This window comes from Mytilus trossulus, chromosome 2, assembly GCF_036588685.1.
Source record: "Mytilus trossulus isolate FHL-02 chromosome 2, PNRI_Mtr1.1.1.hap1, whole genome shotgun sequence".
NCBI lineage: Eukaryota > Metazoa > Mollusca > Bivalvia > Mytilida > Mytilidae > Mytilus > Mytilus trossulus.
In genome coordinates, this window is record NC_086374.1 from 41,236,613 (window position 1) to 41,380,791 (window position 144,179).

Sequence of the window (144,179 nt, forward strand, 5' to 3'; positions counted from 1 at the left end):
CCATTTTTGTCGATTTTTAAATTTCGAAGTATCATGGTGATCCCAAAGTACATCACAACAGCAAAAAATGCATTGCAGTCATTGTTTGTGTTGATTCAGTATCACTTAACAGTGTATAGTTACCTCTTGTTTTCTTTCAACTGGCAATTTATCTTCAACATCAGAAGTATGTTTTCCCTTTTACTGATGAAATATTTTGAGGACTGAAAATTTGTTTGACAGGATTTGTGCCGGCTGGAGTGCTTCTTCAGTTCCATAACCCTCATTCAACTGTTTCCAATTGAGCAAAAGGAAAACCAATTCAAGACCCAACATCGTTGTATGCCTGCATCAAGAAGAGTGATTGCCAGCTCAAATCTGTTTGGATCTGCTTGGCATTGCATGCAAACCCTCACATATTCTCTCGTGCCGTTTCACACATTCCTTCTAGTCTAAACGCCCATTTTGTTCTTCTGATATCTAGCTCCAGTGTTTTAGAAATCTACAATTTTGATCTTTTCCAACAACAACGTTCAGTCATTAATTATATCATATATACGTAATTTCTGTTTTAAAAAGTTACTTAGGCAAACGTTTAAGTAACAGTTAGAAATTCTTATACTGATATATTTATTTTGTAAACATGTGCATTCCTTATCTGACCATTTTATAAATATCCAATGCATATTTGTAAAAAAAATGTGAATGCAAACAGTGAATACATAAGATTAGCGAATAATGTTATATTGGAAATTCATGTTTTCAAAATGGCCACCATTCAAAATGGCTACCAAAAAATCAATACATATCAAGTCCTTGTCATCTGGGATGAATATACTTTATGACTTTATAATAACTTCCTGCAGCAAGCGCTTAACTGATAAGTAAAAGTGAACACGGTTAATAAGGAAATGCAAATGTGTGTGTAAAGGCAGTATTAAGTTGTACTACTTTATGTAAATGTGGAGGACAATGTGATAGAACATGATAGACAGAGTGAGGTTTGAAAAATCATGTACATTTCATTTTTGTTAGATATTGTTAACGTAAATTGAGAACATTTGAGCAGTTGATGTTCCTATAACATTAATTTCTTGTATAATATGAAATTCATTATGTCTGCAATCAAGGTTTTTGAAAACTATTATAAATGACAGGTAAACAAATATTTTCTTGCTTTATTCATACTTGGAACAAGCGGTGACACGAATATTGCTTTTAGAGTAATAGTTCATTTTATGATCTTCGATTACTTTTGAACATTAGAGACATGTACATTGTCGGAAAATATAAAGTAATTTGTACCCTCAATGAAAAAGAAGAAAACCTTGGGGGGGGGGGGTCCATAGGCTCGCTTTTCGTCCTGTTTACATAGCTCAAACAAATACATTTGTATATTTTTGACATTGATTTTTTTTTTTGGGGGGGGGGGGTCCATAGGCTCGCTTTTCGTCCTGTTTACATAGCTCAAACAAATACATTTGTATATTTTTGACATTGATTTTTTTCTAAATTTTCATCGAGTAATGACTACCTTTTTTGGCTTGAAAAAACAAAGATTTTTCAAGATGGCCGCCATTCAATATTCAATATGGGTAATATTTCCAAAAACTCTTTCAAGAAGACAATTGGAATCAGCACTGTTAGTCTAATACCAAGGTTTCATGTCAATATCTTCTCTAATATTTTTTTCATAATTTTTTTTTATTAATCTATAGAGATCAAACGGCCGCCATTTTAAAATGGCTGCCACTTCCGCAAATGTCGACTTTCAGAGTGGGTCCATAGCTTAAAATGTTGTCCATGACATATACTACCACTATTCCAAATTTCATGCTTTTACCACAATCTGAGCAATTTTGTCAAAAATCTGCACAAATCGACTGGACTATTAAAGATTGATTTCCTGAATCCCAGATAACATCAGCATATTCAATAATAGGTCTTATAAACGATATATATATATTTTTTCCAGGGTCATTCTATCTAAAGTGTGTTTTATTTTCCTTAATATATTAAGTCTTTTGTATGATTTCTGTACAATATAATCAATATGGACATTCCATGAACCATTATTAGAAAAATAGACTCCTAATTAAGTGCTTGTGCTTTTCAACTACATGTAGTTCTTCGTTGTTCATGTTTAAAGGTGGGTGGTAAGGTTTTGAAATTTTACGGGAAATAGTCATGGTTTCAGTTTTCTTGGGGCTAAATTTTACAAGCCATTTCTGGGACCATTCGTGAATTTTATTCAAATCGCTATTTAAAATTTCAGCGCCCTCTATTGGGTTTTCAACAGTTAAATAAAGACTTGTATCGTCAGCAAAAAGCTTAATTTGGGCTTCAATATCAGTGACTATATCATTAATAAATCCCAAGAACAAAAGGGTACCTAATATAGAACCTTGTGATGACTTAAAGAACAATGCGAGAATAAAAAAAATAGTATATAAATTAAACGGGTGCTCAGTTTGGAAAGGACCCCATTTTTTTTGTGTTTTGGATTTTTTTTAGTAAATATATTTTGATATTTAACATTATTATTTTCATATCCGTGGTATTATCTTATTGGTCTCGGATTATACATAATGCCTCTATAATATTTTTTTCTACGTTGAAAATCATTTATAAGAATACAGGGGTATGATGCCATCATCATAGTATAACACGAACCGGCTGTTAATTAATGTTATATCGTATGGATAAGTATTGTAAGCTATAACCCACGGTGGAGTTAACAGAACAGAGATTAATGGGCCAAAACTGCAGCAGAAAAATGTGAACAAAAATACAGAAGAGTGAAAAATAACCTAGAAAATAAGGTATGGAGAATACGGCTGAATGGGGTGCTATACAAAAAAAACAACCAGAGAATAATGGACAAACAACACAAAGAATAATAAAATTGACATACAAATAAGAAATGACGGATCTGCAATCATGAGGTATTATATGTATCTACTGGGACTAATGAATAATTAAATGCATTCATCACAGGCTTCTTTTTTTGTACATTGGATATACTTTCGGAATTATGTTGGCCGAAGTTGGTTCTAAATTTAGGTATAATTTACAAACGTTTGAATGATTGTAAAATATTTTCGGTATTTTCTTGGCTTATCCATCCGAATGAGAAACCTCAAGAGACTAAACATTCTCGAAGCAAAACAAATCACCAGGAAAGAATTTTGACACATTTTGATGAATTGATTCACTTTGAAGGAAAATACTGGTGTAGGTAATATTTGTAATTTAAGAATTTTATGTTTTTGACATATTTTTATTTTGAACTTTTTATGCCAGTTAAATACGAAAAATGACCTGAAGGGCGTTCCTCATGCCTCCCCCAAAACACTTCTTCACCACTGGCACTGACATGTGTATCGTAATCACATATGGCACTCAGTGACAGGCTCCAATTAGAGGAGGAATGAAGGTCTATAAGAGGAAAACAACTTAGACCATTGTTAGAACTTAAAGTATATAAGTTGTGTATTGAGTCCTCAGACTGAGGGAGAGACTGCACATAGTCCATGTCAAATAATATAATTAATGACATCTTGAAAGGCTGTTTTAATTTTTTGCTCTGACGCTTAGTAGAAGACTAAATGTAGACATTAGTTTTCTCGTTTGAATTGTTTTACATTTGTCATTTGACCTGACTATGTGGTATGGGCTTTGCTCATTGTTGAAGGCTGTACAGTAACCTATCATTGTTAATTTCTGTGTCATTCGGTCTCTTGCAGAGAGTTGTCTCATTGGCAATCATACCACATCATCTTTTTTATATTCACTGCCTTAAAAATATATAGCCTTTCAAGATGTCATACTTTTTTGGTCAAAGATACATATATATCTATCTTTTACAATTCGTGATTAATACCAATGTCAGCTTGTACTACTTAATACTTTAAGCAAACTTGTACCACTGCTCAGTAACTAAATCAATTCCATAATTAATTCAGGTTAATTTCAATATGTTAATCTCAAAGATTATATAAAAACTGTCATGACTGTAAGTACCGTATGTTTTGTTAGGACATTCTATTAAGCTCTTGGTACATATACATTATGTATATTGGATGCCTTAAAAGTTGATGATGGTGCAAGCTTACACAGAATTTCTTTGCAGTGATAGAGTTGATTTTAGTGTACAAGACGAGTTCACTTGCTTTAATGTCAGACTGTTGTCAGATTTAGTTTTGTCCATGTAAACAATTACTTTTGTCAATTTGATCTTTGACAATTAATGGTCAATATGCATAATGATGATTCAACTATAAAAATTGCAAACACAATAGCTTTTTCATTCATAGACAAATTTCTAGTTCACCTCCATAATTGTGTTATGGCAGTTGATCGTGAGCTGAAGTCATCATCAGTTGAAGTCTTTGAACATGTTGAACAATCCCCTTTATAGTCTCATTGTCAGGAAATAAGAAAGGCATTATATGATATTCAAAATTTATGGGAAAATTCACAAATTTGAAATTATTTGGTATATTTATGATTTTACTTTCATTTGCCCGATGATAATGTGGACTTATCAATCTTCTTCCCTGATTTTCTTTTGAAAAAATTATATTTATAGTTTTGGAACATTTCTGTGATTAGGAAATATATATTTATAGCATGCATATGTGCAAGACAGATATTGTCAATACAGACAAACACTTTAAGAAAATTACTTAGTTGATATTTCATGCACACTAAATTCATGAAATTTATGGTAACAATTGGGTAAGCAATACAAAAATTATAATTTTACTTATTTTAAAAAAATACTTAAATTGAAACAGGCTTTTTTAGAACCTTAGAACTACATTTATTTTGACAGCACGGTATTAAAGTCTTGCAATCAATTTACCAAAAAATTTCAGAGAAAGTTATCTCACTATTACTATTAGCCATGAACATTTAAGTATATATACTCAATATGATCAATTTTTGTTGTATAAAGAGCACCTGTTTTGTTCTTAATTAAAAAATTTAAATGCGTAATGATTATTATTAAATTGCTTAAGAAACATATACGCATTAAAAAATTCAATAATTCCTCAGCATAGTCTATAAGCTTTCCCTGAAATTATATAATTATGGTACGGAACTACATAAGAAACATGATCACATACACAATCCAGTCACATAAACGTGTCAAGTATATTGACAGAAATTACTTCCATTCTAATAATATGTGTAAAAATATATAAAGAAATGTCAAAAACAAAATAAACACATATTATAGTAGTAGTATAAAGTCATTGATAAATAGGTACAAAGTAATAATTAATGGTAATTAGGTATATGTGGTAGTATCTGTGGTAAGTAGGACATGACGGGGAATACATGGGTTGTATTTCCTGCAAACATTTTTGTTTAGATTTGCATTTCTCTCTCATTCAGTCACTCTTTTATTTAAGGAACTACTTTCTTAAGGTAAAAAATATATGTCCACATTTGCATTCTTATGCAGTTGAGAACCACATCAGTATTTTGATTACCAATCCCAGACTTAAGATGTTAGGGACTTCCTATCAGTGGAATTTTCAGGGGATTTTTTTTTCTTGCATTTAACTGAGAATTGGAATTTTTTGTCTGTCAGCATACCACTTTTAACACTGAAAACAAACAATCAAAGGCATTTCATTCCTAACCAACTATTTAACCCATAGCTTGGGATCCATAATATAAATGAAGATATCCATAGTGAAGTGGGAATCATGTGAATCCATAATACACAATATATATATATATACATGTATGTAGGAGTAATCAACATTTCATGTGAATTCAAATTTTCTACACACATACATTGACATACATCATGTACATGTATAGTAATCATGTGAATCCATGTACAACATACATCATGTACATGTATAGTAATCATGTGAATCCATGTACATCTTGTAATAAGTATGTTCATCCATAGTCAGATTATCTATAAATGTGTACTACAAGTTATCTCAGATTGATACTGTTTGTCAAGTCTTTTTTATTTTGTGTACTTTGTGGCAATTTGAAGAATCAAGTCTTTTTCATTTGGATTTATAATTTGTTCTTATGTTTTGCTGTTGCAACACTTTCCTTGGTAAGGGGAGGATTAGGCACTAGGGAACATGTTTAACCCTGCCAAATTTGGTATGAGATTGTCCCATGTCTGGAGCTTGTAATGCAGTGTTTGCCCATCTTCTTTTTTATATTTGTAGTTTGTTGCTGTACATGTATATTATATTTTTTTCTGCTGATTTAAGTTTTATACCTAAATCAGGCCTTTAGATTTCTTGTTTTGATTGTTTTACATTAGTTATGACCAAGCGTTTTATAATCTTGCTAAGCAATGCTAAGCAAAATAGGTTTTGCTTATTGTTTAATGATGTTCAGCACCAAGATGAAATACAGTGACCTGTAGTTGCATGCATACATTTAGATGTTAAGTCTGAGCTGTATCACCCATTTCTACCCAATTCATACGTGTGTAGAAGATGAAAAGACAGTTTAGAAACAAGTACGGATATCTTGAATAATTATCTTAATGCTATACATGTAATGAGGATTGATGTCAAGGCCAATGACAAATCACCTGTGTATTATACATGTACTTGTAGTCTCTAGGGCAAAAGTCATCCCTCTGATATCCCAATATTTACATACTTATGTCATAGCCAATAAAATAAGTTCTATTATTTCCTTCTTTAATTACAATTTCCTGGATGTGTATTGTTTTATGTGATATTGACATGAGAATTAGGCCTATGCAGGTAAGTTTGGATTGATATTTGTTTTTGTTTTATCAACTAATTCGAAATATTTAAATTACCATTTTGACAAGGAGAAACTAATTTGATTTCATTCTTATTACTCCAAAAGTAAAAAGTAGAGTTTTATAAAATAAGTACTGTAGCAACCACATTCATGCCTTAATTACCAGCTACGCAGTGAAAACTACAGTTGGAGCAGGATCTGCCATTTTTTATCTGCTATTTAAAGCATGAATAGGAGCATCTGAATTCACTTTGGTGTTTTGCTACAACTTTTTGTGTTCCCCCTTTTGGACATTGAATTGTATTTTTCTAGGACTTGAGGTTTTTGGTTGACTTGGTATTGTCATATTTTTTGCAAGTAAGGTTATAAAAATTTCCTAAACAATGTTATTTTATGATAGATCTGTGGTATTTTGATGAAAAATGTATAATTATAATACATGGTGTATTTTTTTTAGTTTAATTCTTTGATGAAAGGAAGTATTTGGACATGTAAAGTACTGGTACTTGAAAACCGCATGAAGTACAGTAACATATATACATCATATATAATTACTAAAAAAAAAGAAACCTGACTTTGACAAGTAATCACATGTAGGAGTACATAAGTTGTTTACCTTCAGTACAAGATGTATTTGTCTTAATACATATTAATAATACCATGTTTTTGTGATATTTTTTGTACTTTATAAAAAGTACATGCAATAAAAGTATAAAATCTTGTATGATATGGCAACAAATATTTGAATCAGTATTCATAACATATTTACAACAGCATTAATTGTATTTGATGGATGTATAATTTTGTTGTTCACCCTTGAAAATACATACATATTAGGATTTATTTTATATTTTACCTTCCAAATTTCCTATGGAGAGATTGCTTTGACAGGTAGGGAAAACTGGAATTGCAACCTATATTACGAATCGAGCCAAATGAAAAAGAAAGGAATTAAATCAAAATTGTCAGAAGTTTTTTTTACATGAACTTTTAGAGGTACAAAAAGGCTATTGAGCAAATCAAGCATCTAGGGCATTTTGTTATGAAGAGATACGTGTACTTTAAATTATTATTTTTTTAGAGATTTTTAAAATATTGCAGTTTAAATGGACCGAACCTGTTTGAAAGGTTTTATTTTCACTTTCATGTTCTTCTTAAAGATCAAAGTTAAATGATGAGATATTTTCATATTTTTATCATGGCTCTACCTATAAGTCATACAATATATATGGTAAAAATTAATTTTTACAAAAGAATATTCTCTTTTCTACTGTGCTTGTTGTGAACTAGTCTAAATTTTGAAATAGATTTTAATAATAGTTTTTACTGAATGATCACCTTTATAATTCAGTGTTATGCCTTTATGCAGATTTTTTTAACTTGACATTTTTTACACTTGGCTCTTATATAATGTTTTAATGAGGCATCCTGGTATCTATTTATTATGACACCTACAGATAAACTATAAATAAACAAATCCCCTCGATAAGTTATATGATAACATTACTACATATATACATGAGTATGAATAGGAAGTGGAAAGTTTTGTTTTGATATTAAGGTTCTAATGGTAAGAGATTTTTGTATTGTCCTTTTTATTTGATCTACCTTTAGTTCAAAAAACAGAAGTACAGGAGTACAGTTGGTACAATACTAACCATGATTACTTTGTATATAATCAGTACATCTGACCTAAGTCAATGTTAGTTGACAATATTTCAATTACATCATCTTTAAATTTAAAATGCATTTTCCCAGAAACTCTTGACTCCACAATGTATGACGTCCCAATTCGCAATGTCCTATGACATGTTTTTTCCCAGAATGACCCCTGGTCCAGTTGGACCAGTGGGCAATTCATTCATAAAAACTGAAATTGGAGAGTCTACATATTTCACCCTAACATATCAAACAACAGCCTAGCCTGAGCACACATTTATTGGAAGACAGAGTTGAGCACTTTTCCACTGACTTTTATAGTTTGTTCTTATGTTGAACTGTACATGTTACAACACTGTCCCAGGTTAGATGGACGGTTTTGTTTCAGTAAACTAGTTTAACATCGCCACATTCTTTATGTGCCTGTCCCAAGATTGAAAGGTCAACAGATCAAAAATCCAATCATGATTACAGTACTGAAATTAGACTGAAATTTGTACAGAAAAGTGATTTCTGCCTATGCCTACTTAATAATAATCAAATTCTACATTCATAGGAAACTTTAAATAAGTGTAACATATTTATAATAAGAGGGAGATCCTCATTGATTTAGAAGACATTTGATGCAATATATTGGCACTTGTTTTTGTCTAAAATCACAGTAAAATGGAATCATACTTTTTTAAAGTAAACAAAGAATCTATATATTATGTATGATTAGGTCACTAAAAGTTTTTCTTGCGGGGGTAGGTGAGCTTGCTTACTGAGGTTTTATAATTTGTTTTGCAGATGTTATTTCCTTCATCTACAGTTGCAATATATGTATCAACGATATGATCAATTAAATACATTTATGTGCAATCAGCCTAATAAAGCATAAGTAAATGCACAAAATAGTATTTGAATATAAATGAATTGATGACCACACACAGTATCACATCTGTTAAGCCAATTATAAGGTTTTTCTAACAAAGATTGGTGTTACATCCCTGTGTTTAATTGTATTAGTGGGATACTCTGCAAGCGAACAAGGTACTAATATCTTTAAGTATTTTTGATTGCAAAAGTGTGACATTATTATATATATATGTTTATGGCATATTATTTAACATCAAGATGGCTAGATATGTTGTTTGCACTCAAATAGGAAATTTGCATCAAGTCATACTATGGTGCAGACATCTTAGCCTTAAGCTACTAATTGAAATACTATCATGTATAAATTGAAGTTTATTGATATAATCACAACAATCTGCATGTCATAATTGAAACAAACAAGTGCAAATTGATTAAGAATGTACATAGAAGATAGTATTCAAGGATATTCTTTCATTTTATCCTTCCTGTCTGTTTTACTCTCTTTAATTCTCTCTCAGTCATTATTCTGGTAACACAATTTTATTTAGGGGCCAGCAGTGGACCACCTCCGAGTGCAGTATTTTCTCGCTGCGTTGAAGACCCATTGGCTTTTGGCTGTTGTCTGCTCTTTGGTCAGGTTGTTGTCTGCTCTTTGGTCAGGTTGTTGTCTGCTCTTTGGTCAGGTTGTCTCTGACATATTCCCCATTTTCATTCTCAATATATAATAAGTCCCGTACCAGCGAATTTGAATAGGACTATAGGTTTTCACTCCATCTGTCGGTCTGTTTGTCAGTCCCGCAAATCAGTTTTTCACACTTTTTTTTCGAGCTGGAATATATTGATTTGATGTTTGGTTTACAGTTTTATCATAACCAGTTGCAGAACAAGTTTGATTTTATTTTTGTAGTCTATGCTAAGACTACTACATACAAAAACAAAATGAAAGAGTCATATAATATACTGATATCATCAACATGTAGTCACTGGGTAACAATAAGTTTTGGTTATAAATTGAGGAATAATTATTATTGCTTGCCAGTCTTATCATAAAACTAATAGACCACAATCATGCTTTGGGTATCTAGCTTAAAAATTGTGCCCAGTGATTCTGCCTGCCCACTTAAATGGCCACTACCATGACTACAAATAGAGCATAGATCTAGAGGTTAAAATGATCAGAATGACGAAATCTACAAATTTATATGTCAAATCTCCTAAATAGTTGGTAAACTTTTTATTGGAGTTATTGCCCCTTAATATAGATTTTTACCAAATGATAAAAAAAATTAAATTCAAAAACATGTATAAAATTGTCTGTCAACCATATAGAAGTGCTTGTTCCTAAAGGCTGATTGAAACCATTTTTATGCATTTTCAGTCTAAGCAATACATGTTGTAGATAAGAAAAACTGAAACAGCAAAATTGATCAGCACAGCAAGATCTACAGTTTTGTAAACATGGAGGAAATGTTTTGTAGAATATTTATGGGAATTTAATCATTTTTAGTGAACAAAAAATAATCCACAAAACTGATCTGTATGAGTTTTACTGCAAAAACTGTGAAAAACCATAGATACATAAAATGGATTGCTGTTAAAATAAACTGATATCAAAATTCCACTTCAATTATTGCACATATTGACATAATTAGTGTCTTGATATCAAAATATGATATAATCACTTAGTATAATATTTGTCAATATTTATATATTTAAGATACAAAGTGTTTTTCCCCTGTACTTGTCATGCAATAAAAACTTTAGGTCATGCAGTGAACTTGGATTATTTTTAGGCTAAATTAAAGTAATTTATATTGCATTATTGGCTATTACATGTAGAGAAATTTGTAATCTATTTGAGAAGATGAGTCAGCTTATAAAATTACATGTATTTTGTGCATGAATAAAGTTGTGTAGTAGGTGTTGCTGATTTCTCACGATGTATATTGTTACTTTAGAAAGTCATCACAGCTTACCCTTCTGGTTATAACAAGAATTTATTATGATATGGAGAAAAAGATATTATATGAATGACTTAATCATTTATTAAATAACATACCGGTAATAACAATTGTATATACATAACTATAAGTAATTCTAGTATTAGTTAAAACTATTCTTACCATTTACACCCAAGCTAGTAGAAGCAAGTTCAAGAATACTAGTATATAACATGAATAAAATGTGAAGGATATATGTTTTGATTTAAGTAACTTCAATTTGTTGTATTGTTTAATTGCTTATAATTATCTACCCTCTATTCTAAATGTGTATAAGTCTGGACGCAGATGCTATATTCTTTCAAAACAGGTATAATCATGATATATGTGACTTTTATTTATGGGTCAAGGCTGTCAAATGCAACAAAATTCTGTCTCCCTTTTTTGTTGATGACTCTTTTCGTCTTAATAATCGTCCTGGTGTTTTTGAAGAGGTCTAACCTTTGACGTCAAAGTCTTAGACTTCACAGTTGGCAGCAAAGATTATAAAAAAGAAGATGTGGTATGATTGCCAATGAGAAAACTATCCACAAAAGACCAAAATGACACAAACATTAACAACTATAGGTCACCAAACGGACTTCAACAATGAGCAAAGCCCATACCTTATAGTCAGCTATAAAAGGCCCTTGATAAGACAATGTAAAACAATTCAAAAGAGTAAACTAACGAGAAAACTAAGGATTTGTATAAAAGCAGAATTAAAGTATACATTTGAATATGATTTCTCTTATTTCATATAAGCAGCATAAATATGCTGGATGCTTTACATCAAATCCTCATCAAGATAATCCATAGTATATTATACTGTATAATCTGATGTATACTTTGAACATGTGAACTATACATACAGGTTGTAATTGTCATGGAGACAATTGTATTCATGTCAATGAAAAAAAAGATAAGTATCAAGTTCCAAACTAATCCTCAATTAATTATTTATTTTGACTTTATATAGACACTTTATTTCTTCATTGATATTTTGTTTTGCAGAAAGTAGCCGATTATCTTTGCGAGATTAATTGGATCCTTCAAAGTGAAATGTTCACAGATTAAAGACATATATAAGAATACATCATTTGGATATCAGAATTGACATTAGAATTTCCAGAGCAAACTAAATTAGTGTAGAGTGGTAAGGTTTGTTTTATTAATAGTTTTCATCATAGCTTTCTACATGTCAGAAAAAGAGGACTGCTAGGACTACCAAATTACGTGTTGCAATTCAAACTTGTAAATTCATAGCCTCATATACATATACAGGATATGTATACTTAAACAAACAAAAAACAACACCAAAAGATATTTAATGAGATTTATATGCATGCTAATGCATTTTTCTTTTCTGTCCTAACAAAAGATTAAAAAAGGCATTCCTGTAATATTTTCTTTATTCCCAATTTCTGTTTTCAATGTTTAAAATCACAGGTAAATGAATATCCAGGATATTTATAATCTTAGAACATCTGTCTGCTTTTGTCATTCACTTGTTTTAATGTATGTGATATATAATATGTATAAGCATAAATTACACCTTTATAGGGAGGATGGTAAACCTCCATCATTAGATCAATCTCATTTTCAAAGGTCGCACCAGAAGCTATTTTAACATGGTAAAGATTACCTGGTTAATAAAAAAAAATATCACAACATTCACCTGCTTTAGGCTAAGAAAATAAATAAAATCTGATTAATATTTTGTCATTTATTGGTATTTTGTGAACTGAATCATGTCTAAACATATATATCTTATATATAAAGACGTAACATAGGATAAACAAAGTCTACAGCAAGATGGTTGATTAGTATTTAAATTTTTAGGTCAATAAGGGCATGTATGATTAATTTCTATGTTCTTAGAAAGTTTGAGTTTTGAAAACTGACATTGATTATAAAAAAATATTGTTATTTGTAATTTAAACAAAGTTGGCTTAAATTTACATGATTTGGCAGTGTATTTTTAATGTAACATTATTAGTATGAAAGTGTGCTTTGTGTATATACATATTTATGACAGCAATTTTGTGCAGTTGTAAAGAAGTAGGTTCTAAATAAAAATAAGGAGATGAAATCACTATTGTAAAGAGAACAAATGACATGGATATAAGCAATTATAGTTCATGTGTGTCCTTCAATAATGAGAAAACCTCTTAAAGTATAGACAGGAACAATGTGAAACAAAACTAAATGCATAATTTATAACAATACCGTCCAAGAAAAACAAATATGACAGACTTAACCAACAACAACCAATGAATTACAGGTAACTGACTTGGGACAGGCATTTTAGATTGCAAACACCAATCGATTTTCCCATATAGGTAATAAAAGGAGCCTTAATCAAGATACATTGCAGATTCAGAAAGTTGATTTCGAGAATAAAAGCTTGTTAGAATTAAAGAAAGATTATTCAGACTTTTTTTAGTCCAGCGGCGGGGGCGGTGTTAGCTCACTTCTTGAAAGCTTTATATTTTAGAAGGTGGGAGACCTGGATGCTTCATACTTTGTTTATGGATGCCTCATGTTACGAAGTTTCTGTCAGTCACATGTCCAATGTCCTTGACCTCATTTTCATGGTTCAGTGACTACTTGAAAAAAAAGTTAAGACTTTTTGTAATGTTAAATTCTCTCTTATTAAAAGTAATAGGATGACTATATTTGGTATGTGCGTAGCTTGCAAGGTCCTTTTGCCCATCAGACAGTTTTCACTTGACCTCGACCTCATTTCATTGATCAGTGACCAAGGTTAAGTTTTGGTGGTCAAGTCCATATCTGAGATACTATAAGCAATAGGTCTAGTATATTCGGTGTATGGAAGCACTGCAAGGTGTACATGTCCAACTGGCAGGTGTCATCTGACCTTGACCTCATTTTCATGGTTTAGTGGTTATAGTTTAGTTTTTGTGTTTTGGTCTGTTTTTCTTATGCTGCATGCAATAGGTCTTCTATATTTTGTGTATGGAATGGTTGTAAGGTGTACAGGTCTACCTGGCAGGTGTCGTATGACCTTGACCTCATTTTCATGGTTCAGTGGTCAAAGTTAAGTTTTTGAGATTTGACCTTTTTTTCTAATACTATATGCAATAGGTCAACTATATTTGGTGTATAGAAATATTTCATGATCTACATGTCAGTCACACAGGTTTTATTTGACCTTGACCTCATTTTTTACAGTTCGTTGCTCAGTGTTAAGCTTTTGTGTTTTGGTCTGTTTTCCTTAAACTATAAGCAATAAGTCAATTTTATTTGTTGTATGGAAGAATTGTTAGCTGTACATGCCTACCTGGCATGGTTGCTCTGACCTTGACCTCATTTTCATCGTTCAAAGGTCAATGTTTAGTTTTCTTGGTTTATGTTAAGTTTATGAGACAGTTGTAATAAAGCTTTATTATTAGGACTATCAACATAATATCAATGATTAGTAAAGAAGGCGAGACATTTCAGTGTGTGCACTCTTGTTATACAGATAGTCAGTTCAATGTTTTATGTATCTTATCATATGATATGACCTGTAAGAAACCTATTATACATGTAAAAGTAATTTATTTAATTAACATGGTTAAGGTTGATTTATTAATAATTAAGTTTAGGTTAATTTATTTAGCTAGTTAAGGTTGTATTAATAATTAAATAAATGATGGAATTCTTTTTCATCTGTCTTAAAATATGATCCATAAGATAATTTTATTTGGTGAATTTACACATAAATGTAAATCTGTGAGTCGAAACAAATCAAATAATATACTTGTATAATATAGATACATCAAAGGAAATTTTAAAGGTTATCTATGTATAATATTTGTATTTGATAATTTTAATATTATTTAGTACATTAAATTTAACATTTAACGAAGCATTGGCAATAAAAGCTATTTCACCTTATGCATTTTATATAATACATGTAATCATATATATATATATATAGAATGGGTTACTTATTTCTATCACACATTTTAAAATGTAAAATTTACATAACTTATATATATGTGATTATCACAGATATGATGTAATGGAGTATTTTCTTCTTTCTCATTGGGTATAGATCTGCACTTTTGCTGATTGACTATCAGTCACAGGGGCAAAAAGGGGGTGGACATCTAAACAGTGCTTAGTGTTTCAATATTGGCAAATTTTAAGAAAAGGGGACTATATTGCATTTTCTACTTCTACTATTTGTCAAACAAATATTTCTGTCACACTTTTCTCAAGTACAAGTCTACACAACAACTTCATCTTTCATTATTTGGTGAGCTGCTTGAGAGTGGAGACTTGAAATGTGTGAGAACTCTTCTCATCTGTAAGACATCTTTTTCCTGTTTTTCTATATTTAGAATTTTTCAATATGTTGAATGAACTTACTGGAAAAACAATGTCTTCATATTTGTTATAAGTTTGTCAGTGAGGAGTTGTTTATTGGGTGTGCATTAATGAGCATGTCACTTTGAATAACAATCGGGGTAAGTGTGCATTTTCCTGTCAGTTATAGAAGATATGATGACAATTTAAAAAAACCCAAACCCTAATGATTTCTTTCTTAATTGTTCATATAAAAACAGGAAAGAAAGTGAAAGTATGTCTGATGTGTATCTGTAATAAACATTTGTGACTGGAAACAAGAATAAAAGGATTATTTATTTCTTTATGTAAATTGAAAGTGTTGGTTTTCTCGTCTCTTCTGTCATTGACATGACCTACACTATAGGGAAGATAAACTACCTATAAATCCACAGATTTATATATTTATGTAGTATTTTACTGAAATACCAAGGTACAACCAGTTTATTGTTAGGTTACTGGATTTGTCAGTTATAAATATCAGAACAGTAGAAATGCCATTACCTGTTTTTGACCATCCATTAAGCTGTTTGTGGTGACAATATATGAATATGTTAAAAAGTAAATTTATTCAGCACAAAAAACAACATCTCTTGAGGCCATTATCTTACTTATATGAATACTATATGTTTGTTTTCATTTCAGAGGGTGATGAAGTAAGAAGTTTTTAGGAGGCCAATGTCCTCAGATGACAAACAGCAAACAGAGGAGGTATCCTCTCTGCAAGCAGAGGAGTTAGAACTTTTAGCCAAGCTTGAGGAAGCAAATAGGTAAAATACCTGTCAGCTGTAGATTTTATGTATTGTTTCTCTCATTTTGAAATGATGATTAAATAATGCAGAAAAAAGAATAGCAAAGAGAAATAACTGAAAATATAGAACACCTCAAAAGACTACATGAACTCCTGACTCATAGATAAAAAAATATGTACAAAGAAAGGCAAACAATAACATACAACACAGGTCTTCATTATAAATATTTTACTACTATGTAAACAAATATCTATATCATGTATATTGAACATTCTAATGGTTTATTTTACCTGACATTAAAGGAAGAGAGAACTTTTGTCTTTTCTATTTACAAAATATAACCTTAGATTGAAATTGATTTTTGAAATCATCAGGAGAATTTATTTTGAAAGCCCTACACTTATTTACTATGGTACTGCTAGTTATGGATTTTTCCTCTTGTGGATTAAATTTAATTTAAGAATTAGTTAATTAGTACATACATCAGCTGATAAACATCTATTGATTTTTATATGCTATAAATTTTAGATGAAATGGATTATAAGTTGTCACATGCAGTTAAAGTATTGAAACGTAAAGCTTCATCTAAACAAGAAACCTTCAGGTTAAATAAAGACTGTCAGATCAGCTTCAGTTTTTAGCTCACCTGTCCTGAAGGGACAAGTGAGCTTATGCCATCACTTGGCGTCCGTCGTCGTCCGTCGTCTGTCATCTGTCGTCTGTCGTCCGTCGTCTGTCGTCGTCTGTCGTCGTAAACTATTTCAAAAATCTTCTCCTCTGAAACTATTGGGCTAAATACTTTCAAACTTTAACTGAATGTTCCTTAGGGTATCTAATTTATAAATTGTATCCGAAGTTTTGATCTATCAACAAACATGGTCGCCATTGCTAAAAATAGAACATAGGGGTCAAATGCAGTTTTTGGCTTATAACTCAAAAACCAAAGCATTTAGAGCAAATCTGACATGGGGTAATATTGTTTATCAGGTGAAGATCTATCTGCCCTGAAATTTTCAGATGAATCAGACAACCCGTTGTTGGGTTGCTGCCCCTGAATTGGTAATTTTAACGAAATTTTGCTGTTTTTGTTTATTATCTTGAATATTATTATAGATAGAGATAAACTGTAAACAGGGTAATGTTCAGCAAAGTAAGATTTACAAATAAGTCAACATGACGGAAATGGTCAGTTGACCCCTTTAGGAGTTATTGCCCTTTATAGTCAATTTTTAACAATTTTTCGTAAATCTTAGTAATCTTTTACAAAAATATTCTCCTCTGAAGCTACTGGGCCAAATAATTCCAAACTTTAAATGAATGTTCCTTATGGTATCTAGTTAGTAAATTGTATCTAAAGTTTTGATCTATCAACAAACATGGTCGCCATTGCTAAAAATAGAACATAGGGGTCAAATGCAGTTTTTGGCTTATAACTCAAAAACCAAAGCATTTAGAGCAAATCTGACGTGGCAAATATTGTTTATCAGGTCAAGATCTATCTGCCCTGAAATTTTCAGATGAATCAGACAACCTGTTGTTGGGTTGCTGCCCCTGAATTGATAATTTTAAGGAAATTTTGCTGTTTTTGTTTATTATCTTGAATATAATTATAGATAGAAATAAACTGTAAACAGCAAAAATGTTAAGCAAAGTAAGATCTACAAATAAGTCAATTTGACCAAAATTGTCAATTGACCCCTTAAGGAGTTATTGCCCTTTAAAGACTTTTTTCACAATTTGTTCATCATGTTGACTTACTTTAAAAAATCTTCTCCTTTGAAACTGCTGTATCAATTTCAGCCAAACTTAGGCTAAATGAGTTTCAGAGTATCTAGTATAAATTTTATATTTTATTTCCTTGTATGTCAAGAAACATAGCTCCTATGGCTAAAATAGAACATAGGAGAACATGATTATTTTTTTTGGCTTTTGAAGAAAATAGGACGATCCAAAAAACATTTAAATAAATTGAAAAGTCAAAATAATCATTGATGAGAGATTTAACCAAAAGAATTAAGGTGAGCGATTCAGGCTCTTGAGAGCCTCTTGTTTTTGTAATAAATTTGTTCTGTCTTAAGAGCAAGGTCATCAAATCAAAATCAGGACATAGCATTAAAATATCTTAAAAGGATGAAAGTTGCTCTAAAAATAACTGATGAATGAAAACTGTAGCTGAAAATCTTTTCCCTATACAATTTCAGATGAAGTTTTAAAGATTTACTAATAATATGCATGGTAAACTTTTACTACCAAAGTTCTCTCCTGTCTTTGTCATTTTGTAATAATAATGTCCATTCTGTCTATAAATTGAATGGATGCATAGTAAAATGTTGTAAAAATGATAAAATATTTGGTTATTGTTGTTTACTGAACAATCAGTAGTGATTGTCTGTCAGGAGGATTTAATTCAAACTATCCTGAAATGTAAATTATAGTGGTCAGGCAATTTTTATAGAGACATCAAAAAATTTGTTAAAGTTGATGATGGAAAGTGTGTGACAGACAATGAGTATAATTTTGAGTTTTAATACTATACAGATTATGTCGAGTTGAGAAATTTTGAGTTAAAAATATAAATGTAATTGGTCCTGTTATGAAAATCTTCATCTGTCCTTCTGTACATATTACCCTATATTTATCTCTATAAAATGAGAATGATTTAAAAAAAATAATAGCAAAGTTCAATCTGATATACTTCTGCATTTGTTTCCTCATTACAGTTATATATAACAGTTCTCTCTAATATCTGATTTAATCTCAGTAAAGATAACAAAATGTCAAATCTATGGAATGCCTGTCTCTTTATTACAATATTGAAAAAAGAAATTCTGGAATGTTACTAACATTTCTGATTAATAACTTTCATTTATAACATTTCCTTGTTTTTTAATAAAACATTATATTTTTTAGTATTATCAAATTTCATTCCTTTATTGATAACCAGTATAAATATAATGAAAGCAGGAAGTCAGCCCTTACATACATAAAGAAAACAAAGAGTAACACAAAACCTGGACAAAAATTCACCTCTACATACATTAAACATTTATCATTTTATTGTTTATTTCATTAAATATAGACATGGTTCACTGTTGGATACAAAGTATTAAAAAAGTTAAGAGCCCCAGGAAACATTTGCATTTGTAAAATCAGTTTGAAGCTTCCCATACAATGAATAGTAGTTATTTGTATCAAACAAAGTAAAATGACAATTTTCATGAATAATTTAGTTTAAGTATTGCAAAGCTTAGTATTTTCTCATAATAATGATCTTTTCTCATTTATTATAGGAGGTTACTGTCAGATGAAAAATCTGCATTCAATTCCACACCGTCACCAACTTTAGGACATTCACGACAAGGCTCAGCCTCTAGTGTTGTGTCTTCAGTATCATCCAACAGTCAGCAACACTCAGAGGAAGATGGCACTGGTAGAGTATTATAAATTTGCCTAATTATCAGCCATATGTAGTGGTTTAGAATCTTTAACAAAGTAGATCATACAGTGATCTATAGAGCAATGTAGATATATAGATTCCTACACTGCAACAAGTGTATTACCATATTTCTCCACTTGAGACAGTTAAATTTTATTATTTAAAGCGCAAGATTTGCTGAGCTTTTTAGATAATTAAAATTTAACTTTCGAGAGTTGAGAAATATTGTAATATACCATTTTTGTGTCGGAAGATTTTCAGAAACTTTTGTTCTTTATATGCGACATCATCAGGTATGGTCACCTTTTTTCATCCCATCACAATAGGAAACTTAATTAATTTTAAGCACACCTGAGGGATAGGACTCAGCTTGTGTAATCATCTCCTTTAAAATTACACTTTTACACCCACCACCTTTAGATTGCTTAGCAAGTTTTTTTGTACCTTGAATCTTCCAAACCCTGCTTGTAAATAAGTTTCTAAGGCCTCAACCCTGTCCCTAGACCATGACAGTGGTGTACCAGCATAACATCAGAACAAATTTTAAAAAAGAGTTTGAAAGGGCTCATTAACCATGTTAACTCATCAGATGGTTTCAAAGCATAACAAAAACTAACAAAAAGTACCAATCTGAAAGCTAGTTTGCAGCTCAATTTCAAGTATTAGAACTAAGTTTTCTGAGACTAAAAATCTGGTTTAGACAGGTATATTTATTCATGACTCAAAATTACACACATTGCATAGGTGAATTTAAAGGCACATGGCTTGTATTCCTGTTGTGCATCTTGCCACAATGATGCATACACATAACTATCAACAAATTAATCACTTGAACAAAGATAAGGCAAGAGAGGTTTTCACAGCAGAAACAAGAATGTTATTATGTAGTTATAACTGAAAATCATATTGTAAAATTGTTAATTTGATGACTTTTTTTCAGGTCAGCCATTTGGTAATCTCTGGGATATTTGGGGAAAACTTGTAAATGACTGGGACAATGCTAAAAAGAAACCTGCATATCTAAAGGTAATACATCCTATGAAAGGGTTTTATATAACATACAACAAAGTCTGTTATAAAAAGTGATATACACCATTTGACCATTGAAAAACATAGATATAGAATATGGTTAAGTGTATATACTTTTCTGTGAACTTAAACTTGAAGTCAGGGCAGGTATTGCCTTATTTTAGACTGTATTGCTGAATACGCACAGTGAGGGTTAATTGTGGTCTTACAAAAAACACTTGAATTTATACATAATAGTGTCACTGTCTTAAAAATTATATTTTTGGAGCAACTGTTCATCAATCTTCCCGTCTGTCAGTGCATCTGAAACACATGCTTTTTGAGTAAAATCTTAAGTTAATAAATAAATAATAAACATGTATTAACAATTCAATACATAAGGAAGGGGAAGAAGCTTATTTTAAAATATTTAGGTCAATAGATCAAAGTTCATTGCCACTGCTACTTACATTTATAATATGTTTTTTTCAAGGGGAAAGTTGGGCTCATGTTCTGAGTGATAACTTTAATTTCCTTAGTTAGTTTAAAATGAAACTTATCTATAGAAGGAAGATATAAGGTAGAGATTAACCCTGTCAATTGTATTTGTCAAATGGCAAGGTAACAGCTGTTACTTATAGACCGTACTGAAAATGTAGAAATATAATGTGCAGTTAGTGTTCCTATGTGATTCCCTGAGATCATTTGCAGTATTTTGATAAAACTTTTAAAGTAGTACATGCCGGTAGTAGGAAATTACAAAGCCTATCGATTTGGAGACACATAGGTCAAAGGTTCAGGTCCTCTTTACTTTGTATATATTTTTGTCCAGCAAAAAAAAGTTGCAGAAAGCTCGACATAGGGATAGTGATCTGGTAGTGGTGACAGTGGTGACAGTGGCAGCAGCGGCTTCGGCGGCGTTAGCAAATTCTTTAAATATTTATATTTTAGAAGGTGGTCGACCTGGTTGGTTCATACTTTGTATATAGATGCCTCATGTTACAAAGTTTCTGTCATTCACATGTCCAATGTCCTTGACCTCATTTTCATGGTCCAGTGACCACTTGAAAAGTTCAGATTTTCTGTAATGTTGAATTCTCACTTATTATAAGTAATAGGATAACTATATTTGGTATGTGGGTACCTTGCAAGGTCCATATGGTAGTTTTCACTTGACCTCAACCTCATTTCATGGATCAGTGAACCAGGTTAAGTTTTGGTGGTCAAGTCCATATCTCAAATACTATAAGCAGTAGGGCTAGTATATTAGGTGTATGGAAGGACTGTAAGGTGTACATGTCCAACTGGCAGGTGTCATCTGATCTTGACCTCCTTTTCATTTTTAAGTGGTTATAGTTAAATTATTGTGTTTTGGTCTTTTTTCTCATACTTTATGCAATAGGTCTACTATATTTGTTGTATTGAATGAGTTTAAGGTGTACATGTCTAGCGAGCAGATGTCATCTGACCTTGACCTCATTTTCATGTTTCTGTGGTAAAAGTTAAGTTTTTGAGTTTTGGTCTTTTTATCTAAAACTATATGCCATTGGTCAACTATATTTGGTGTATGGAAATATTTTATGATCTATATGTCAGTCGTGCAGGTTTTATTTGACTGTGACCTCATTTTCACAGTTCATTGCACTGTGTTAAGTTTTTGTATTTTGGTCTATTTTTCTTAAACTATAAGTAATAGGTCAACTATATTTGTGGTATGGAAGCATTGTTAGCTGTACATTACTGCCTGGTATGGTTCCTCCGACCATGACCTCATTTTCATGGTTCATTGGTCTTTATTTAGTTATCTTGTTTAAGTTTATGTGACAGTTGTAATAAAGCTGTATACTTAAGACTATCAACATAGCATAAATGATTAGTAAAGAAGGTGAGACATTTTTAAAAGCGTTTGCACTCTTGTTTTTTTATTTTCGAGGAACAATGATTTCTTTCATTTCAAAATTATTTGGTATGTTGTGAACCAATTGCTTAATCTTATTTCTCTGTAATGCCATTACACTTTGCACTAGTATGCTTAAATTATTTTTTTGGAAAATATCACTTATACAATATTTTTCTTGAAGGAACTTGTGCGAAAGGGCATTCCCCATCCATTCAGAGGGTTAGCATGGCAGCTATTACTGAATGTACACAGCTCTCCACACAAGCAGATGTATGTAGAATATATGAGAGAATCGTCCCCTAGTGAGAGATACATTAGACGGGACATTGCCAGAACGTTTCCAGACCATGAGTTTTTCAAGGAGAAGGATGGTGTGGGACAAGAAAGTTTATTTAATGTCATGAAGGTAAAAAATTCACAAGTAGTTACCAAAGGTGCAATTTTTTCGAAATTTTTAAATTGTTAGGTTTTTAATCATATATTTCTTTTTAAAAGCATTATAATAATAATAATAATCTTTATTTCAAGAGGGTATGCTCAATTAGTACAAACACTATTCTCCCTTGAGGCCCTCACACTCCACTCACAATGCAATTCACACAATTTCTTCGGTTCATTCTGACTATTCCTACATTTTGAAATTTATAGGTAAAATAGTAAAATTTTATGTAGGAGTTCCCAGAATTTTTGTGTAAACAATGGGATTATGTAGGATTATGTTGTAACAACATTAAACTAATGAGATCTTATGAGTCAAGGTAAATGCAGGTAATTCTTATAGAAAATAAAGAAAAAGAAAAAGAAAAATTTATATCCCAATCTTATATTTCATTTAATAATATCAACGGCACAGTTTATGTAAATAATATTCAAATGCACAATATGAATTCATAGCTACAATTTCATGCACAAGTAATTCCAATTATTTACAATACTATATACAAGTAAACAATATCATTTGAAATATCAATGTTAAATCATTCTTTAATCAAAGCAATAAATGGAAGCACCAAAAGTATACTTAATTTATATTTAAATTTAAATTTATTTATAGCACTCACATAGTAATACAACATATAAGAGAATACAAAGTCTTAATCAATGTGCAGGAGATGAGAAGCAGCTTCTCCATACTCGACTTGAGTAAATTCATCTTTCTGTAACCTTATTTTCTATTATTATCTATAATAATTAAGTTTTTGATATTGTATTAATTTTTATACGACCGCAAATTTTGAAAAAATTTTCGTCGTATATTGCTATCACGTTGGCGTCGTCGTCGTCGTCGTCGTCGTCGTCCGAATACTTTTAGTTTTCGCACTCTAACTTTAGTAAAAGTGAATAGAAATCTATGAAATTTTAACACAAGGTTTATGACCATAAAAGGAAGGCTGGTATTGATTTTGGGAGTTTTGGTCCCAACATTTTAGGAATTAGGGGCCAAAAAGGGCCCAAATAAGCGTTTTCTTGGTTTTCGCACTATAACTTTAGTTTAAGTTAATAGAAATCTATGAAATTTTGACACAAAGTTTATGACCACAAAAGAAAGGTTGGGATTGATTTTGGGAGTTTTAGTTTCAACAGTTTAGGAATTAGGGGCCAAAAAAGGGCCCAAATAAGCATTATTCTTGGTTTTCGCACAATAACTTTAGTTAAAGTTAATATAAATCAATGAAATTTTAACACAATGTTTATGACCACAAAAGGAAGGTTGGTATTGATTTTGGGAGTTTAGGTCCCAACAGTTTAGGAATTAAGGGCCAAAAAGGGACCCAAATAAGCATTTTTCTTGGTTTTCGCACCATAGCGTTAGTATAAGTAAATAGAAATCTATGAAATTTAAACACAAGGTTTATGACTATGAAAGGAAGGTTGGTATTGATTTTGGGAGTTTTGGTCCCAACAGTTAAGGAAAAAGGGGCCCAAAGGGTCCAAAATTAAACTTTGTTTGATTTCATCAAAATTGAATAATTGGGGTTCTTTAATATGCTGAATCTAACTGTGTAAGTAGATTCTTAATTTTTGGTCCCGTTTTCAAATTGGTCTACATTAAGGTCCAAAGGGTCCAAAATTAAACTTAGTTTGATTTTAACAAAAATTGAAACCTTGGGGTTCTTTGATATGCTGAATCTAAAAATGTACTTAGATTTTTGATTATTGGCCCAGTTTTCAAGTTGGCCCAAATCAAGGTCCAAAATTAAACATTGTTTGATTTCATCAAAAATTGAATAATTGGGGTTCTTTGATATGCCAAATCTAACTGTGTATGTAGATTCTTAATTTTTGGTCCAGTTTTAAAATTGGTCTAAATTAAAGTGCAAAGGGTCCAAAATTAAACTAAGTTTGATTTTAACAAAAATTAAATTCTTGGGCCTCTTTGATATGCTGAATCTAAACATGTACTTAGATTTTTGATTATGGGCCCAGTTTTCAAGTTGGTCCAAATCAGGATCTAAAATTATTATATTAAGTATTGTGCAATAGCAAGTCTTTTCAATTGCACAGTATTGTGCAATGGCAAGACATATCTAATTTCACAATATTGTGAAATAGCAAATTTTTTTTAATTAAGAGTTATCTTTCTTTGTCCAGTATAGTAAGCAAGAAATATCTGCAAGAATTTTTTTTAATTGGAGTTATCTTTCTTTGTCCAGAATCAACTTAAATCTTTGTTATATACAATATACAATGTATATTCACTTTTTACTACCAACTGATAAATTTAAATAATCTTTACCATTCAGTGATAACAAGCAGTTTTTTTACATCTTAATATTTTATGATGTATTTAAATGAGTAGTAATTGTTGCAAACTCCATTAGAATATTTTAATTGAAATTAGTTTTGGAATAAGGGAAAGGGGGATTTGATTAAAAAATTGGGTTCAATTTTTCTCATTTGAAATTTCATAAATAAAAAGAAAATTTCTTCAAACATTTTTTTGAGAGGATTAATATTCAACAGCATAGTGAATTGCTCTAAGAGAAAACACAAACAAATTTTAAGTTCATTTGAATACATTCATTCTGTGTCAGAAACCTATGCTGTGTCAACTATTTAATCACAATCCAAATTTAGAGCGGAATCCAGCTTGAATGTTGTGTCCATACTTGCCCCAACCGTTCAGGGTTCAACCTCTGCGGTCGTATAAAGCTACGCCCTGCGGAGCATCTGGTTAAAAATCATAATTTGTTAAAATAATGAAATTAATAAATTCTTTGTGCCTGTCCCAAGTGTAACCAAGGAGCCTGAAATTTAGTGGTTGTTGTTTGTTTATGTGTTACATATTTGTTTTTCGTTCATTTTTTATATATAAATAAGGCCATTGATTTCTCGTTTGAATTGTTTTACATTGTCATATCGGGGCCTTTTGTAGCTGACCATGCGGTATGGGCTTTGCTCATTGTTGAAGGCCGTACGGTGACCTTAAAATTGTAAATGTCTGTATTATTTTGGTCTCTTGTGGACAGTTGTCTCATTTGCAATCATTCCACATCTCCTTATTTACATTTGAGGCTGAAGTTGAAAGTGTGGGTAACTATCAATTTTCTGTTTAAAAACTTTTTTTTCAGACTTTCCAGACTTTTAAATGCTTTATATCTACTACTTTTCTTTCATTTTATTTTTATTTTTCCAATGCTTTTTTGGAAATTACATGGTATTAAAATACTTAAAATTATTACTTTATGCATGTTTTCAAACAAGAAAGTCTCATTTTTTACATATAATTAATGATTTTTCTTTAATTTCCACATGTAAATTTACCTTTGACCAAATTAGACACTAATGACTAAACCAACATATTTTGCAATAACAACATGTATTGTTCTTCCACTAATCCCCCATGTAGGAATAGCCAGAATAGTAAAATACAAAATGTAGGAATAGCCAGAAGACACCAATTTCTTCATAACAAAGAAAAACATTAGAAAACATAAATCAAAGTTGATACATAGTCATTTAAATATTTCCTGGATTTTCAAGTAAAAACTTAAAGCAGTTTGTTTTAAAAGTATTTATGTTTGACATGTGTCTTAGTGCTTCTGGTAGTTTATTCCATAAAGTTGGGCCAGAATATGAAAAAGATCTTCTAAATGTGTTTGTTCTTGCCTTTGGTATATTAAGTAATTGGGTAGTATTTGATCTAAGTTGCATTCCATTTTTATTTGAAACATAGGAGATTTTGTTAGACAAAAATTCTGGAACAGATCCATATAAACATCTATGAACATAGATAAAATAAACTCAAGATTTTTAGTTATGTTCTACATGATGTGGAACAGTGTATCAGTTTTAAGCTTTTTGGTTTAAAGTTGAGCGAATTGAAAATTTTACTTTTAAAGATTGATTGTCTAATTAGAACCCCTATTTATTTTTCTAGGCATATTCCCTCCATGACAGAGAAGTAGGTTATTGTCAAGGAAGTGGATTTATTGTCGGCTTACTACTTATGCAGGTAAAAATAATATAAATGTGACCAGTTTAATTTTTAATAGATATATTTCAAAATTCTTATGACAAGGATATTAGGTTTTGAATATATTTCATCAGACCTTATGGCAGTCATTAGTTATAACATCTGCAAACAAATTTGAGAGGTTAAAAATATAGGAATCACCATGTCTGTGCGTCTGTCCATCTATTTGTCTACAAATAAAACAATATTATGCGTAATTATTAATGCTTGAACAAGGTGGTCATACACAATTCCTGTCTGATAGTGAAATATTTTATGAAGATCTCTCTTTAAACACCACAAGGGCTTTGAAAGAAAGATATTATAGAGGTTAATATATATTTGTCATCATTAAAAAGGAATTTATTATGGAAGCCTGTAACAAGCACAATAATGTATGCTGCATATTGACAGCTTTTCACATTCATAAATCAGTAAGCTTAAACAAATGTATGATAAAAGAAACATAATCAAAGATTTTATTGATTACATGATCATTAAAAGACATTCTTATTTTTAGACAAAATGTTTATCATTATTACAAACATGGATCAAAATGTATAATGATGTTATTAAAAAGAAAATAAATGAATTTTTGTACTGTGGATTCATTATTATTTATTGGATACCAATTTCGAGGGTTTCGTGGGTACATGTGAGCCATGAATTTAAATGTTCAACGAAATAAAAATTTCTTTAAAGTTGTATCCAGACTTTGGCAGAACAATGAAATCACATATACAAGGAAATGCAAGGTTTCCGCAATCCACAAAAATTGAAACCCACGATAATAAATAAATCCACAGAAGATGTTATTGAAAACTGATAATGTAGACAAATTCAGTCAGAACATTTATTGGAAATTTTCTATGTTACTGTTGATTCATATATTTTCATGAGTATCAATTTTCATGGATCGCTGAAAAAATGCATTTTAGTGGATATTTGATTTCTTGGTTTTGCCAATCTCTGTATACAAAGCCTATTGAAAATATGTTATTCGTTAAACATTTATATTGTGGATCACAAGTACCCACAAAACCCATGACAATTGGTATCGTACAAATAAAAATGAATCCACAGTAGTTTTGAAATGGAATTTTTGGCTGCTTTACAGATGCCTGAAGAAGAGGCTTTTGCAGTACTTGTTAAATTAATGCAGGACTATCGTCTCAGAGAACTGTTTAAACCTAGTATGGCAGAGTTAAGTTTGTGTATGTACAAACTAGAATGTTTAATACAGGTAAGATTTTCAGTCATGGAGAAGTTGGAAAATAATGTCCACCACTGTTGCCATTTCTTATGTTACATGATAATTATAGAATAACTAATTGAAGTATTCAAATAAAGAAAAATAATCAACAAGTGACGGAAAAACACATGAATTCACGCATGTGCATATTTGAATTCTCTGATTAGTTATTCTTTTTATTACATTGGCAAATTGCTATTAAACAGTTAAATGCAATTAAAGTAGAAAATATCCATGATATCTTTTTTTACGCATTCACAATTTGTTTTAATCAGACCTTTTTGACGTCTTGACACAGATATTGTTGTATGACATCAGAGGAGTGAAATAACTATGTTTATTTCACATTTGAAATTATCAGATTTTATTTGACTGGAAAATCAATGTAATTCATTGCAACCAATGTAATAAAGAAATTTACCCAACAATTTAAAGTTTCTGAAAGATTGAAATGTGGGAGTTTATGACAGTTATATGGTACAAAGTATTGAAAAAGCTAATAACTAACAACAAAACATCATTTTAATGTTTCAATTATAACATTGTTTTTTAGGACCTGCTTCCTGCCTTGTACTTACACTTTCAGTCTCAGGGGTTTTACACATCAATGTATGCATCGTCATGGTTTCTAACATTATTTGCTACAACATTGTCACTGTCTCTTGCTTGTCGTGTGATGGATCTATTTATATCAGAGGTAAGAATTTGTTATTGTCTTTAAAAAAAGGAAAAGTATTACAATTCAAAAGACCATTCTTTAATGTATAGTGCATTAGAGATGTGAAGTGTACCATTTATAAGACAGCTGCCAGAAAGATATCTAGCATTGTCAACATAATACGTTCAAAACAAGTGTCTGTTTAATGTCAAGCTCATTTGCCTGTATCTAAAATAGTTTGAATCAATTTACAGGCACTTGGTGCAAGGCCCCTCTTTTTATTATTTTCTGTGTTCTGAATATTTTCAATTATTATCCACTGTGTGAGGCATTGAGTGGACATTATTTAGGACATCTGTCCGTCCCTAGTCTTGTAATCACTATCATGTGTACAAGTCTTGCTAAAAATTATCGAAGGTTCATTCAAGCATTGTCTCAGACAATAACAGAAGTTAGTGTTTGACACTAAAGACCATTGAACTTGAGCTTTTTTTATATATAAAATTTTGATGTCTTTAATCCAGGCAGGTAATTTTCGTGTTCTACCATTTCATATCTAGAATATAAAGGATCACATCCATAAAATAATCTATAGCAAAAACATTTCAGACAGCATCACATGCAAGCTGAAATACCCTGGAGATGACACACAATTAATAGATGTGAATAAGAGGAAATGCAAGAACATGCAACTTTGAATTCAGTCCATATTCCACACTTCTAAACTTTTTATAAACAATATGTGAATCAGACATTCACATTGTTTAAGGCTATTTTGTAATGTTCCTTACTATGTGTTATTTATTGATTTACAGGGCATGGATATTATATTTAAACTGGGAATTGCAATACTTCAATCTAGTCAAGATTATCTGATGTCATTAGATATGGAAGGGATGTTAAAGGTAAGAGTTGTCTCTCTTACACTATGTGAATAATAACATTACTTTACTGAAATTCACCTTTGCCATTGGTAATGACAAACAAAACAATATAGTCACAAGCTTATCATTGGTGTCAATTTGGTGGAAAGAATAACAATTGAAGGATAATGAAAGTCCTACAAGGATTTTCTCTGACTTTGGGACAATGAAAATAAAAAGAAAACTTTTAGTTATTTATTGGATAGTAGAATGGTTCTGCTACATAAATATGGGCTGTTTTTGACAATACAATACACATGTATTTGGTACTAGCACCATTAAGTCATGCTAAATTACTGAAATCTTCACAATTCCAGCATTTTTGTTAAATTTTAGACGGTTTCCGTGTGAAACGAAAGTGGCTGCATTCGTGTTCATCCAAAAGATTGAAATGGAAGTTGTATTTGATGATAATACCTAACATATATAAAGATTGAGGATGAACACGGATGCGGCCACTTTCATTTTTGACAAAAACCATCAGAAAAGTGACATTTTCTCGCATATTTGGTAGATTTTTCATATTTGAGCTTAAATCAGATCGTTTTTAATGACGAAATAAGTTAAAATCTTTCACAAAAATTAATTGAATCAAATGAAATAGACACTTAAGTGTTTAAAAAGTGGTCAAAATCTGTCGACAGATGAAATTGAAATTTGAGGCCAAAATCAGTCCTTACCGGACCTACTCCTTTGACATTTTACCATTAAGAGTTTCTCACATTATACATTAATATGGAAAATTTATATTTATATCTGTTGAAACTTTATGGCACGATCTAATGATTTGAGTTTTATTTTTAGTTCTTCACAAAAGAGTTGCCTCTTAAATATGAACAAGAACCAGAGAGGTTATTTCAGCCAGCATACTATGTCAAATACAATGCTAAAAAGATGAAAAAGTAAGTGAAATTGTGTTTATCATATAATACCATAATTATTATATAAATGCCTGCAACAAAAGTTGTAGAATTGGAGACATAAAGATTATCATATGGTGGGGGCGGCATTAACTATTTGTATTAGGCTTCATATTTCAAGGATAGAATCCCTAGAAGGTGTCTTACTTTGTATACAGATGCTTTATGTAACAAGGTTATATGTCCATAGTTCTTTACTTTATTGTCATGGTTCAGCCATTGTTTAAAAAAACTACAGTTGTCCTTTTTTTGGTTTTAATTTTCTCGTTTATTATGAGTAAATAGGATAACTGAAGTTGGTATATGGGTTCCATGCAAGGTCTTAATGTCCCTCAATCAATTTTCAATTGGCAATGTCCGCATTTCATGGATCAGTGATCAAGGTTGAGTTGTAATGTTCCGCATAATACAAGCAGTAGGTTAACTATATTTTGTTTAGAAAATGATTAGAGGATGCATATATCTGTCTAGAAGGATTCATCTGATCTTGACCTAATTTTCATCCTAATTTCAATGTTTTATAACTCAATGTTAAGATTTTATGGTAAGGTCTGGTTTTCAGGTTATATAAGCAATAGGTCATATATACTTATGGTGTGGAATACTTTTATTGCGTAGATGTCTGTCTGACATTTTTGATTTTACCTTGACCTCATTTTTAATTGTACAAAGTATAACATGTATAAAGTTAGTTTTTGTTGGATTGATCTGTTTCTCAGATACTTAAAGCAATAGCTATATGGTGACTGTATTTGATGTATGGAAAGATATTGTAAGGTGTACCTTTTGTTTATATAGATTAGACCGTTGGTTTTCCCGTTTGAATGGTTTTACACTAGTAATTTTGGGGCCCTTTATAGCTTGTTGTTCGGTGTGAGCCAAGGCTCCGTGTTGAAGGCCGTACTTTAACCTATAATGGTTTAATTTTTAAATTGTTATTTGGATGGAGAGTTGTCTCATTGGCACTCACACCACATCTTCCTATATCTATTGGTCTGACAAGGTTCATTTGACCTTGAGCTCTTTTATCTGGATAAACTTGTAGTATAACCTTTTTCTTTACTATATAGGTAAAGGGGTACATTTAAGGTTGATTTAACCCCTACACAAGTGTGCAAGTTCCAAGTCAGTCAGTTTGACATATTGTTTTCTGTATTTTTACTTTTAATGCCTGAATTAATTGACAAGATATTTTTATAGCCATTACATAGATATTACATGATGAGTTTGAGTTTTGTTCTGAATGAGAGATTTTTTGTTGTGAACCTATAACACAGAAAATTGACTGAACATGTTAGTTTTCTGCTCTTTATGCTGTAATGCCATTTAAAACATTTGATATTTGGTTTATATATTACAAAAAGTTACAAACTAAGTTTCAGTTTTGTTCCAGTAAAGTGACTATTGTAGGAGTCAAGTTCCTTGGATATATCATTGATTGAAAAGATAAGTTTCCTGCACTTTATTTTCTGTAATGCAGAACCAAATGATTTTTAAAAAGTATTTTTTGTATGTGAAGATTTTACAGTTTGAGTGTTGTCCATAATGCTTGCTATGTACAAAAATGTACTGTCCAAAGAAGTATGATAATAACTGGTATTATGAAACTGAAATTGGAAAAACAATATTATCAATTCTTTTTAAATTCAAATAACTTGGTGCTCTCTCTTTTTTTTTTATGAAACTTTGCATGCAACTTGAGCAAGTGCAACTGCAATTGGATATTGATAAATAGCCTTTGCAACTTTTAGAAATTCAGAGATTATTATATGACAAATTCAATGTTTGCCCTGTTCAACATTGTTGTTACTTTTGAGTACTGTATTCAGATTGTGGCTGACAAACTACTTCCTGTAGTACAATCTATGTAGGTAGATGGAGATTAACTACATTGACAACTTGGCCATCAATACCACCAAGAATAAATTGAAATTAAATACAAAATATAATTTGGTTTCTAAAGTATAGATCTGTTAGATGCTTCTAACATTATATGGATATAATTTTTTTTACACTAAATGTAAATCCAAGGTTAAAAGTGGACTACTTTTTTATTGCCTTCTATTTCCCCTGGATAGATGGTTTCACTTTGTAAACAGGGACCCTTAGTCTGATCCTGGACGACTAAGGTAATTGTTCACAGGAAATATTTAGGAATAAAACGTTTAAATGTCTTAAAAAAAAAAAATACAAAATATATATAGAATTAAAATTTTCAATGATTCAAATGATTAGTAAATTATTTAGGCATTTCAAATAAGACTAATGGGAGGTAACTCAAACTTACCTAAGTTGTGTGTGCAAATAAAAATTCAGTTCAGATAGATATTTAATTTGACTTGTTTTTTAGCTCACCTGGCATAGCCATGTGAGCTTATGCCATCACTTGGCGTCCATCGTCGTCCGTCGTCGTCGTAAACTATTTCAAGAATCTTCTCCTCTGAAACTACTTGGCCAAATACTTTCAAACTTTAACTGAATGTTCCTTAGGGTATCTAGTTTATAAATTGTATCCACAGTTTTGATCCATCAACAAACATGGTCGCCATGGCTAAAAATAGAACATAGGGGTCAAATGCAGTTTTTGGCTTATATCTCAAAAACTAAAGCATTAAAAGCAAATTTGTCATAGTTAAAAATGTTCAATAGGTCATGATCTATCAGCCCTGAAATTTTCAGACGAATCTAACAATCTAACCCATTGTTGGGTTGCTGCCACTAAATTGGTAATTTTAAGGAAATTTTGCAGTTTTTGGTTATTATCTTGAATATTATTGAATATAAAGATAAACTGTAAACAGCAGAAATGTTTGGCAAAGTTAGATCTACAAATAATCAATATGAGCAACATTTAAATGGCATTTTAAAGCAAAAATAATAATTGTGAAAGGTTTAAGCAAAACGTTTCAGGTGAGCGAATCAGGCTCTTGAGAGCCTCTTGTATCATTGTAATTTCAATTTTTAGCAATACATGATAACTTTAAGCTTAAATTTTTGAAATTTAAGTCTAAACATTTGACCTACATGTATATGGTAATTTATTGAAAACTTTAGTTAATAAAGAAGATGAAGCCTATCAATACTAATCTCTTGTACTAAATGGACAGTTTTAAGTTAATCACACATAATTAAACTAATAATAATTTGTAACAAACAGATTCGGATGTTGATACTCCTTCTGAGAAAATAAATGCTCATGATATTTCATTCAACAAAACAGATTTAATAATTTCAACAAAGAGTTAATATTCATCGAGATTTATAGAATCAACCATCAGTACTGTATTATAATTGAAACTCTGAAATTAATAGTGGACATGTACAGAAAAACATAGATTCAAAAATTTGCCATAGAAATCAGGGATCATTTCAGTGTTATGATCTATAATAAAAAAATTGTAAAAAAGTACAATTTTTTTGTTGAAGACTGTAAGTTATCCTCTAAGATGTCTTATAGGACCCTTTGTGGTCAAGTGGTTTACATAGTTCTACTACTGTAATCACCAGCCAGTCAACACTGAAGTTGTGAGTTCAAACCACGCTCGTGCAGATGCACTTGACTCCAGTCTTTATTGTCTAAGATTGTCAGTATTCCTATCGAAGGTCAGTGGTTTCTCCGAGCACCCCATCTTCCTCAACCAATAAAAACTTGCTACCACAAAAAAATCCCAAAAGTGGCACATAAAAGTGGTGTTAAAACACCATCAATCAATCAATCAATAGATGTCTTATATGTGTTAATTTGTTGCTGTATATTACCATTTAGTAATACATGTTCTTGTCATACAAGTGAGAGGTTTAGCTAGCTTTAAAACCAGGTTCAATCCACCATTTTCTACATTAGAAAATGCCTGTTCCAAGTCAGGAATATGACAGTTGTTATCCATTTGTTTGATGTGTTTGGACTTTTGATTTTAGACTTTCCCTTTTGAATTTTCCTCAGAGTTCAGTATTTTAGCTGTAAGCACATGCACTGTATTCTGTGGTCAAGTCGTGTGTGTTTTACAAAGGTCAAGTTGGAAATAGAGAAGATAAAAAAATTAATTTATTGTTTTGTTTTAAAGTTTTAAACCCAAGGAAAATGTTGATTTGAATTATAGACCCTGTTATTTAAGCTGGTTCCTCATGTCATAAATGTAATTTGATAGATATGTATAACTTTGTTATATCAAAAAATATAATTTGATATCTGATCTGTCAGTTAAAGCAGCTAAAGGTTTTTATAGAAATCTTATAACCACCCAAGTTATAGTTTCAAGTCATGTGTTGTCAATTATATCTTTATCAATTGTTAATATGATTAATGGATCCGGAAAATTATCACTTAATTTAAGGGTATTTAATTTATGGCATATATATAAATATATATATATATCAGTCTAAAGATTTGCACAATGGTACTGATATAAGGTGTTATAAAACGAAAATGTTGTTATAAAATCGTGTTGACAAATATTTCGGCTCAACAAATGGCCTTCTTCTTGTGTCACAAGTTTTAACAATGTTAAAACTTGTGACACAAGAAGAAGGCCATTTGTTGAGCCGAAATATTTGTCATGTTAAAACTTGTGACACAAGAAGAAGGCCATTTGTTGAGCCGAAATATTTGTCAACACGATTTTATAACAACATTTTCGTTTTATAACACCTTATATCAGTACCGTTGTGCAAATCTTTAGACTGATATAATTTTTTCCTTATCTGCATAGTATCGCCTATTCTAGACGATCCGGTACATAGTAAATTTGCTGGTTGGTCCTTTTTATAGACTTTTATATATATATATATCACCTTATTTACAGGTGTGACAAATGAGGATTTATCTTAGTTTAATTAGCTTAAATGTTGTCTTTGAAATATTCTCCATTTTATACATTCATTCCTTGCCTTATGTCATCAGATATTGCAGTTTATGGGTTGCAATAAAGTCAACTTTGACAAAATTATTGTTATATCATCTTTTATAGCCTAAATTATAATTCTATTCAAGGTAATTGTTTCATATTTCAATTTTTACCTGTGGAATGAGTGAAATTGATTTCAGGTGTGATTATATCTGAGGTGAAATTGACCTTATCCAGTGACCTATTGTAAATATATTTACATAGATAAATAGTGTAGATACCAAGTATAAAGAGGATAAGATATTATCAATTAATAATGACCAAATAATAATATACCCCTGGACATACTATACACAGATGTTGGTGGGGAGCTTTTGTCCACTCAGATTTCGGTCGTTCAGGGCTGAGCTATTGTAGATGTTCTTCTGTGGTAAAAACTGTACTTATATGTCCATTTAATGGAATAGTACACATTTTGTTGAAGGGCCAACTGAAATCTACCTCCAAGTATGTGATTTTTCTTGCTGTATTGAAGACCCATTGGTGGGGTTGTTGTCTCTTTGACATTCCCCATTTTCATGCTCAATTTCATTATATTGAGTGCATTCTGGTATAAAACTTGTGTGGATATATTGTGAGGATTATAAGTCTTCATTTATATTTACAAAATCCATTTAGGTGCACAGAGAAGATAATAAACAAAAGATCATGCACAATAACTATCACTACGATCTTTCTAAAGATGTATCTTAATTTAGATACAATGTATCAGAATACATGGGTTGTAATGAAATGAGTTGATGCCACAAAAGCAACCATGCAACTCTTGTAATCTGTTGTATGTGTGAGATTCAAATAAGGATAAAACTTTCAGAATTTTCATTGAAATGAAACTTGGAAATGATGAATCTATATTCCAGTATGGACCATTTCCCACTAGAATAGAGTAGACATGATACATCTCTATTCTGTTATCCCTGTTCAGTTCACTTGATTTCCGAAATATTGGATTGTTTCATTTTCAAGATTAACAAATGTTGGAATATTTTACTCGTGGTCATTTTGGCTGTAAAATGGTCAATTAAAGATACTAAAAGTCAATATTGAATGTGATTTGACAAATTGAATGATGATTTCCATATTGGGTTAAAACTCTAAGGCCACATTTGACAAATACGGAATAAATTTATACTTTTAACAAAAGATAAAGAAAACATTCAACATTCCATTGTAAATGGTTTGAAGCTGTTTTTGATATAAACCCGTCATTTGTTGATATTTGTCATGTTCCAGTCCTTTGAAAGTTAATTGGGTGAACATAATGGGCTTACAAATTGTCATAATAACTACATGTGCTTTTCATACTGACAGAAGCCAGGGTGACACTGTATTTGTCTTTTGGTGACAAGATGTTAATGTCTAACGAAGTATGATGTAACCTGTATAGGTCAAAAGGTTAAAACAAATGTGAATTACAAATGTATTACATATTTTTAAATATATATACATGTATAAAGTAGCTTTACCATGGAATATGTTATCATAAAACTCATAAAATATCGATTGATCTTACAATGAATCATTGTTTCTACTTCATCAAGACCCCCCTCTTTTTAAACATCTGTAACAGTTGTCTTGATATGTACTTACAATTTATACTTATATTCTGAATTTACTATTGGCCAGAATACAAATATACCTATACTCTCAACCAATTATTTAACTTATTTTATTGAATTGGAAGTGTTTCCCAAAGCATTAAAAGCGAACTCCATATCAAATATCTACAAAGTAATAGCACTCAAATTTGTTAGATTTTTTCTGTAAGATATTTAAAGAAAATGCCATTTCCCCCTCTCATATTCAAACGCATGCCCATATATATCAATTAAGACCTTTTAATTCATTATTTGGACAGTTTAGGATTTGTTTAGTAAGTGCTTAGATTTAAGTGAAATGTATGTTTAACAGAAATGTACTGAAATTGTGTGTTTGTACCTTGTATATTTAACATAAGCTTGCTACATCTGGCGATTGAATGTTAAATAAAGCCTTGTTTAAATAAATTTATATAACATAGTTATCCAGTGAACTTTTAAGTTGAATACCAGCTTATTAATTCAAATAACACTGAAATAATTATAAATTCTTAGATTAGTTGTTATCATGTAGGATTTTTTTTTATATTATATTGACAGAACCAAATACTGTATTCGTTCTAGATAAAATAATTCATTGCAAAATTGTGAAGGTCTTTTAGAGACCTGTATATAATAAATTTGAATGGAAAGTTAAGTATTGTGTAATCAGCTCTCTGTGATAAGTTTTGTTGTATTTTATCATATTTTCAGGCTACAAGGTCTGTAGCTTGTATTTCGGTGTTTTATTTTTAGGCAATTTGTTTTAAAGCTTAATAAATAAATGTTAATGCCTATGAATTGATGATCAGAATTAGATTATAATCCATTGGGTTGGATGCATTAATAGTGCAAAATCTGTAAGAAGAAAGTGATTTCTGCTGATTCTTTAAATTTATGGTAAATTAATTTTTAAAGTATTCACTATAATTTATATTAAAATGTCAGTTGGGTTGACATAATACTTTTGAAGTCACTTCTAAGGCTATTGAGATTCTTCAAGCGTGAAATCTGTTTATTAATTTAGAAAACCAATATCCTATTGTATTTCCCTTAGTGACTTTTGCAAAATTCAACCAAAAATAGATTGACATGACAAATAGCTATCATCATATAAATTCAATTCAATCTTATGAGTGGTAGCTATTTGTAAGTTTGATAGTATACTTAATGTGACCTGTACCATAATAAAAACATGTCAAAAGATAAGCCATGCTGGGACCTACTTCAATGTTATGATCTTAAATTGAAAAGTTGACAAACTTATTAAATATCAGTTACATGTTTCGATCAGAGTTACAGGTATTGATACAATAAAGGGAAGAATGTCGTCAATGATAACTGATTGTCTTTTAAAGACAACTACAAATACTGGGATGTATCTTAAACAAGACAAACCTAATCTTAAGGATTTTAATTCATGATAACGATTTGCTTGAATAGAAGGTTGTGTCCGTTTACATGGCCTTTATATGGTGGGACAACTGTCCATTGAGGTTAACTTTGATTAAATAAGATTACATTTCTATGACCCTTGATTTACATGGTGAATTGAGCAGGAACAAAAACATTTTGAACCATTTGACTAAAGGTGTGACAGATGTTTAACTAGATTAATGCCTTAAGAGTCAGTAAAAAAAACATTTATGACTCTAGATAAAACTTATCCTGGGTTCATACTAAGTATAAGAATAAGGAGATGTGTTATCATTGTCAACGAATCCTCCACAAGAGCTCAGATTTTAGTATATATGCATTTTCAAAATATTATGTTTTCCCTTTAACAAATTTTAGTAGTTTTGTAGTGTGTCATGTATGATGTGACCTTGATTTTTTTTACCTTAAAGTCAAAATGTTTCATTTTTGAGGTACTATTTTGTGTACAAAAAAAATCACTTTTTATTCTTTGGCATAGGCTTTTGTTATTTGACACATAGAGTACAGCAACTGTTGTGTCACATACCATGAAATAAAATGATGATTACTTCCATTGTCTTGAATCATCAAAATTATTTTAAAGAAAAGCAATGTTTCTGTGTGAACTGGATACCCTGTAAGTTTGATTTTAATTGTGAAATGTTGAATTGATTTTATCCACATAAAAGTATATAATATGTATAATTGAGCTGATCTGTAACAATACCATCTTCATGCCTTATATATCATGTACTGTAGTACACCCCTAGATTCAAACTGACGAGGAAAGGTAACACAAGGCCAGCGAAAGCTCTATTATTGTAGAGCCCAGGTGGTGGTGGGGTCTAGCGGGACGGCTGCAATGCAGGTGATTTGGTGTCATGATATCTCAGTAGCATGGGTTCAAATCCCGGCGAGGGAAGAACCAAAAATTTGCAAAAGGAAATTTACAGATCTAACATTGTTGGGTTGATGTTTAGACGAGTTGTATATATATGTATATGCCTGTGACTCATCAATGTCATTGATTTATAATTACTGTCAAATAGGTTAAAATCAAATATTTACAGTGTTTTTTGTGGCACAGATTGGGAAATACAAATCAATAAAAGCATAATTGTTTAGGTTTTTTTTTTCTATCATATAAAAAAAGGTGGTCGAGCCTAGCAGCACATCAAGCCATTTTAAGATGGGGGGATCCAACTATATGTCCCCATTCAAATGCATTGATTGTCCAAAAAAAAAAAAAAAGTTCCAAACCTTGTACTCGGCGCAAAACTGGGAAAGGGCTTGGTAGAACCTCGCCCATCCCCAGTATCTCAGTCTCATACAAAAAAGTTGATATTTTTCTGATATTGACCTAATATTGTACATAATACTCAGTAAACTTTTGAACTGGTATAAATTTACAAAAACTTTAAATACATTTACTATTGAATAAAACTATTTTAATGATTATTAAATATGCTGATATTTGGTAAATAATTTCAACATATTTAAACAAGGTCACAGAATAGGACCTTAAAGAGTAATGTTGTGCATAGTTTTTGATTACACAGTTTCTTAAAAGGTAACATGGTATACTAGAGGTTTGAAGTTCTCTTATCTTTCATAAAAAAACAACCTGATAAAGTGAAATTTAAATGAAATGAATACTGATTGAAAAGGTTGACCATCGATTTAAAGGATTTTTGTATTTGATTTAGAATTAAGAAAGTTGTGTCCTTGTAAGAATAAAATGACAAAATGTTAAGGTAGCCAAATACATGTAAAGCACTGAACATGTGAATATAGTTTATTTAATCCTAGTTAATGAAGGGCTGTTATCTGTTAGAGATATTGTACACAAAAGAAAAAGTCACAAAAGGTACAGGTCCTCAGGCCGCCAAACACAACAACCAACCATCATCTTTTAATTGTTATATAGAGGAAAAAACACCAGGCATAAAAGGTGGAGTTCACCTGTATCATGACTATTTAAAAAATCCTAGGTGAGATTTAAAGTTGATAGAAAGGCGTTAAAGAAATTTTTAACATATTATGTCAAAATGCACGTTGATATGTGTTTGTTTAGTTAAATTTTGTGTACTTTAGGGTCATTTTTTAAAACGAGATGAAAAACAACAAGTGAATATTTATAGCATAACTTTTTATGACAGGAATATTTTTTAGTTGAGAAAAACGTTTCATAATATAATAAATTTGTGTTGCATAAATATGTATTCATAAACTTTTAAAAAGGAAAAGGTTTTCTCAACTATTTTTTGTTTGAAGAATCATACACCCGTGAAACAAACAAATCTCATGTTTTATGAAGGAAAAAAATTCAGGTGTTAAAGATGGGACATACTTTTGATAGCTGTATGATATGTGAGAATTTATGATGTGGAAGCAGGACACTGTTGTAACAAGTTTGACATATTTGTGGAAGGGATATGCAGGACAGCTTGACTTTTGACTGTGTATAAATTTACTTTATAACTAGTGTTTCATAAATGATGTTGAAATATCAGATTGACAAATTTCAAGGTTCGTCATTTGTCGGCTGTTTTATACTTAAAAGCAAAGTTTTACAGAAATGATTTTTAATAGCTTGACTGGTTCTTTATGTGATTTATTCTAGCCAACAAGGAACAGCTTGCATGGAATTGTGATAAACATTTTTTGAAGCTTATAAATAATGACAAAAACTATATATATGTAGATTTTGTGTTCAATATGTTGCTGACTTCATATGGTCTGTATTGATTGAGGTAATGTGCACAGCTTGCATATTTTACATCAGTATCACAACATTCTTATGGAATGATCTTATAGATTTTTAAGGATAAGTTTTGTGACTGGTCATCTTAAGTCTTGACATTGTGTGTTTTACAATATTCAAGGAATGTTACATACAATTACACTGATAAGTCATTGACTGGTCAGTATTTAATGGTCATAAACTTTTAGTCGGGGAAATTTGATAGTATATAACTTCTAACACGTGGATGGATGTAATAGACAATAAAACTAAATGACCTAACATTTGTTCAAATTTTTATGTCACCAAGATTTTATTCTTTTTATTTACATCAAGAATTTGTATCTAAAGTCTGATATGAAATGAAGGATAATCTAGAGACCATGGATGGTTCTATGTGAAAAAGACTCTCAAAGACACCCTAAGAATATTTTCTGTGGAGTATATTGATTTGTTATGTGCTAGATATTGACCTTTTTGCAGTGGGATTTGAACCAGACTGTTACAGTGAAGTTATCTTTTAAAATATTTAAAAGGACTCTTTAAAATATTTTTGGACATTTTTTTTTATCTGACAAAATGTGAAACAGAAATGGGATATTAGTGGTCTGTATGCTTTGTATAGAACTTAAATGGATTTTGACTGGTTTAGACAATAGTTGTGACTATATTTATTTAGAAGCCTAAGTATCTTCCTGGGTGATAATGCAAGGACAATAATTCTATGGATTTTGTGGATTATGATGATTATTACTCTGGGAACACTTGTGATGGGTAAGCTATATCAAGTAAAAGGAACATAATGGGATAACATATGTACTATCAATCACTGTAAATCAGCTTTTAATGTTTAATAGATTTTCAATTTAAGAAGAGTATTGAGCAATTAATTAGTCATCTATAATATAATTGTAAAACTTCAATGTAATGTTACTTGTATCAGTAACTTTTAATATGGACAACTAATGTAAAATCTATTTCACCTTTAAACCAATATCATAATGGAGCCCTCAAAGACCACTTTAATGAAAATGACAAATATCAAAGGAACATTAGCTGTCAATTCCTGGTGTCTCCCTTGTTTCATTTTCTTTTCTTTTTATTAATGATGACACATGCTTAACACATGCAAAACCATCTCTACTAAAGGTCAGATAAAAGGTTGAATAGATAAGGATTCAAGAGAGTTTTATTATTGACTTGCAAGTCAATAATATACCAGATATGACTTTTAGCTTATTTTGACAAAATTCATAGAAAATTCCCAACTGTTCAATCACTTCTAACATGTCTAACAACTATAGTCTATCAAACATTATATTATCTGTTATTTCAAACAGGATGTGTTGTTACAATGATAAGAGTTACCTTTCTTACATAGAATGTTCCCTGTGTAATTTCAATATAGCTTTGTTTACTTCGTTTATTAGTGGACAGTCTCTTGTTTTGTTTTCTAAGTAATGTATGTGGAAGGTTTGTTTCTTTTCATGTTTTTCTTTGGGTCATGCTTTTGCAAGTTTTTCATCTCAATATTGTCTGGTGACTGCTTAGTATCTTATTAATTGTTTTGGACAGGGACATATAGTTTGTTAGAGTTCATTGGAATAAAGCTTTTGTAAATATGACATATAAGGACTAAAAGCCCAACCTGTTCTTTAGACTCATGCTGTTTAATTATCTTTTTAATACCTATTAAAAAAGATATTTACTAAAGATGTGTAGGGTTATAGCAACACATAGGCTCAATAAACATATCTTAAGAAAACTTCTTAAAATTCATTAAAGTATAGTGAACCTAAAAATGTTATGCAAAGGAATTTAATCTTGTATCAGATTATATAGTCACACATTGCATAAATTATGTAAAGTAATACAAGAATTTGTTCATTCAGAATATCTTATTTAAAAAAAATGAATTCAGTAGCCGGAGAATATAATAAATTATGCAAAAATCACATTGAAAAAGAAGTAGCAAAGTTTGAATGAAGTGAATGAAAGGTTATCATTTGACATTGCGTCCATCCTGAGGATAACTTTGACTTGGATATAGGCCAAACAAAAAGTATGTGTGTTTAATGTCACATGCTGAAAGAAATAGGGTAGAAAGGATGGTGGGATTTAAAAAAAAAAAAAAAAAAAATTTACATTAAGTTTATGGGAGAAACATTGTGACTTAATTTAACAGTGTTTAATTAAAAGTGATCCAAAACAATTTAGGGTAGGGGATAAAAGTAAGAGTAGGTAGGAGTACAATAAAAACACATACTTTTTTGTTTGGCCATACACTAGAGTAGTACAAATATCTGATCTGTCAACCTTGCATGTGTAGTTGATACAAGGTGTTTTGGTAAATGATGTGGTTTGAAGATTTATGTTTCATGGCCTGAGGTTACTTCATTTGTTACAGAATACACTATTCTTTTTATGGTCTCCACCCAATTTTACTGAGATTTAAATTGTTTATTTATGTACATATATAAGCAAATATGTCATTGACAATTATTTAAGTACATATTTTCTTGACTCATCATTATAACAATTTCTTTTTTTAATTCGATAATGAAACAAAGAATGTTTGTCTTAAGGAAAAGACTATGAACAAAGATCCCATTTTGAAATGTTGCAGAAGTCAATCAGGAACTTATATATTATGACTATTTCAAAGGTACAGATTTTGGTTGACTGATGGTTTGTCTTGCAAAGTTACTGATCAAAATTTTTCAGAAGTTTCCATTCACATTCTAACAAATATCTTTCAAATGGTCAAATGAAATTGAATATTGTTTTGAGCAATTATTAAATTATTTCATTTAAAATTCATTATTGCTCAAATTAAACATCAATTTTGGTAAAATGTTCTTAGTTCATGTTAAAATACCAAGAAAAAAAAACCCAGATGTATTTTTAATCAGAATGCTCAGTGTTAAAGGATGACTTGGATCTTACCCTTCTTTCTAGAACTGCTTATGTGTTCGGTTTACTAGGCAGATAAATAAAGTAAGAAATGGGTAGATGTCAATAAGTTCATTCCCAACAATTAAAAAAAAAACTATGAAAAATCATAAAGTCATATTTCTAATGTACTAAAAGAGGTACTGTAAGTTTAAGGTCATGGAATTTAATCCTAACTTTTCTGTAAAAGTAGTTACAAGATAAGAATACATTATATTTAAACACTAATGGATGTTTATTGATATCAGCTATCTATTCAGTTTGAATAGAGATTGTTGGAAATGTGTAAAATCAAGATTTCCTCATCTGTTATTACTATAAGTCAGTACAACAAATCATAACTAAACCATTTGATTTGACAAACAGGTTAAGGTAATTGTTTACTTATTTCCATTGTAGAATAGAGAAAGAGTATACAGCATTGAAGAGTAAAGAAAATGAGGACCAGATAGAGTTAAGGGTGAGACAGGATAAGATCAATTAAGATGTACTATAAGATACTGCACATTGCATAAACGTTTTCTTCTTCTTATAAATTATTCTGTCCCCCAGTTTTTGGCGGGGTTTGTGTTGCTTAGACTTTGATTTTCTGTGTTGTGTTTTGTATAGTATTGTTTGTCTGTTTGTCTTTTGTTTTTTTTTAATGTCCCTCTTATCTCTTTAAACTTGGGCTGATCTGCATTTCTTCTTTATATTACAACTTATATATAAGAAACTATGATTATGGGATGCAATTCATTTCCCCATGCTTTTGAGTGGAAATTTAAAATTCATCCTCAATGTTACACTTAAGGGTATCCTCATGCATGTTTTCTATAGAACCATATTACTTGCCTTTGATAAAATGCCTTCTACAATTCCTATTTCATTTTTACAAAAAAAATCAATTTGAAAAATTAGGGCATATTTATGCCCTCTTGGTGCAGCTTTTTTTTTACATATGAATAAAAGAAAAAATGTGTTATGCATCAACGAGACCCTTTTGCACACACAGAAATATATATATAAAATTCATACATGTGAATATATGGTCTTGGTAATAAACAATGCTTGTCAGCCATTAATTATTGTAAATGAATTAAATTTAAACAGAAGTCATCAAAGATCTTCCATCAAATTAAAAAGTGAAAAAAAACCATTCATATAACACTACAAAAATTCACTAATGCGTTTCATGACAAACACAGAAAGACAGATGTCATCACAACTAGTTAAACTTGTTTATGGGAGCTCAAGCCTCCCAATTTGAGTCTTAATTATTGGGGACTAAAAGATGCATAGAAGAACTATCAATAAAAATGTTTAGAATCTCTAAAATACTGGTATGATAGTCAACCAAAAACAAAGTTTCTAGCAAAACACAATAAAATTTTAATGAGTAATACCGATCAAATAATTCTGCTTTTCAATTCTTAATATCAGCTGCTATACTTTGAAGTAGATTTCATACAATAACATGTATAAACATGACAAGATGATTTAGAACAAACGGGAAGTGATATAAAAAAAATCGTAGCAGAGAAATTATGAAAATCATTTAAGTCTTCTTGTAAACTGTGAATTGTATAAACTCATTAATATCCAAAAAAGTTTTATTTCAAAAAGAAAGATGAAGAGGACAATTTCTAAACTTGGTAGCTTTATACACAATATCACCTTTATAAGCTAAGTGTTCTCATATTCTTTGACATGAAAGATTAATGAATAATTTTATTTGTAGAGATTAAGGACAGAAAACAGATTACTCCGACAGAGGATAGATAATCTAGAAAAGGTCAGTCATCACAAACAGAATGTTTTTGAAGATTCAAAACTTTCTTTTTCATCATACATATTCTAAAATTAAGTAGGTTTTCACTGATTTTATACTATTTTTCATATGAAAAATACAATCACAAAAAACTGAACTCAGAGGAAAAAACAAAACATAAAGTCCATAATCAAATGGCAAAATCAAAAAGCTCAAACCAATCAAACGAATGGATAACAACTGTCATATTCCTGACTTGGTACAGGCATTTTTTAGAAAATAGTTGATTACACCTGGTTTTATAGATAGCTAAACCTCTCGCAATAAATTCCTTTATATTGACAATGATGTGTGAACAAAATTAAACAAACAAATATAATAGGTAAAAATGTATCAAGTAGGGGTATAGGGAAATGATTGTCAGTCAATTGATGATATTTTGGCCTGAAAAGGAAATGTAGAAGTTAAAACACATTTTTCAGTAACCTTTGTTGACATTTTATTTCTAGGAATCAGCCTCTTTAGCAGACAGACTGATACAGTATCAATTGACAAGAGCTCAAGAGGCAGAGGAAACATATGCTCTCAAAAATGTCCTCTCTACAATCAAAAAGGAGTTAGCTGAGTCACAGAAGAAACTATCTGTAGCAAATAATCTTATAGGAGATATAAAACAAAGGGTTAGTCTTAAAGTTTGTGTAAATATCATTTTTACCAGATATTTCCCAAAGGTGTAGGCCTTATTATCATAGACAGAATATTCCTGTTTTCTTCATTAGGGGTTTATACAATATTCAAACATTTTTCATGATCTAGATGGATATTTTTAAAAATAACTGTGCAAAACAATAAAAATTGACTGGACATTGTGTTTGAAAATATTGGTATTGTTTATTTGACTCCAGCATGTTTCCTTTAAACACTGATCATTATGATATTATTTTGTATGTACAGATATAAATGGGTACAGATAATTGTAGAACTGGACATGCCCAAATAGACATTATTTGACTTATCTGGCATAAACTGCCCACTTTTATGCTGGATCATTTTTCATAACTGTGTAACAAAGACATTGAATATGAGCCTCTTCCATCTGTGAAGCCCTGATGTATTGCATATATACTATAACTCTTTTTGAGGACATTCATTTTAATCAGTTATTGACATATGATACAGATTCATATCCTAGCTTTAATAACCAGCTGTTACATCATACAATTTTACAAGAATTAGTTCAAGAATTTCATTAATACTTGTAAAAGACCTTAAAAAAAATCAAATTTTAAAATTAATCCAATCTTTATCCTTGTAAAGCCCATAAGCACTTTGATATGTTTAGTATACGGTGGATTCACTATTATGTGTTGGATACTAATTTTCATGAATTTCGTGGGTAAAGGTGACCCACAAAATTAAATGTTCAACAAGTGAAAAAATTTCTATAGGCTTGTATGTAGACTTTAGCAGAACCACAAATAATTATGTTTTCCTTAATCCACGAAAATTAGTATCCTCGAAAATAAATAAATCCACAGTGTCATGTGATTATATTATGGAAAAAAGAGTCATTTACTTATTGAATGTTAACCACATGATATTATATATTATATGAAAAGTACTTTTTTGTACTTTATATTTTTAAAGACAATTTTAAATTACGTTCTGTATTATCTGCATGGAAATGTTTGCTTGGTATTATTATTACAAGAAGTGTTTATGATTCTATTACAAGTCAAGATATTGTTAATTTCTGACATCTAGTATGAATTCATGATTCTATATACCACAAACTGTAAAGTTTAAATGGTAATAAAACTTTGAATTGAATTAAAAAAAAAATATATAATTCTAGCTATTGTTAATTTCAGACATCTAGTATAAATTCAGCCTCAGCATTAGATGATGAAGAAGCACAGACTGTGATACAAAATCTACAAGAAGAATTAATAGTTATACGACTTAAAGATGCAGATACAGATTCTCTTGTTAAAGAACTAAGATCAAAGATCAAGGAGCTTGAAGATGTAAGTACACAAAATACACGATAAAATTTATAAAATTATTTATAAAGAAATGGTATATTTGTCATATTCCATAAAATAAATGCAACAGTAGTATACCCCTGTTCAAAAGTCATAAACCTATTGAGAGAAAACAAATTCTGGTTATAAAGTAAAACCAAGGGAAACCCATCAACTACAGAGAAAACAACTGAGCACTGAAGTACAACAAAAAACAAACAACAATGCAACATACATAGAAACAAACTATTAGATAACAAAAATTGTTTTGCCTTTTTAAAAAATAAAACAGTCTCTGTCCACAAACAATAATTATTTTCATATTCACATCGTCATCTTTTTTTCATTTCAGACAAATGTCCAGTTACAGAGAGCCCCTAGTAATGACATACAGAACTTACAAGAGGAGTTGATAGCGGTCAAGCTACGAGAGGCTGAGGCCAATCTGGGACTTAAAGAAATGAGGCAGACTGTACATGAACTAGAGAGTATGTGGGAGGTTAGTACTACAGATAACACTGTATATTCATTGGATAAGTTACAGAACGGGTTTGTAAAATAATACCATTTTCAATATTAAAATAAATTGCTTTTTTGAGCAATATTGTGTTTAGGAATTATTTCACAGTTTCCAAAAATGTTAAAAATAACAGGCTTTAAACTTCTATGTATGGAAAAGTTATAATTTGTAATGGTGAAGACTGGAGTTCTTAACTTCTTTTTTTTATATATATATATTTTGGTTTATTTCTGACAGAAATTTCTGATCCTGACAGGAAAACATTTTCATACCTCTAAAAAATACTTTTGAGACACCTTTGATTTGCTTAGTTTAAGCAGCTGTCTAATAACTGGTGTTTTACATATCAAAATAGCATGTCTGATACTAATCTGGTATAATATTGATGTCATATTTGATATCAAGTGCATTTTATTTCAGAATTTTAAACATAAGTCAACGGCAGACTCGCCAACATCTTCTCCGAAAGACAAAAATCACAACAAGGAAGTAAAACAGCTACAAGAAAATGTAATGACAATTAAAGTTCGGGAGGCAAATTGTATGTCTGACTTAAAAGATACAAAACAAAAGTACATGGAGCTAGAGACACAGAATCATATATGTTCAAACCAAATTCGTAGAATGGACGAGGAAAATAAACTCTTAAAGGCAAAATATGAAGAAGGTTTGGAGAGAGAGAAGAAATTAGATGGTCATATAAAGGAACATATCAGAAAGATCGATGATATGCAATCTCAGGTTTGTCCAATAGAATCACTTGATTTGAGGGGGTTAAAAATAGACAGCTAAATTCCAGCTAACAACTGAAAAACATTTTATTTGGTTTCTAGAAAAACAAAACAAGATATGAACTTGTTGATTAATAGGCTTTAAGTATAAAAAAGAAGATGTGGTATGATTGCCAATGAAACAATTGCAACTACATGTATCCACAAAAGACCAAAATGACACAGACATTAACTATAGGTCACCGTACGGCCTTCAACAATAAGCAAAGGCCGTTATAAGAAGAAAGATTTTTTTGTAACTTAGATGAAATAAAAACAATTTTATTACAATGAATTTATCTAACAGTATTTTTCATAATTTTCATGAATGGTTATATAGCAAGGAAAATTAGATTGATTCTAACATTTTAGATGCAAACTTTAATATTGGCCACTGTTTTGTGCCTTCACTACCTGTTTTTGACAAAACATATATTTTATTCATTAAATTTTTAAGTCAAAAATATTTTGATATTTAATTTTATAAAGTCTAGTTAAATTGTAGGGGTATAGCGTAGAGGTAAATATGGATTAGAGGAACACAGGCATATTTTCAGTGTTACATGACTCTTTTTCATGAGTTATACACCAATCATACTTGTATTGCAAAGCTGACTTGAATGCAAGGAACACTTCGTCTTTAATGAATTTGACTTAGATTCTTTTTGTCTCCATATGGGAAAATTGGATTTTCTGATTTCCTGCACATTTTGTCTCCATATGGGAAAATTGGATTTTCTGATTTTCTGAGCTTTTTGTATCTGTATGGGAAAATTGGAATTTTCTGATTTCCTGCACTTTTTGTCTCTGTGTGGGAAAATTGGATTTTCTGATTACCGACACTTTTTGTCTAAGTATGGGAAAATGGGTATTTCTGATTTCCTGCACTTTTTTACTCTGTATGGGAAAATTGGTATTTCTGATTTCCTGCAATTCTTGTCTTAGTATGGGAAAATTGAAATTTCTGATTTCATGCACTATTTGTCTGAGATGGGAAGATTGGAATTTCTGATTTCCTACACTTAAAAATACACTATTACTGTATATATGATTATAATTACAGAACAGTTTTTGAAGAGGTTTAAAATATTTGATTCATAAACAGTTGTTCAAAATATCAAGATAAGTTTTATGGACCACAATTCTCTAAATACCAAATATATCATCTTTTAATTGCTACATGAATATATGCATTAATATTTCTAAGTAGAAACAGCAAGGTAAAGTTAAGGCTATCTCATCAATTTCATATGCCTTTTGCCTGGTTTCATTTGATATTTGGTTGTTGAATTAAAGCATAAATAAGGTGAAACGAGGAAAAAAAGGTAAATTTATTCAATAAAATATTGGAAAATAATGTCAACATGTTTTTGTAAATGCTGTAAGACTCACTACATCAATTGCATTTTAATTTTGAACAGGATTGTTACAAACTAGCATGTTCTAAAATAGGTTGTTTTTCTTATCTAATGGTCCAAGGGAGATAATCAGAATAAAATTTGCTTTTTTTTTTTTTTTTAGAGGAGAGAAGAAACGATGATGCTGAAGATTAAAGAGGCAGAAAATACTCATGTGATAGCAGAACTAAAACAACGAATAGCTGAATTAGAAATTCAGGTAAGATACTCAATCTATAACAAACGAAGACAAACAATAGATGAAGTAGAAACACAGGTTAAATACCCACCTTAAAGCAAAATCTTATTAGCAAATAGCTGAATTAGAATACTCAATTTATAGCAGAACTTAAAAACAGTTATGCTGAATTATTAATTCAGGGAAAATACAACTCTTTTAGTAGTTATTTCATGTCACTGGTAGTGTACCTATATATCATTGGTATTATTTAGACCTTGACATTTTGAAGAGGCAAAGGTCTATTATTGAGGACTGTATGATACCCTTTAGATGTCTTTGGTTGTTTTTGTTGTTTAGTTGCTGTCTCATTGATGTATGTCCACATCTCTTTTTATTCAAATATGAAAATATTGTTATTAGAGGATAAAAGTATTCTAATTTTATCAAGGATTTGAATGTGATTTTTTTTTATTGAAGTCAAAGGTCTGTTTGCCTCCTCATATTTTTACACTAAATACTTTCCCTCTTTTCTTTCGGCCTTTAGAAAGAGGAAATATGGACAGCTGACCAGTTGGAGAATAAAAGTGGACATCAGGATCTTGAAAATCGTATATTTGACCTACAGGATGAGGTGTGTGCTGCATGTGGTACTAGTGCACACTGACCCTAGCGTGTGGGTGTCTATTTCTCACCTTAATACTGCCAGTACTGCCTTGTTAATGTAGCAAATGATTTTACATTGCAGCAAATTAATCATATTGTGTCAAATAATCTACAATGTGTCAAATAATTTACAATGTGTTAAATAATTTACAATGTGTCAAATAATTTACATTGTGTTAAATAATTTACAATGTGTCAAATTAATTTCATTGTTTTCATTTTAAGAAAAAAAATCTATTGGTTGGATTCCAATTTTCGTTGGTTTTGTGGGAACAGATAATCCAGAAATTCAAATCTTCAATTAATAAAAATATCATAACCACCAAATCAAATATCAACATTTTCAGCAATCCACGAAATTTGATACCCACGAAAATAAACAAATCCACAGTATACTAAAAAGACACATAAAAAATAATGTTGAAGACAAATTTTATTATTATATATCATACACATTTAGTTTTCAGTGAATTTTTCCTTGAATTATTAAATACATATAAAAGTGAATAGATCAGCATTAACAAAGCAGTACTACATAGTGTACTTAACATTTTATTTTTGTTGTCTTTCAAACCATTGTTGCTTTATCTAACTACAGTTTTAATCAATTTTACCAATTTTAGGGTGTTCTCAGTTTTAGAAATTCTAGATGAAATAAGAAGTTTTCTTTACTTAACATAGTGTAAAATTGGGAAGATGTTTGTGTGAAGTTTTCTGTTTTTGAAGTATTTAAAGAAAATTAAAGGCATGATTGAATTTTGTTCTTGAATTAGACCATGTTTTTGTTTTGCCTTTATCCTATGTGTTTTTCAGTGTTTTTGATTGAATCAGCTTTGCATGGTTTGTTTTATGTTTGCCAACACAGCTTTTAATTTAGACGAGAAGCACTCATTTTCATTTAAAAAAGATATTTATCCTTCATTTTCCTGCTTTGATTCACTCATCCTTATTTCTACTTTGTGTTATGATTCAGTTTGATTCAATAGAAAGGTTATTTCTTTCAATGTTCTCTAATGTTTCTTAGTATACAACAGAAATATATCATGTACAAGTTATAATGATATCACCTTAATATATTCAGACTATTTATATAAAGAGTTTACTGTATATCATTTTAATTATTTATATTTCATTATAATAAAGTAGTATTTAATATGATTAATTATTATACAAATTTAACACAACTATTTGTTACTCTATAATTTTGATATAAGTTTCAAGATATACATAGTTTTCTCTGTGTTATGATGAAACAAAGTTTTTATTTCTTCAAGCTTGCTTTATTATGAAAACACCAATGATAAATTTTAAGGGAGAAACTTGTTATTACATATGCAGTTCATATAAGTTTAATAAAGATATTATTCATGAAATTTGTCACGGTCTCTCTTGTGGCAACCAGAAACTATATTGTTATACATTTACTTTTTTTTTCGATCATCCCCAAGTTTCTGATTTGCATTTAAGGGAATGACCTATTATTTGTAGAAGTCTTTTATTGATCCAAGAATGTTTGTTATAATTTAAATTAGCATGAAGTATTTTTATTGAGCACTGCATAATGTTTAGCAAATATATTAGTTCAGATTGAAATAATGCTAACGATTATTTTGATATATTCCTTTCTTTTATTGTACATGTATGCATTATTTAAAAAAAGCATTTTTCTATTTCCTATATTCAAATATATATTTATGTCCTATTGCTAATTACATACTATGAAGTGTGTTGTATATTTTCTGATGAAATTGGATTATTCTATATAATAGTTTAACTGATTACTTTTATTTTATCAGGTTCTACAATTGAAGTTTTTCCAGAATTCACCAAAGTCCACTTCTTACAACGGTCTAGAAGTGAGTGATAGTGAGTCAGAAGAAGACTTTGAAGAGTTAGAAAATCCCGAGAGTTTAAACAAAACCTTATCAGACATTATAGAAGGGAAGAACAAAGCCTGTGATTTATCTTTAAATACTCATCTTCTTGGTGCTGAATCAGAACTAACAAATGGACAGTCTTTAACTTCTGGTTTTAAAGAGTGCTTAACAAGGGAGACAAATCTTCAGAATTCAAGTTCTCCAATAGTTTTAGTAACTCAGGATTCAGAAGTGTGTTCAAATGAGGAAGAAACTCAGTGCAATGGAAATTTATCTGAAGACCATTCAGATTTAAGTGCCAATTCTTTTTCTACAAATAAACAAGATGTTTGTAGAGAAATTGAAAGTACTTTGGAAAATCCCTCCACAAATGGTACAAAAGATTCCATTTCAACTAATGAAGAATCAAGTTTACTAGATGAAATTTCATCAAGTTTACAAACCATTTCATTTCAGAACCAGGAGACAGATTAACATGAAAACCTGCCTAAAACATATCTTCGTATAATTACTTTTTTTTTTTTATAACACATTGAGTATAAACAACATTAAAAAAACATATATTTTCCACCAATCAGAATATTTCTATTATGTAAATTATCATATGAAACATGAATATACAAACTCTTACTTGAAAGGAAAACTATACAAAAATTGAAATAAAAATATTAGCAAATTTAAAAAAATGAATTTATTTGATATCATGTCAATTAAGAAATGTATGAAATAAAGGATTACAGGAAAATCATGTTTTATCCATTATTTTCATTTTATCTTAAATGATTTTAAATATGTCTAATCAAGTTTTCAAATGATAAGTCATATTAATATTAAGTCAAGCAAGATTCATAATGCCATCTTTACTGCCATGCTTAGTCACAGAAAGACCAAATATTTTTAGTATACTTTTTCCCAATTGTCTTTGAATACAATTTGTTTACATCACTTAGAAAGTTATTCTGTCAGAAATCCAAGTTTGAGTGAATATTTTCCAAAAATAAAGTATTGAAAATATTTAATCGTTCTTGATAATAGATTTAGATATTGAAAATACAGGAAAAGTACTTTTTGTTGTGTAACAGAATATTCAATCAAATTTTAAAATGACAACCTACTTGATAATTTATTGGCTAAATATTTTTTTCTATCTCAAATTAAATCTCCTTTTTTTAGGGAATTCAATCATGTTATAAAGGGCAAGGAGTTCAACCACCACACATGAAACTCATCATTTCTGTTTGGAATGTCAACAGACTTAAGTTTGTGCAATACTTATCATTATTTCAATAAAACTCACCAGAAAGTTTATTTTTGTCTTTAAATAAAGGTTTTACTTATACCAGAAGCTGACATCACAGTGATAAAAAAAACTCTGAATAGAGACAGCATACTTTAATTTATATTTTTGTCAACTTCTAGAGGCAAGCTGATGTGTCCCCATTCTACATTTTTTGTGCATGATATTTTCAAATTTAATTTCATATTAATCCCTTGAAAATTTTGTTGTCATCTATATCATTAGAAGACTTATATATGACCTTATAAGATCGTTTTTCATAGTTGCTTATTTGTAATGAAAATAAAGAATGCATCTTAACTATAAATTGACTATGTGATCTATATAGAATGGTTTCAAATATTTTTTCTTGTCTAGTCATCATGTTTATCCTAATAAAATGAAATTACCAAGATGAAGAAACAAAATAGTTGTTAATTTATATTTTGGCAACATTGTAGTAAAGATATAAATGGTGGTGTATGTCACAATTTGAACTACTTTTTGGCAAAGTATGAAAAAGTTCTATCATTTTCTGTTTACACTCCCATACTTCTTTAAGAGCTGTAAGTTACTGCCACTTAACCATAACAACAGCATATATAAGAAAAAAATGAATTCTTACAAAGAGGATCCTTTCAGCACTTTAAATATTTACTAATTAACATCTTCATCCTTGTTCATTTGATTTCATTCAATTATAATTTGTATCATCTAATTGCAAAAATAAACATATCTAAATCCTAACAGCTTTATCATCCTTATGCAATTATCATTTTATAATGAACATAAATATGGTAAAATGTGGCACCTTTGTAGAAGATCATGAGAAATATTTTTCTTTATGTTAATTTGTACACTTGTCAATTTTATTGTTACATTCATTATTGTGCCAAATGTTAAAGGTTTGTTATCATTAAAGGTACAATATATATTTATTATATGTTTTGTAGTGGTTATTTTTTTAAATTCTAAGAAGTTTACTTATGTTAATGTTCAACCAGATTCAGAAACATCTAGGTATATCTATCCATTTAAATACAAATTATGTATTTAATTTTGTAACATAGAACTACTTATATATTTCTGTCTGATTTCCAGAATTGGCTGCATTATATTCTGAGATGTAATTAAATCCACTAAAGAATCATTGCTGTTATTATTGGCCTTCACTGTTTGACAGGCTATGTCATCTACAGTAAATTAATAAATGATTAAAATATTCTATTTTCCTGTAATGAAGAATAAGTTTAAAACATCTTGTATTGTATATATAATTTCATAAAATTATCTGTTTACAATAAAAAATATGATATAGGTAATTTTTTTTATATTTGAATTTTCTGAACAATTTTCTTCCATTCATTTACTTACCACAACTCCACTTCAGCTACAAATCTCTGTGTGAAAATATCCTTAAACTAAAAAAAATTCGGAGATTTAATTAGTATTCATTAAAAAGTAAATTATGTATGAATTCTTTGATATGATTTTTATGGCAATTATTTTGATTTTTCTTATATATCTTCATATTTTGATTTGTTTATAAACTCTATGGTGTATTTTATATTTGGTTTCTATCTAATTAACATAAACCCCCATTTCCTTTTATATTTATATATAACACCCGTATTCAAATTAAAACAATTCTCTTTCTTATATGATTAATTTTTACTGTTCTGATAAATGTTTCCATTCTTTTCCCTTCTCTGTTCTTTGTATGAATTCTTGTAATTTCAGAAAATGACTTTCAGTTAAAAAATTACAACTATTCTACAGTAAAATGTTATATGTCTCAAAGTATTCAAATAACTCATACAAATAAATTATTCCACTTTTCTTTGTTTTGTTTTTTTTATCTCAAAACATAAAAGTTCAAGCTTTTGAATTATTTCATTTTTCAAATTTTATTAAAAATCAGCAAGAACATGTACCATATTTGATCATAGAAACTAGTAATTAAATATGTGTATAATTGAAATAAAAAATCAGACTTGTTATACGTTGCTGAAGTAAGACTAACTTTTCCCCCAAATTAAAGAGCCCCCAAATGGCATGTTACCTCCTGCTTGTTTCCCTTCAGTAACACAATATCATATTTGTAAAAGTCTATTAGTTTACATCATCTGTCTTGTCTTGTTTTATTGTTATGTTGCTGTCATGTCAAAGTTTATATGTGTTTGTGTTAAATGTTATTTACAATGATTAAAAATATTTTCAATATTTTAACAAGTCTCTTCTTTTAGTGTCATGAAGGGAGGCAAGCAAATAGTTATAAAAGTTATCAGGTTTATAATTTAATATGCCAGGCCAGCGTTTTATCTACACAAGACTCATCAGTGACACTCAGATCAAAATACAATGTAGATAGAAAGCCAAACAAGTACAAAGTTGAAGAGCATTGATGACTCAAATTCCCCAAAAATGTGCCAAATACGGCTAAGGTTATCTATGCCTGGGATAAGACTGATCATCTTCAGAATTATTGTCCTGTTTAGGTTACATTTGTAATTGTTTACAATTACCTTGTGAGATGGCTTTTAAAAACATGTTATTTTATTTTACCAAATTTTCTTTCTTTGCATGTTTATTTTGTCTTTGGCTGTTAATCACCCGATAGTTAATCATATAACTTTGTATCATGACCTTTGTGGTTGAGTAGTCTGAATATATATAATCTTCAATATATCTAGCCTATCAAAACACATGAGTTCTGTGTTCAAAGGCTTCAAACTGCATAGGTTGCAGGTCTAGGTGCATTAGACTTGAAGTGAATATACTTGGGTTGCTAGTTTTCCAGTCAGTAGTCGGTCGTCTCTCAAATAATTCAACACTTTTGACAGATGTTACGGATTATGGTTCTATCTCGAAGAATTTGGTAGAACAATAATTTCCATGTTGTGGTAATACATGCTCGTTTCTAGAAAGATGTTTTGCTTATATTCATACCACTGCATATCCCCCCTTTTAAAATATGGGGGTGTACTGTTTTACCTCTGTCTGTCCGTTGGTCTGTCCCATGAATATTTTTCGTCGCATCTTTCTCAGGAACTACAGTACAATGATTTCTGAAATTTTGTTTTATGATTTATATTAGTGGACTATACTGTGTGATGCGTTTTCAGATTCATCATGCACTCAACAAATTTCTGTTCCCCGAACATTTACATCATTTTACACATGGCATCCAAGTTGACAATTTTCGTCACTTTTTTCTCAAGAACTATATAACAAGGGTTTCTGAAATTCGTTTTCAGGGTTAATATAAGTCAGCTTTATCGTGTGATGAATTTTCAGATTTATCACTTTACAACTTCCTGTTTATCGTCAAGTATTTATCAAGGGATATTATCAGTGAGCAGTAGCTCACAGTTTTACTTGTTCTGGATATATTGTCTGGAGTATAAGTTTTTGACTGCTTGTGATGTTACCTGACTACTGGTATTATATAGCATGGTTACACGTCCAATTTGTCTTGCATCTAGCGAGGTCCAATGAAGTTGTTCTAACGTTTCGCTTACATATGATATGTATATCTGTACCTTTTTGTTACATATCTGGCTAAACTTCGTTGTCATATTTGATTGTATATTTTTGGAGATGTGGGTCCCATAGTGGGCTCTACACTTAACTGTTTGTCTTACAAAGGAGTAGGTGTATGCTTTTAAAGTTATATTGTTTTACCACTGTCAGTCCGTCCCATGATGGGTAAGTAGTTATCCAAGATGACTTTTCCGACAGTTTGAAGGCTATAAAGTTTTAATCTGTTTGCTGACTGTTTGTACATATATTGTAGGTGTGCATATGGTCAGGGTTTTTAATTTATTGATATTTGCACATTTATGAGATAGTTTTCAAATTTTTAATTAGTTATGTTTATGCAAACCCTACCCCCGTAATCCACCTCTTCAACACACAAACAACTTATAATAAGTTAAGGAGATAAGACACATCAGTATTTTAGCATGGCTGATAGTTATCTTAAAACGTGAATTATTTTGACGGAAACTTCGTTGCACAACAAAGATGCAGAAAGGTACTCATAGAACCTTGTGCCTCGTCTGCGCTGTTATTATTTTAAATGACAACCAGAAAATAATTAAGCTCTTTTCCTTTCAACAGAAAAATGAAGAAAAATACACATAAAAAAAATATTTCTTAAAGATACTGTCTTTTGTGCTTCGGAAAAAGTTGAATAAGTTGATTATGGAATTAATTAAATTTAGATATAAAGGAAAGGCATTTGATGATAGTGTCATTAAATTTCTTTTCAATGGATTTTTTCCGAACAGATTTATAAATTAAAGATATAACATCTGAAATTGTATGAATTTTTAAGTAACTAGCATATTGGCACTTTTTTACTTCGTCAAAGGACATTGTAGTTTTTGTCAGAATTGATGACAACATGTTGAGAGAGAGGTCTGAAAGGGCGACTGTTTCAAGTAGAAGTAGGCTGTAGAGGTTTTCCTGCACAGTCGGTATGGATGATGCTACAGGCAATGGAAATAGTTGGAGAGGCAAGAAAGATAGCAGTAAGACAGCTAGGGCAAGCTACAGAACCTTCATCTTGCTTCATATAGCATTGATGATCTGAGCTGGAAGCCAATGCTGATGAGTTAAAGGTTAGCCACCTCTACTGAACCGCCAACCGGACGATGTAATGGTAAAGGGTGGAACATCTGGTGATGGTCGGAACCATCTAAAGACATCAACGCACCAGCAGAGAGCGACAGAGATTCGGAGATGAGGAAAGATGGACAATCAAGAGAATATGATAGCAGAAAAAGCTGTAAGTAATAGTTACTATATCAAAATATAAACTTTATTGTAAAAAAAACCCATATTTTTCTATCAAAAAAGGTTGATCGAACGGATTTCACATGCGCCGATACACGCTTTAAATATCAAACTGATCGACAAAATGTGTTAGTATATCTTTTGTTTTACAATATTTGTTCACGAAATTAAGGAATCATGATATATATTTTTTTATACACATCAGCCCAGTAGTCAGCACTGACATGAATTATCATTGATATGGTCATATTTATAAATTAACTGTTTACAAAACTTTTTTGAAATACTTTAATAAGATATCGTGATAGATTATAAATTCCTATTCCAGAAGATAATTTAATTTTTGCTGCAACCAGATTATGGAAGTTTTCATATTTGCCTTCTTAATTTATCAAATTTCATGATATTGAAGAAATTTCTTTTTCTTTTTTAAATTTCTAACACATTAATTTGTTTTGTTTTTTGCTCGGATATATAATATCCTTTGTATCCATTCAAAAGTGATATAATTAATAATATATGATTTCCTATTTTAAGTTTATCAAATAATATTTATATTTGATAACAAAATAATTTCAGAAATTTGTTTGATAAAAATAATGTCCATCATATTCGATGAAATACTAAGGCTTTTCTACCTCAGTAATAGATTTCCTTACCTGTATTTGGCAAAACTTTTAGGAACATCGTATTTTATCTGTCATTTAAAATGTTTTTTGGATTCAAATGTCACTGATGACTTTTTTGTAGACGAAACGCGCGTCTGGCGTAAAATTTTATCCTGGTATGTACGATGAGTTTATAGGACGAAAATATAGACAATATAGTTAAAAAGAACGTTAAAGTATTTTAAATGTCTCTTTTATTCAACAATATTTGTACACGAAGTTTAACAATATTATATATAATATGCCAGATAAATAATATACGAAAATATAACCTTTTCAGTAAAAACAATTTTTTGATCCTTAAAGCTCTTCAACTTTGTACTTTTTTGGCTTTATAAATATTTCGATTTGAGCGTCACTGAAGAGTCTAATGTAGACGAAACGCGCGTCTGGCGTACTTTTGATAACTATCAAATTATAAGCCTGATACCTTTGATAACTATTAACACTTTCTGTGGAATATTCTTGATAGATCACCAAACTATAGCTCCTAGATATGCTTTAAATTGCTATTTTGAGCAATTTCAGCGATTTTCGAGTATTTCTTCCCAACAATATCAGGCTATCAGGCAGTTCTAAAGCAAACCAAAATTCGATGTTCAATTAGTTATAGGAGTATATCTTAACATTGTCTTTCGGATACTCATTATTTATTTTAGTCGTCATTTCGATGACAAATTTTACAAACAAAATGACATCTTAAGTTTGCAATTTAAAAAATGCCCTCAACCTCAACATGTATCGCGGAATTACATTATTTTTATGAAAATATGTTAAATTGTTGAAAAAATATTTGAAATGTAGATCTCTCATATTTTACTTTCATTCCCTGTAAAGATCAAATACAAACGAAATATTTGATCAATGATTCAAAATTTTTTAAAACAGACCCATTTAAGAAATGATTCAAAATAACCAGTTTTATACTGGGAATAAATGAACGAGTTCAAATTTAGAACTCAAAAATGAAATTATTTTCTGGTTTGTGTTATTGCGTCCCAAAATAGTGCAACAAGATGTAATTCCTTTGATGTAAAACATATCCAGACATTATGAATACCCCTCAATACACACGTAACACCATGAGGTGAAATGTCCACAGGACATGGTATTTTATTCAGATCTAGTGTTATATTTGGCCTTTGGTAAATGTAGGATGTCGTGTCCACAAAGGTGAGAAATTAACACTTTTATATATTTTATTTATATTTTGATTTCTTTATAAATTTCTTGTTTTATTTTGTAACAAAATTAAATATTGGAGTATTTCAGTAAGTTCTTGTGATTTTTATAATTTACAGGACTGCTCGACAGCATATAACAATACTGATTAACTACAAATTTGTGTAATATGATAATTTTAAATCATTTATTTACAACCGTCTATGAAATCTCCTATTTATTGTACATGCATTTTCAAGCTTTTAGTATGGCCAAATATAAAAAAAAATGATATATATAAAAAATGTATTATTTTCAAATTTTAGAGAGAAAAAATAAACTTTATTATTATTTCTCTATGTTGAGCTGTTATAAGGACCGTATGCATAGGTTTCAACTCGATGAATTTCTATTAAATTGGATCTGACGTAACTGGGGAACCCTAAACTTAAAATTTTAGCCAGTATCTAGGTATAAATTTCTTTGAATATTGTCGGTTTCTTAGGTATATAATTCCTTAAATATAATCGGTGTTTAAAATTCTTTTAATTATCTCGATGTCTTAAATTCTTTAATAATGTCGGTGTCTAAAATTCTTTAATTATGTCGATGTCTTAAATTCTTTAATAATGTCAGGGTCTAGGTATCAACTTGTTATCGTTTTCAGATTTGTAACAAAACATAAAAAAATCAATGTTATTTTTTATTTCTTTGCTTTTTATTAAAAATAAAAGAAATGGCTGCTATAAGAACTGATACAAAGCGATATATTTAAATAAATTCTACAATCTTACTTTCTATCTCCACATGTACCTAACCTATATATAATACCATATCAAACACTACCAATCATTTTCTGACATTAAGGTGGTATGGGAGTCTAAATTAAAAATGATAGAATTTGGGCAAACTTTGCCAAAACGTAGTATCTATTGATATATGTTCAAAATATAAAAACAAAATGATAGGTCTATCATAAAAATGATAGGTCACCGTGCATTTCCTAAGCTACAGGTCGTGACAAAATGACAAATTTTGTATGGATTATACAGGAAAAAGCTCTATTATGTGAATAAAAGCTAATTACTAAATGAAAGAATTGTAAAATAAAATACGAGAAGATATTTTTTAAGAAATAATTTGAGAATATCAAAAGAAAAGATAGGGTCACCGTGCGTTTATTTTTTCCAGCTTAAATACCAAATAGCAAAATTTCAAGTAGATTCCTTCAGAAAATGCACAACTTTAGAGTTACCTTCCCTTTAAATGCTTATTCAAAAATATTGAAAATCAAGCAGAAATAATCAACACTTGTAAAACATATTCATACTTATAAGATATAATCTAATAAAGTTCTTTTAAATGTAAATTCACATTTGTTATCTGCATTCCTGCATCTAATTTGGTAGTTTGATAGAAAATCGGGACCTTAGATTCTCTGTTTTTTACAATCCAAGATGGCGAAAGACACCCATACCACCTGAAATGTATTCCAGTACTAAAACACCATCTTTTTATACTGAAAGTGTATGTTTTTATCCTACATACATCTTATTTTTGAATATCAAATTTTTTTACATTGCTCTAACTGTCAGCAGTTATTGCAATTTTCCAGAAAAAAATAATTCAAATTTTCTTAAGGGTTGACATATAATGGATCACTAGTAAACATTAAGTTTTCGTGATTTGGTCTGTTTTGATGGTGCTATATGTAAGTCGTCAACTTTGTATGATGTAAAAAAAAAAAACCCAAATGATTGGGAGCGTACAAAAGTAATGTTTTTTTTTCTGGCAGGGTTCTCATTTTCGTACTTGTATTTCATTGATAGCTTTTTTAAGATTTCGGAATTGCGTCAGGTTGCCAGTTAACATAGGTCTAGGTCATCTACATTTGTTGCATAGGATCATTCTGAGCCGATCTAACGAAAAATACTGACAAATATCATCTGACCTTTACATAATAGCCAGGAGATTTTCATAATGGCTTATGAAACATCTATTTACCAAATAAACATTAGGGATGTGAATATCCACACGTATTTCATATCCACAAACATTTATCCAAACCCATACAAAAGCTATTACTAGAGTTACAATATCAGGAATAATTTTTAAAAACTAACATTTTTTCCTAAAAAAAAACACGACAGACATCAACCAACAACTTCTTCTATTACAGGCTTTGGTTTTATTATTGCCATGGTATTTTACTTTTTATTTGATTTGTGATTTTTCTATGTCCCTTTAGTTTTATCTGTCTCATTTTTTGGACGAACCCGACTCTTTAAGCCAGTACATAACTTTAAACCAAATAACAAAAAGACAAGGGATTCAAAATATCAGACTAATATCACCCAACATAAACATAAAAATAGTTCCAAACCAAGTTTCAACGAATCAATAAACAGTGTAAAATTGTAAGAAAAAGGGGCACCAAGCTTATATAGTCCGATATAAACATGTACAAATATATGAATAGATGGCGAACTCGTGCAATCGAAAGTTTATATGACATTGTCTGTTTGATTTCATATTTTAGGTAACATCACTATGCTAATTATCTTTTTACCGGTATTAGAATGAGTTTTTGTAAAATTAATCAGAAATGATTTATTCTTGCTCCAATATCAATGTTGACATTCTTTTGTTGTTATTAGCTGATCACGACTAGTTCGTGCGTAACTTATCTCTAGATTAGAGGTTAAATTAAAGTTTAAATGAATGCGGATTTGTTATGAGGTCGAATTATTCACTTGCAAGTGCATACTTCATAAGCGCTGTTTCTTTGCTTATTTTGACAAAACTGAATTAAACTTGCTGCAAATAGCGAATTTTTATTTCACTTTTAAAAAAAATCATGTTTTATGTTTTTGTTATATTTCGTAGATAGTATCTCTTTGATAAGGGTATACGATACATTTACAAGGGAGGTAATGTCGTGGCTAACTTAAATAGTTATTTTCGTGACGTCAAACTATGACTTATCGATTTTTATCATTCAAACTTACTAACTTGAAAAGGAGTTCATGGAACCCTTTTTTGAAATGCCATTTAGTTTGATTGCGTTAGAAGATTATGTATGCCAATTTTCATGAAAACGTCAATAGTGCAACTTTTTTATATTTGATAAATATACAGCAAAACAATATTTTTTTTCTTCTACTTAAGGATGTACTTAGGTGAGGTTAGGTGAAAATATTGATAGGTCATGGACCTCCTTTATTTGAGATTTAAAATATGGCGGGAAAAGGCTGACTCGGATTTTTACCTTATATTTGCCTTGGTGTCATTAGGTCTCAAAACAAAAGAAAAAATATTAAGAATCTTCTAAAATTTTGGTAAATGACCTTTCATGAGCTATTCAGTCTTATATGAAAAAAATAAATGGGTGTTATGGGGCAAAATATTTTTACATTGTATTGAATGGAAAATCACCAAGGAGTCCGAATATTTGACACAAATTCCAAAACCTCACCTAAGTACATCCTTTAAATTAACAAAACAAATCCAGCTTTAAAAACAAGAAAGATATGTATTTCTGTCGAAAAAAAATATACGTCCTTAAATCAAAATTTTGAGCAAGTATATTAGATTCGACCTCATTTTACTCAAAAGGTAGCAAATGAAGGTATTTTTTTAATACATATTTGATTTAATCAGGCAAAAAAAGCGTATATGCAAATTGTCAGCAATATTTCAATATAGGACCAAAACTGTATCGTATGCCCTTTAGGTTTGGTCATTTGGCCAGTATCTCATAACCTATATTTAATTAAACATCTTGTTAGTCGTTAATTGATCGTTCATTTGTAGACCTAGATTTAAATGATCATGTCAGATTATGTGCTACTATGAATTGAACATGGTGAATAGAATCTCAAAAAGGTGTACATATGAATGAAAATAGCTGTATGTCAACTGAACGAAAAGAACAAAAAAGCGATCTTAAGGGCAAAATACAATAATAAAAACAGATCGGTACTATACAAGCTATGTAACAAGGTCAATATTGCCCCGAGTTTTGAAAAATATATCTATAACACCAGTGGATAAACTAAACGTACATAAATGGAGATTCAATAATAAAAAAAAGTGCAAGGACCACCCGAACACAAACGATGACTAAAAACCACAAAATACAACCAAACAATTACGCGAACATCAGACACTCATGTGTGAAGGATATGGTCTAACCCCCCCCCCCCCCTCCAAAAAAAAAACCACATTAAAAAACTATAAAATAGAAATAAGATAAAGCGTATAAACAAGAAAACAAACAATCAAACAAAAACACACACATTGAAATAATAAGACGGTTTGAAAGATAACAAGATTTTTTGTTTATCATAAATCTTTACTTTTAGTTTTCCATGAAAAATTCTAATGACACAACTTATGCAGCATATAACGTTTGGTATCAAATTTCAGCATAATTTGAACTAATTATACTATTCTGGTAAAACTATGTCAATATTGATTAACTTGGTTATATATTGGGTATTTATACAGATGTATAATATTTTCAATAGGAAGACAGTGAACCATCTGATACTATGGACAGTAACACTAGCTCTTGCTAGTTATGGGTCAATTGATGCCTATGTGATACAAGACCAGAATTTCAATGAACAGACTCAGTATGTGTCACAACCGGAAGCACGTCTAAGTAACCCTAATCACCAGTATCCAAACACTCTTGGTTACGTCAGTCAAAATTCTCATCAATCAGATTTCGACCAACAACAAAATATTTTACTTCAACAACTTCATTCAATGAAAAATCAACTACCAAATTTAGATATGACTTCTGAACAAATGCAACAAATCCAACAGCAATTTCCTCAATTTACTAATCAACTACAAACCATGTCTCAAAATGGTTATCATCAACAACCTGATCAGTACTTGAACCAAAGGCATCAACCCAACCAACAAGGCGGGATAGAATACCAAAACTATCGTGACAACTACAAGCCTGATCCACCTAAATATGAAAAATTTCTCAAGACAGTTAAACAGGTTGGATGTGAGTACTAACTTTACAAATCTTTTATTTTGCTGGTCGTTTTTTGTAACAGCTTATTGAAACGTGATCATAGTACACAAAGATTGAATTATAGACAATAATATTTTACAAAATAAACCTACATTTAGATAGGTACTCGATATTTTTTTTCTTTATAATTTAAAATGTTCTATAATGATGGTCTCAGAGGCTTGCTTAGTTGGTCAATACAACAAATATCTATTTTATGTGACCTTTTTTTTTTTATAAATTCGAATGAAAATTTTATATAAAAGAGGGACGAAAGATACCAAAGGGACAGTCAAATTCATAAATCTAAAAAAACACTGACAACGCCATGGCTAAAAAATGAAAACGACAAACAGAAAAACAATAGTACACATGACACAAGATAAAACAACTAAAGAATAAACAACACGAACCCCACCCAAAACTAGGGGTGATAATAATAGTTGTCTTATTAATTTATATTTACAGTTTATTTATATCAGTTCTGGCCACTGATTACAGGATGGGGAATCATATAGGTTAATCCATTAGAATGTCGGACTGATAAAGGTAATATTCGGACAAAAACAATTATGGAAATCTTGAACTGGTAATATGATATGATTGTCATGACATTCGTCTTAATTAAATCATTACTATATTATTCAAAGAAAATGGCTTAATTAAAACCAACTATCAAACAATGTGAAATAACAAGAACACACAGCGGGAAATATCACAATAGAAATAGAATATAAGATAACAAGTAAAAACGTTACTCTCGTCATTTTACCGCAAATTAAGATCTTTATTTACATATTTCTAGATCGTATTTTCAGGTTTTGTCTTATGATTGAGTTTTATAGACAAAGAATTTAATTGTTTCTTAAACGCTATTGTAGAAGAAAAGTATAAATTTTGATCTCCGTCAAGATCAGTCTTGTTATTGTCGATGTTAGATTTAGTATAACTATGTATAGAATTTGACATTATGTCAATTATCTAACTGTCTATTATCCTCCATTGCTAAATGCACATATACTCGCGCTTTTTGTTTTACCACCGTCAAATTATTTTATCCATGCAAAGTATAGATAAGTGCGCAACCTTAAAGGGGCACTAGCTACGAGATATGTAAAACATTTTAATGTACAATAGCTCACAATATACCTGTTCTAAAAGTCGTGTCATAGGTTCATAAATTCTGTCTACAATTCAGTCTTTACTGGATCCACTATCTTCAGTATTTTGTACCATAGGAACATTTTTTCCCATTCATTTGTTTTAAAATTGTTTCGGCGTTTCTCTTTTTTTAAGTAATTACTTAAATGATCACTTTTTCAATTCCTATCAACTATAATCTAGAAAATTGTTTACATTTGTATTGAAGGTTTTTTAAACATTGAATCATACATTTGATGATATCATATACTAATTATATTTATGTTTCCTTTTCAGGTACATGTTGACTTGTTCAGTTTTCTGCAATTATCTCAGAGACGATAATAATGTACAGAAAGTATCAAACATCTGTATAACATCCAGTGAAAATGAATGTCAAATACTTCCATGTCTTTGAGATAATTGAAATTATACAGATTTCCAAACACTGTTTGATTTTGATATAGTGCATATGGTGATTTTTATGTGAAAACATACTTTGATTCAGGTTACTTATGCAGCATTTTGTATTTTATTTACAAAAGTATGAATTTTTCGAAATACTAAGGATTTTTTTATACCAGAAATAGATTTCCCTTAGTCGTATTTGGCACAACTTTTTGGAATTTTGGGTCCTCGATGCTCTTCAACTTTGTACTTATTTGGCATTATACATTTTTTGATCTGAACGCCACTTATGAGTCTTATGTAGACGAAACGCGCGTCTGGCATATTAAATTATAAGCCTGGTAACTTTAATAACTAATAACACAACTGGATCGGTACCATTGCTGTTGGACGTTTCGTCCTCGAGGGTATCACCAGCCCAGTAGTCAGCACTACGGTGTTGACATGAATATCAATTATATGGTAATTCATATAAATTTCCTGTTTACGAAAGTATGATTTTTTTCGAAATACTAAGGATTTTCTTATCCCAGACACATATTACCTCAGACGTATTTGGCACAAATTTATTGGGTCCTCGACGCTCTTTAACTTTTTTTTTCTTTGGCTTTAAAACTATTTTGAACTGAGCGTCACTGATGAGTCTTATGTAGACGAAACGCGCGTCTGGCGTATTGAATTATAAGCCTGGTACTTTTGATAACTTTTTTAACTGTAGTGCTGCATGTATGCATGTACTTTTAATAATAATTACATATTATATAGATATAGGAAAATGTGGTGTATAGTTTATATTTGACATTGTAACTTGTGATATTGATGTTTATAATATATGTTTTTTCTTATTACATTATTAAAATCATTATTATTTTCATTTCTTTACATCAGACAAAAATCAAGAAATTTTACTGGTGTTTATCACAATCAAAACAGTACAATATTAAAAAAAAATTAAAAAAAGAAAGGTTATAACAGCATACTCCGCCATCTTTGCGCAAAATCAGCACACGAAAAACTACCGCGAATTAATTTTACCCTTAACAATGGTGTCGCTCACAAAATCCCCATGGCCATTTTCAAAAGTTGCCAGGTATCATTTAAGAAAATCCAAAAACCGTGAACTTAAAAGAACGCACAGGAATTTAACAAATGTGTAAATCTATCATATCCATAAATAAGAGAAACAAATCAAAGGAAATAAATAAGGAATTAGAATAAACTCAAAAAAGAGCGAGACTGTATGCGTCGATTTTGTATACATCTACAGCAAACTGAGCACCAACTGTCATTCAACTTAGTAGATCGTATTGGTCAACGACGAATTGGTAACGTCAAAATATTAAATTGTAGTAACAAATATTAATTTTTTTCCTTTTTAGAACATAATACATCCAACGATAGAAATATACAGTACACGCATTTACAAGGTCGAGCATGTGACCTATAAAACCACTGACCGACACATAACAATGTAATCCAGGTGTTAAAAGTACAAAAAATTAAATGCCAATTATATAAGTAAAGGTAAATTATTGTGTAGATTGTAGTGTGTTTTGGGGGACTTTTATTAATGTATTTTATTTACTGTAGAATATTGTGAACATTTTATACGCAAACTCAATCTGTGTAATTAATATGAATGTATAACTTATGTATGGAAAAAAATATTAAATAGATTATTTTTTTTATGATAGAGTCCACCGTTTATCCCTGGACGTTGGATCATTGTAAACACAGGGCCCCTTGTGTATTCTTTCCTGAGTTATACAAGGAAAATGTAATCAGGTGATTTTCAATAAATGTATTTCAAGTCTTAAAAAAAAAAAACACAATTTAAACCGATAGTTTGTCCTCGAATCTGATTGTTTTCACATCCCTGTTAATGAAGTCCGTATAGTAAACGTCCATGCGCTTCGAGATTCGTTATTTATTGTTGAAATGTGGGTTGATTCAAACGCAATCATAGGTTTAAACATTGTTTTCAATTTAGACTTTTTTTTTTGGGGGGGGGGGGGGGGGCTTGTATTACCTATATTTGACTCCGGTTTATATGATCCGTTCATTCTATTTTGACGCTTTCAAAATTCGAGAGCCTATCATAAATTAAGGTAACTTATATAACCTTCCAAATATTTACTCGATTCCTAAAATCTCTTAAGAGATATTAATTGCCGAAAACAGAATATGGTGTACAAATTTTTGCACCTTGTCTTTGTGATATGTCATCTTTTCCGCAAGTTTATTGCTTTCTCTTTGGCAATAAATGAATAATAAGATACGTTTTGTTACATCTGGTCATCCTTTTATTTGGCAAACGCCAATGGCAATCAACAGGATTTAAGAACATGTCTTTTCAGCCCGCTAGTGAAATGCATTTTATTGAAATATAATTTATCCCTTGTTTTGGTCCTTTATAAATTGTGATTTGTTCTGTAAAGACCCCTCTACCAAGAGATTTATTTTACATGTACACGTATAAAAATTGCGATGTGTACCCAACGCATCTATATGGTTGGATGTTGTTTTCAGTTAAGACTTGTTAATATTTTCCCGGTTGAGTTTGTATTATACTTCGACATTTCAAAATTCAAGAATCTATACTAAATAGAAATGAATTATATGGCCTTCCAAACACTATTTCGATCCCTAAAATCACTGAAGAGACATTAATTGTGGAAAGTAAAATAAAGAAATATTTGCACATCATGTTTGCGGAAAATGTCCGTAAGTTTATTGTTTTTTGTTTGGTATTAAATTAATTGTTAATATTCATTTTGTTACATCTGATGGTCCGTTTATTTAGCAATCGACAATGACAGTCAGCAGAGTTTAAGTTCATCTGTTGTTCGACCTGATAGTCAAATGCGTTTTGTTAAAATATACTTTTTTTTTTACTTTTAAAAATGTTTTTGTGGTGTATTTACCCCATTTCCAAGAGATTTGTTTTGAGCCCACGTATGAAAATTGCGGTTTTTATCCAGTTCAATCCTAGGTTTGGACCTTGTTATCAATGTATACTTGTTTAAATATTTTAATATGAGCGTCACTGATGAGTCTCATGTAGACGAAAAGCGCGTCTGGCGTACTGATTTATAATCTTGGTACCTTTGATAACTAATTATAGACACTTACAGAGAAGAATTGTGAAATACAGATTATTATAATCATTACTATAAAATAAAAGATAATAATTTTTCAAAATCACTATATTTCTTTTACTTAATTCCCCTTGATGTATGTTTTGTATATTATTATTGATCATTACTTCATACAACGACTATAATTATCCAAATCCATATGTAACAAGACATGCGGAAGGTTGATAAAAGATTGATCATTTAATACAGGACACTGTATAAGTCAGGTAAGTTTTTTTATATACAGATACAAAACAAAATATTACAGATTTTTGAACGAATTAAAATACTGCTTAGATTTTTGCACACTAAATTTTAACAAAATATGGAATTAATTTTTCATGCCATTGTTGTGTTAAAACAAGTTGAAAATAGAGCGACCGATAATATAGTTTAAAATAAAATCTAAATTAACTGTAAGAATGCACGGAGCCTCCAATTTTTACTACTAGCAAAGGTCTTGTGAAATAATCTATTCACCAAAAGTGAACGACAGTCATCATTAATCCTTGTCATGCGGAAGCCGTAATATTACGGCCGTACCCAGACCACCATTATTTGACACCAGTAGTGCTCCATACATCATCGTAATGCAATAGACCACTTTCAAGGTCATCCGTCACCGGAAAAAACTCGTCAATTTGGCGCGCCTTTATGACGTCATATACCAGATAGAGGGGGTCGCCTGTATCGCTGCACTATCAACGTTCATCAAGCGTCTAAGTGATCGTCATTGTGCACGATAAACTATAAATAATTTTTGTTTCGTAGGTACTTAAGCAGAATTCCCTAATGACAGCAGTGCTTATGGCAATTATGAGAATTTAGTTGGCCGAATAAGTCATGCAATATAGTATAGTATTATAATGTTCCAACCACTCGCTCAACATTGGAATAGAAGTGACGATGCCCCTAAACGCAGAGATGATGTTCACTAAAACCAGAGTTTTTTTACAGAAATGCATCGAACTCGAAAGTTGTCTATTACTTTTGAAGTGTATGCTTGTTTCCTCAATCTGACACTATTGATTGTCATGTTTCTCACTTTTAATATTCATTTTGAGCTGTTTGGTTTTGAAATATTGTTCTTAACATTTTAATTTAATTATTGCGCTTAATATTTAAGTATATTGTTTCTTACATTTTAATGTAATTATGTTATCATTTTTATATCGTGCTTAGCATTTTACAACTTATGTTTAAAATGATGTTTAATATGATTGTTTTAGAATTAAATTATTTAACTGTAATTTGTTCATTTCTTTATAAATACAACTATTTCATCACTTTAGTTATTATACATAATCCCTGAAAGTTTTAGTGATTTTATATTATACCTAAATTGACCAGTGATTCTACATTATTCCTGAAATTTCTAAGGATTCTACAAAATCACTGATTTTACAAATTCAGTGTAACATATCTATTATGAGACCTTATAAGTAATCCAAGACTTTTCACACATATAAGCATGATTGCTTTCAAGAAGTAATATTCTACCCAAGGGTTCTTAATAAGAATGTAATATTAAAATATGAAAAGTTAAGGAACCTAGGCATTTGAAAAGTTTCCGTTTTAGTTTTAATAGAGCAATTGATAAAGGTAGTCGCTATTCTGATGTTGTTCAATAATTGCACATAGTGTATATGTTGGTTTTTGTCTTGTTGGTTTTCAGTTTACTACAAGCTTAAAAGTGTCGTGCATATATGCATTTAGTGGTTTATGTATTAAAATTATGAAGAGGAATATTTTGTAGAATTGATTGTAGCAGTTAAAAAGTCCATATTAATCTTATTCCTTACATTTTAGACTGAACAATTCAAGGTTTGGTGAATTGTCTTCTTTTGAAGGCCGTATTTTGACCTTTTACAGTTTTGTGTGTCGTTCGGTTTCTGTCTCATTGACGTTTCATCACTCATATTTATTTTATCTACAGTCAAATTAGCAGACTCTGCATCATTTTTTTCCAGAAAAAATATTAAAGTCATAAGAAACCTCAAATCTAAAAAATAATGCACATGTTTTTTTTTGGGAAAGACGGCTGCAAGCCGTCAATCCCCTATGGGGTTGACCAGAGTGACACTCCCTCACATCATTCATTTTGTTTTTATACATGTTATAGTGTGGAAACCCCCCAATAAATCTTACTTAGATTGAAGAGAAGAAGATCCAGAAATGAATAGCTTGACTTTAAACCTTTTTTACACATTTCCCTTCTGTTTCTCACGAAATTATCGTATCTTGAACTCTCCTTTACACTATTTACGTTTATTTTACAATCCGGAAAAATAAGTATGACGAGATATTCTAAATATATCCAACCTACATTGTATTTTATAGTGACGTCGTTCTTGGAAGAAGCAGGGATATCCTTCACCAGTTCACTGGTTATTTAAATCATTCTTAGAGATCGTGCACTAATTACAAATTTGTATTTGTTAAATCTAAACAACCGTACTTTAACCTATAATGGTTTAATTTTTAAATTGTTATTTGGATGGAGAGTTGTCTCATTGGCACTCACACCACATCTTCCTATATCTATATAATATTGTTTACTGTAGATGATTTAAACATCAACATACAATACTTTTATTTGTAGGTCAACAACTTTCAAAATAAACAAAGATCGTGGGGTTACATGAGACAGGGGAAAGAAACGATTTTATTACTTTTTTCGGGTCTCACTAATCAGAGACAAGAAGCGTCAAAAAGCGACAAGAAGCGTCAAGAAGACTATTAAGCGACAAGAAAAAAATATTCCTTTTGTCGCTTCTTGTTGCTAAAATTCTTCTTGTCACTAATTAGTGAGACCACTTTTTTCTGTAAAAATTCTGGGAATCTTCCTCCAATTCAGGAGCACCTCAATTGATGAGTAATTATCCACTAAAATAAAAGTTAATGTATTTAAACACTTCAAATGTGACTTTTCATTGGATTAGTAGTCTTCAATTAAAACTAAATTTTTGTGTACCTACATAATCATTGTGATGGTTAAAAAAAAAATTAAAAAAAAATTTCATTTTGTAGTTTAAACATATTTATTATTTACAAATATTTCAAAATTAAGATTTGGAAAATAGCTTCACACAGTTTACATCACTCATATTGTTTTTTTTATTAGTACATGTTTCCCTGTGATGAGAGTTGTAACTCGGAACTTTAATAATGGAAATTTAAAACTGAATAGATTTTTCAGTCCACACTTTCTAAAGAAAAAACTGTCACAAAAAATGGAAAATGGCCCTAGCCTGCAGTTCAGTGGTACACAATCAAGATTTCAAAAAATATTGTAGTTGTTGTGAAATGACAGAATTCAGTTGAGTTTTAGATAATTAGCTATCAACTTTAATAAAATGTTTAGATTTAGAAGATGCAGATCTCTTCCATTGGTCCAAATTGAAACCTAAACTAAGTCAATGTGCTGTTACCATGGTTTATGTAGTGTTATAATTCCAGAATGGTCGACATGTAGTTGTCATTCCATAAAAGTAGGAGTAGTGTTACCATTCCAGAATGGTCCATGTAGAGTTACCATTCCAGAATGGTCGATGTAGAGTTACCATTCTGGAATGGTCCGTGTAGTGTTACCATTCCAGAATGGTCGATGTAGTGTTACCATTCCAGAATGGTCGATGTAGAGTTACCATTCCAGAATGGTCCATGTAGTGTTACCATTCCAGAATGGTCGATGCAGTGTTACCATTCCAGAATGGTCGATGTAGAGTTACCATTCCAGAATGGTCCATGTAGAGTTACCATTCCAGAATGGTCAATGTAGTGTTACCATTCCAGAATGGTGGATGTAGTGTTACCATTCCAAAATGGTCTATGTAGTGTTACCATACATACATGATCACAGTGACATACCTGTCAACCTGTGACTATGGAAATGCAGGTCATGACCTGCATTGAAGAATCAAATCTCAGGTCAAACTGAGTGTTGTGACCATACATACATGATCACAGTGTTGTGACCATACATACATGATCACAGTGTTGTGACCATACATACATGATCACAAAATAGTTTGTGGCCAATGGAAAGCCTTTTTTTAAGAAGAAAACTAATAACAATGCTACATTAACAGCCCATGATCCCATGATGTAAACCTTTTCATTTCTAGAATTCTTAATAAACTCTTAATCTAAATAATTATCTGTTGGAAATGAAATTACATAAACGACAATTGATTTCAATATTGTCAACCTTTCTACATGTTCTAGCTGTTCTCTTTTTCATTCTTCATATGAAAACTATCAAAAGATACCCCCCCTTTCCAAAAACATAATTAAATAGAAACAAGGGCCGTCTTCCCCTCAGAGCTATTCAGCTCTTTGATTATAACTCAATGGATAGTTTTCATTATAAAACTAAGATACATATACTTTTTTTCTGAAGAAAATTCTTTAATTTATTCATATTTAGAAGAAGTATGCAAAGTGGTCTCAGTGTGACCCATCTCGTAAAAATCAGGTGATCACAATACGCATGGATGTCCTTAAAATAAACTATTATCTGAATTAATATGTTAAACACGTGTCCAACTTTCATGCTTTTTTGTTGATTTTGTGTCCATTGTTGACAAAAAGGTGACAATCGTTTAACTTCGGCTTCAAAACACGAACTTTAATTACCTGCCATATTTTCACAACAACACTGACCGATTGAAAATAAAATTGACGATTAAACGAAATTTACTCGATAAAAATGATTGATTCTTTCACAGAAGACTAAGTTTATGATGTTTGTATGGTTCAAGAATTGGAAGATCATTATTTTCACCGGTCACTCGTTTTTTTTAAAGTTGTGTTTGCAAATATGTGTTCATTGATGATTAAATGCAGTACGTAGCTTCTCTTTTTAAATATGTGTTCAAATTTGAGGAACATAAAAGTTTGCAAAAATATTTGTTGCAGGTTGTATGATGTCCAATTGTCTGAAATACATTGCATTGATTTCAATAATATCGATTGTACTTGGTGATGTGTACACTGGTTTCCCCCTAGAACCAGACTTTATGCCAGCTCCTGGCATGTTTTTACCAAACCCGGGTTATGGCGTACCTGTCCTCCCATATGGCGTACCTGTACTCTCAAATGGCGTACCTGTTCCACCCCACTTGGTTCATCAGAGCTATTTTGACACAATTAAAGAAACATATCAAGCTTATAAACCATACGGAACAGTAATTTGTAAGTATTTGTTTTTATTGTTATTCGATCTAATACTAGGCAGTCCATTTAAGCAACAATTCCTTTTGTGGTGGACTTTAATCTATCTTTATATATCACATGTATATGGTAGTTAAGACGCATGCGTAGTCGTCTATTTTACTGCTGTTATATTGTAAATGCGACTTTAATTTACTATTGAAAATCATAATAATCGAAAAGTTCAATTTGACATAAAAATCTAATATGGAATTCGGAAACAAGACTAAAAATAGAATTACAAAGTACAATCGATATATTCTCCAGTAAACAAATCGATATATTCGAACAATTGAAATCAAGCCATTTGATTGTAGTTATAATTCAGTCTTCACTGCTGATTTCTAGATGTAATTCAATTTATGAAGCAGATATTGCTCCATTATTTCACCTGAAATGCTTGAGAAAGATAGGTATATATCATATTCACCAAACTTTGAATTGAATTATTCAGTGAATTTCAAAGAACTTCTCTTATATAGCGGAACGTGAATTTCATTATTCTGAAGTTGGTAGCGACTCTTTAGATTTCATTGAACTTAATTTATGTTTAACTGGTTATTAAATCGGGGATTTCGTTACCATAAATTTCTATTTTTTTTTTACAAAACTGTGTTCGTAAAGTGGCTGTATAATTCTTATTAAAAGCAGGATATCACAAAAAGGCATCACGATTACACATGTAAACTTTTTGAAACTTGATGTATTGATTTTACATAGTAACGATATATACGAGGCTTAGAAATTAGGAAGATTCTAGATAACTTCTGGCTGAAGTAGTATAAAACTATTATTATTATAAAATCGGTCATAGTGTACTATATGGTACATTTTAATATTATGTAAGTGAATGAACCTGCGATTATAATGATTTTTTTTTATATGGACTAAAGACCGATGTACTAAACGTTGTTACCATTAATTGCCAAAACTTTTGCACATTTTGTTTATTTTGCAGCTGTTGCTTGGCGATTACTTTCAGTAGCAGAATTTCTTGGATGACCGCTATTGAAGCTGGTTTAGTTTAAAGGAAAACTCGATACTTGACTGAATGCAAATAAAAACACAACAGAATGCAAATAATTATGAGCCTAGATGAACTACCAACGATTATTCAGATAATGGAATACTAGTGTATAGCCTGTATAAAAACAAGGAAATTTGGTATGATTGCCAATGAGACAACTCTCTGCCATCGTTCAAATGAAGTCAAAGTCAGCAATTATAGGCAATCGTACTTTTGTTTTTAGAGAAGTTGTCCAACATTGAAAAATGTGTCCATCTTATCCTATGACTTATATACAAAGGACTTAAAAAGCTTTTCACCAGCTGGTAAGGAAAAATACCAGATTAAAGTTAAACCTTAACTGTATTGTGACTACACAACTATATTTTATAATAGTCAGGACCAAAACGTTTCCCTGATTCTTGGAACCAGTTGGTAAATAAATAATCAAAACAAAATATCTATGAATATTATATATTGAACAGTTATTATTGACATACTATGTAGTATAAATAATATTCATGATACAATAATTAATTGATTTTAAATTACAAATGGTCGGTGTCACTTTAAACGCAATGTTTATATTTTCAATTAGGAAATGTGAAACTATAACTTGTAAAGCAGTTCTTTTCTTTTGCAGAATAATATATTTATTCATTTAAGTCTTCGTGTCATCAAATTAACAAATGTTCTTAAGTTTATAGAATTCCTGACAATGTTCACTGATTCGAAATAGCATTTTTCTAAAATCACTGTCAGCTTTACAATATAACAGGTAAATGGTTATCATCTTCGATTGGTATTTCGTCGGATAAGGTGCATAAACTTTCACCAGGTGCCTTATTTCTAAATTGCCAAGTTTCAGTGAAAACAGGTAGTATAGTGCCATGTTTGATAATTATTTTCTGGATGTTCTTTTTTTAACATGAAGTTCATGTATTTAGTTTTGATGTTATTTTTGATATTCTCATCGGATTTTGTCAAATGTCTTATCGTTTGTAGTTCTAAATCTTATTTTTCTGTTGTATTCGTTTGTTATGTAAAAGACAATTAATCATCCAGTCATTTAGTCTGGTTCTACTAAATTGATACGATATATAAATTATATTTGATTAATAGTTTGATTTAGAAGAAATACAGACAAAGCTAGATCATAAATCAATCATCAGATACTACCACAATTTGATATTAATTATCATTGTTACTAATAAATGTTCTATCAACATTACAAACCTAATCTTGAATTCTATTCTAATTCTATCTTATTTTGTAGTTTTTAGAAATTCAAACGTGACTTCACTTAAAGTGCGTTTATCGTTTTGAATAACGCGGCTGTTAATTTGAATATGCTGGTTTAGGATATTTATCTATCCGTTTTTAATTTGTAGTTAGTCACCAGTTTTATCATTTAAATTTTTTATGTATTGTCGTTTTATAAAAAAAAATACTGTTTGCAAAAGTATGAATTATACTAAATAATAAGGATGTTCTTATTCCAGGGAAAAAGCCCTAGCCGTATTGGGCACAGCTTTTGGTCCTCAATGTTCTTCAGCTTGGTATCTTCTTTTTTATTTTGGCTTTCGAACTTTTTTCATCAGAGCGTCACTGGTTATACAGGCGACACACATCATTGTATAGATGCGACGCACACCGGGCGTGTTAAAAAATCATGTACGCTGCCAATACGCTAGTAATTTTGGATGCATTAAACCTGTCAATCATATCTGTAAAAAGAGCTTTAAGCGTGTATTGGGTATACGCTAAGCGTTAAGTGGGCGTCCAAGAAACGAATGGTTGCGTATGGTGACGTTTATCTAACGTAGACGGAATGCAAACTACGAAGGAAAAACGTTTCTTGAATGTATTTGAGACGCGTCTCTGTCGTACCTTAGACGTTCTATTATTGGGTATTTGTTACAAACACACCCGCATACGTTTTAGTTAAATCGAACGATCTCGAAGCGTATATAACGTGCCCTAAACCGTCGTGTCTCAAACTTATCTGTAGCGCGTTAAACGCGCCTGTAGCGTATGTATAACCTGAATGAACATTAGTATGCTGCATATGCTCTGTACGTTTGGTACACGCCGGTCTATACGTCAATTTGTAACTCCGGGAGTCTTGTGTGGACGGAACGAGCGTCTGGTTTAATAAATTTTAAACCTGGCACCTTTTGTTAGCTATTATTCGTGTGTTTCTTTGTCCTATATCCTATATGTTCTTCCATTTATTTGTATTGTATTTCTATCATGTGATGTTGTCATTCTAATGTTATATTTAACATTGCCATAAACGCAGGAGGTTTGGCATGCCACATAACCAAGTTCAACCCACGATATATTTTTAAAATGTCCTGTACAAAGTAAGGAAAATGGCAATTGTTATATCATAGTTCGTTTCTGTGTGTGTTACATTTTAATGTTGTGTTTCTGTTGTGTCGTAGTTCTTCTCTTATATTTGATGTGTTTCCCTCAGTTTTAGTTTGAAACCTGGAATTGTTTTTTTCTAACTCGATTTATGAAGTTCGAACAGCGGTATACTACTGTTGCCTTTATTTATCAGTCATGTGCTGTATGGCCTTAATTTTTGTGAAAGTAGCATTTTTTCGGATGATTTCAATCGTTTACAATATTCCATTAGTTTCGAATTGAATAGTTCAATATTGCACACATTTATATTTTTATGACATCTGTTCATGTTAACTTGTGAAAACAATCATGTATCCGAGACGTCCACTTACTTGATTACTCACACTTAATACATCGAACGAAGGGTTCGTCGGTGGCCTGTTGGAAATTAAAACAATCATTATCCCACATACTACTATATTCGTAGTGGCATTCCAAATTCTGCCTCGGGCTCATTCATATCAAACATCTTTACAAAAGCAAACTTTTTGGTATTTTTTTTATTTGATCACCTTCTAAATGGTTTCGCTTTCAGCGAAAATAGCTAACTGTCTCCACACACAAAGGGCCTTTACACGTCTCAAATATATTATAAGGATTTCGATACGATATGGTATTGAAAATAACTTCTTTTATTTAAAAACATTTCTATGGCAAGCCGTTTTCGTCAAAACTGTGTTTAAACAATTTTTCGAAAAATTCACACACTGAGAATTACAACAAAGCACAGTGAGATTTAAAAACTTCAAAACAGACACTGAGAATTTAAAATTACACGAGACACACTGAGAATAAATAAACTTATAACACACACTGAGAATTCGAAATTACACACTGAGATTTGTGCTCACTTTTTATGTGCACATCTCTAATTTGCATACTTAATCTAGGGGACAGAACTCGTCAGTCCTTCGACTTTTTTTACCAAATTATTAATAAAAAATCTTTAGAAATACAAGAAAAAGAAAAATACCAACTTACTTTTATTACAAAATATAACCAAAAATGGTGAAACACTTTATTAAAATTATAAGAAAACATTGGAACAATCTGCCAAAATACAAAGAAAATTTTTACTCAAGTGTCTATTATAGCATATAAACGTAACAAAATTATAAAAGATTACCTTGCGAAATCAGGGTTACAGTTGGAAGACTTTTGAAAAGGGACCCATGCTTAAAAGGTTTTAAGTAATAAAAAAAATCCAGGTACACTAGTAGTAATTATCTGAATTATAGGCAACAAACTTATGAATATGAGCGATGTTTAGTCTTGAAATTTATTACGAATGTTGGTTGAAGGAATCGCATTTCATTATAATGACAAGAGTTCTTGAGATCAAGATAGTAATCTGTTTAACTATTCATCTAATGAATATTCATTAGTAATTTGCATATTAATCTCAGTGTGTATTTTTGAAATCATTGTGTAATTAACCATACTCAGTGTGTGTTTTTCAATTTATTTCATCTCAGTGTGTCTTTTTAAAATCTCAGTGTGTAATTTTTAATTCTCTGTGTGTTTTTTTTATCTTTTTTAAATCTCAGTGTGTAATTTCGATTTCTCAGTGTGTTGTTTTAGGTTTTTAAATCTCAGTGTATTTGTTTTTCAAAAAAAGGGTTCAAACATAGTTTTAACGAGAACGGCTTGCCATACATTTCATCATTATATAGTTTTGACTTGTATATTTGTTTATATAATGATGACATTAGCAAAATAATTACAATATATCCAATCCACCATGGCGGATCCAGAACTTTTTGTAAAGAGGCCTTCTGACTGACTTTCAGGAAGGGGGGTCCAGTCACGCTTCAGTAATTCCGTATAAAAGCAACCATTTTTTCCCCACGAAAGGGGGCTGGCATACTGTCTGTTGGTTAAGAATTAGATTATAGTTGAAATTGGAATACTATAACCTAATTTTAACCAACAGACATTATAGTATTGGTTATAAATATAATTATATTTGCTAATGCAATCATTAAATAATAATAATGAAATGTTTTTAGAAAAGGTTATAATTTTCAAGATCATATTGTATCGAAATCCTTATATTATATTAAAGAGTAGAAATTAGAAAATAATTATATTGGTGACAATATTTGTTCTATATTATATTGTCTTAATTCCGTGACTAGTTTGCTTATCATGCATGTCCTTGGCATAATTTGATCGGAATACTTGTGTGTAGTATCTTGTTAGAATGTCGAGCTTATTCAATATCTGCTCCACTACAAATAAACAGGGTCAGGAAATATAAAGCTTGTCTTTGGTACATTGACGTATATTAAATGCATTCACAGCTGATGTTTTATCTTTTTTTAAATTTTAACAAATACAAAAACAACTATATAAACAGAAAAAGTAGAGATGAATGTTATTACTTACATGCTCTGAATATGATTCTAATATTACAGAGCTAAAATATAGCTTGTCTCACGTGTTATTTGCTAAATGGCGTTCCCCATTATTAAGCTCTTTAGGGCATGCCTGTAATTCTCAACTTTGATAGTAAATCCAAAAATTTATCAACAAAATCGGTAAATTAACTAAATTTATTTTACCAGATTTTGTTTTTCCATTTTATGTACTTTTGGTTTTCTGTTTAAAAGAAGGTATGCTTTTGATTTGCTATCTTGGGATAAAAACCACATGGTAATGTCAAAAACGATATTTATGATAAAAAAGCTAGACTAAATGTCAGTTTTTTTATGTTCTTGCGTTGCTGTCTCATTATCGTTTGCCCCTATTCTCGTTTATTAAAAACAACGCCATCATATTGTATAGGGCGGTATTATTTATAATGATACAACTTCCACAATAGACCAAATGACGAAAAGAAGAGTAGCGAAAGATACCAGAGGAATAGCTCAACTCGTTGATCGAAAATAAACTGACAACGCCATCAGACTGTATAGGGCGGTATTATTTATAATGATACAACTTCAACAAGGGACCAAATGAGGAAAAAAGAGGAGGGAAAGATACCAGAGGCCCAGTTAAACTGGTAGATAGAAAATAAACTGACAACCAATGACCAAGTTAGCAATACTGTGTTGTGTTTCATATCCTGATATAAACTTAATTGAGTTACATGTATGTTATTTTCTTAAAAGATTCTCAAATTCTGAAGAAGCGTTCATACATTATCATAAGTTTAAGGTTTAATCTATGACCAAGGTACGGTTAACATAATAGGTAAGCAATGACACATGTTAAAACTTTGGTATGATTTCTTTCTTGTGCCCATGACATTAAGAACAATTCGCCCATGTATAGACCATCACGAATGAAGAAAATAGGTCTGTGTTGAATTCAGTTAACCTTTCGTAAGGTCAAAAAATGTTATCCAATTATCCAGAAAATTTGCATATATAAATAAATGATGCAGTCTCGCTTTACCACTTTATACATTCATTACACGATGGTTAATATAAGCGTTGTTCTTGTTTTAGTGCTGGCTGTTGGTAAGATTATATCTAGGAAGTTGTGAAATGGACGGACATTTATACTTATATATCTTTGACATCAATTCGCAGGGTACAGACAATACATTTATATAGTAGCTTTGATATAGTAACTATGTGGAAACGTTCTTTTTCTTCATTTTTTTTAAAGATGATGTTTTGATATAGACGTTTCATGGGTTATTATTTTGTTGTGTAGTCTTACTTACTGCAAAATTCGAATATAATTTAGAAGATGAGTATATGTTTTTAACCTTATTGAATTGAAATTATTGAAATGTTGTATATGTGTAATAATGTAACCTTTGTGATTATATTAGGTTATACTGTTGCCATCGATTGCTTCGGATCAACATGCAACGTAGATCAAGAGGTCAGTTTATTCATTTTGTTTTAGTTTAGATATATTTATATATACATAGTGGTTTGGGAAACAAGCTTTGCAACTTATATGAATCTACAATTTAATTTTGTTTTCACGTTTGTTTAAAAAATCACCAAAAATTTGAAACAGGTTTAAACTATAATAAACCATTGATATATATAAACACTTATGTCCATTCAAAATTAAGAGCTTATACTTTTTTTTAAAATGCACCCTTATCTTTGGTTTTAAATAAATTGCTTATTTTAGGTTGAATAGCGCGGCACTTTAGAATAAACCTGTTCAATTCTACTTAATTTTCGGATCAAGAAGTCTTATTTCCGGAATGTAAACAATTAAATACAATAATAACTGAATTATACAACATAAATCAATGTCGTGCGTTTATTCTTTTAGATGGAATTACATATCGTAGTTTTATACGTTTTTGATACTGACTTCATCAGCTAGGATATCCGACTCTAGTTCCATATGAGCTCAAAATTAATAATCAGAAATATAAGTGCAAAACTACGATTTTTAATGCCAGATAAAAGACACAAGATAAATAATAAACGCAAATTAAACATGTTTATCAACTTGTAAGTGACTATCAAATCCAAACACAATTCTAAATTTTTTATGTTAACCTACTGTACTTCGAGCTTATTATAAGTTTAATTCACAACAAACTTTACTTAATCAAATTCTCTGTAGATAAACGTAGAAATAAAAAAAAAGTATGAGTTTTCTCATTGCCGAAGTTTGTAATTGCTTGCATCTACTTCATTTGACCTTACTAGATAGTTCCATCTTTGTCAATCATACACAATTTCTTTATTTTTATAAAGTTCTTCGTTTTAGGCAAAGTAAACTTATACTTTATATTATTATACATCTGTATCCCTTTTTGGTCAAATAGTTCTTTAAGAATAAATACATCCTTGGCTTTTTTTTTAATTCTACCTGAGTAAGGTTAACATAGAAAGGTGCTTCAGACGGACTAAGTTTATAAATTTCAATTTTTGTTTCGTTTTGTTTGTTAGGGATATAAAGCAGCACAACATAATGCATTACAACTGTGTGTTCAGGATTTTAACTTACACCATTCTTTAAATAAAAATCTAATAAACAAGTCAATGGTTATTCAGAATACCAAACCTGTAACAAAACCTACACCATACGTCATCCATGATTATCTCTTGGAAGCCTACTCATGCTACGTATAAATTCCAATTGCATAATACCATAACGCCATTTTAACAAACTTACTTCATATGATTAACGATAATCTGCACTACACACATTGTTTCCACAAAGTGCTAACACTGACCCACACTTACCACCTTTCTGATAAATATAGCAAGATTTTAAAACATAACACTAGTTTTTCATCCTGTAGCTTTCAAAACCATAATCCTAGATTTCATCAATTTTTTTTTCAGTATTGTCAGATTATGCTTAAGTCACAGACAGGACAATGTTATACTCATCATGGACATGGGGTACGTTTTGCTTTTTCAATCGTTTGAATTATGGTTGAGCATTATTGTGTTTGTCTTCATTTAAAACTCAACTCATTAAGGAAAAATTGACTAAAATTTGACAAAAATGAAAATAAGCAATACAAATTATATCGGAATACAACAACATAGTGTTCTGTAGAAAAGACGGATAAGTCTAATGCAATCCAGACAAGACAAGACCCTATCGACAAACCCGGTTTAGAGTTCATTCCAGTTCCTCATTTTTACTGTTGGTTTACTGGAAAAGCATGTTCATAAATAACTCAAAACCGACTGCATTTAATTGTTCGTTTAGAAAAGTGTGTCTGCGCGAAACCTTCTATAAGTTATTGAAGACCTATAAGTGGCATTCTGCTGTTTTCTGCTGTTTGGTCGGGTTGTTGTCTCATTGACACATTCCCAATTTCCATTTTCAACTTACCTATATACGAAAAAAATATAATATAATTACAGCACCATGAAGACCATCAGTCATGCATTGGTGCTCATCACCCTGGGGACCATTGTTTCTGCAAAGATCAAGCTTGTGTTACCCAAATTAGTAAGTATCAAAACTGAGTTAGGCAGTGTCCTTACTTGATTCTGTTTATGAACCCTTAAAGTTTAAATGAAGTTTTGAAATTTGTATCTTACCTCTGACCATTATATATTTTTTTTATCAGAACTGATGAAAAACCCGCTTCGCTTAGAAACGTCAAAATTCAGTACTTTTAAGAAGTATATATATATAGTACATGTATTTAGTCATTTACCCTATATAGCGTCAAATATTTCAATAGAATGAAAATGTGAAAACTTTCAGACACTTCACCACAATATTCATATGAAAATAGAAATACATGTATTATTAATTTCTAAAACTAATTTTTCAGCGATGGAGTGGGCCTCTAGTTCAACTGTCGCGCCAGCTGGCACGACTTCTGATCCTGCAGGCGGATCAAATATGACAACACTTGCTCCAATGACCACACAGATGCCAATGACAAGTAAGTACATAAGTACTCTAAACGAGTTTGATTTTGGAAATCATGAAATAATGCCGAAATATATACCATATACGGGTAGAAGACTGTATGTGAGATTATGAACGAAAATATAAAAGGTAACATCTAATGAATTAAAAGTTTCAAAAGGATACTTCTTTTTAAAGGGTGGTTAATTGTTCAATTTGTCACGATTTTATTGAAGAGCTGTTTGTTTTGAACTTGTCTTTTCCAGTTAGAAAAATCTGTTTGTAATGGCAATATTAATTTGAATAATTGTAAAAAAGGATCGTGTTATTTTGAGATTTATATATATAAAAAAACATGTGGGCAGGACAACATGCTTGTCATATTATCAGCCCCCTTCCAAAAAAAACCTCAACTTAAAATCAAAGATAAAGACAAGCAGAAGCAAAACAAAATATTATGGTCACGACAGCCTGCCATACTATCGACCCTTTTTATGGTAGGGTTTCACCTTTTTTAATTGCCAAAATCCTCCTTTGCCTATCTAGATTGTTTAAAACTTAAACACAGAAAAAAAACACAACATGATGGTTACTTACTTAAACAAGGAAATAAAAAAACGACGCAAAATTCGGAAATCAGGATAAACATGTGCTACCCGCTAAAAGTAAGCTAATGCAGCTACACGGTTCTTCGTTCGAATTTAACACTCAAGAAAGAAAAAGAAAAGAAAAAAACAGGATCAGCACTAGGTCACAAAGATACATTTAGATAGTGAGCATATGACTCATAGCTGAGTTAAAGGATCTATTTTGTTATAAGATATATAACAGGCAGGACTTCATTTCTTTGTAGTTTCTAACAGTACTACCACTGGAAATTGTGTATTATTTATTTTTCATTGAAAGTAGTACTTTTAAATCATCAAAGTCATTGAATTTAATGAAAACTTGTTTACAGTAATATAAAAAAAGTTAGTGTTTTATAAAATAACACATAACATGATTTCAATTCGGGTGGGTAAATCGAAAATGAATTCAAATCAAAATTATGCATACCTTAATTAGTCATCTAGAGTGGTCGAAACATATTTCAGAAATATCGCATGGCAGTGAAACTATTTTTACTTCATTGATATTATTTCCATTATATTTATTGTTTTGTTCACACATTTATTTCTAGTAATTTTCTTTTAACAGCGTAAATATAGAGAAACTTTCATCACAAGCATGATTGGAGGGGCAGTAAAAGACATGACTATACTTGTGAATAATTAAATTATTATATATGATTGACTTCTGATATACATGTGAACTGATTTCATTCTGCTGACCACTAACTGCATTAAACAGTGTCCATAATAATAATGTGTGTTCTTTTATGATAAGTATAATTTCGTGCTTGTTTGTCTTTGTCTACACCTCAAACATTTAGGCAGTTCAGTGCAGGTCTTATGTGTATTAAAGTGGTAAAAGATAAAATTTAGAAAATGAATGGCATTGCACGATCTTCAATTTAAATTAGACCAGAATCGTTGAAAGGGTACGCATTGGTGTATTGATGAGCTAGGTGTATTGTTATTTTTTAGCAGACAGTCGGTATGTTTTAAGGCACTTATTTTACATCACTATATTTACCACAAACGTTATTAGTTCATCTTTCCAATTGTTCGTTTTCCATTTCTAAGAAGTAACTTACCCTTTTCTTCATCTTTAATCGTTTACATAAAGTATCCTTTTACTTTGCTTTCCGTTATTATTTTGAACTCATATGTGCAATCAAACTTGAAATAAAGGATACAGTCTGCCTCATATCTTGACTTATATTGAGGGTCGGTTGAGAAAAAACTTGACGACTATTAGATGAGTTGAGCTTTCCATTTGTCAAATTTTAATTTCAATGAAGCAACATTCAAGTAGCACCTGTATTTGGAGCTCACCAAATTCACTGTTGCACAGTCTTTGGTTTTCTGTATTTTGTTTATATATAAACAGTTGTTCGGGTTTTTTTTTTGCCATTGTGTTGTCTGCCGTAAAATACCTGCATAGATCTGGAATTTTACAGATTGCGTCTTTTCCCCGATTTAAACATTTTGAAATCGCATAAATAGTGATGCATGCACAGTAGCAGACGCTTACATTGTCGACGTACCTTTGAAGGTATTGCTATTCCCTCAGTTTTTGTTTGTCACCTTGATTGTCTCTTCCTAGTCGATATACGAAATTTGGACATTAGTAAACTACATCTGCTGCTTTATGTCATCATCAAAAAGTAAATTCACAAAAATACTGAACTCTGAGCAAAATTCAAAATGGAAAGTCCATAATTAAATGGCAGAATAAAAAGACAAAACACATCAAACGAGCGGATAACAACTGTCATATTCCTGACTTGATACAGGCATTTTCCTGTATGACAGTCGCATCAAACTGCATTATATTGACAACGATGCGTGAACAAAAGAAACCCATATGTTAGGTAAAAATGTCAAAAAATAGGGGTACAGCAGTCAACATAATCTTAATCACTTAAAAAACAAACAAACATGCAACAAAGAAGCACATAACGTCATATAGACCAAGCATATTAACAAAATTTAAAGACAAGAATACACAAATTTATTATAGAACATTAACACAATGCCGGAATGCTTAAGTAGATTCATATATGTGTCCAACAGAAATAAAAAGCCATGCAGATAAAGGATATAGCAAAAATGAACGACCATACACCCTGGCCATGCTTTACATAGCACAATAACGAGATGTATAAGTACAGAGCTACGCTATATGTATCGAAGTAACACCAAAAGGCATATAGACATTGAACGTAGATTCAATAGATTATATCAATTAAATGTTTTGATAAATGAGAACATGTTTGTCATGGTCGAGTTTTTCACGGCTAAATATTAAGATATTATCATTTTCTTTCTATTGGAAACAAAGACTTCTTAGTATTTTATACATGGACGATTTTCCCCCAATTGTGATGGTGTCTTATTCTTTGAACTAGTGTTATATAAAATGAAAGCTATACTCTTACACCTTTACCGATATGTATATGTGTACCACAAAGCTTTTGTTTGATATTTGATACAAATTTGCAATTTTTGATAAAATAGAAACCCTATTAATTGACAATTTTAAAACAATTGAAACAAGAAAACTAACGACCAATTAATGTAAACCAAATGAACGAAAAACAAATATGTTACACAGCAACAAACGACAACCACTGAATTACAGGATCCAAACACAAATATATATAATTTGGCAGGCTAAAACATGTTAGCGGAATCCCAACCATCTTCTTAAGCTGTGACAGGGGTGTAACAGTATAAGCTAAGGACGAACAACACAAATTAGTTGAAAAACTGAGTATATATATGAGAAGAAAAGCTCCATTACGTTGACCGTGACCTTTGACCTTTACCTTATTTTCTAAGTTAGGACCCAGGGGACTCAAATAAAATCATTCCAGGGTTATACGGTTAGCAGTTTATGAGTTAAAAAAACATACCGACAAATGTTATAGCTGTGCATGTTGGAGTCAACAATGTATGTCATGGAAATTCTGTGCATGCAGTTATAAATAATTACAGAACTTACACAGGGCAACATAGCTTTTGTAAGATACAATTTATAATTTCTGGTATACTACATTATCATACAGACTACAATGTAAACAAAATAATTTCGGATATTAACCAACAATTGTTGTTGCTGTTGAAGATAATCCGGTAAAAGTACAGAACTGTTCAAGATAAAAAGATATACTTTATGTACGACGATCGTCCTAACTAGTCGCTATTTCAGGATATTTCTTGTTGAAGCATGATGCATCCATTTTCTGACTCAAATTCGCAATATAAAAAAAAAAGTTGTAGGGGATAACAGGGAGGAGAATTAATCATTCCAGATATCCAATCAACATCAAAGTTCATTTTGTACTTATCATTTCTTATTACTACCGGACAAAGACAGTAACAGCATTTAGTTAAACCTTTCCCAGTTTTGGGTCCTCAACTTCGTTTTTTTTTTTTTTTGGTTTTTTGACTTTTTTGTGTCACTTATGAGTTTTGAAGACGAAACGCCCGTCTGTCGTACACAATAGTTTGTCAGTACTTTATGATAAGGTTGTTCGTCCAAACGCTTGTAATTAGATACACTTCCAATAACTGCTCCGTTCTGAAACACAGTAATCCTGTGGTGTCTGTCGTTGATGGAGTTGTTGTTCAGCGGTTTCTTTGTTGTGTTGTTTTTTTATATCATTGATTGTGTGTTTCTTTGTGATGAATGTTCTTGAGTGCGTTTGCGTTGTATTTCTGTCACGAAGTTTTGTCATTTATGTTATATTGCAAAATAAGAAAAAAAACGGATGGTTCGGCTATTCATTAAACCAGGTTCAACCCACCATTACTTCTGAAAGTGTCCCATTCCTAGTCAGGAATGTGATATTTGTTATCAGCTAGTTAGTTTCTATGTATGTTGACGTTTCTTTTTGTTGCATTTCAATATTCTAGTTCTTTTCCTTTGTTTTCTCCTTATAGTTGATGTTTTTTCTTCGGTTTAAGTTTGTAACCAGTATAATACGGTATTTGTTCTCAATCGATCTGTGACTTTTAACTCCGGTATACTAATGTTGCCTTCATTTTTATTTAATTCTTTCAGTGATAATGTAGATATTAATTGTTTTTTATTGCTACTTTTCTTCTTGATGGCAAATCAGTAAGCCTATATAAATAGTTATATTCGAACGTTAATTCTTTAAAATGTTAACCAAGTTTTACTGCAATATGATGAATTGGATTTTTTTTATTTCAGAATCTGAATCATACATGCATTGTTAAATGTAAGAGTGGATCATTTTTATCAAAACTTCTGGTCATGAGTTCAATCTATCCATCAAATCCAATGTTCTGGGACGGTCCTCTCTTTGTCTTTGATGGTATATCTATGACAAGATACCTAGAATAATAGAGACATCAGTTGATTGCTTTTGTTGTGTAGATGAACCACTCCATGCTGGTTGCGCAATATTGTTAAAACTAAACGTTCAAAAGTAGTAGTTAACCGCAATATTGCGTCATTTAGAAATTAACATTAATTCAAAATGTTATATATCATTTATGATGAGACCAGCTTTAAGAGTAAGGTGCACAGGTTAATACAAAATAACTTCTCCTCTTCATACAAAATGTACTTCGTTCAACGTTTCTACATCCCAATAGATTTATAAAAAGAACCATTCATTGTGTAAATAAATCTTTTCATATGCAAATATTCAAAATAAACTTTTGTTTTAAACTTCCATCCTAACGTATAGCACTCTGTATTCTCAAAACCTGCGCAAACATTAGACATTATAAAAGCACAATACATTCCTTTGTGAGTATGTCATCGTATAAAGCTCTATGAATATATTGACTAATTTTGAAAATTTGAAAATGTTAACATTACAGATAACATTTGAGAAAAACTTTCCAATTGATGATATATTATTTGATCTTCTAACATTTAAAATATTTTGACAGAATACCTGTATTATTCTTTATCATTTTTTGTAAAAAAGACAATAGGTAACGAACGGAAATAAAATACCTTTTTTCAATAAAACAGACATAATTTGTGTATGTACCTGTTCAAAGTCAGACGCCTGTAATTCACTGGTTGTCGTTTGTTTATGTGTTTCATATTTGTTTTTCGTTCAAAACCTGTTTTGACTCAAGATTATATGACATTTGTTTTCCATTTGTTTGATATGTTTGAGCTTTTGGTTCGCCAGTCGTTAACAGATATTTAGTTTTGAATTTTATTTGGTATATTTTGTTACTTTAATATTAACTGATCTCAATAGTTAGTTACATGTAACAGGAAACACCAAGATGAGCGTGTACTACTTAATAGTATGGTCACAATCAAGTATCTAATATTGAAACAAATATGTAAATATATTATTTAAAGATAACATTCTGGCTGAAAAACATAAATATTTAATTTTTGTCAACAATGCAATAATTTGTTAAAAAAAACACTTTACATGATTGATCTGAATTATGTTTAAAATATAAATCAACGAAAAACTTTGAAAATGGTTTAATTGAAAGAAATATGCCAAAGCCGACCTTAAAAAACTTAAATTAACACTGTGCTTTATGGAATAGAAAAAAAACCAAAGGATATGAAGTATATAGCTATCTGTTTATGGTTTTATCTGATTGTTACAGTTGTTCATGGTAAATCGTTATTTTGTTGCGCATGAGTGCACTTTGAGAAAAAAAAATGTGTACTCAACTATTAAATTGTCATTTGAATTATAATTTCAGCTGGATTCATTCCGACTCTAACTACAGGTAAGCACCTTAAATACCTCATGTCAAAATGCTTTACCAGTCTTCAAAAATATCAACTGTTAGATAAACTTGATTTCACCTTTCGACCTAGGGCTACAACGTTGTGAACTACGTTAAATATTTTACTATTGTTCAATTCAGTATCTGTAAAATGTAAAAAGCCTGTAGAGATTCTAGCTCCGTTTTTTTTGTTTTTTTTTTTGTTGTTTTGTTGTTTTGTTTGTTTGTTTGTTTGTTTGTTTGTTTGTGGGTTTTTTTTATAACTTTTTCCAGATTATGATATTGATTGAAATAACTCTCTCACAAATCACAACATATACTAGAAATTTTAATTTCATCAAAAATACAAGAAAGAACACTTTAGTTTGGATGTACTTTGATGATATATTTTATGAATTTTACCATTCTATTTAAGATTGGCATATTTAATTTTGTTTGCGGATAGCAATTGCCATCTTTTGTTTAGTTCAGTTATTAATAATTGTTTGTCTAATTAAATGTGAGGTTCCTAGATACAAAAACACCGTACATCAAAATCAAGGACTGTTTGATCCACATCATATGTGTTGAGTTTTGTAGAATTATATTTCAACAGATATTAGTTTTCCAAATAGTACTAATTGTGCACCCATATTTGTTTTCTTACTCATAAGAAACAAAATATACACAAAACCTTCTCAGAATCAAAAAGTAATAAAAAAAAAATAAAAAAAATTCAAAATACAAATCTTGCACTTTCATTTTTTTTCGCTTTTACATATTTCATTAATCACATATGTCATTGCTGCGATTCTGTATTTCAAGCTTATGCAAAAGGACACCTCTTTGGTATATATTATACCGGTGGATAAAGAGTGTCTATAAGACAATCCACTTTTTCTACACAAGGATATGCATGAAACAAGCCAGGAATATGACAGTTGTTTTCCAATCGTTTGATATGTTTTGACTTTTGATAGGACGACTCTCCGTAATGAATTTTCCTTTGAGTTCGATAGTTTTATTACTTTACTTTTTATACTCAAGTTTTTTGTATTATTTTTCTCTTTTTCCCCAAAAAAGTAGTGTAGTAGAAAATGCCTTTAACAAGTTGGTAACATGACAGTTGTTGTCCATATGTTTGATGTGTTTGATTTTGTCATTTGATAATGGACTTTTTGTTTTTAAAATTTCTTCAAAAATCGTCATTTTTGTTGTTTAACTTTTTGCATTAGTCCTTAACAATGCAAAATTACCAATTATCAGTTCATCAAGTAAACTTTTTTGTACTTGTGAAAATTTTATCATAATTTGCATCCATTTTTTTCCATCTCAATGTATACAGTATTAGACTCTTTCTTTATTTTTATAGGTCCTCCTTGTGAAGACAAAATGAACTGCATCAATTTTTTTTAACTAGCATAATGTCCGGTAACTTTTGTAAAAAAGCATCACTAGATCATTTCGTCCAAGAGCAAGTCAAAACCGTTACCATTATTGTTTTCTTACGGTGTCCGTTCCTGGCAGCTGATCTATTCGATTTTCAAGGATGCTCGTTTCTCTTTTTCACTCTAGCATGCTCTTATAAAATACGGTATGAAATTGACAGTATATACATAAATAAGCTTAAAAAAAGCAGAAAAAAATAGGGATCAGAGTGCTGGCTGCTTCAGAGATATAAGCCACAGAAAATGTGCCGGAAAGTGATTCTCTCTAGATTTTTCAGACATTTAACATGGCATATTTAACTATAAAATTAAAATGTAAAAGATTATATAAGATTATCAAAAAAGCTCGTTAACTAATATGTAAAAAGTTAAGATGGGAAGAGGAGAGATCAGTGGGCAAAATTTGTATTTGCACTTCATTGATAATACTAGAGGATTCCGAACATCTGACAAAAAGAAAAAAACAAGAGTAACCTTAAGCTACAAGAGAGGCTTACACAACATTGACACTTATAACTGAATCATAAATACTTTTTGATATATCATTAAACCAGCTCTGTCTATGAGAGGTGCAACTGGCCAATGGATATAAGAAAAATGTGGTATTAGTGCCGAGGAGATAATTTTTATCCAAATCACAGTTTGTGAAAGTAAACCATTATACATGTAGTTCAACGGGCGACCTTCAACACGGAGCCTTGGCTCACACCAAACAGCAAGCTATGAATTATCTAAAAAAGACTGAGTAAAACCATTTCAAACTAGAAAAAGAGTGGTCTGATATTTATAATAAGCGAGAAACAAGAAACACTTATGTAAAAAGTAAAATTAAAAAATCTCAAAAATACTGAACCCTTATGAAAATTCAAAACAGAAATTCCCTAATCAAATATCAAAATCAAATGATAAAACACATCAAACGAATGGACAACAACTGTCATGGTCCTAACTTAGTACGTACAGGCATTTTTACATGTTGAAAATGGTGGATTGAACCTGGTTATGTACCGCTAAACCAAACGGCAACTATTGAACAACAAATTCCTGACTAGCAACAGGTGCAAGGAAATTCAGCAGGTTTGGACGTTTTGATAGGCACAAATATTCACTTTAACCTGAAATTAAAATGTAACATCACGTCATAGAAAGACACAATATACAATATTAATTGAAATAGCTTAACTTTATGAAAAAGACACAGTAATAAAAAGAATTGAACATACACTGAATGAATACATTTGATCCATGACATATATTAATATCAAATTATTATAAAAAAAGAGAGGTTAAATGTAAAACAAATATCAGAAATATAACTATGACAAAATGCCGAAAATTAAAATAACGTACACAGGTACATAAAACCATTTTGTTGTAAGGAGTAAATGGAGTATATTTTTTTTTGTTTACAAAATAAGTAACATTGTTGTTTATAATACGAGAACGAGCTAATTGAAAATCAATATCAAAATAAGAATTTTTTTCCCCAACAGAAACGAGTTTTATGAATCATATTTCTACAGAGCATGTTAGCGCAAACATATGTAACTATTTTTGTTGACGAAAGTAGATATTAGATATGATAAATTCTATAACTGAAACTACATTTTAAAGAGAGATTGTGAAATTCTTTCCCCTGTATGATTTCAAATATTAACGCTGAAGATATTTTGTTGATGCCAAGAGAGCAATACAGAGCGGTCTTTTATACGCCAGACGCGCGTTTCGTCTACAAAAGACTCATCAGTGACGCTCGAATCTAAAAAAGTTTAAAAGCCAAATAAAGTACGAAGTTGAAGAGCAATTGAAAGACCTTGTATTTGGGCTATAATTCTGTTTCCCTATTCACTCAAACTTCTTTTTTTCCCTAACTTATCCTTAGACCAGACCATTCAGGAGATGATTCTGGTGAACGATATAAAATGAGTGAGTTGCCATCAGTATATTATGATATAACATAAGGTCAATCATACAGTCATTACTGAATCGCGATTTCACACGAAGGAAATTTACTACAACAGGTTCATAAAACACTACAAAGAAAAATCCTGAGCACCAAAATCCGAACACAACAATGGGGAATGAATTTGGATGCTCTGAAAGAGTAAGCAGACTCAGCTTATCTTGTCACACCTGTCACATATAGTAGAATACTTATATACGTTCATATATACTTAATACTAATACATAACCAATACAACCGTAGTACTGTGCATAAATACACTAATTCTTCCAAATATCATAAAACACAAAACGTTTAAGTCTGCTCATACCTAGTCTCGCATCTAGAAATTAACAGTTACGGTCGGTAGATAATTTACGACAAAGGGAATTAGTTTCGCTTTCCATTGTGAACTTTCTGTTTCTAAAAAAGAAACATTCCAGCAACATGTGCGAATGAAGTCAACATCTCCAAGTTCTTAAGACATCCGAAAACTTGTGTTTTCTATCGTTACATGAACATCTTATCCCTTTTCACTTGATCTTGACATTATCCTTTTTTTTTATCACCGAATATATTTATGGAAAAACTATTTGAAATTGTGGTTGATGGCATGGAGAGGGGGCAGTAGGATATTTCCGAATAAACTATATATTTTTATCTGTTACTACGCACACAGATTCGCCATGCGTGATTTGTTTACCTCCGTATACTTTTGTGTCCTCAACAATCCTTCATTCATGTTGCAGAATATGAATTATCATCCTGTCTTGTGCAAAGTATTTGTCTTCAGGTCTTACCAGACCAAGTTATCAATTTTAAAAATTCTTCCCTCCAAACCAAAGTCCCTAGTCCCTGCCATTCCGGTCCTAACATGATTTTCCCATTACACAAAGCAACATTATGTGTATCTAGAGGGGTACATGTTCTACTTACACTCCGATGCAGCTAATATTAAGCAGTAGCTACAGTAGTTGAACATTTCTTCAGCCCCTAAAGACCAATTACAGGCATGCATTGCATCTAACTAGTAAAAGACGTTTTCAATATACGTTTGGTTTATTAATCTAATAGTCATTTTTCGGGGGTTATCGCCATATTTTGACACTCCAAAGAAAGATATATATGATAAAGTCTTAGCTTGTATTTACTGAGAATTTACTTTCACAATGTTTTCCTTTGTCATATTCATATATACGCTAGAACATTGCATACAGATATGAGTTAAGGTTAAATTCACGGTAAATGGACTTCAGATTTCAGTAAAATTTGGAGTGCAAATTGAGCCCGATGAACTTCAACTGAAAATCGAAAAATATTTAATTTATTTCATTTATAGTTAAAAATATTACTTATTGTACTCTTACAAAATAGGCGTAAATTTGCATAGAAAGCACATAAAATCAGCGACAAATTTCTGATCCTACTCCATAGATTTATTAAAAAATTATATGCTGTTGATACATAAATTTCCGTTTTAATAATGCAAAACAAAGATAGGGTCACTGACTTTATTTTCACGGTATACAGCATTGAAAGTTTTTTTTATAAAATGCAAAAAAGTTCGAAAAACTCGTAACGTTAACGCGTTGTTTGCCATAAAACGTTGATATTTGACTATTTTTACTACCAGCTAGATAACGAATTGATTATTAGACGAAAAAACAAAGTCAGTGACCATATGAATATTTTATATCACTCAAGGGGGTATAAATAGATTTTTTTTCTATTTAATACAGGATTTCTCTTTTTTCTATGAATAAACTTTATCATGTACTGAATAGAAATATAAAATTAAAGAATGGGGTCGACGTTTAGATAGGGTGCATTTCTATCTAACACAAACGATGCAAACGGCTAAGAACGCATACACTTTGATCAATTGTTTCTAACATACATTTGCAAAGTTAAAAATACACTTTGACAAACTATGCACTCGCTAGAAATTTGTCTACAGTTTGTCGTTTATCGTTTGTTAGAACACACGCTACATTTGTTTCTAACTTCAACCTGATAAAACGATGTATTTTTTTTACGTTTGTAAAAAGTCTGTTTACCAACAAGATGTGCATGCATTATTTAACGTTCAAACAGGGTCAGTAAAGAGTTTTTAAACGATGTATTTGTTTCTACTTTTGATGCGTTTAGAAAACAATAACAAACGTCACATAACGTTTACAATACTTTTTGTTAGAAAGAAATGCACGCTTAAGCTCACAATCTGCCTTCGAAAAAAACATTTATTTTTGTTAAGGTGCTTTCTTCTGTTGAACTTATAGGGAAAGCATAAGCAATATCGAAATAAAGAAAGAACTCAATTACAGAAATCGCCCAAATTTTACAATTATTGTTTAATTTAAGAACAGCTTTTTGAAAAAAATAATTAAAAAATATAGGGTTACCGATGAGTTAAAAAAGAAATTTCAATTTCAAGGGAAAAAAAAATTTTGTGCACCAAAGAGAGATATTTTTGGGCTTTTTCAATATTACAAACATTTTAAACGTCATCTGGGGGCAAAACAAATATTTTTTTGGGATTGATGTTTGTACGTTATCATTAAGTAACAATGAATCGTGTAATAAATAAAATTAATAATGCAAAATAAAAATGTTAAAAACATTTCTGAAATTGTTGTACCCTCGAGTCAACTTAAACAGAATTTTTTGTGCCAACAACATATATTTTTTTTAATTTTATTTCATGTCTGACAAGAAAGGCAAGGTCATTTATAGTTTTAAAATATTCAAAAATGAAATCAGTGACATAATTAATATAAATAAATTAGAGAAAAAAAAATAAGAGAATCATACTTAAAACTTTGGAATCTTTCGAATTTCTATAATTGCGAAGCCAATTCAAGCTGTGATCAAGTTAGTTCATGACTGCACATGACATGTGTCCGGTCAGGTGATATGCGTCAAATGAAATTCGCTGTTCTACTCTTTTGTCATGTTTATATATAATTTCTCATAGTTTTCATAGCTACACTGAATTAGTATTGTTATTAGTTTGCACAATACAATGCTTGGATACTGCATTCATGTATCGTTAATTATACCACGTGTACTCTTGATTTTTTTTTTATCTTTGCCTTTAATCGCAAAAAAATACCATTTACTGAAAAACAATTATGTTATTTATATAATGTGTGAAAAAACAACTGTCTTACCTAACTATTTAAGACTGCTTTTCACAATTTCACGAAATAAACTAACAAAAAAATTTCGAAATTCTACTGTCGGCTGAAAAGTCATGCTGTCAGTATGAAGGATCATCATCAATTTTACGGTTCAGTGAATCTTCAATAAATAAATCATATACATTTTAGGTTAAGAAACGTACCGTATTCCGGTATGAAATTGTACTCTGTAGAACTGCTATTATGTATGTAATAAATACAACTATCTTTATAGATATACGTCTGAAATATTTTCCCCTTAATATTCAATGACTAATTTAAGGGATACTTAATTGAAGCTGTAGATTGAGCAATTTGTTAACAGCAAAAGTGCAATAAAACTTTGATTAATTTAAAAAAAAAACTATGGAGTAGAATAAGAGATTTGATGTTGTTTTTCTTTAGACAAATTTTAGAAGATTTTCTCTCGATTTTATGTGCTTTCTCTAAACATAATCACCCACAGTACAGAAACAAATCTGCAATATGTCAGATAATAAAAGAGATAAATGCATTATTATTTTCGATTAAATTGTACTTCAACGAGCCAAGGGTGTATGCCAAAATATAGCAAAACTTGTGACATAGTCAATTTACGGTTTCTTGATCTGAAAGTAATATTTCGAAATGCAGAAATTTACGCATTTTAATCTTCGTTATTTTTTTTCATCATTTTTCAATTCATTTTGTATATTATTACATATTAATTAAAATTTATGCAGTACCTTGAGTCAATTGGGAATGAACTACGACATTTCGTGAGTTTCAAACCATCGAAAAATATTGGTTTATTCTAAATTGACCTGAAAACAAACTTTAACACGTCAAAAATTCAACACCTAAAGGTTCAATTGACCAAAAATATGGGGAATTGAAACAAGCTGAAGAAAAATGATTTTGGTCGTACAAGGACAATGAAATAATATGATTTAAAGGACAATTTTTGTTTGTAAGTTTTCAGTTCATAAAATTATGAAAAAATACTTAAACTTCGAACAGCAGTATACTACAGTTGTCTTTATATGTTGCAATTCTATGGGCATAAGTCACCTTACACGTTTTCACAGTTCATGTCAGGCATTTTTGATTATTATACTCTAACTCTAAAACTTCTTTCTATATGTTGTCTTTGATAAACAAACCAGTTCAATATTTCGAATTGTTATCGTAACTTATATGAGATAAACATGAGAAAAAATCATGTGTCTACTTATACCAGACCTTAGTACTATGTAGATTAAATATTCAGATCATTGAATGACGAATACTTTCGATAGTTTCCTCGAACCTTGTAGTATAGACCAGATATTTTCATAAAAAGAGTCTCCACAATCATACTTAATGGCGCTGACAAGTCTTATATTCTTTGTTGCTGTTTTGGGTAAGTTATTTTATAAGGTTTCTAATGAAAGTACTGATTTATGTAAGTTATTTGTTTGTGTGCTGTGGTAAAATTTCAAAAATCATTGTATACTAAAGAATGTGTTTTTTATCTTCTTCTTCTTCTTCTTCTTCTTCTTCTTTTTCTTCTTCTTCTTCTTCTTTTTCTTCTTTTTCGTCTTCTTCTTGCATGCGTGGCCTATTATTTTTATTGGCATAGGGAGTTAGGAATGTCTTGCTATTGCTCAAAGAAATATAATGAATAAATTATCAATCAATCATTGTAGGTGATAATGAGTTTTTTGTATCAAAAGTAACATTGTACATAATGGTGTTAGGACTTTTAGCGTAGTGATTGATAAAGGTCAACAATATTGGTCTAGAAAGAAAATCTTCTCCTATTAACACGATTTTAGATTTTGGGGTCTACCAGTTTGGGTTACTCACTGAACAAACATGAGATTGTTTTGTTTGATCATTTCTCTTTATTATTGAAACGTTATTCTTGGTGAAATTTGATATAAACGAAGAACGAACAACCCAAGGTCTATATCAAAGGGTTACAAACATATTGTTAGCACAATTACATAGCATATGTATTTTATATTGTGATTATTTATTGCCAAATATTATGTTCTATATATTTCTACATTTATAGCGACAACAGACGGTTTGAATTGCTTAGGAAAATCTTGTTCAGGTAGGGAGGTAAGTTGAATTAAATGTAAGATCAGTAGAATATATAATGTTAAAAAAAATATATCTATGATGTCATACATACTATTAAATTTCTTGTCATTAGCTATCGAATGCAACTAAGGATATATCTTCAGATGAATGCTCTTGTTTTAAAGTCCTTAGTCATTAAAGATATATTTTAAAAAGATTCAATAAGGCTATTATTAATTGCACTTCTGATTATTGTTCTGGAAAAAATTGTGCTTTTATGATTTATTTCTATAAAGATATTACACAAACAGAATATTTCCATCAATTACATCTAATGTTATGACATAACTAAAACATTATTGATATAGAGTGTTTATCTAATGTAAATACTTTTCTCCAAACGTTGACTAACTTTTTGGCATATCACCTGGCTTCTGAAAGCTTTTTTTTAAGTAGAGCCTAGGTGGTCAAATGGTTTATTGAGTCGGGCACAGTGCAAAGCGATTTTCAGTGACGATATCTCAATAGCAAGAGTTTGAATCCAAGCCAGGGAATTACACAGAATGCCTGCTCAAATTTACAGATCTAACATTTTATGGCTCTTATTTAGACGAATTATAAATATAAATACAAGTCTAAATTGAAAAATAACATGTTTAAATCTTTGATTGCGTTGAATAAAAAATGCGATTTTTATACGTGTACATGAAAAACATATTTCTTTGTAGAAGGGTCTAGTACAGCACAAACAACATTTTTCAAAATACTGAAACAGTGAAAAGATTTATTCTAATAAAAATAAAAACAGTCTAGTAACAGTAGCATATCACTGTTCGAAAGTCATAAATCGATTGAGAGAAAACAAATCCGGGTTACAAACTAAAACTGAAGTAAACACATTAACTATATGAGGAAAACAATGAAACGACAGAAACACTGAAGTGAATCAAAAACCAAAACGACTATGCAACACACACAGTAACGAACTAAAATATAACAAATGCCATTTTCCAGACTTGATACAGGACATTTTAAAACAGCCAAGTTGACTAGCAGGTCGAACAACGAATGTCCATAAACCCCAGCTGACTGGCAACGGATAACCAGATGTAACAAAATGGATCTTCACAATTATCAATTTAATGCCACACAGAAAACAATAACTTGCGGGAAAGATGGGTTACTGCAAAAAAAAAGGTGCAACATTTTTTACACAATATCAGGATTTCGACAATTAATGTCTCTTCAGTGGTGTTAGGAATCTAAATTCAAAGAATTTTTGACAAGTACAGTGTAACATGTGTGACTTCATAAAATAGCTACAGACAAGTGTCCTTTCTCTATGTAAAAAATAACTTATTTTTTTCTACAAATTTTAACCAACTGCCTAATTTACTATAAAAAACTGAACAAAAAAATAAAAAAAAATAATGAAGTATAGTTTTATTGTCTGTTGGGACATAATTGACACATCCATTAATGTTTTTACAGGTGTTAATCACTTCAATTTTGTTAACTAACAATTGGTGAGCTTGGGTATTAATATTCTATTGTCTTAATAACAATATCAATAAAGTTAAAAGTGGTTGACTTTCATTATTTGTTTGAAAAACGTTATTATTGTCAGGTGAAAACACAAAACAGCTGTGTAACTTAGTAAATACATTTCTCTTTAAATTATTAATGTTATAAAAGATATTTTGTATTGTTGATACTTCTGACGTCAGCTATTGTTTACTATGTATATTGTTTGTAATATTATGCCATGTGTATACACTGTACATGTAATTAAAAGTATGGCATTCATTATCACGGAACTGGTATATTTGTTTTAATAGGGGCTAGCTGAAGAACGCCTCTGGGTGCGGGAATTTCTCGCTACATTGAAGACCTGTTGGTGACCTTCTGTTGTTTTTGGTTTTTTTCTATGGTCGGGTTGCTGTCCCGTTGACACATTCCCCCTTTTCATTCTTAATTTTATCATTTATTTGTGTCGACCTTCAAGGTCAAATTGGAACTTTACATTTTCTGCATTTGAATATCAATGTATTTATGTTAAGATATTGGGTAAACATAGTAAACTTATATGAAATTAGAGTTAATATAAGAAGTTTTCAATCATAGAAAAAAATGCTTTCAAGGCATATTTTTGTATCATAAGAGCTCAATCTCACAACGAAATATTGGAAAAGCAATTTCCTTTAGTAAACAGTTAACAAAATAAAACACTCGGTTATACAAATTTGTTATGTAGATGATACAATTCATCACATTAAACAAGAGCCCATCATTGTGAATACTAGTTGCATGATTGTTCATTCAAGCTTTATATTTTCTTATTTGCATCTTGTCTATCAAAAACTATTTTCATATATGTATATAAATTTGAAACCAGCAAGTCATCATATAAATGTAATCTTAAAGTAATTTAAAAACAATCATGATTTCACCTGTTTTTGGCAATGAAATCGTTTACATTACGATTACTTGTAATCAGAAATAGCATGATTACTGATTACATAGGATTAAACCGCAAAATGTAATCGATTTCAGCTGATAACGATTACTGATTACGATAACCATATGCCTGATTTGAATGGCCATATTATTTTCCTCAATTTAGGATAGACTTAAATATTGAAGAGTCAGAATAGAATGAACGGATCATATAAACCCTTGTGCAAATATAATACAAGCCAACACGAAAAAACTATAATCAAGTCTTAAGATTTGGCCTGTTAATCTGTATTTACAAGTTGCAATTTACAGCCTTAATATTCTTGTAGAACAGGTGTATATACACTCATAAAAGATTTGCATAGGGGTAGAATTTTGATTTTCATACACGATTTCATGTTTATTCTTGCAATACATACAACAGACTTAGTTTTTTAATATTTTTATAATTTTTTCAGTACTGTATGATTAGGCTTCATGAAAACTCTGGAAGTTGTACGGCACCTCATGGCGTAAGTCATGTATTAGATTTGATTTAATTAATATGATCGTTAACTGGCGAGACTGTATCAAAATGTAATTATTTCGTCAATGTACTAATATTCTAAAACGTTACGGTTGAGAGGCATTTAAAAGAAAAAGCTGCTTCATCTAAAAGAACTTTGAAGAACAACACACGAGATTGCATGTCCAAAATAGAAAACCGACCCCCCCAAAAAAAAAAAAAAGAATATATGTTTAGGTTCAGCATACAAAAGAACAAAATTAATACATTTCTGTTAAAAACAAGATTAATTTTGATCCATAATCGTCACGCTTTGATGTTGTCCCATTTATAAACAGAGTTATAATCACAAATATAAATATGAGGTTCAGCATATCAAAGAACTTCAGGAATTTATTTTTTTATGAATTCAAACAAAATAAAATGTTGGACCATTTGGATATTTTAATAAGGAACACTTTTAAAATGGGGCCGTAGTGTAGTGGTTAGTGCATCGGACTACTTACACAAAGGTTCCTTGTTCGATTCCCGTTCTGGATGAAAATTTCAGGAACTCAATTTTCGGCTCTCCCTTGACACCATTTGCGAGTATGGTCTAAGGAAACGATGATAGTCTGTCGGAAGGGGACGATAAATGGCTGACCCGTGTTAAGAGAAAGCCGTATCTGTTGTACGATAAAGACACCCTTGTATATTTCGAAAAAGAGTAGGCTAATGCCGCTACAAGGCAGCACTCGCATCCGAAAAGTGGAAAGGGATTAATATAAGTTGCAAAACTTGTTTCCCAATCTTCTAAAAATAAATATCTTTAAACTAAAAATGGGGCTAGCCATTCAGAATCTGAATACAGTTTCAGCACATTAAAAAAAATGAAATGAAAACTTTGAATTCACTACCAATGTAAATGGTAAAAAAATAAGTAATTTATTCTTAGAATTGATAAAGTGTTGTTTTTTTGTTGTCTTTTTTTGGCTAAACAATTAGAAACCTTACCCACATCATATCAATACTTTACTTGTATGTCACCATTTTGGTACAATTTCACAAAGATTCATACACTTATGATAAAGTTGTTGTCCGGGAACCAGAAAACTTTGTTTTACCCCAAAATTCAATTGCAACCTTCATTTTGTTGTATGTAACCTTTTGGTACAATTTTATAGAGACTGCTTGATACGGCTCTCAATTTGATTTGTGATGAAACTTTTGGCATACTGAAGGTATCTGATACGGAACTCATCATAGACACCAGGATTGCAATTTTGTACTTGCACCAGACGTGCGTTTCGTCTTTAAAAGACTCTTTAGTGACATTCGAATAAAAAAGGTGTGAAAGGCCATTCAAAGTTCAAGTTTTGGAGAATTCAGGACAAAACAAATCCTAAATTGTTTGCTAAATACAGCTTATGCAATCTATTCCTGATGTAGAAATGCCATATTATTTATGAGCAGGCAATCATCATTTGTGACAAAGCTAAGTGACAAAGGATTACTGTGAAACAATAAATATAAGTTAATTGCAAATATTTTCATTTTGCAGCACATAATGGAACACCATTTATGCTTAGGACCCCATCACTCAGGGGATCAATGTTATTGTCATGAACAAACATGTGTTGATTCTATGGGTATGTACAACATCTGGTTGTATCTTAGGAAGAAAAGTGTATCCCTTGATATCAAAGATACATGTATGTATAAAGCAATAAGGTAAAACAAATTGTAATTTTCATTACAAAATCGTATCAAGTGAACTATAAACTAATTGCAAAAAAGTTCTAAAAAGACTCATCTCTATCAGAATATTCATGTTTTTTTCGCATTTAAAAGATTTGAACGTCACCTTCAGTTCGTACATATTTTCGATTAAGCTTCCAACTGCAAATATTGGTTACTGGGTCTTACTTTAATATTCAAAATCGAAACTGTACGGTTTTCTAGTTTTTTGTTTATTCGGGAGAATGTCAAGCGGGGCTTCGACATTTAAAAAATAACAAGTTGCTGGATGACAACTTTGATCAACCCTCATGCTACTGCATAACGTTTCTGCTTCAAGTTTGGGTAGCTAATAGTTATTCAATGTACCAGGATTATAATTTAGTACGCCAGACGCGCGTTCCGTCTACATAAAACATTCTATATGTAAATATGAACCAATCAAATGATAAAAAAAGCATCCACGCGTTTTATATTGAAATGCTGGATCCACACCTCGTCTGATTTCATCCATGATAGTATAAAATAATAATCCAATCATATAACTGACTTTTTTATAGTTTGGTCTTGTGTTGTGCTGTCACACAAAACCCAGTTTTGGTAGGACTGAGTGCACACAAATATGATTAACCCCGCAAAGTCTTCATGTCAATGATGCAGGTAAAATGCCGTTAGTTTTTCGTAATTTGTTTTGTTATGAATGAGGCCGTGAGTTCTATAAATCTATTGTATCATATTTTTCAGGATGAAACCAGTTGCACTCAACTCTAATCTATCTAAAACTGTCAGTTTTTCTATCGAAGGTTGGTGTTTTTCTCCGGGCATTATGGCTTCCTCCACCATAAAAATAGCCCAAAAGTTCCTTAAAAAAAATTTACTACGATGATTAAAGATTCCATTTGACGTTAACGAAACAATTTTTTTTATATTGGAAAAAGCTCCCGTGAGAATAAATGTTATTAAGGATCATGCGAGGAGGACTAGCTATAACACTAGACGAACGAACGAAACAGTTTTTTTTTAGTGAATACAATATTATATCACACCACATTTATATCTTCAATACAAAAATAAAAGGGATGTGATATGATTGTCCAAATTAAAATGAAGTGGATTTGAGCATTTATAATTAGGCTATAAAAGGTCCCCACATAATTTTGATTGTTTAAGCACCACTTTTACGGCTTTATCGTGGTGGCCAGTTTTTTCTATGAAGGAAGCCGGAGTGCCCGAAGAAAACAACCGACCTTTGATAGGAAAACTGACAATCCTAGTCCATTAGGAATAGATTCGAGTGTACCTGGTTCCGACATAAAAATTATGAAACAATAAATTTCGAAAACTCAACGCCTAATTTATAACAAAACAATTTACAAAAAACATATATGACAGACACGAACCAACGACAAACACTGAACTTCGGGCATTTGACTTGGAACAGGTATGTATAGACTGTGGCGGGTCTAAACATGTTTGTGTGCACTCAGCCCTACCATAACTGGGACTAGTGAAACAGCACAACACAAGACCAAACTATAAACGAAATCAGTTATATTATAGGGTTATCATCTTATACTATCATGAACTATATCAGACGAAGTGTGGATCCAGCATTTTTAAATTAAATGGAGATCCAAACTATAGAACACCTTGAACTTTCACAAAATAAAACAAAATAAAAAAGGGGTTTCAACCAACAGAACTCCCGCTCCCGGCATACCTGAGCGATTAATGAAGACTGCATCCATTTAGAATAAAACCTTCAAACATTAGTAACAGTTTCGAATGTGTAATTTAGTTTGAATACAAAAAATGACAACAATACCATTTAACTGTAATTAAGTCTTAATAGAAAAATGGGGGAACATCATGTCAGATTTTCTTTGCATTGGATTGTAGCAGTTTTAATAAATTTGTATGACAGAAGTCTCATTGCATATATAACTGATCGAAAATGTAACAGATGTGACTGTAGTAAGCATTAACTACTTGAGTGTTATAACAATTCATATGCCAAAAAACCCACCGTAAACACTAGAAACTATTTGTCTACAGCAAAATGCATTGAGTGTGTAGGTGAAGGTAATATTTTTGACTAAGCTTGCTTGCAAGTCATTATATGGTAAGGTATACTAATGAGTATACTCCTTTCGGTGTAGTCTAGTTGACCAAGCGATTGTAGAGGAAAGCTCCAAAGTGATTGCACAGGAAACCTCTAAGTGATTGTACAGTTAATTTGCAAGCGATTGTATGTAGTCAACAAAAATATTCGACATGAAGAAAATTAATGTATTTGGTTTTTGTCTCGCCTTGACGGAACCAAAAAGCAAGACAAAGGTATGCTGTTTCCGGCGACAGCGACTGCGTCAACAATGTATTAGTTTGTGATTAGGTCTAGTTTATGGTGAACCACAAGTGGTAGGGCAAACATATTTGGTATGCAGTTGTATGAGCACCAGCACATCTCATTTCCATGGGGATTTTTTGGCCCTGCCCCCTCAGTCATGGTCTATTGACTTTGGAACTTTTGCTTATTTTACATGTATTAGTTTGTGATTAGGTCAGTTTATGGGGATTAGTTCAGTTTATGGGTAACCACAAGTGATAGGTCAATAATATTTGGTATGCAAATGTATAAGCATTGGCATATATCATATCCATGGAGATAATTTGGCTCCCGTGAGTCCGCCGCCTTAGTCATGGTCTAATGATTTTTTTCTAAGTTACCATGTATTAGTTTGTGATTAGGTCAGTTCAAGGAGAACCATTAGTGGTAGGCCAATGTTAATTAGTATTCAGTTGTATAAGCATTGGCACATCTCATTTCCATGGAGAATATTTGACCTTGCCCATCAGTCACAGTCTAATGACTGTGGAACTTATCTTAGTTAACATGTAATAGTTTGTAATTAGGTCAGTTTAAGATGAACTGCGTATGTTAAGTTAACTCGAATAATTCAAGCCTTTCCGTGTCCGATTTTCTCCCACACGAGGCCCTTCGTAGATCAGCGGAATATAACGACTGAATTATTCGGGTTAATGTTAAGTCAATGATATTTGGTATTCAAATTTATTGGCAATTGCAAGTATTATTTCCATGGAGATTTAATAGCTCCACTCCCTGTTCATGGTTCATAGACTTTGAAACTTTTACATAGGATACAAGTAAATTTGTGTGTTAAGGTTTGGGAACGACTTATGATAAGTGAATAGTATTTGGTATGCAGTTGAATTAGCATTGACACATCTTATTTACATAGAGATTGTTTAGCCATGTAGCTCAGTCATGGTCCATTGACTTTGAATACTTGCATAACTTTTGTAAGATGTTAAAGAATTGCTATTTTGATTTCAACATTTGCATAATCACAATTACAAAAAGGCGAGACATATCTCTGTGATAACAGTTTATCTCCTGAAACAATGGCTTTGAAACTTTCAGACAGATAAGACTATTTATTACATTGGTTGCAATAAATTACATTGATTTCCCAGTTAGATAAAAACCGATAATTTCACATGTGAAATAAACGTGGTTATCTCACTCTCTGACGTCATACAACAATAGGCGTTGTCAAGACGTCCATAACGTCGGATCAAAACAAATTGTGAATGCGTAGGAAAAACATTAATTTTCTACATTAATTCATAAAAAAAAGCCATTTATAGCCAATGTAATAAAAAGTATGATTAGTTATACTATAAATATCAGATAATGTACACGTGAAAATTTTGGTAATAACGATTGGTTTTTCGATGTATATTTAACAATTGTTTATCGCTGCTCTGTGGCAGTCTTGGTCGTTTTACTCGAAGCTCCTCCATTCTAAGGAAAACGTGACGCATATTTTTCACATCATTTTATTGGTTCAAATGTATTAACTTTGTAAAAGTTTACATATTGTTTTCATCCATAGAATTCAAAATGACCATTAACGTTCTTGTTTGTTGGTAATTTAAACAATAATAGGGGTATTACTTTTACAGAGTTTAATTTTAGAATGCTTAATTCTTATTGAATTTAAGTGATTTATAAATTGATATTTCGATTAAAGATTATTTAGTTTGAGAATTTTTTCTCTCAATGTGAAATGATAAAATGTTAAATATAACTTATCAAAGGTGATTTATGTTTATTCTTATTTCTAAAAGACATAAATATATATATATATATATTATTCTATGTTCTGCGTTGTCTTTGTTTGTAAATCGTACTTTTGTATATAGTGTCTCGATGTTGAACTTGATATTTTTTTCTGTTTTATAAAGTATGTATATTTTATATGAATTCCTTAAATTGCGATCGATATGCGACTCTGTAATACACAGAGGTATTTATTCTAATTTATCTATAATTTAAAATGAAAAACTCATGAATTAAAACAACGACAGAGAAGCATTTCTTTGCTCAAGATTCCTCAGTGGCGCCAAAAACCAAATCCATTAATGACACAAAGGTTGAACATTAATGATGAGAATTTCCAAATAAATGTTCTATCGATGATATTTCATGTTGAGCACAACATACAGGCATTAAAGAAACATCTGGATATGCAAAGAGTCCAAGTAGTATTCAAAGGCACCAGGATTATAATTTAATACGCTAGACCCGCAGTTCGTCTACATAAGACTTATCAGTGACGCTCAGATGAAAATAGTTGAGAACATTGAGGACCCAAAATTCCAAGAGGTTGTGCCGAATACGGCTTAGGTAATCTATTCCTGGGATAAGAAAATCCTTTTTTTTATATAACTATTCAAAGTTTTGTAACAGGAAATTCAAAAAATTACCATATAATTGATATGTATGTCAACACAGAAGTGTTGACTACTGGGCTGGTGAAACCATCGGGGACGAAACGTCCACTAGCAGTGGCATCAACCCAGTGGTGTGAATAGTTTTCAAAGGTACCAGAATTATAATTTGGGACACTAGTGCCATTTCATATAATGTACATATTCATTTCAATATCAGACTGGGGGTAACTAAAAACGTAATTGTAATATTTCATTTGCCAATTACTGATCTGTTTCTATTATTACACACTTTTTAAACAATTTACTGCCCTTTGTCAATCGTAGACTGGTTCCATACCGGACAAAATTGGCTTTCGCGGCCAACGCAAAGCATGATAAATTGAATGTGATGTATCGGCTGGTAAACTAATTTTTCATGAAAAATAATTTCTGATGTCAAAAATATTAAACTATTACATAGATTACTCACATTACGCACAGTTAAATTTGCTCTTTCTGCTAGCTCTCCATTGTAAATAAAAATTAATGTTCCTCATAAAGGGAGACAACAAAAACAGGGAGCTCTAATTACAGGGTCAATTACGGGAATCGGCAAATAGCCTATTAGTTGTAATTAATCATTAATGACAATTCTGAGAGAAATCAATGTAATCTGTAATTGAGCATATTTTCATTTACATGTAGTTGAAAGTAATGAATTATATTGCTCTTTTCCCATTTAAATATAAATTACTTTTCAAGGTCTTTGAATAACATTAAAATATTTGTTTGAAAATCGTAAACACTTATTACTTTCATTTATAAATAGTTTAAATAATTTTTTTTTACTTTTATCATAATGAAAATAATAATATTCTTTTATATTGCAATAATTATTATACATGTAGCATGTACATCTTTATTTATATTTAATTCATACATTTTCAAATTTTGTACATAAAAATAAAAAAAATAAAAAAAATACTATCTCATTTTCAAACAAATTTTAATTTTGTTGTTGTAACAATTTACAATAATTTTGGTCTCAGGTTATATCTTTCATTTAACTAATTATTAAGTACAAGACGGTCCCTTGATCGAAATGCCAAAGTTCATTGTTATTTTAAACCTTCATTTTTATATGTAAAAATATGTTAAGATAGATATTTTCAAATATGTTTTTATGAAATTGTCAAAGCAACAGTCAAGACACACAAGTGTTGAGTTTATATTCATTTTTTTGTACTTGAGAATTTTTACTTGTCAATTCACCATTCTGTTAAATCTACCATTACTATTTTGTAATACATCGAAGCTTAGAAATCAATGTAATTGAATAGTAGCTGCCTACCCTTCCGGAGCACCTGAGATCACCCCTATTTTTTGGTGGGGTTCGTGTTGTTTATTCTTTAGTTTTCTATGTTGTGTCATGTGTACTATTGTTTTTCTGTTTGTCTTTTTCATTTTTAGCCATGGCGTTGTCAGTTTGTTTTAGATTTACGAGTTTGACTGTCCCTTTGGTATCTTTCGTCCCTCTTTTAATTACTTTGACATATAATTGACCCCATGTCTGATTAATATATTTACATTTTTGCATTACAAATAAAGATTATCCTCAGCACACTGGAGGTAAGGGCTTGTGTAGTGCAAACACTTAAGAATTTGAAGTTGACAACAGGAAAGCTAAAATAACCGATTTTATTAAAGATAATAATTAACAGTACGATCAGTACCAATTTTGAATTAAAAATTCCTAAAGTACATTCAGAAATGATGTTGTTATTACGAAAACGTTATAAGTTTAGAACCTTGAATGAATTTTGACATTTGATCGGTCACAATTACGTTTAAAATGTAGGGATATGGGTGGCCGAGTGTTAAAAGTAGTTACACTACAGGTTCACCACTAGCCTGTCAACGTTGAGGTTTTGACTAATTCAAAACTAAGTGATATGGATTGTTTGTTTTCCTGCAGAAGGTCGATGGCTTTCTCCAATGTCTTTAAATAATACAAACTGACCGCCACGAAATAGACAAACGTGCTAAAAGATGGGTTTCATACCAATCATCCAATCTATCAATCGTGTTTCTTGTCATTCAGAACATTTGGTGCTGCTGATTGCAGATCTCTGATTAACTCTGTTAAATTCATTGACAACCTTCTAAAGTTTTGGAACGAATTAGTAGTCCAGTAGTCAGCACTTCGGTGTTGACATGAATATCAATAAAATGGTCGGTTTTTTTAATAATACAGCTTGCAAAAGTACGAATTATTCGAAATACTAAGAATTTTCTTATTCTAGACATATACACATGAAAAAAGTATTTGCGATAAACTCATCATAGACACAAGGATTAAATTTTGGGTATACTCCAGACGCGCGTTTTGTCTACAAAAGACTCATCAGTGACGCTCGAATCCAAAAATGTTTAAAAGGCCAAATAAAGTACGAATTTGAAGAGCATTGAAGACCAAAATTCCTAAAAGATTTACCAAATCCAGCTAAGGTAATCAATGCCTGAGGTAGAAAGCCTAAGTATTTCAAAAATTCTAAATTTTGTAAACAGGACACCGAATTGAAATTTAATTTGAAAAAAAAATATGTTCGTGATATAATTTGTTGAAATAAAACTAGTCAAACATTATTTAAATCTCATCTGAGTTTAATCAATCAATATCGACTCGATCAGTTCTTATCTGTGCATGCAGCTACTGTACCCGTAAACAATAAAACAGATGTTTTTATCGTCATTGTTTTCAATACTTTAAATAACCAAATTTATAAAGTTATGTGATTGCCAACTTGTAATGGGACCTCTACAACTTTAAACTGCAGCAAGATGGCAGATTATCAGCATGAGAGAAGCAGGTATGTCGCTGGGACAATTGCACGTATTGTTGGTCAACACCATTCCACTGTAAGTCGTTTTGAGAATAAAAATCAGGCAACAAACGATGTTAAAGACCTTTCGAGATCAAAAAGACACCATATAACATCTGCTAGAAAAAAATCAAGCATAATGAATGTTGGTCAGAAGGAAATCCATTGCAAACAATAGTCCTAAAAAGGAAGTGGTTGCAATACAGGAGACTTTAAATAAGAACTGTTCAAGATGGTTTCACCGCTACTGGTTATCGTGCGATAAGGCCATTTTGGGGACTTTTGCTTACGAACAGACATACAGTGGCCCGTATCCAATATAGTGCAGAGCTCGCCGAAGTTGGAAATAAGCATCGTGGAGGAAGATCCTTTGTTCCAATTGAATTCGGTTTATCTTCCTTGGCCCGACCGTAGCCCGGATTTGAACCATATCGAGCATATATGGGACACTATTGGGCGTAGAGTGCGCCAAAGGACACCCTCAGTTCAAACACGTCATGAAATAAACAATGCACTTCATCAGGAATGGTTTCAGATACCACAGCAACAAATAATTCCACTGGTGGCAGGATTCAGAAGACGTTAAGAGGAAGTTATCCGTTATCAACCATGAAGTCAACAATCATCTTAAGACTAGTTTTGAAATGTCTGACATTGTAAAGTTCAACTACAGTTAAAGTTGTAAAATGCATTTTTTGTACAAAAAATACATAATTTTGTTATCAAAATTTTGGTTAGATAAAACAGTTTTTCATACATTTTTTTATTGGTTTTAATGCCAATGTAATCATTAACTATGTTTCAATATTATTTTACAAATATTTTATCATATTCTATCGAAAGTAAGAGGGTGATCTTTAAAGGTTTAAAAAAATAAGGTTTTGCAATACTTTTTTTTCCATGATTACCTTAGCCGTATTTGGCTCACTTTTTTTGGAAACGTGCTTTTCAACTTTGGATTTAAAAGTATTTTGATCTAAGCGTCACAAATAATAAGCCTGGTACCTTTGTTAACTAATCAGAGCTTGAAATATTTTTTAGAAATTAGACAACTACAATTTGACCTCTACGTGGCTTTATAAAATTTGTTTTATATAAATTTTGTTAATACCCTTTTTATGATGTTCTTATGATAGGCAGTATTGCATTATTTATTGTCACATCTTGCTTTTTTTCTTTCAGTCAGACAAGAAGCCACACCTGCTTCAACTAACGCCCCGACTAATGCTCAAACTATTGCATCTGCCGCCCCAACTGTCGGGACTGTCACCCAAACAAGAGGTAAATTAATAATGTTCATAAACATGCTCTAAGTTAATTTGTCAAAAACTCCTCTTTTTTATGCTTTTGATATAGATATAGATTTAAATAGAGATGGTATCTCATTGTATCGCCTTTATTTTATCTCCACTACTTTTGGTTAATTATATAGATACTAATACATGGCCTTTTCCATATTAGACTGGGTATCATCCTGAGACCCCCATTTCAGCCCAAGATGGAGTCGAGGTGCTGATATGGGTCTTCGAATGGTACCCAGGCTGATATGGAAAAGGCCATGTATTAATCGCTTTATCATATACTTCCGAAAGTTTTATGTAAGGCAAATAAACAAATGCAATAACTTAAATAGTCAAAAACTTTATAGAGAAGTTAAATCATGACTCAAATATACTGTAATTGTCCAACAACAGCATCAATACCTCCATATATATGTATGTTAACATTTCCTATAGGCATTTTGAAACATCAAAAATTTGGAAGTGTTTTATGGTCATTATTACTCCATGTTTGTTGTACTATAAAATGATTTATAATTGTCAATGGAACTAAACTATCCCCACAAAAATTCCCGTAAATTTTGACGTCGTCATAAAAATGTCTGACGTCACAATGGAAAACTAAACATCCGATACCGGAAACACCGGAAGTAACTTGCACGAGAGGCACTATTGTTATCCTAGTTCCCGGGACTACGTTCCAGGTATTAGCTATTAGCATACTCTCTCACGAGGTTATATTGGTATATGTGTAACTTACTTAATATTGCGATCGGGAACCAGTCTACACTATTGTGGATTTTGTGCACGAGATGCATCTGATATGGGTTATCAGCGAGGGTGGGGAATTATGGCTTGTGTACGTCTGCTCATTACACAAAAGCTGTCATAGCAATGCTAAATATATGATAAATATAGTTTATTAATGTAGTGTATGAACGGATTTGTATTCAATTAATGAGGAATTTGAGCTAAACAAGAATTGTATCAAAGAACGGTATCACATTATACATATATGTCTTCGATGAGAAGTTCTACTGAATATAAAGACGTGTGTATAGGTTTGATAAACATGAAAGGAGGTACGAGATTTGTATGCCCTATTTATGGGTTTTATGTTTTCTGGTCTGTGCGTCCGTCCGTCTGTCCGTCCGTTCGTCTGTTCGTTTGTCCGTCTGTCCTGCTTCAGATTAAATATTTTGGTCGAAGAAGTGTTTGATTAAGTCTGAACATAGAAAATGATAGTGCAGATGGGGCATCCGTTTCCTTAGGATACATTGTTGTTTTACTATACGTTTTGTAATGATATTTTTTATAACCTTGTGTATTAGTTAATTTATTGAGATTTATAAACAAATAATGAATTGTAAACGATATTATTTAAGTTATAGGCGAAAATTACAAATGGGCATTTTAACTCCGACAGTATAACCCATGTAAGCTACAAATTAACCAGTACACCTGTATGTTTATTGTAAAAAAAGAGAATGTGGTATGATAACCAAAGAGGCAACTATATGCCAAGAACCAAATGGCGTAGAAGTTAACACACAGAGGCTATCGTTTGACTCTCGATAAAACACATTAGATAAATGAAAAAGGGGAGATATAAAACAACATTGGCTTATTGCATTAAGCACCATAAATAGGTACAGTAAAATAAGGTACCACACTCAAACCATCTGTTCTTTATCATCGAAAACCATACTCGAAAATTATCAAAGAAAATATATGTCTTCTTATCCCTGTATATGGCCAATGTTATTTCAACTGATCGGGCGGAACTGAAGTTTTAATTATCACAATAACAGTCTATTTGAAAATGTATGTAAAAAGGATGAAGGCCGTTATAATAAAAATTAATTTCTTATCACCTATACGTGTCCAAAACGGATATACAAATGAGCTGAATGTATGATAATGGACGAAAAACTGGACACTTCATTGATGAGTTTATTCCGATACACCTATCTACAAATAAGCGAACCGGTTAAACCACCTCCAATCAAGTGAAATAAATCAAGTAATATCTCTGTAAACCTTTTTCTCTAATTCTTCGTCAATTTTTTCCCTTTCTGCACCCATTGTATAAAAAAAAATAATCAACGTGTGGTTTTGTTTGATCTCAGTTCTTCATTGGTTAAAATCTGATTATGACTTCGAATTTTCTTGCTTTCTTCTAAATTTCCTATTGTGACGGCATGGTAAAAGGCGACCATATCTGATGACGTCACATAGAATAAAACACATCTTTTTGAAGATCATTCGAAAAGGGGAATACGTTTGTCTGCATATTGTTTGAAAATCATTACAGAACTAGATTCTACTACCAAATCTCGTGTAATACGATATTTATCCACTCTCAACTATTAAATTTTAAATATCATAAACGCTCGGCGAGCCTCGCGTTTTAAATTTGAAAATTTAACTGTCTCGAGTGGATAAATTTCGTATCAAACTCGATGCAGTGGTAGAATCTATATTTATTAACCTTATTTTTCTGTTCATCACTTTTCCCTGTATTCATTTTCCAAAAAATTAGTAACGCAATTAGTAATTCATTTAGATTATACCGGGTTTTTTTTCGTAATCGATAATGACAAATAAAATTGTTTTGAGCGACAGAATTTTGTTTGATTTCAAATGTCCGCCGACGGATATGTAATAAGTATACAGTCATTGGTATTTCAAAGATCCCAATGTAAATTTGAATAGTTTATAACTATAGCGATAGACATTCTTAATGTGTCGTTTATTTTGTTTATAGCACCTCCTAGAACTGAAGTATTCACATGTTTTGGAACAACATGCATAACACCTAAAGTAAGTACAAACTTGTTCATACTGTTGTCTGTATCCATCAAAATACAAATATCAAAGCTACAGTTTTAATGTAAGGTTACTTTTTAAAACATATCTTTTTTTTATTATATAATTTTGCTGATGTTCTGGTATGAGGTTTTATAAAAAAAAAATCAGATTAATATGTGCTATCAATTATGCAGGTTCTTACTCAAAAGAACACGATAATAACTTATTTTCTATCTCCTATACCAAGTCAAGAATATGACAGTTTTTTGTTCATTCGTTTGATGTATTTCAGCTTTGGGTTTTGCCTTTTGGTTCGGTTCTTTTCTTTTTAAATTTTTCCTATGAGATTTTTGTGATTTTACTTTTGTCTCAATATATGGTATTTATACTCCGATGTTGATAGTATGTCAAGGTTGCATAATATTTTCACGTTTTTTATAATTGATAATGTGGTTTTTATGTATAAATGAATAAATGATTTATTCGAGTGCATCCTGAATTGACATTTTATAATTACAAACATTATAATAACTTATATTTTCAGGCAGTCATATAGGCTAACGAAACACTTTCATTTCAAAACATGATTTAAATGAATAAGATTTGAGTTGCGCCGGATAAAAATCTACCTAATGCAATTACACGCATACAAGTACATATAAAAAAAAGAATATCTGGTATGATTGCCAATAGATCAACTCTCTACAAGAGACCAATGACACATAAATAACCAACTAAAGATAATCATACGGCCTTCAACAATGAGCAAAGGCCATACCGCATAGTAAGCTATAAAAGCCCCGAAATGACAAATGTAAAGCAACTCAAACGAGAAAACTAACGGCTTTATTTCTGTTAAAATATGAACGAAAGAAAATATGTTAAACATCAACAAACGACAACCACTGAATTACAGTCCCCGGACTGGGACGACACATCCATACATAATGTGGCGGGGTAAAACATGTAAGTAGAATCTCAAGCCTAACCTCCCCGGAATTTGGGATTGATGTGTAACAGTAAAACATAAGCACAAACTATAAATTCAGTTGAAAAAAGGCTTAACTCAACAGATGAATACAAATAGAAATACATTTAACAAAAAAAAAAACCAGAGTGTACGTGGCCAAATAATTGTATACTCAAACAACAAAACGACACTACAGATCTGAGAGTACACGCTCGTAATTACTGACAGCTAGTTAAAAGCCACTAACAACTAATTAAAAAAAATCATGCATCCAAGACTAAGTTATCAATCAGTACACATCCAACATTCAATGGCTTTAGTGTAAAGACGTCATAAATAGTCAGAGAAAACTTGGCCTTGTGCAAAGCCAAGATATGGGTATCGACAGATAGTAGATCCATGAATGTGATTATATATGTAAACATTTAGCTTGCTTTTAAACTACTGATAACAAAATCAATGTGTTACACCAATTAAATAGTACTCAATGATCTAATTCGATGTAAAGTTAGTAATCTTTTAAAATAAGTTTATTTTAAAGATTGATAAGTTTACCAGGATCGTTTCTAAATTTCCGGCACAGTAAACAGCATTCCCGTAAAGTGATGATGCGCTCTTCCATTTAAATTAAGTTTTCTACAGATACGATCAAACGTCAAAACCAAATCCTGTTATACCTATGTAAGAATTTAGGATTATGTACCTTTGTATTGATTCATATGAAACATATGGAAATTTTATAGAAAATCCACAGCGTTTATCCTTGTACTCTCATATTTGGCAATTTGTTGACTGATAGATATAGGATTATTGCATGCCGTGCTAGCATTGATTTCCTTAAAACTAGTTCATTAATGTAGTTATTAGTGAAAACAAATATAAATATGAACCAAATCAAGTACACCGTTTTCTATAAAAATCTTGATTCATTTACCACAAAGATCTCTTTTTCTATTTAATGCAATGAAACAGTAAATTATAATGCTTTGCATCAAGTTATGCCTTAAATCTCCACCAGCAGTGGCATCGACCCAGTGGTTGTAAATAAACTCATCATAGATACCAGGACTAAATTTAGTATATACGCCAGACGCTTATTTCGTCTACAAAAGACTCATCAGTGACGCTCGAATCCATAAAAGTTAAAAAGGCCAAATAAAGTACGAAGTTGAAGAGCATTGAGGATCAAAAGTCCTAACAGTTTTGCCAAATACAGCTAAGGTAATGTATGCCTGATGCAGAAAAGCCTTAGTATTTTTAAAAAATCAATATTTTGTAAACAGTAAATTTATAAATATAACCATATCAATGACAAAATGGCCTTTCTCTATTATTCGTTGTATCTGTAGTTTTGATACTATTGAAGTTTGAAAGTTCGTACAAAAATGTAATACATAGATTACGTTCGTTAAAATGAGAGAAAAAACCGCCACAATAGACACGGGCATAGCGAACAAGTTGTGAAATATAATCGGTATGATTTATTAGAACAGTGGCATTTCTTTTTAGGTTTGCCGTGTGACGTTCCAAAACTCCATTCCTATAAGTGGATCTTGCGAATTACCTCAAGCCGTAAGTCAGCTATTAAGATAACAGCTATGGTGACAAGTAGGGAAAACTGATTTTTCCCTTTCGTAAACTGTCGATTGCAAATTTGTAGACGTCTCGAATAGCATATACATAAACTACACAAGAAGTTTTACAAACAACGTTATATTACTGGGTCTTCCAATAGCTCAACGCTTTATCATAATATTAGAGATATGAATGTTTCGATGTGTCAACGACTTATTAATTAAAGTACTTGAACGATACAAAGCTATTTATTAAAGATTAAAGAAACACGACCTTTTCAGTAGATGTTCAGGTCGTGATTGTTACTTTTTTTTAGTAGAACTACTTATGCTGGTAGCTAAAGATTTACAACTATGTCATAATCATTCAACATAAAGGATTTATGGGGATGTTTCAAAAGTAAATTCGATTTATATTTAAAATGAATAGTTCATTAATATTTCCTTTTAACCAATGGAAATCTTTATACAGATAAAGATTATATTTTTTTCAGAATGCAATATCTTGTATACCTCCACTTTCAAATGGAGACTGTGCTTGTGCTTCAAGACTATGCACAGGAATTATAGGTAATACTTGCAGCTTAGGACACATGGCAGCTTCAAAACAAAATTTGAATAATCGAAAACTAATGTGTCGAAAATAAGCAGACAACGCCAAGCGAAAAGAAGAGAAGACCAATAATAGTACACAAAACAAAAGATAGAAGACTTAAGACTGTACAAGACGAACCCCACCACAATTGGGCGGGGTGATGTCAGGTCCTATGGAAGACTAAGCAGATTCTGCTCAACACATGGCACCCGTCATGTAGCTCATGTTATTACAAACCCGGAAAAAAAATTAATCGGTTGTCACATTCGGGGAAAGGGTATCGGACTGCAGTTGTAACATTAGAAACCTATTTTTATCATCAGTGTAACGGATATTCCATCACGTCCGTTAAATTTACGAAAGGGTTAGCTTCAACTTCAACACTTGGAACTCTTTGTTTCATAGCTTCCTTTTCAGCAACGACCATCGATCAAGGAAATCATGATAGGAAATACAAGCCATAGCATATCGCATTACCTGAAGATAAATACTCCGTGTGCAGGCGCTGCTGAAATGTTGCTTCATAGGAATGAAAATATCCCAATTGACCCTATTGTCGTAAGGTTTTGTTTTCAACCAGTCATCATTGTCAATTTATTAATATTAGTAAAGATATGAGGCACACTTGACTGTATCTATCGTATCCTTTATCTTCTTGGATTGGCTAGATTCGTTCAAATCTGTATAGTCATTCAATTTTAGATTTTTTTGGTGAGAAAACATCATCTTTATAGCGGAAAGTAAAGTAAAAGGATACTGCTAACTTCTTTTCTTTCTTCCTACGAAATAATTCACATATGAATAAAGGAACAAGTAGGCAAGAAGAAATGCGTAGTTTGTTTCCATGGGAATATCGATTGGGTGTTTTTGTCAGTAAAATTTCGCATGCACACTTGTAAAAAGGAAAATCACAAAATTACTGAACTTCGAGGAAAATCAAAACGAAAAGTCCCTAATCAAATGGCAAAATCAAATGATAAAACACATCAAACGAATGGTTATCAACTGTCATATTCCTGAACTGGTACATTTTCAAATGTAAAAAATGGTGGATTGAACCTGGTTTTTATAGCGCTAAACTTTTCACTTGTATGACAGTCGCTTCAAATTCAATTATATTTACAATGATGCGTCAACAAAACTGACATCACTTAAAGTTTGATCTTTCCACCCTACATTCCACTTTGCCACATATTTTTATAAAGAAAACTTTACACAACTAATTATAAAAAGTTAGAATTCGAAAACATATTTTCAAACTCTTTTAGGTCATTTTTAAGTAACAACACATATAAGAACTATGTCGATTTGACATGCTGTGATACTATAACTGCCCTTGATTGCTATTAGATAACATTTTTTTCGCTTTGGAGATTCCATATATCGTTAAGTTATCGAAATTGCAATGGGGACTACATGTGCACCTCTTATTAAGGACCAGTTTTTGTATTGTTATGAGTTACAATGTATCATGACTCAAACCAGCAAAGATCCTTCGAAACAACATCTGATACAAAATTTAACAATACTCTTAGATATTTGGATGATATATTGGCTCTCAATAATGACAACTCCAGTATGTATACTAAGAAAAGTTATCCTGTCGAATTAATTTAAAATAAAGCTTATACTAATAATGAACACTGCCCTTTCCTCGATCTTGATATCTAAATCATTGAAGAGAAACTCAACACCAAAATGTATGATCGAAGAGAAGATTTTTCATTTCCCATCGTTCATTATTCATGTTTTGATGGAGACGTTTCCTTGTGTTTATATATCTCAACTTGTAAGTTTCGCTCGTGTTTATAACAAAGTATTAGATTTTAACGAGAGAAATTTGTGCATTAGTGAAAAAATTATCACACCATGGTTTTCAATATCGCAAACTTGTCAAAACATTTACTAAATTTTATCATCGTTGCAAGGATATCATTCGTAAATATAATCTGACATGCAGATACCTGATACGTTCAGGTGTTTCACATCCAATTTTATATGGTAATATTCTTTACAAAGCACAAAACATTTGGCATTCACCTCAAAAGCTAACAAAAACCGTAAATAGACTTTATAAGAAGGGATATAGATATATAGATGTCAAGTCATTATAGACTGCATATTTGGCTTTAATATTAATCCACTTATAGGGTATTGGATCAGAAATAAACACCCTTATAAGTAAGGGTTATCGTACCAATATTGTAATTAGATCTCTGAATATAGTTCACATTGGCACTAATGTTGATTTTGTCATTAGCAAATTAAAACATAACTAAATTTCATTATCTTTTGAGGCGAGATGTATAGAGACACAGACACGTTAACTTTTATTTCTTTAGAAGTCGCTCTTCACTATACGACTACCTGTCGATGCATTTATTTTTGGCATTGAACAAGTCATGTCTTCTTTGACTATTAATGACGTTAAAATACTAAATCCCTGTGATGTGTTTTAGTCGATTTTAGTCTCTGATGCATGATTTTTTACTATTAATTGGTTTTGGCTTTTAACTAGCTGTCAGTAACTGCGAGTACTCTCAAATCGTATTTTCTTGTTAATTCGACCTGTTGAAACTGTTTATAATGCTTTTTTGTTATTTTTTTATTTATATGGATCTTGTCTGTACACCAGCTTTGATTATTTGTAATATCTTCAATTTTTCACTTATTCTTACAACATTTGTATAAACTTCAAGTTTATAAAAAAACTGTTTTTTTCTAGAGTGAACATTGATTGGTTAAATATTTCTCAGTGATGTCCTGTGTTTGAATTTGTTTGTTAGCTTTTTGGTCATGAATGTTTGTCTCTAATATTTAATTAACTGTGCATTTGTATTCAGATATCGCAGATCAAATTTATTCGTTCATTGTGTTATCATACGTTTTTTGATTGAGTTAAGTCTGCCAATTGATATTTTATCGTATGTTTTTCTATGTTGTGATGTTATGCTATTGTTTCAGAAAAAGGGAGAAGGTTTGGATCCATTAAAACGTTTAATCCCGCTGCAAATGTTTGCACCTGTCCTAAGTCAGGAATCTGATGTACAGTAGTTGTCGTTTGTTTATGTAATATATACGTGTTTCTCGTTTGTCGTTTTGTTTATATAGATTAGACCGTTGGTTTTCCCGTTTGAATGGTTTTACACTAGTAATTTTGGGGCCTTTTATAGCTTGTTGTTCGGTGTGAGCCAAGGCTCCGTGTTGAAGGCCGTACTTTAACCTATAATGGTTTACTTTTTAAATTGTTATTTGGATGGAGAGTTGTCTCATTGGCACTCACACCACATCTACCATTTTCTACATTTGAAAGTGCCTGTACCAAGTCAGGAATATGACAGTTCCTGTCCATTCATTTTGGATGTTATTGGTTTTTTTTATTTTGCCATGTGATTATTGACTTTCCAAATTGATTTTCCTCTGAGTTCAGTATTTTTGTGATTTTACTTTTTCCTATATCTACCATTATTCTTCAACAAGTTTTTGGCACGATGCGGGTTATGTTTTTTTCTTATATATTTTATGATGGTATGATACTAAACCCCTACCGGGAGGAATTGTACTACATATTCATATGATGAAGACATAATCTTGCAATCAGTTTCATTTAGGTCTGGAGCTGGCATGTTAGTAACTGCTAGTAGTCCTTTGATAATTAATGTATCAATGGCATTTTGTGTAGTTTCTTTTGTTACCTATTCTGACATGGGACTCGAATTCTTTTGAACTAAGTTTTACTGTTCGTATTTTTGTGTGTTCGGTTTTCCTACTTTGGCTAGAGGTAGGGGAGGATGGTTGAGATCTCAAAAACATGTTTATAAACCCTGCCACATTCTCGCGCCTGTCCCAAGTCAGGAGACACTGACTTTTGTTGTCTTGTATGATTTTTAACTTTAGTTTTTTGTGGATATTTTGGTGTTTAGTATGACGTCCGTTATCACTGCACTAGTATACATTTTTGTTTAGGTTCCAGGTAAAGCACACATCAGGGTGTATTAGTTTCTCGCTGCATTTGAGACCCATAGGTGGCCTTCGGCTGTTGTCTTCTTTTTTGTTGTGTTGATGTCTTTTTGACACATTCTCCTTTTCCATTCTCAATTTTATAATAGATTACATTGTCAAAATATGGGTACAGCAGTCATCAATATGACACAATCTAAAAACAAACAAACATTTAACAAAGAAGCACAAAAACAATCCATCAATTAAAAGAACCACACTCATTGCATACTTATATATATATTTTTATATCAACCCATAATCTATTGAAATATTTGAAGTCCTGTGACTGCAATCACATCTCTTTAGAGTAGAGTCGTGTGTTTGACGTCATAAAATGTAAAAGTCACACAAAAAGAAATATAGAATAATTTTGTCGTTCAAAGTATTTTCACATGGGGAATGGTATACAGGGTTGAAAAGTATGAAGTTTTTTCAGAACTAATTTAAGGAAAAGACCGAGATTCAAAATTATCCAGAAGTTCTTTAGAACTTTTAAGGATCTTCATATGGTTAAAACCACTACGCGAGAAAAATATTTTTTTCACTCAAAGTGTTTTCAAAATTATAACAGAACAATGACATAATGGCGGGATCTTTAAAAGAACAGAGCCACGTCATATGTACCAATGAAACACAAAAAAGTTATGTCTACAAAACACACCAGCAAATTTTTGCTCAATAAAGGTGTTTTGTCATTCGAATTATGAAAAACATGTTTGTTTACATATTTTATATTGTTACAATGTCGAGGACCAATCTATACTTTTGTTAAAAAGATGTAATATCTAAAATGATGTTCCGCAGATACTGATCATAATACTGAACTATTTTGACAGGACTTTTTTGGGGTTTTTTTTCGTTAATTTTTACGTATAATGTAATAGATTATATATGTATTTGACCTTGCAAATGTCTTCTTGATAAGATTTCCTTCACGATCCTATACCAGAGCGTTCACGTTTCAACCGCAATACTCGACCACCGCTAGGTATTCTTTAACGATAATATTTCTCGATATACCGAATAACACGTGTGGAATATGTGAATAATAGAGTGGAGTTTAATTGAAAACACGTAAAAAAAACATAAGAACGGCTTCACTACCCATCATTATACTTGCACTAGGAAGTATAAATTGTCATTCATCCTTTAGTTTTAAACATGTTGGTAATTTTAATCCTGTCAGATCTTTCTTTCCTTTAGATTTATCATGCACTATTTCAAAAGTAAGAATATTTATGTATCATAAAGCTCTACTGCTATTTGGTTTTTAAAATACAGTACTTTTAGTATCAGTAAATTAGTTTATGTCACGTTTAAATAGGTTAAGGACATTGAGACAGTCAAAGGTAAAATGTGTCAATAAAAACATTTCATTTAAACTTTTACTTTTCAGATACCTTGACCACACAGTCAACAACTCAAGGTATGTAAAGAATCAAAGAGACATAATCTTTTCATTTTTTTCGTATTTTACAAATCTTTAAATTTCGTACAAAAATAAACAAAATTCATATAAAGAAAAACAAAAACTAAGGGATTCAAAACTCCAAACATAGAATTACGCGATGAATCGACTGGGTAAGCGTCTATTATTAGGAATGTGTCATCTACCGTGCAAATCCAAACAATGCGTGATAAAACATAACTACTATATGTAAAGACCAGATAGGATAACATCATTCGTGTAGGATAAAATCTTAGTCCACGAAAACATTTCTTTTGTTAATTGGGACACGGGAATGTCGTATCTGTAGATAAAAATGCAAAAGATACTAAAAAAAAAGGCAACAGTAGTATACCGCTTTTCAAAACTCATAAATCCATGGACAAAAAACAAAATCGGGGTAACAAACTAAAACCGAGAGAAATGCATTAAATATAAGAACGAAATAATACTAAAATGTAACACACACAGAAACGGACCGAGCATAAGAAAAAATCCCCCGAGAATAACAAATATAACATCAAAGAACAGTCAACACCGACAACGTCATACACAAAAACGAAAAAAAAGACGAAACATGTATGATGGTTTCGGATATAAGTCGAAACTTGTATGTTTGAAAACAACAGTTTATATTAAACCAGAAAACGCTTTCAAATGCATTTTAAAGAAAAAAAGTTCCGTATAACTCTATCAAAAAGCTAAAAACGATAATATAGATTGAAAATGAGAGTCCCTTTAGACAAGCAACTCCTATTTCACCTAATGTCAATAGAAGGACGTAAGTTAGCTATTGTTATTGAACCTCTCAACGGCCTTAGTTTTAAAACTCGAGATATGACACCGTTTAAGTCATTTGTAAGAACATAAATTATATTTACTGGTATGTACGCCTTAGACAATATGTATGCAAGCAGTGCTTTTTAACTGCAAGGTATAATTGCAAATAAGTACGTGTTTATATGCGAATTAATATCATAATAAGTGACAGATCTAAAATTGTTTTTTCGGTTAAGTATCTATCTTTTTTACGAAGGAAATGAAAACTATTTTTCAAATTGCTTAAATAAAGGCAACAGTAGTATACTGCTGTTCAAAACTCAGATGGTCATATCAAAAAAATAATAATTGCATTTGACCGTTTCGTAGATAATTTTGGTAACAAAAATTAAAATGAAATGATGCTTTTCTTTTCTTATAACTTAAATATATTTTTAAACATTAATAGATATAAAAAAAATTATAAGTTGTTATTGGCTTTGAACTAGCTGTCAGTAACTGCAGATATTCTTAGATCTGTATTTGATGTCTTTTTTTGGGTTTGGAGGCGGTTTATATACTCCGACACGTGTGGGTTTTGGTTTTTTTGTCAGATGTTTTTCTGCTTTATATCCATCTCAACGACTCCAGTCACTGATTTTATTGTTTGCTTTTAAAATGTTTACTGGTTAGTCTTGTGTGGATGAAACGCACGTCTGGTGTATTAAATTGTAAACCTAATACCTTTTTTAGCTATTATTTGTGTGTTTCTCTGTCCTATATGCTCTCCAATTTGTTTGTATTGTAGTCCTGTCATGTAATGTTGTCATTTGCATGTTATATTTAACATTGCCCTAAAAGTGGAAGGGTTGGCATGCCACAAAACCAGGTTCAGACCAATATTTTTTTTTATTAAAATGTCCTGGACCAAGTCATGAAAATGGCCGTTGTTATATTAGAGTTAATTTCTCCTGTGTTACATTTTAATGTTGTGTTTATGATGTGTCGTTGTTCTCCTCTTATATTGGATGCGTTTCTCCCGGTTTTAGTTTGAAACCCGGATTTGTTTGTTTTTTCTCAATCGATTTATGAGTTTCGAGCAGCGGTATACTACTGTTCCCTTTATTTTCACCACTGCCACATGTAATGTTCTGCCATATTCGAATTATGTATGTGCCTTTCCAAAGTCATGTGCATGTAGATTTGTGATTGTTGTTTGTTCTTCTCCGTCATATTTGTGCTTTATAAGTTGTGTAAATTTGGCGGTTAGTTTTCTTATATACAGTGATTGTGAATGAAAGATTTGTTTTGATCTGAAACGCCACAGCTGTCTAATGTGTAACTCTGATATTACGTTACATTTGTTCTATTATTACTTGATGATATTTTGTCTTTACATAACGTGGTTTTTACATTACGTACAGATGTTTTAATATAACTCAATATGGCATAGTCATTACGTAATGATATTTCGATATTACATGATATGGTTTCGTATTGACTTGATATAGTTTTGTCATAACTCAATATGATTCTGTCATTACTCGATGTGGTTTCACCTTCATTTTATGTGGTTGTGTCATTAGGCAATTTGGTTTGAACATTACTTGATGTTTATGTGACATAACGTAATTGAGTTGTTTCATTACATGATGTGGTTTCGTTATTTCGTAATGATGATTTGTCAATTCTTTATATGGCTTTAACATTACGGAATGATGTTTCAAAATTGGACAATTTTACACTACATGATGTGATTGTTTCAGTATTAAATGTTATCATGTCATTCTCTGATGAGGTTATCCCATTACTACTAGGAGATAAAACCACGTGACTATTTTGGAAAAAGATATGTTCTATTTTTAGACCAATTTCCATATGTCGTTTGTTTAAATTAATGCGCTTTGGATTAGTACCGCTATCCATAAAGTTAAAGTTCAAATTTAAAGGCATAAGAAACCTAAAATTAAGAAAAATAATGCATATGTTTTTTTTATAACTCAATCATTGTCAATGGATAGTTTTCATTAAAAACGTATGTTAAATCTTTAATTTGTTCATATTTAGAAGTTTACTTTATTTTGATTGCTTCCTTCCAGTAAGCAATTCACCGACATATTTTCCGTATGCAAAGTGATCTCAGTGTGACACATCTCGTAAAATCTGCTGATCGCAATACGCATGGATGTACTTAAAATAAATTGTTATCTGATTGTACATGTTAAGCACGTGCTCAATATCAATGCTTTTTTTGTTTTTTTGTTTTTAAAATTCCTTTATTTCAATCAGTTGCTTGTTGTATTGTCTTCAACGAGTCCAAGGTCCTTGTAAAGAATAAATGAATATTTCAATTCTATAATAATAATAAATAAAACATCAATCTAATAAATGTTTCTTAACATTAACCAAAATGTATCTTCTTTTCACTTCGTTGAATAATACATTCGTTTTGTAAATTCTCTAATGAATAGACAAAAAACATCAAGTCTTTTCATTTTTTGATCAGATACATAGTAGGATTTATAAATTGAAAACCCAATAATAGTAATAAGATAGTTAAAGTCAAAGTAATATTAATCAGATATTCATAGCCAAAAACAATATCGTTCAATGCGAAATCTTTTTCTATATTTACTTTTTGCATTAAATTATGAATTTTTCTCCAGAATCATGTTAAAAAACACCATTGTTGATAATCTTCTTCAGTAAAGCATTTGTAACATAAATCATTGTCTGCTACCTTCCATCCAAAACATAACTTTTTTGTAGGTTAAATGCTTTGTAAAAGTTTTCATCGATACATCTTCAATTTGATTTCTTCTAAATATTAAAAAAAAAGTTAGACAATGGTTTTAAAAGAAATCTGTCTGTAATGGTAATACATTTAACCATACATTTATACCAATAGGTTTCACAATTTTTTTCCTTGCTAATCTGTTATATAAAAACTTATTTGACGAAAAAAAATGTCAATATAATTACCACTTATTGACAAACATTGTCTTTTTACATTGACTATACTTTTCGTTGACTGCCCTGATCTAAGACATTGTAACCAATCTTTTGGAATTGCATTTTTTAGTGATGTCAACTCAGCTTTCCAGTTGGATTTATTTTCAATATTTGGCAAAATTTCATCTTGTGAAATTTCCCCATTTTCACGTAAAATATCATTTATATAAATCAAATTACCTTTATACAATTTTTGAAAAAAAACATCATTTCGTATTAAATTTAATGTATGTATTCCCCCAAATGATTTGTTTTCTAATTTCGTAAAAGGTTTCTGGTATATCATTAATTCCTCCTCCTAATTTCATCCAGTTTTTTATACATTTTTATAAAATTTTGGAATATTAGGTAGATATTGATCAACTTTATTATAATCCATATTCATATAAACTGCAAGACAACTGTTTCCTGAGCATTGTAAATAATTTAAAGGTATAAGTTGCCATCTGGCCATATTTGTGTTTAAGATTCTACCTATCCATGATGCTTTTTACTGATTAAAGGTTACATCCAATATCAATCATATTCAAACCCTAGTTTTCCAAACTACCAATCATCGTATTTCTTTTAACTTTATCTGGTTTGTCATTCCAGATAAATTTAAAACATTTGTTCTCTATTTTTATTTTCTTGAAATACGCACGAGCCAGCAAAAAAGGGTAAAGAGTGGTATGATCAAAGATTTGATGATCAAGATTTTCCCTTCAATAGTGAGATTTTGATATTTCCAAAGAATAAATAATCAATCCATTTTAGCAATTTTATTTTCAAAATTTCATTTCTCACATTCTTCATTAATATGTCCAAAATAATCCCTAAAGCTTTTACAGGTGTATCTGTCAAGTTAATATTTACTATTTTGTCTTTACTATTTTTGAGTTTTTCTATCCATACGCCTTCTGTTTTGTTTTTATTTATAATTAATCCGAAATAAGATCCAAAGATTTAAATTTCAGTCAATGCTATTACCAATGTCATTTCAACTGATCGGGCGGAGCTTACGTTTTAATTTGCATAAGGACAGTCTATTTGAAGATGTGTGTGATAAGGATGATAGCCGTTATAATTATTACTGATTTCTAATCACCTATCAGTGCCATCAAAGGGATTTACAAAAGAATAAATGGACACTTCATTGATGAGTTTATCCTAAAACACCTATCTATAGATGGAATGGTTTATTATGAGCGAAACGGTTAAACTCCGCCCAGTCAAGTGAAATAAATTTAGTAATAGTTCGATATCATTTTTATCATTAAAAAATAACTTTGTGTCATCAGCTAATTGGCTAATTCTAATAAAATGTGTTTTTCTATCAAATTTTATCTGAAATCCTTTTATATTTTCGTTATTTCGAAGTCTCAGTGCCAATATTTCAACGGCTATGAGAAAATGTAGAGCTAATAAAGGACAACCTTGTCTAATCCGTCTGGAATTCTTAAACATTTCTGAAATACACCCATTACTAATAATACATGTTTGAATATATAAAAAGTTTGAATCCAATTTATGAATGATTCATTGAATCCAAAGTGATATAAAGTATCTAACAAAAATTTCCATGCAAGAGTGTCAAAGGCTTTTTAAAATAAAAAAAAACAATAGCTCCTTCTATATTTTATATTTGGTAACACTTTTTTTTCAGTCGTTGAGCTAGTTCATGGTACAATATTTTATGATCGACGTTTAATAATGAAATTGGTCTATAATTTTCTAATTTTAATTGGTCCCCCTTTTCAAATATAAACGACAAAACACTAGACCGCTGGGAGTAAGTCAATAAATTATCTTCATGACCCTTATTATATACTTTAACAAGTACATATTTAAGCTTCTCCCAAAATGTTTTGTAAAATTCTACTGTTAGACCGTCTAACCGTAGAATTTTTTTGTTGATTGTTGACACGCAGGTGACAATCGTTAAACTTCAGCTTAAAAAATACGATCTTTAATGTCATGCCATATTTTTACAACAACACTGACCGATTATACGGAGAAAAAAAATATTCGTGCACAACAGACTACATTTATGGTGTTTGTATACATTGGTTCATGAATTGGAATAACATTTTTTTTCACCGTTCACTTGTTTCGTATGAATTTCAGTTGAAGTTGTTGTTCAAAGTTATTTGGTATAGAAAAGGGGATCTACAGAAAAAATAGGGAAAAAAACTAAAACATTTACAGTAATTCGGAGATGAGGGGGACATCACTATACCATTTGGTCCTGCCGTTTTTTCCTTAGTTCTCAAATGGAAGCAGTATTATAATAAGTTCGTAAATGTTTCCAATGAACACTGCTTTATCTTGGTCTTTAAGAATAACTCCTATACAAGTTTTATTAAAATTCATGGAGGTTTACATTTTTATCATGTTTAACTAGTTTAATCCAGTAATATTCAATGCAAAAAAACAACTTTATATAGAAAAAAAAGTGGTATGATTGCCAATGAGACAATTCTCATTACATTCCAAATGACGTACAATTTAATATATATGTTTGACTGTATAGTCTTTAAGAAAGAGGAAAACTCATACCACATAGTAAATTTAAAAGGTCTCGAAATAAAAAATATAAAAACAATTCAAACTAGAAACCTAACGATATAAATGATGAAGACGCCGACGGTACTACCGACGACGGCATATAGGTTTATTGTATATCACTGTCACTACATTAGTGTCGCAGATTCGACACAAATCAAAAAACTTGTACTGTATTTTGAGACACACTAAATCAATCAACTCGCACTAAAGTTAAAGGAAAAGGGGGGGGGAGTCTAAGCGACAAAGCATCAATTATTTAAATAAGGATTTTCAGGTTTTTTTATCGTGTATATTCATTGGAACATTTGTTTTATTTTCACTAATTGAATTTTTTTTTTGAAATATCTGTTTCACAGGAGGTGACGAGGGAAAGGTTCCAGTTGTCGTAACCACAATCCTGTCATCTTTTCCTCGAATGTAAAACTACAAAATAAAACAAAATCACTTGACAAAAGCCCTTGATCTACGATAAAATAAAAAATAGAACTCATATTAGATTACCCGAATTGTAACTCTTAATCTTAATCTCGGTCTATTTCTGTAATTTATTCTTACATACTTTTGATGACATCTACTGCATAAAACAACTCAGTCTACTTTTGGCCCGGGTTTATTTAATTTTGTCTTGGATTTTCATTTCTTCTATAACATGAAGCATTACTTTGACATACTATCCTTATTTTTTTGGTTGGGGCACAAATATGAATAAATAATGATATCTTTGAATATGTTTATTTTCTTTATGGTAATATATTCATTATATAGAAGAATTATAAATATCTATTTTAAGAAAATAAAATGTGCTGGAAGGGAAATCAATTTCAGGATATGCTGAAGTCGTTGCTTTCTTTTTAGCAGAATAAGCCGTAGGTTTTCTCGTTTGAATGGTTTTACACTAGTAATTTTGGGGCCCTTTATAGCTTGTTGTTCGGTGTGAGCCAAGGCTTTGTGTTGAAGGTCGTACTTTAACCTATAATGGTTTACTTTTTAAATTGTTATTTGGATGGAGAGTTGTCTCATTGGCACTCACACCACATCTTCCTATATCTATTTATCATACATTTTGCAATTATACACATTTTTAGGGCATCCATGGCTTCGGGCCAGATTAAAAAATAATAATTTATGGATTTTATTTTATTAAATTTATTTGTGATTTGTTCAGTCATTCAAATTCCTTTCTATGGGTGCCTCCAGCATTGTTCAAATTAGTTGTTCCATACAACATGTCTTTGTTCGGAATGTATCGAATTACTAAGGATTTTCTTTTCCCAGGCATAGTACCCTTGGTAGTATGTGGCACAACGTTTTGGACTGTTTGCTCATCAATGCTCTTCAATTTTTTACTTGTTTGGCTTTCTAACTATTTTGATCTGAATGTCACTAATGAGTCTTATGTAGACGTTTCGTGTGTCTGGCGTATATAATTATAAGCCTGGTACCTTTGATAACTATCTATCTTATGAATAAAGCCCTTTTCAACTGTTTTTGTGGTTTATTCTTATGTTTTACTTTTACATCACTGTCCAATGTTAAGGGTAACAGCAAACACAACAAGCTCTCAAATACAAAATCTGCCTTGGTACCAGCACATTAAGAATGAAGCTAGGTAATTCTCAATATAACAGTCATATTTTGGAATATGACAATGACTTATTGAAAGGCAATATTATGATTATTTGGACAACAAACGATATGACATAACACATAATACAACCGAAAAATTAACAGTAAAATGAAATATCATACATACATTCTGGATGTACAGCATTTCGAGATTAATCGTATACATGGTATAGCAATGCAAATTCACACTTGGTATAACAGTCCTATTCGGGAAAAGGTAACATTCTATACTTTAAAGCGTTCCGGGTACAGTAAATTAATTAGGGTGGTATGTAATTGGTTACACATAAATGTTAGATTTTTCTTAAATTATACACTTGATTTTTCCCTTTTTCATGGTTTTATAGGTTTTTCTTGAACTTATAATCTTCGAATGTGCCTATGACCTTTTTTGACTTTTTTGACATTTCTATATTAAATAAAAGTACTAAATCTATAATTAAAGAAAAATGATATTCCTTGTTATTATTAATAAGTGTAGTAACTACAAAGGGCTTACGTTCAATTACTAGTATTGGTAAGTAAACTGTAAAGTGGTTGTCGCTGGTTCATGTCTGTTATAGTTCATCTTGAATTGTATTTTTCATATAAAATTGTTTCATATTTTTCATGTCGATGCCTTTTATAGCCGACCATACGGTATAGTTGTTATCTGATATAATTTTTCCTTCTCTGGTGACTGTAAACCAATTTGGTATGGAGTGGGAAACACATAAAAATTTTGCAAATATGATTTTTATATATTTTTCCAATTATTTGTTGCTTCCTTTAAGACTTATTGAATATGAATGTCTCTATGGTATTCATCGTCTTTTTTCTTACATTTCGATATTTAGTACAATGCAAAACCTATCAAACCTATCACTGATATTACTTTTTATTGTCATAAATACTGAATTTGAGACTTTATTATAGGTCCAGTAACCACATTTGGATTAACTTCAACTGATGGTTAGTACATATTGACGTCTTTATGGTGTGTTTTTGTTTATTAAATTTGTTCATCCATCTAAATTGAGCTGTACTTGATTCCTATAGCGAATATTTCTTTTTGAATGTTACTCAAAATAGGACATTGTCTTTAGATTTATTAAAAGTGTTCGCTGACTATATAAAGATTTATGAAATGTTCCACAAGAATATCAGTTTTTTAATACACAAAGGAAGTGTGTAAAAATACGATTCATCAAAAACTAAATTGTTCTTTTGCTAACAGTTCCAGATGTTTTTCGTTCGAAATAGAGTCTTTCAGGTCGACCTAAAAATTTTACATACACTAATTATAAAGTTCAATGTTCAATGAAGTTATATAAAAATTAAATATTTTTTTCAAGTTTTATTCGTCCTGAAAAATACTAGTAACAGGTCCCCTACATTGCTCTCACGAAGGTATAAAAAAATAAACTGACAACGAAACTTCTAAAATAGAAAAAGCTTATAAGACATATAATAGTATATAAGACACATAGACAAATGAAAACTAAACAACACAAACCACACCAATAACTGGGAATGATTTCAAGTTAAAACAATCTTGTTCGATCTATCAGAGGGTCGAATTCTCTCCTTAATATTTTCCTGCATAAGTAATTAATGTATACGGCCCTACTTAATATTTAAACTTCGAAAACAGGAAACATGAGCAAAAACTGGCTTTTGAAATTTACTTACTTACTTATTGCCCGTTATAACATAAGCATGTAGGGCTAAAAACAATGAAGGGCTAAATATAATTATTCCTTTTAAAATTTAACGGCAGAATGATGTTATTTAATGTGTTGTATGTTACAGGAACAACACCTCTAGATTTATGTGCAGACCTCGAAGACGCTAAGTTCAATTGTAAAGACTACAATGACCACTTTGGTTTATGTACATCTCTTGCATCCACGCTACAAACCATAGCACGGACCAGATGCCCAAAATTTTGCAACCTCTGTGATAGTAGGTATTATTTATAATTCGTCTATCAATTAATTAACATTTGTTTACCACTTAAACCATGACTTTGTAAAAACAGATCTATTGTTTACGACTGTATATGCTAATTGACCTAAATTTACAATTTGTGACTTGACATACAAAAAAAAGTGAATTTAGATTTTTTGCCTTACATTTTATAACAATAGCACCTTTCCTTCTCATTCAAAAAACAGTTTTAGAGAAATTTATATAGATATAAGAAGACTTGGTATGTTTGCCAACATCCAAGTCATAAGCTGTAAAAGTTAACCATTATAACTAAAAGAACGGTTCTCAACACGGAGGCATGGCTCCCACCAATCAGCAAGCTTTAAAGAGCCTCACAAAATGAATAGTGTATACAGGTTGTATACACCATAATAACTCATTGTTATAAAAACACCATAAATTGATGTTATGAATTATTGGAAAGTTTTTTCGTCCTGAAAAGTACTAGTAATAGGTCCGCTTCAAGGCACCCTCGAAGGAATAAGATTTCTTATGTAATTCCTCACAAATAAATTCTTAACAACCGGTGTATTTTGGGTCAGCTAAGAAATTCGATACTTTTTATTTAGTAAATACTCAATCATTGACAACCAAGTCTAAATTAAAAACTACGTTCAAACCTCTGAATGAGTTGGATAAAAACCGCAATTTTTATACGTGTGCAATAACATAAATTTCGTTGTAGAAGGGTATAAATACAGCACAAACAACATTTTCCAAAAGACCGAAAAAGTGCATATTTTAACAAAATGCATTTGCCTTACAGGTCGTATAACTGGTGTTCTTAAATTCTGCTGACTGTCATTGGCGATTGCCAAATAAATTGAGCACAAGATGTAACTAAATTGATCTTAATATTTATATGATACTAAATAGGAAACAATAACATAGCGGTAAAAATATTATACCACAAACATCAGGTGCAAACATTTGTATACCAGATCCGGATTTCGACAATTTGTGTCTCTTCAGTGATATTAGGAATCGAAACGGTATTTGGAAGGCCATATGATTTACCTCAATTTAGGATAGACTCTTGAATTTGAAATCATTAATATATACACATTGGATGGTAAATTGTCATAATAATTAATTTGATACAAAATTGCTCACAGCTTTAACTTCATAAACCGCATTGCATCACGAAATAAAACTACGAAAGAAGATTAACATATTTTCCCGAGCTATCCTCTTTTTATTTTCCTTATTAAGCATTTAAGGTATATGGCATTACTATATGGGCTGATATTTGAACTTCGAAAAACAAGAAAATAAGCAAAATAAAATTGAGAATGGAAATGGGGAATGTGTCAAAGAGACAACAACCCGACCAAATAAAAAAATTAAAAACAGCAGAAGGTCACCAACAGGTCTTCAATGTAGCGAGAAATTCCCGCACCCGGAGGCGTCCTTCAGCTGGCCCCTAAACAAATATATACTAGTTCAGTGATAATGAAAAGTCTGGCTCTGGAAATATAATAACTTGCTTATTGACGATGTGACATTAGCATGTAGGACAGCAATATTGTTTCTCTATTTATGTGTGTCTTTTCTACTGTTCCTTAGGTGAAATAATTGATCTTTAGTTCTCATATTACATAACGTCCCTACGTTTTTTATTTGGTCCTCCTCACTTGTTCCTTTCGTTTGAGCCCAATCTAATGCTGTTTTAGAGATTGCATTTCTATATCTTCTAATCAGTGTCTGAGTAGAAAGTTGATGAACCAGGGGTATGTCAAAGAACGTCTCGTCCTTTTTCTAAAAAAGTTCATCGGAAGGTACCAAGACCTTGTTGATAAATATTCCGTATCAACTTCTCAAATAATACACGATGGTCTTGATGTATAGATTCTGCGTACTGATGTTGTGTATCATCTTAACAACATGTTTTATTGTTCTTTTATTTGTTTTTGTTCTATTATTAAGATTACTTTTACTGTTGAATGGTTTTATGTGATATCCGTTTGACGTGGCTCGGTACTTATACATCTCGTCAATGTGTTTGTATTGGCTTTCATTTTTTGGTGATTTGTTTTGTATATGTGACTCTTTGTATTTCTTTTGTGCTTATAACGTGACTTTGTACTTTAAAAGATCCCGTCAGTATGATATTTGTCTATAATATGTCATTATGATATATTTCTATTATGAATTACTTGTATACGTTGAACCACAAACGTCAAAATCAATCAATGGCGTAGTGGAATTGACAATTTTTGGATTCTCATAAATTCTATGTATAACTTTTGAACTAGTTTGAATCTCGGTCTATTTCTGTAATTTATTCTTACATACTTTTGATTTTTCAACTCTGTATGCGTACATTGCCTATGAAATTTTTTTTTAAATTGTTTTTATGCACATTGAACAACAAATTTATGTGTCGTATATAATTTTTCTAACGTCAGACACTCAAATCAATCCATGTGTTCTTAGACAGTAGATGTTATTGTGTCCAGTTGAATTGTTCCCTTTAAAAAGTTTTGGATTCTCATATATTCTATATATAATTTTTGGACTAGTTTGAATCTCGGTCTATTTCTGTAATTTATTCTTACATACTTTTGATTTTTTAACCCTGTATGCGTACATTGCCTATGTAAATTTTAAAATTGTTTGTATGCACATTGAACGACAAATTTATGTGACGTATATAATTTTTCTGACGTCGGACACTCAAGTAGATCCATGTGTTCGTGGATAGGTTTTTGTGTCCTGTTAAATTGTTCCTTTTAAAAGTTTTGGATTCTCATAAATTCTATGTATAACTTTTGGACTAGTTCGATTTCTGTAATTTATTCTTACATACTTTTGATTTTTTAACCCTGTCTGCGCTCATTGCTAAAATTGTTTATAATCCAGGTACTTTTGATAACTATTGTATGCACATTGAACGACAAATTTATGTGACGTATATAATTTTTCTGACGTCAGACACTCAAATCAATCCATGTGTTCGAAGATAGTAGATGTTGTTGTGTCCTGTTAAATTGTTATACGATGATGACTGATGTTCCCATATTTTGACTATTTTATTGATTGTGACTGTTTATTTAACGCATCATGTAAATGTAACGGAATTTGATGAGACTGTTATTAAAGTGAGAGGGTTAGCGCTATAGAACCAGGTTTAATCCACCATTTTCTACATTAGAAAATGCCTGTACCAAGTCAGGAATATGACAGTTCTTGTCCATTCGTTTTTGATGCGTTTTGTTTTTTTATTTTGCCATGTGATTATGGACTTTCCAAATTGATTTTCCTCTGAGTTCAGTATTTTTGTGATTTTACTTTTTACATGCCCTTTTTATTTATTAACACCTTCCTATGAATATCGTAGCCATATTATCTTGATTAAACTGTCTTGGTAGATCTTTATTATATATTGTTTTTGGCCAGAAAATGCACAGGCTTCTTTTGAAGCTTCTAGTATGAAACAATTGACGGTTTGTTTATGTTGTTTTTTGTCAACCTCCAATTTTCAGGTCCATATAACAGAGTGGATGGTACTCTACACCGTTTACAGTTTTCTTTTTTTTTTTATCGCTCACAGTGCCGATTTATAAACATTACAAGAGGTAATACAAAAAAAAATATTACTATTTTGGCTGATTTGAAACTATGGTTTACAGCCTTTTGTCAATTTCGGGAAATAAGATATTTAACAAAAGACCAAACAGGTGGCCTTTTCAGACCTAGCTTAAATTAATGGCAGTTACTTATATTTTAATAATGGTTATTTTAAAAATTAAAACAAAACGTTAAATAATTTCATGCATCCGAAGCGCTTTTTTGAATTTACCTTCATCAGGAACGCTCATAGCCTAACATTATGATAGAATTTGAAAACACATTTTCTACTTGTAAAATTTCGAATAAATAATTTATGTTTGGTCTTTATAATATCAATCAGTATTACCATGGGCAAAATGTTTCTTTAATTAGGACGTAGTTAATAGTTTTCATCATTTTAGAATATGAGTCGGTGCTGTATGCTTTAATGAAATTTTGAATTGTTAAAGAAGGAATCGAGTTTAAAGCATTTTTTTTATCTAACAACATTTACTGGGAGTAACAGTTCAGTTTTCAGCTTTACTACGCTCAAAATTATATATTATAAAGAAATTAAAAAAAATGCTTTTAAATTCAGTTAAAACCATAAGTAAGCGTAAAAGAACACTAAATATTTCATTTTACGAACTTAAAATGTGTGATAAGAGGTCGATTATTTAATAATTTGTAAAAGGCTTGGTCCTTGATCTTCTTTCAATTTACGGTAGTTGCCAATAAAAAGAATTAAGTATGGACACGATGAATGTGTCGACAAAACAATAACTTGTCCAGAGAACAGAAAACAGCACACGGCCACACAAAGCATCGAAAAAGTTTCGAACACAGAGGCGAGCATCAGCCGAATAATGTGTACTAGTTAAGCAAAATGAACGTAACACTTAACTGCAAACCATATTATTGGATATAATTCTTGAAATACACACGAAGTTAACAAAGGCTACAGGTTCCTGGTTTGGGACAATTTATAAATTTATTTATTTTGCACTCAATTAAATCTGCAGGGTAAACAAAGGCAACAGTAGTATACCTGTGTTCAAAATTCATAAATCTATAGAGAAAAAACAAATCCGGGTTACAAACTAAAACTGAGGAAATGTATCAAATATAAGAGAACAGCGACACAACAGAGACACAACACCGAAATGTAGCACACACAGAAATTAACTATAGGTTGCAGTCTTGTAATTGACTTCTCCATAGGCTTACATGCAAAACAGCTGATCTTTGAAAATAAAAAAATAAAAAATGCTACATAGAAAAAAAATTCCAGTTCATATCATGTATGTACTAATGTGAAATTGAGATTTAATCGTAAAAAAGGGGGTCTTACCACGAAAAACAAAAAGTAACGCAATCCTGAAGTCAAAACATTTGTTTTCTACTTTCTGTTTGCTATTTTTACTAGGCCGCACCACTTCCAGTAAACATGATATCCTTCCACTTTTCTGGATTGATATCCCCAAAAGATACAAGTTTTTTTTTAAAGTCTATATATGTTTCAATTCAGCATAAACCTACAATCAAACAGAATAAATTAGAAAAAAATGCACTATTTTGTTTCCCTCCATGTTTTGAAATGCACCGGAAACTGGAGTTGTAATACAAGACTGGTACCTATAATGTAACAATGGCCATTTTACTGACTTGATACTAGGCATTTTATGAAAAAACGGTAAAAACCTCTCGCTTAAATGGCAATGTTGATTATAACATTAAAATGACAACATCATACGACAGGTTTACAATAAATAAACAGATAAATAGGAGAAAATATAGGACAGAGAAACAAACGAATAGTAGCCATCAAAAGGTAACAGGTTAAAAAGTATTTTCACACGCCAAACGCGCACTACGTCCAAACAAAACTATGTTCAGATGTAAACCGTTTGAAAGCCATAACAACTACAAAGTTGAAGATCGCCGAGTTATAATTTTTATAACCATATTTATAACAACCTGTCTAGCAAAAATATTTCCTGGCAAAAAATGCTAATTTAGAAAAATCTTCACAAAACCATAATCACGGTGGGTATGGTTGTCCTGCGAGAGAACGTACTGTGCTGGTGATTTGGTCCTGACGGGTGCTGGTGGGTCCTGATTCTGTGCTGGTGGGTTTGTTTACATTGTATCAGAACGGCAATAAAACGACTGTTTTGTTGCTTAATTTTTCTCTGATGCGTCATAAGTACCATGCAAAGTATATTACAACAATATTATATTGCAAAAGTCGTGCAAATTCGTTAAACGGAATTGTCCTGACGCGGTGCTGGTGATAAGAAAAACGGTCCTGGTTCTGTGCTCCTATGTCCTGGTTCTGTGCCTTTATGTTTTAGTTAAAAGTGGCATATATTCAAGATCATTGATGATGTACTGTTATTTACTAATTAACTGTTGCCTGGTTTCTTGAAATTGACATTGTTGTGAATCCGTGTGCTGTTATTATGCAAGAAAAAATACCTTTTTTTTTTTTTTTTAAATTAACTCTAATCTTATTTATTGGCCTGTTAATGGAACCCTTCTTGCCCCCTTTTAAGATAAGAAAACGATTTTCGGGATTACGATCATTTTGCAAGATCACCAAAATACGTTGTAATTTATACAATACTTATATAAAGTAGATGATGTGGTATGTTTGTTGTCAATGAACAAATTTCCATAAGACACCAAAGGAAGTATGTGTTAATAACCATACGTCATCGTAATACCTTCAACAATAACCCATTAAATAAAAATGTAAAAGTTTTTGCATAAAAATGGAGAGCAAAAATATAGAACAAAGGACTTTCTGATCTTTTGAATCATATGTCTTTAGCAGCTTAAAACACATTTTTTGTGAACAATTGAGTGCTGACTATAAGAATGAAAATAGTATTGCGGGTTTGTTTGTTTGGGTTTTATTTGGGGGATGGGGATAAGTAAGAGCAAGGTTACATACAGTGAAAGTTTTAAGCTTGGAATAGTTTCCCATAAGATGAAAAAGTTTGTATTTTAAAAGAAAAATGTATCTTATAGCTGTTAAGAATCACTTGCTGTATCTGTAAGATTTTTTCAACATAACTTTTTTGTCTGAATGGTTATCAGTTTTTTTTCTTCAAAAGTTCGATAGAACACTAAAAAAATCACTATTTTATGAAAGGGTAGTATTCAGGACAGTAACAATCAACGTAAACACGCCTGAAAAGTAAAATGCGTACTCGGCTGTCTGTAATCGACCATTTTTAGACACCCTCCTAAAAACAAACCGGGGTGGGGGTTCAGAGATGCAAATAAAGTACTAAGATCAATATTTTATCTTTTCGGGTATGGTTTATGACCCCTTCTGTGGCATGTCAATTACGAAATGTGCAAACTGCAAAAGTATCAAAACAGCTGCAGACAATGAATAATAGAGACATAATTTTGTATATGTCAAGGGGAAACTTCTTGCAAATCATTATTATTTATATATATATAGGAAGATGTGGTGTGAGTGCCAATGAGACAACTCTCCATCCAAATAACAATTTAAAAAGTAAACCATTATAGGTTAAAGTACGGCCTTCAACACGGAGCCTTGGCTCACACCGAACAACAAGCTATAAAGGGCCCCAAATTACTAGTGTAACTGGTAGAAAAAGAGAATTTGGTGAAAATAAAATCACTATTTTTGTAGAAAATTCACAGACCTTTGTACAGAGATTTTTGTTATGTTCAGCATGGGATCAACGCAAGGGTACATTATCCTTAAAAGTCTATTTAAAAGTATTTGAAACTAACGTTTGCTTTGTTAATTGTGCATTTCAAAATTCCCCAAGGGTTACTGGGAAATAGAAATATAGTCACTTAGTCTTCTCCCGACCGGCAGTAAAACTCTTGCCGAAGTGGGGCGTCCGTTTGGCTGTGCGGGATCTATCAAGTTCGCAGTCGCATCCGGTCAGAATGGGGACGTTAAATCCGATGTCTCGTGTAAAGAGAGTGCCACACTCTTTGCACGTTAAGAACCCTTGCACCAACTCTTTGAGAGAGCCGTGGTGTAGTGGTAGTGCATCGGACTACTAACACAAAGGTTCCTGGTTCGATTCCCGTGCGGGATGAAAATTTCAGGAACTTGATTTTCGGCTCTCCCTTGACACCATTTGCGAGTATGGTCTTAAAGAAACGATGATAGTCCGTCGGAAGTGGAAAGGGATTAATATAAGTTGCAAAACTTGTTTCCCAATCCACTATAAATAAATATGTTTAAACTAAAATAAAACTCTTTGAGGGGTCCGTAGGTGGCCTGCTGCAAGGCAAACTTTCTGTTCATATCCAATACATAAAATTGAGAATGGAAATAGGGAATGTGCCAAAGAGACAACAACCCGACCAAATAAAAAACAACAGCAGAAGGTCACCAACAGGTCTTCAATGTAGCGAGAAATTCCCGCACCCGGAGGCGTCCTTCAGCTGGCCCATAAACAAATACATACTAGTCCAGTGATAATGAACGCCATACTAATTTCCAAATTGTACACGAGAAACTAAAATTAAAATAATACAAGACTA

At 31.0% G+C, this 144,179-nt stretch overlaps 3 protein-coding genes and 1 long non-coding RNA gene across 12 annotated transcripts; all 4 read left to right on the plus strand.

The window, feature by feature from the left end:
- The first annotated feature begins 3,118 nt into the window (after positions 1-3,118).
- LOC134707260 (ecotropic viral integration site 5 ortholog-like) lies at positions 3,119-57,183 on the plus strand. 9 transcript variants are annotated; one of them, XM_063566875.1, is made up of 20 exons: positions 3,119-3,217; positions 12,255-12,401; positions 16,242-16,366; positions 19,639-19,778; positions 20,725-20,810; positions 22,874-23,098; positions 27,074-27,148; positions 28,266-28,391; positions 28,954-29,097; positions 29,874-29,963; positions 30,786-30,883; positions 44,893-44,953; positions 46,214-46,267; positions 46,753-46,923; positions 48,115-48,270; positions 48,620-48,766; positions 49,208-49,528; positions 51,079-51,174; positions 51,680-51,766; positions 53,595-57,183. In XM_063566875.1, the coding sequence occupies exons 3-20, from the start codon at positions 16,275-16,277 to the stop codon at positions 54,147-54,149; spliced, it is 2,724 nt and encodes a 907-aa protein (XP_063422945.1). In that variant the 5' UTR covers positions 3,119-3,217; positions 12,255-12,401; positions 16,242-16,274; the 3' UTR covers positions 54,150-57,183. The 9 variants fall into 9 exon arrangements, with proteins under 9 accessions (XP_063422945.1, XP_063422941.1, XP_063422942.1 ...); XM_063566871.1 differs by having other exon boundaries at positions 12,255-12,396; XM_063566872.1 differs by having other exon boundaries at positions 3,119-3,213; positions 12,255-12,396.
- Positions 57,184-61,480: 4,297 nt separating this feature from the next.
- LOC134707262 (uncharacterized) lies at positions 61,481-69,127 on the plus strand. The gene is made up of 4 exons (XM_063566880.1): positions 61,481-61,592; positions 66,110-66,606; positions 67,084-67,164; positions 68,053-69,127. The coding sequence occupies exons 1-3, from the start codon at positions 61,525-61,527 to the stop codon at positions 67,131-67,133; spliced, it is 615 nt and encodes a 204-aa protein (XP_063422950.1). The 5' UTR covers positions 61,481-61,524; the 3' UTR covers positions 67,134-67,164; positions 68,053-69,127.
- A 1,870-nt stretch (positions 69,128-70,997) lies between these two features.
- On the plus strand, positions 70,998-78,810 carry LOC134705134 (uncharacterized). The gene is made up of 3 exons (XR_010105489.1): positions 70,998-71,527; positions 76,221-76,496; positions 77,473-78,810. It is a non-coding gene; the product is annotated as an uncharacterized LOC134705134 (long non-coding RNA).
- Positions 78,811-83,319: 4,509 nt separating this feature from the next.
- Positions 83,320-87,599, plus strand: LOC134705135 (uncharacterized). Its single transcript, XM_063563889.1, has 6 exons — positions 83,320-83,399; positions 83,720-83,772; positions 85,209-85,268; positions 85,743-85,830; positions 86,162-86,275; positions 87,439-87,599. The coding sequence occupies exons 1-6, from the start codon at positions 83,357-83,359 to the stop codon at positions 87,441-87,443; spliced, it is 363 nt and encodes a 120-aa protein (XP_063419959.1). The 5' UTR covers positions 83,320-83,356; the 3' UTR covers positions 87,444-87,599.
- The last annotated feature ends 56,580 nt before the right edge of the window (positions 87,600-144,179 follow it).

Coding starts and splice junctions, on each gene's coding strand:
- LOC134707260 (XM_063566875.1), top strand. CDS start 16,275: ATGTCCTCAGATGACAAACAGCAAACAGAGGAGGTATCCTCTCTGCAA. Junction 30,884..44,892: donor AATGCTAAAAAGATGAAAAA/GTAAGTGAAATT, acceptor TTTCCATTGTAG/AATAGAGAAAGAGTATACAG. Junction 51,767..53,594: donor TATTTGACCTACAGGATGAG/GTGTGTGCTGCA, acceptor TTATTTTATCAG/GTTCTACAATTGAAGTTTTT.
- LOC134707262 (XM_063566880.1), top strand. CDS start 61,525: ATGGTATTTTATTCAGATCTAGTGTTATATTTGGCCTTTGGTAAATGT. Junction 61,593..66,109: donor AGGATGTCGTGTCCACAAAG/GTGAGAAATTAA, acceptor TATTTTCAATAG/GAAGACAGTGAACCATCTGA. Junction 66,607..67,083: donor GACAGTTAAACAGGTTGGAT/GTGAGTACTAAC, acceptor TTATATTTACAG/TTTATTTATATCAGTTCTGG.
- LOC134705135 (XM_063563889.1), top strand. CDS start 83,357: ATGGTTAATATAAGCGTTGTTCTTGTTTTAGTGCTGGCTGTTG. Junction 83,773..85,208: donor CATGCAACGTAGATCAAGAG/GTCAGTTTATTC, acceptor TTTTTTTTTCAG/TATTGTCAGATTATGCTTAA. Junction 85,269..85,742: donor ATACTCATCATGGACATGGG/GTACGTTTTGCT, acceptor ATATAATTACAG/CACCATGAAGACCATCAGTC.